The sequence below is a fragment of the Alexandromys fortis genome, unplaced genomic scaffold, assembly GCF_014885135.2.
Source record: "Alexandromys fortis isolate MF-2015 unplaced genomic scaffold, M_Fortis_MF-2015_v1.1 scaffold_27, whole genome shotgun sequence".
Lineage (NCBI taxonomy): Eukaryota > Metazoa > Chordata > Mammalia > Rodentia > Cricetidae > Alexandromys > Alexandromys fortis.
In genome coordinates, this window is record NW_026067952.1 from 3,075,586 (window position 1) to 3,214,006 (window position 138,421).

General features: G+C 47.4%; 11 protein-coding genes across 14 annotated transcripts in view; 4 read left to right on the forward strand and 7 right to left on the reverse strand.

The window, feature by feature from the left end:
• Positions 1-3,559, forward strand: part of Spata25 (spermatogenesis associated 25) — a 3,646-nt gene extending 87 nt beyond the window's left edge. The window contains 3 exon segments of the mRNA XM_050150907.1: positions 1-2,544; positions 2,926-3,471; positions 3,474-3,559. The exon segment at positions 1-2,544 is cut by the window's left edge and continues 87 nt beyond it. Of these exon segments, the coding sequence (XP_050006864.1) occupies positions 2,490-2,544; positions 2,926-3,471; positions 3,474-3,559 (687 nt within the window). The 5' untranslated portion in view covers positions 1-2,489.
• Positions 3,534-6,477, reverse strand: Zswim1 (zinc finger SWIM-type containing 1). The gene has a single exon (XM_050150830.1). It carries the CDS (start codon positions 6,475-6,477, stop codon positions 5,107-5,109), a length of 1,371 nt encoding a protein of 456 aa, XP_050006787.1. The 3' UTR covers positions 3,534-5,106.
• Positions 6,478-8,983: 2,506 nt separating this feature from the next.
• Positions 8,984-25,690, reverse strand: Zswim3 (zinc finger SWIM-type containing 3). Its single transcript, XM_050150827.1, has 2 exons — positions 25,368-25,690; positions 8,984-11,312 (listed from the first exon to the last, which is right to left on the reverse strand). Exons 1-2 carry the CDS (start codon positions 25,520-25,522, stop codon positions 9,383-9,385), a joined length of 2,085 nt encoding a protein of 694 aa, XP_050006784.1. The 5' UTR covers positions 25,523-25,690; the 3' UTR covers positions 8,984-9,382.
• A 222-nt stretch (positions 25,691-25,912) lies between these two features.
• Acot8 (acyl-CoA thioesterase 8) lies at positions 25,913-37,390 on the forward strand. Of its 2 annotated transcripts, XM_050150834.1 has the most exons (6): positions 25,913-26,124; positions 27,629-27,765; positions 30,599-30,824; positions 34,755-34,915; positions 35,438-35,632; positions 37,148-37,390. In XM_050150834.1, the coding sequence occupies exons 1-6, from the start codon at positions 25,997-25,999 to the stop codon at positions 37,264-37,266; spliced, it is 966 nt and encodes a 321-aa protein (XP_050006791.1). In that variant the 5' UTR covers positions 25,913-25,996; the 3' UTR covers positions 37,267-37,390. The 2 variants fall into 2 exon arrangements, with proteins under 2 accessions (XP_050006791.1, XP_050006792.1); XM_050150835.1 differs by lacking the exon at positions 27,629-27,765 and having other exon boundaries at positions 25,967-26,124.
• Snx21 (sorting nexin family member 21) lies at positions 36,462-43,636 on the reverse strand. 2 transcript variants are annotated; one of them, XM_050150832.1, is made up of 3 exons: positions 43,294-43,636; positions 42,753-42,910; positions 36,462-38,452 (listed from the first exon to the last, which is right to left on the reverse strand). In XM_050150832.1, the coding sequence occupies exons 1-3, from the start codon at positions 43,550-43,552 to the stop codon at positions 37,778-37,780; spliced, it is 1,092 nt and encodes a 363-aa protein (XP_050006789.1). In that variant the 5' UTR covers positions 43,553-43,636; the 3' UTR covers positions 36,462-37,777. The 2 variants fall into 2 exon arrangements, with proteins under 2 accessions (XP_050006789.1, XP_050006790.1); XM_050150833.1 differs by having other exon boundaries at positions 38,288-38,452; positions 42,760-42,910; positions 43,294-43,604.
• Positions 43,637-49,868: 6,232 nt separating this feature from the next.
• Positions 49,869-52,561, forward strand: Tnnc2 (troponin C2, fast skeletal type). The gene is made up of 6 exons (XM_050151191.1): positions 49,869-49,922; positions 51,430-51,481; positions 51,576-51,719; positions 51,802-51,916; positions 52,098-52,234; positions 52,433-52,561. Exons 1-6 carry the CDS (start codon positions 49,920-49,922, stop codon positions 52,462-52,464), a joined length of 483 nt encoding a protein of 160 aa, XP_050007148.1. The 5' UTR covers positions 49,869-49,919; the 3' UTR covers positions 52,465-52,561.
• Positions 52,562-55,719: 3,158 nt separating this feature from the next.
• Ube2c (ubiquitin conjugating enzyme E2 C) lies at positions 55,720-58,413 on the reverse strand. Its single transcript, XM_050151093.1, has 6 exons — positions 58,228-58,413; positions 57,925-57,952; positions 57,346-57,432; positions 56,481-56,685; positions 56,319-56,378; positions 55,720-55,951 (listed from the first exon to the last, which is right to left on the reverse strand). The coding sequence occupies exons 1-6, from the start codon at positions 58,326-58,328 to the stop codon at positions 55,893-55,895; spliced, it is 540 nt and encodes a 179-aa protein (XP_050007050.1). The 5' UTR covers positions 58,329-58,413; the 3' UTR covers positions 55,720-55,892.
• Positions 58,414-59,451: 1,038 nt separating this feature from the next.
• Dnttip1 (deoxynucleotidyltransferase terminal interacting protein 1) lies at positions 59,452-80,635 on the reverse strand. Of its 2 annotated transcripts, none has more exons than XM_050151091.1 (13): positions 80,461-80,635; positions 79,918-79,988; positions 79,075-79,171; positions 74,193-74,291; positions 69,907-69,975; positions 69,628-69,681; positions 69,250-69,308; positions 68,115-68,163; positions 66,446-66,504; positions 66,290-66,350; positions 62,709-62,780; positions 59,902-59,957; positions 59,452-59,802 (listed from the first exon to the last, which is right to left on the reverse strand). In XM_050151091.1, the coding sequence occupies exons 1-13, from the start codon at positions 80,563-80,565 to the stop codon at positions 59,664-59,666; spliced, it is 990 nt and encodes a 329-aa protein (XP_050007048.1). In that variant the 5' UTR covers positions 80,566-80,635; the 3' UTR covers positions 59,452-59,663. The 2 variants fall into 2 exon arrangements, with proteins under 2 accessions (XP_050007048.1, XP_050007049.1); XM_050151092.1 differs by having other exon boundaries at positions 68,115-68,160; positions 80,461-80,634.
• A 1,809-nt stretch (positions 80,636-82,444) lies between these two features.
• Wfdc3 (WAP four-disulfide core domain 3) lies at positions 82,445-98,121 on the forward strand. The gene is made up of 4 exons (XM_050151154.1): positions 82,445-82,606; positions 94,775-94,906; positions 97,308-97,493; positions 97,926-98,121. Exons 1-4 carry the CDS (start codon positions 82,528-82,530, stop codon positions 97,940-97,942), a joined length of 414 nt encoding a protein of 137 aa, XP_050007111.1. The 5' UTR covers positions 82,445-82,527; the 3' UTR covers positions 97,943-98,121.
• A 3,215-nt stretch (positions 98,122-101,336) lies between these two features.
• Spint4 (serine peptidase inhibitor, Kunitz type 4) lies at positions 101,337-106,410 on the reverse strand. The gene is made up of 4 exons (XM_050150966.1): positions 106,284-106,410; positions 105,723-105,731; positions 105,033-105,202; positions 101,337-101,483 (listed from the first exon to the last, which is right to left on the reverse strand). Exons 1-4 carry the CDS (start codon positions 106,408-106,410, stop codon positions 101,337-101,339), a joined length of 453 nt encoding a protein of 150 aa, XP_050006923.1.
• A 29,028-nt stretch (positions 106,411-135,438) lies between these two features.
• On the reverse strand, positions 135,439-137,044 carry Wfdc13 (WAP four-disulfide core domain 13). Its single transcript, XM_050150968.1, has 2 exons — positions 136,957-137,044; positions 135,439-135,593 (listed from the first exon to the last, which is right to left on the reverse strand). The coding sequence occupies exons 1-2, from the start codon at positions 137,042-137,044 to the stop codon at positions 135,439-135,441; spliced, it is 243 nt and encodes an 80-aa protein (XP_050006925.1).
• Between the last annotated feature and the right edge of the window lie 1,377 nt (positions 137,045-138,421).

Consider the following 138,421-nt stretch of genomic DNA (forward strand, 5'->3'; position numbering starts at 1 on the left):
TGTGGTTTGTCAGGGAATTAAACCCAGTCATCATGTATCCCTGCAGGCCAGAAGAGGGCATCAAATCTCATTACAGATGGTTGTGAGCCACCATGTGGTTGCTGGGAATTGAACTCAGGACCTTTGGAAGAGCAGGCAATGCTCTCAACCACTGAGCCATCTCTCCAGCCCTGTGTTGTTTTGATTTAGACAAGGTCTTGTCTGCAGCCTAGAGTGGCCTTAGACTCCCATATCCTGAGATTATTATAGGTGTGGGCCCCCATGCCTGACTTAAACACTTTTTTTTTTGTAAAAAGCCCCTTCAAAGATTCTAATAAATGGTCATAGTGAAGATGTATTTCACTAGATCAGAGGTTTTACCTTTGGGAAATACTATATTTACTGGTTTGAGACAGGGTCTTACTCTGTAACACGGGATCTTGAACTGTGGCAGTCCTATCTCAACCCGAGAGCCCAGGCATGGCCTACTAGTTCTGCCTCTGTCTTTTGCAGTACTAGGGACTGAGATTAGTGCCCAATCCAGATGAGTACTGTACCACCAAACCATTCTCCAGCCTCCCTCCAAACCTTTGAGGACGGGTCCCAATATGTGGCCCTCGCTTGTGTGAGACTCACAAAGATCTGCTTGTCATTGCCTCCTGAATGCTGGGATTAAGGGGTATACCCCCACACCCAGCTGCCAGTCCCCCTTTTAGTTATCATTTAGGACAGAGTCTAATTGCTCAGGCTGGCCTTAAACTTGTGATCCCTCTGCCTCAGCTTCCCAGGCAGCTGTTTCCAGGCCTGTTCCATTAGGCCTGACTCTGTTGTCTTCAGGAACATAAAAATATTGATACATCGGTCTGTCCCTGGCATTCTTGGTTGATGGAGTAGGATCCTAGTGGTATTCAAAGTCTCCCAGAGCCTGTGCTGGCCACCAGTGCCTGAACGAACCATGTCATTTTTCCAGGGGAAAACAAGCCAACAGGTGAAAATATATTTGTGTAAGGACAAATAGCAAATACTTCTTATTTTATTTATTTGTTTATTGATTTTAGAGACAGGGTTTCTCTTTGTAGCCCTTGCTGTCCTGGAACTTGCTCTGTAAACCAGGCTGGCCTCGAGCTCAGAGATCCACTTGCCTCTGCCTCCTGAGTACTGGGATTAAAAGTGTGAGCCACTATGCCTGGCTCTAGCAAATGATTTTAAACCACAACAAGAAGAAGAAGAGGGTCTGGCTGGAGATATGGCTCAGTGATTAAGAGCACTGACTGCTCTTCCGGAGGTCCTGAATTCAATTCCCAGCACTCACATGGTAGCTCACAACCATCTGTAATGGGATCTCATGCCCTCTTCTGTCACGCAGACATGCAGACAGAGCTCTCATATACATAAATAAATAAATCCTGAAAAAAAAATCACGAGGGTCACCTGTACTCCCAAGAGTTTGCCTTCAAACTGGTCATAAAGTGGAGAATGACCTTGGATTTCTGACCCTCCGGCCTCTCCCACCTGAATGCTGAGATCACAGGCCTGTGCCCCATGCTCGGTTTGAGTTGAGTGGTAGCGGATGATTGAATGAAAACCTTGACTCACACCTTAAGGCACAAAAGCACTGGCCTCATTTATCTCTATCTCTGATCGTTAGCTCCACAGGGATACTCTTATTTCACCCTCACAACTCCTGGGGAGGCAGGGGGCAGTATCACCCCCATTTTGCCAATGAGAATTTTTTGTTTTGTTTTGTTTTGTTTTTCAAGAAAAGGTTTCTCTGTGTAACAGTCCTGGCTGTCTTGGAACTTGCTTTGTAGACCAGACTGATCTCTAATTCACTGAGATCCACCTGTCTCTGCCTCCCTGGGATTAAAGGCGTGTGCCATCACTGCCGGCTGTAGATGAGGATACTGAGGAACAAAACTGTCTAGGTGAAGCCAGGGGCACACACCTATATTCCCAACACCTAGAAGGCTGAGACAGGAAGATCAAGGATTTGAGGCCAGTTACACAAAAGCAAAAACAGGCTGAGCATGGTGGTTTCACGCCTTTGATCTCAGCAAACAAGCTGGAGACAGGCCCGGAACAGGAAGTAGACCATAGGAAGTCCAGGCCAGCCAGGGCTATTGTAGTTTGATCCTGTCTCAAAAAACAAACAATAGAAACCAAATAGAAACCAAACAACTAGAATGTGGTTCTGAGGCAGCGCTCAGTCCTAGCATCTGCAAAGCCCTGGCTTCCGTCCCCGCACCAGAAGAGAGCAAAACAAAACCACCCGGCCAAGTTGATCCTGACGAAGATAATGAATGAAGAGTCTGGAACATCCCGATCCTGGTCCAGTGTCCCCTGGTCCATCTAACCCCCTCCCATTGTGACATACATGTTCTATATTGAACAGGCTAGTATTGTGAGGTAGGGTCCGGGTGTAGAGGGGACTATGAGGTGACATTGTAGAAAACTGGAGAGTCGGGCAGGACTAGGGCAGTTCCCTCACAAATAGGGACTTTGGGGCAGCCATGTCCTACTTCATATCTCCACAAACTCATCTGGGGCTTCTGTCTTCTGGCCAAGGTGAGAGGGGGGGGTCCTGGAACTGGAGGGGACACCACAGCTTCCCACGTGAAGTTGCTTCCTGGCTTTGGGGAGGAGGTTCTGCTGGATTTTTTGGGCTGACTGTGGAATCAGTTTTCTTGGAAGAGAAGATATCCAAAAGGCCTTGCCACTTACTAATTACCCACTTGCTCACTTATTCAACAAACATTTCCCCATCACCTGCAGAACTGGGACTGGCTGGAGCTATGGATATGAGTAATGCTTACATTCCATTCCCAGCCTCTGACAGTCCTCTTGGGCTGGTTCGGATGGATTGCCCCTGCTCCCAGGCCCTGCCCCTCAGGGCCTCTTCCTCCGAGAGACCAAGAATAACATTCCATCTCATTCCTGTCTCTGCAGGTGGGGCTGCTGCTTCGGGTCCGTCCCTTGGTCTCTATAGTTCTGCAGAGCCAGTGTTGGTGGCGTCTGGTGGATTAGGTCCACTCAGCCAGAAAGCTGAGCAGGTGGTACCTGCTGCCCAGGTCTGGGGTCCTACCTTGGCAGTGCCTGAAGCCAGGGGCTGCTCTGGGTGTGCTAGCTGGGAGACACCGCGGAAGGAACACAACCGATACTGCCCCAAATTGCCCCCCATGAGGCAGCTGGAGACCTTGAGCTGGGCAGACCCCTGCTCCCGAAGCAGAGCTCCCTACCTGGGTGGCCCTAGCAGGCCCCGGCCCCTGCTGCTGTATGGGCTGTCACCAGGGGTTCTGACGATGTCCTCCGAGACAGGTGGGAAGGAGGCTGGCTCCCAACCTGACATCTGCATCCTTACCCTAGCCATGATGATTGCGGGCATCCCCACCGTGCCTGTTCCAGGCCTGCGGGAAGAGGACCTGATCCGGGCAGCTCAAGCTTTCATGATGGCCCATCCAGAGCCAGAGGGGGCTGTGGAGGGGGTGCAGTGGAAAAGGCACATGCCCACATGGCCTCTGGACAGATGCCTCTAGTGAGATCCAGGAGGGACTCCCGCTTGTCGCCAGATGAAATAGCATGAGATGCATAGGGTGGCTTCTCCGTATGGTTTTTGGGCAGATAAGGTTGGGGATGGCTATGGCAGGGATGGGAACAGGGTGTGGGTAACTGAGCCATCCTGATAAATTGCACTGATTTGTTGGGACCCTCTCCCCGCTGCGTGAGATACCACCCAGAGAGATCTGACCAGGTTAAATGAAGTTACCTAGGTAGGAAGCCCTATTTAGAGAGTAGATGCTTATTTTGTATGAGGAACCTGAGAAATTTTTGTCTAAAGTTCTAGACATTGTGGATTTTCCTCTTGCCTTGTGTCCCTGAAGACAGACGGGGCTGTAGGCAAATGATGGAAACGTGGCTGAGCAAACCCTATGAACCCATTCCTCTTTAACATGACCCACCCTGTGAGGACGCCCACTTCACAGATAAATGGAGGCTTAGAGAGCTGCCTGCTGGGAGTCTCACAGCTGGCAAAGCAGAACCAGACCTAAAAAGGTAAAAAGAACAGAAGCAACACCTGCACACAGCCCCGCCCTGTGCACACAGCCCTGCCAGTTCTTCTCCTTTCACCCCCTAACAGACCATGTATAAAGCAGACCACAGGACAAGTGTGGGGACAACATTCACTTTATTGATCCCAGGGTGGGCCGGGAAAAACTGGGAAGCCTGCCTGACTCACTGCAGCAGCCTCTTCCTTTGTGGGAAGGCTCCAGAGTTGGCATCAGGTGAGCCATCTCATGACTGGGGCAGTAGTGACCAACACGGAGTCTTCAATCTCATTACCCCCCATCTCTCTCAAGGAATCCCTTGTTTACAGAAATTTCTTGAGCTATATTTTTCCTTGTGAAAAAGTTGTCAAATCTGAAGCCAGAATGTAGAACAAAGCCCACATTCGACCATCAAAGCCTACAAATGTTCACTACTGACCCCTTAACAGAAAACATTTTCTTTCTTCTTTTTCTTCTTTTGTTTGTTTTGTTGTTTGAGACAAGGTTTCTCTTTGTAGTTTGAGTCTGTCCTAGAACTTGCTCTGCAGACCAAGCTGGCCTTGAACTCACTGAGATCCCCCTGCCTCTGCCTCCTGAGTGCTGGGATTAAAGGCTTGCGCCACCACCTTCCAGCCAGAAAACATTTTCTGACGGGTTTGCCACAGTCTAGATAGAAGACTGGAGTAGAAGGAGGACTTGCGGAGGAAGCACAGCTGTGTGCAGAGGGGAGGGTCTGAAGGCACACATGTACACGAACACTTCAGGGCAGCAACATGACCAAAAGTCAGGCCTGGTGACACAGGCCTGGAATCCCGCTCACTCAAGAGGCTCATAAGTTCAAAGCCAGCCTATCCACAGAGTGAGTTCACGACTAGGCTGGGCAACCTCGTGAAGTATCTCAAAATAAGAGGCAGTGGTCAGCACTTGGGAGACAGAGGATCAGGAGGAGTTCAAGACCAGTCTCAGCTACATCCTGAGCTCCAGGCCAGCCTAGGCGACCTAATGAGGATAGAGCAGTGGTGGTGTCTGCCTCACACACGTGCTGCTCTGGGTTCAGGGCCCAGGACTGGGTATGTCTGTGCGATCAGAGCTGTACCTGCTCGTAAGGGCCGATCCAGCTGTCGGCGAGTTCTCGAAGGGTGCTATAGCGACGCTCGAATTCCTCCTGGCTACAGTGCTGCAAGAGCCGGCCTACCTCCTCTGTGAGGAGAGTCACGGCCAGGTGTTTATCCAGGGCGGCGCTCCACTTGCTTCCCAGGATGCTGTCTAGACTGGTGGCACAGCCTGAGGTCCACGGAGCCTGCAGCATGTCAGGCTGGAGCACCTGGTGGCGGGCACTGAGCATGGCTAGGATGTGGCGGCAGGGCAGGTGGAAGGCTTGGTTAAAGTAGCAGCTGCAGCTGGCCGGGGACTGGAGCTGCACGTTGTGCGTATCCTCCAGAATCTGTATGTTCACTTTTTCTGAGCCGGAGCCAATGAGGTGCATGGATTTCTGGACCACGGCGAGCTCACCTAGGCAGAGCTGGGCGGCTGGCCCTGTGCAGATGGCGTTGAGGGAGTGCTGGATACGGGCTTCCACCAACTGCTCTGAGCTGGGGCTTTCAGGGCTCATGCCTGCAGGCGCGGGATTGTCCTTGGGAGTCACAGTCAGGCTGAGGCTTGTGTTGTCCGAAGGGTTCTGCTGCATGTATCGGAACACAGAGGCCATGCCTTGTTTCTCAAATGGGGTAGTACCAAAAAACTGACTGAGGATGTGGGCTGTGACCTCCAGGCTCTGGAAGTATCGGTTGCTCTGGGCTCGGCTTCTCCAGCGGTGGGCCAGCCAGATGCGGTCATTGAGCAGCCAGTGTGAGTGGAGCTCAGGTAGCCTGGTGGAGGGGATGCAGTCGCTCAGGAGTGTGTGCAGCTTCCTCAGGTTGCCAGCTGTGGCCGAGCACATGGTGCTCTGCAGGGAGGAGAGAAGCACACTCTGTACTGGCTGCTCGAGGGAGAGCTGATAGAATTTACCCTGGAGGAACTTACAGATGTGGAAGGCTGAGAGCAAGACCTCAGCGGTGGGGAACTCCATGGTCAGGGTGGGCAGCAGGAGGAAGTGGGGATCCACCAGGATGGTGCAGACTCGTTCCCAGGCTGGGTTAAACTTTTTGAACACCTGGAACATCTGGGCCAGGCCTTTGGCATCTTCATTGGTAGGGATAGCAAAGTACACCACTCGGGCAAGAGGACCCTCAAGCTGTACCCGGGGTCCATCTACCAGGAAGGTGTATAACACCTTGCCTCTTGGGTTATAGGTCCGGTGTATAAATAAGACCTCGGGGAAATGAGCAAAGAGGTCTTGCATGAAGGAGCTTTGGTAGCTGAAGGCATCTAGCTGAGGAGTCTTGCTAACCTGGTGCAGCAGCGTGGGTGGGCTCGAGTCCTCAATAAGATGTCCGTTCATCATTGTCAGAGGCATGGAGGAGCAGGGAGGGATCCAAGGCCCACGCTAGAATGCTTCCTCTGCAGGACTGCCGTCAGGAAAACATTACATTTCTCAAGTGCCACGGAATTTGATGCCCAAAGTTAGACTGCAGCTTTAGATTCTGTTCCAGATGGACCTATGGAAAGGGAGAGACACTTAAAACAGTGAGGACCTGGCACTTCAATTATTTATATGGACAATAGTTCAATATCTATCAAACATTTACTATGTATCTTCTAGGGGCAGATACACAACTAGCCCATGAAGGTACATTGGATAATGGTTATAAAAACCACAAAAATGAGAAACAGGTCAGAGAGTATGTTGGGGTTGGCAGGACACATTAGCTAAAGTGGGAAGGCCTCTCTAGGGGAGGTTACCCTGGATATAAGATGTAAATAACAAGCCAGCCATAGAAACATAAGGTTCTCAGGGACCCAAATAGGCACAAAGCCAGGTGTAATGGTGCACACTTGTGATCTAAGCTACCTAAAAGGCGGAGGCAGAAGGATCACCAGGCCAAAGTCTGCTGGACCAGTGTAAGACCAGTGCAGGCAATTTAGGGAAGAGAGAACCTGTCTCAAAACACAAAACCCTAACAACACACACACACACACACACACACACACACACACACACACCCCTACAGACACCAAAACCCAAACCTAGCCCAAAGGACTGGGTGTGTAACACACTCCTGTAATCCCAGAGAGGTGGAGGCAGCCAGATCACCTCAAGGACATCTTGAACAATGAGGTCCTGGTCTTAAGAACTCTCAGGGCTGGGGGATATAGCACATTGGCAGTACAGGGGATGGAAAAAACAGGGCCTTTATTATTTTTCTACACAAGGACACTCTTGTGTAGGCCTGGCTTGCTCCCACCCCACAGCAATCCTCCCTTTTAAGCTTTCTAAGAGCTGAGATTCAAGTCTGTGTCGCCACATACGCTTCTTTTTAAAAATACCATTCTGGGTATTTGTACAGCCTTTATGTTCACAAATTCTTGTAAATTCTTAAAAACTGTTTCTTTTGGTCCAGAAAAAAAAAACGCTCAAAATTTTCTGTGAAATATTGGGCTAGTCAATGACCCTTTCTGAAACTGAATTCCTGTCGCTGTAAACCGGGGCTAACAGTTGTGTATAGCGTCTCCTGTTTTTTCTACGTATATCCCGGTTGGCTGCAATGCTTTATGCAAATGTTTCCTGTTTGGCTCCATTTACTGTCCCCATTCCGCAGATGAAAGTCTCAGTCAGGGTCAAAGCAGATGAGAGACTGAGGTTCAAAGCCGTAGGTCCACCATTAAGAGAACTGGAAGCTGGAGTCTTTGGCTCCAGATCCTGATGCATCCTATAGGGTCCGAAAATGTGGACCGGGAAGGGAAGGCGGCCTCTGACCTCACCTGAACCCGGGTGTGGGACGCGGAAGGCTGAGGTTCGCTTTCAAGCCCAGCAGAGCCGAAATCCACCTCCCACTGGTGGGAGCTGTATGCCCTGGACGCTGCAACCCGGCTCCACACCGCCCCTGCTGAGACCTCTCACCCACCGGCAGACAGCAGACACGGCAGCCATTTCTCCCACTGGGCCCACCTCCGACTGACTGACGGCCAGGATCGCCAATCACCACGCCAGTTTCTCAATGACTCAGGCCAAAGGCTTAAGGAGCTCGCTGTCGAACTTGGGAGCTACGGACCAATCCTGGACTGGCAACTCCGGGGCGGGCGCTGTTGCCAGGGTTACAGGGGCTCGGCCGGAGGTAACCAATGAGAGCCTGCGAAAGGATGCTCGCGTTGGGAACCCGTGGCCCGAGGGCGGAGCCTCCCTTCGGTCAAACAGGGCTGGGAAGTTTGCACCTTTCGAAGACCATAATGGAAAATAAAGAAGTGTTTTATATGGGAACCTTTTGTTTGTTGGGTACGGAGCTGTGAAGTTCGGAAGGGACAGACGGGAAAGGTGCAAAGGTCGTACTTCGTCCTCTGCCTTGTGGAGAAACTGAGGCCTGTAATTCCAGCTATTCAGGGGCTGAGGTAGAGGGATAGTTTGAAGCTAGCATAAGTCTTAAAACAAAAAACTGGGTGTGGTGGTACATTTAATCCCAGTGCTCGGCAGGCAGAAGCCAGCCTGGTCTACATATTAGGTTCCAGGCTAGGCCTCTCTCAAAAATAAATTAGGAATTTGCCCATAGCGTTCCAAAAATGGCTCGCAGTAAAATCTAGGATTTGGGTCTCCTCCCTCCTGGTCCTCTTGTCCCTTTCCTGAATAGAATGAACAAGGCACCTAAAGTCAATGCTACAGGCTTAGTTGGTAGGAAGAGGGCGAAGTATTTACTACACTACTAGCTGATCTGAAGCACCAGGTTCTGTTTGGCACCACAGCCCGTTAGACAATACTCAAGTTTCCTTTAAAATGACGTTTGAGGCCAGCCTGGGCTACATGAGACCCTGTCTCAAAAACCACAAAAGTGAAACAAAAACAAAAACAACTTTATTAACGTGAGTAAAAATACATAACAGGTATTTTCTAAAGAGCAGCGACAGTCAAGGGTCACCCCCCCCCCCTTCCTTCCATCCCTGAAAACAAAGCTGCTTTCCAGGTTCACTTTGTTTTATTCTCCTGGGCAAGGGCTCATCTCTGTTGGGTCAATGCAATTTGACCTCTGGGGCTGGGGAAGAAGAGGCGTGACCTTTCAGTGAGGAATAACTTTGGCCAAAGGTAGGGCTGAAAGGGGCAGCAGGCTCAGGGGACTGTCACAGTGGGGTCCCTATCCCCCCCATACTTTTAAGAGCTTCTTAGCCCTTACCTTGGAAGACATTGGTTAAAATACTGACCCACAGTATGACCCGCCCACTTCGAACTCTCGAACTTCCAAGGTTTGGACACGCAGTGCACTAGTACAAGCGCTTCAGTCATGAAGCATGGCTTCAGCGAGAGGAAGACTGTCCCCTTCCTCTAGCTTCCCCCAGAGGAAAGGGAGGCACCCCACATCTTTGAAATCAACTGGCTGCTGACTGGACTCAGGTAGCTGGTAGGGGTCAGCCCAGATGTCCACAATCTTGCGCAGGGTGGAACAGCGCTCCTCCAGCTCTGGCCCCTCAGTCTGCATCAGCAGGTTTGCCAGCTCCCTGCTTAGGTCCTGAATCATGTGGTTCTGACCTTGCTTTTCAGGCTGATCTGTGCTTGGGATTATTCCACGGTCTTGAAGCTCCCCATTGGGTCCAAGGAGGTGCTGGTACTTCTTCTGCCACCGGCAGCACACCATGGCTTCCCCTACTGGCTGCTGGCTGGTATGCAACAGAGCCAAGATGTGCCGACACGGCAGATGGTAACACCGCTGAAAGGAGCAGCTGCAGCTGCAGCCGTCTTTGCTCACCTGGTGTGAGTCTTCCAGGAGCTTCACGGCGACCGAGGAGCCAACCTCGTCCACCAGGTGGGTAGAGTTCCGCACCACCTCCCACTCGTTGTGGCAGAGCTTGTAGGCTAGCTCAGAGCCACTCTGCTGCAAAATGTCCAGCATGCCACCCTTGCAGGGCTGATCCTGGGGCGGTGGCGACTGGGACTGCTCTGAGTCTGGCTTTGTCTCGTCCACAGGGAGCCTGGTGACATCCCCTCCACAAATTCGAAAAGACTTCTTGGGCCTTGGTGGTGTGCTTGGGAGCTGAGTTCTTTTTAACTTGGGGGAATTTGTGGGCAAGCTCTTCAGGCCCTTGGTGTTAAAGAAGTCTATGTAATCCACAAAGTGAAGGATGCAGTCCAGTAGGGACCGCTGCTCCCGGAAGAGGCTGGACACCTTGCTGGTGACTATGTCTAGGCTGTCCATGTAGGTGTTACATGCATGCAGGCCCTTCCTCACATGCATGTACCACAGCAGTTCACAGGAGAACCAATGGGCCTGGAGGAACCTGAAGAGTTCCTCATCTAGCAGGGCCTGCGTCATCTGACAGAGCTTTTTCAGGCTTGCTTCAGAAGAGACAAACACAGCCTCCCGAAGAGCTTCCTTCATGAGCCTTTTAAAGGATGCATTTGCAGCGCTCTGATGCAACTTCTTCTCGAGGAGCCGGGTCGTATGATAAATAGAAAGGAGGATGCGGGCCGCGGGGAAGATCTCCTGAAGAATAGCTCGGTGAGGGAATGAAGGATCCACAAAGACCACCTTGACCTTGGGCCAATCAGAGTTGAATTCTGTAAAGATATTGAGCATCTTGGCCACAGAGGGGGCTGTCTCAGCCTTGAGCACAGCAAAATGTACTACTCGACTCTCTCGCTCCTTGTTCTCCACCAAGAAAGCATACAGAATATGGCCCTGGCTATTCTCCACCCGGTGCAACAAGAGATTCTCTGGGAATCGGGTGAACAAGTCACTCATCTTGCTGCTCTGGAAGCTGAGCCGGTCCAGGTCTTGGCTGGTGCCCACGCTGAAGGAGGCCATCGAGCCCTCGTCTACAGTAAGAAAGTTTTTCATCACTTTTGCTATCTTGGCCAGGTCAGAAGGACTGATGGCCCCCTGCTCTGGATCTGAGGGCAGCTGTGTCTTATCTAGGCAGAAAGACGGTGGTTCTACTGGGAGCTTCTCTGCTGCATCAAGGTCTTTCTTGATGCTGAGCTGCACCGGCTGGAGGTTATGCAGATACACTGCCTTCTGGAGTTTGCTAGCAGGGGCTCCTCCAGCAGCATAAGAATCAACATGTATGTGTTGGGTATTCAATTCACTGATAAACAGTCTATCTAGGCTTTCGTTGTACTGCAGGAGCAAGTACGCTGGGCACCTGTTCACCTTCCGTGTTCTCTTCCTGTTTGACTGCGTCCGAATACAGACAAATTTCACCTGCACATATCTAGGGAAGGCAGAGGCGACAGTGAGAAAGGTGCTGGCTGCCACTCTCTTAAAAGACCGCGTAGCCATTCATACTGACCAATATACTCCCTAGACCACAAGGTAGTGTAGAATGTAAGCAAGAAAAATTTATTGTAACTCTCTAGCCCCAACATTTCCAGCTCCCTCCCTCAAGACTATATTACAACACCCCTCACTTTCCTCCACACAGTTCTAAGGCCAATTTATTTGTTTGTGCTTTTTTCAGCTTGGGGACAGGCGGCATGGAACTCATGATATAGTCCAGGCTGGCCCTGAACTTGCTGCAACCTTCTTATGAGCTGTGGTTACAGAGGTGAGCTCTTTACTCTGCCTGGCTTAAAGGGCCGATATTTTTCTCCATTCTGTCTGCTACCATTGTGGCTGCCACCAATCCAATCTGAGGTGGGATGTAAGGAAAAGCTGACATAGCAACAGAGTGCCTAGCTAGTTTCTCCTCATTTAAATGATCCCCAGGCCTGTATGTAATCCTAGCAACTGGGAGGCCATGGCAGAAAGGCTGGAAGCTCCAGGGCAGCCTGGGCTATGTGGCAAGGCCTTGTCTTAAAGTTATTTTTATTCATTTGGGACACTCTGCCTTCTCTTCCTCGACAGCAGGAAGAACATGTGCCAAGGCTTATCTGCAGAAGAGAAAATTTCTGGCTGTTCCTGTAAAGAGGAAGATTCATACCCTGAGTTGTTTATATTTTGGTCTGTGATGGAGACTGAACCATCTAAGAGTCTCATCCCTGCAGCCTTAGCACTCTTGGTGGGAGTGGATGATTCCAAAGGGTGGTTATCAACTTATTTGCTCTTTCCATTTGACTCCTAGGTTCAGGGTCCAATCAAATCCTCCCTTCTCTCCTCAGCCTTTATGGATGACCCCAAGCTGCATTAATTAATCCTGAATCTGAATTTACTGCATTCAGCTAAAAGGTCTTACAGAGCTCTAGGTATCAATACCACTGAAGGCGAGAGGGGGCACACTGGAGGTCGAGTGGAGTTGAGTCCTTTGAGACCTGGCTGTCACTAGGAATCTGTTTAATTGGGCAAGTCACTTCACTTCTGTGGATCCAGTCTGCCCATTATAAAGTGAGATAACCTCATTAGGGTTATCATAAAGACTAAATGAACCACAGAAAAAACTTTAGCCCAGAGCCTGCCTTGCTTTTGTTTATGTTAGGGTTAAAGATAGCTTTTATAGTTCCCATGCCGGGGGACACTTAGTGGGGACATCTCCAAGTGCCAGGGCTAAATCATTCCTCAGTGTATTCCTAGCTCCTAACATAATGGCGCGCCTCAGCAGATGATTACCAGCAATATCACAGGCTAATGAATCATGGGTGGGAGGGGTCACACCCCTGCCTCCTCAGGGAGTGGCCCAGCTGAAAAACCAAGAGAGGGGGGGGAAATCTCAGCCTCGAGCACGACAGGCACAGTCTGGGAGCTCCGCCTATACTTTTCCAAACACTCCTATCCAGCTGGTCCAGTCTGCCCACCCTGTAGGGCAAGTTTAGGAAAACAGGACGCGGCAGTCTTATGACAGACAGCAGGGTGGAGGGGCCTGGGGCTGAGAATGTCAAGTGTCTGTGGTGAGCACAGTGCAGCGGTGGCGCCATCTCTAGTTTTGGTTGGGAAGGGCTTGGAGCAGCCCCGAAGAATGGCAAAGCCAGCAAGTGAGCACCACTGGTGGTCTTAATCCTCCCCCTTCACCTTGTTTGTGTCTTAGAATGCAAACTGCTCACAGTTTCTGGTGTTCACTAGAAAGTGTCTTCTGGCAACGGCTTGTGCTTGTACCTTTCTCTGAAGGACCATTCTACCCTTCATCTCATCATTTGGGGTACATGGAGCCATACTCTTCTACAAAGCTGGCCCCACCACCTGCTAGCGCAGTATCTTAGCCTAACTCTAGCCACCAGATTACATTTACTTGCCATGAACTTAGTGATGGTTTGAGGGAGCCACTGCCAACCACAAAGCTCGTTTTACTATTCCTGGCTCTATTAGTATCTGCAGCCAGCCAGGGTGGAGTCCTGGGCATTCTCTTAATTCTTCCTTCTTATTCAGCTTCCCTCTTTTCCTTGCTTCTACTTTTTGCGGGGTAGGGCGGCGGGGAACATGGCCTCACCTGATGGTCATCTTCCTGCACTACATACCAAGTGCTGGGATTTTAAGTACCATCCTGCCCAGTACCTTCCTCCCTCCCTTTTCAAACCCAGGGCCATGCACAGCCAGGCAGGTATTCTGCTACTGACCTTACCCCAGCCCGTACCCACCATGTGAATAAGTTTCTGCTATGCTTTCCTGCCATCACTACACGCACTGCAGATCATGTGCCCGGCAGCTCTGGGCCCTAGTGTCTCACTTCACACTAGCCAGAGTTCTACTGTCATCTCCACTTTACAGAGGGAAACAGGTGTACGGATGAGAATCTAGGATTTACTCTTCCAGCTGACACCGGCATATCTGAGGACTGAGCCAGGTTTGCGTGTCTATGTCTACTTAACCATTATTTTGCCCATTTTCTTAGGTTCAACAATCCCCGTATAGATAGATCTCTAAACAGGGCAAGAAGGCAACAAGTAAAGGGGCCCAGAGACCTGAGTTTGATCCCACCAAAAGGTGGAGAGAACCAACTTTGCAAAGCTGTCCTCTGATCTAGAGACATGCATGCCCTACCCTCCATACCAACCTGTGAGTACACCAATACCTAAAGTCTAATTCAGTGAAGCTGGGTACGGAAGCTCATGCCTGTGAACCCAAGACTTGGGAAACACTAGCCTGGGCTATATAAGGAATTCTGGGCTAGTCTGGACTAGAAAGCAATACCTAGTTTTCAAAAAACAAAACAACTGTCTTGGGCTGTAGCTCAGCGGTAGAATCCTTACCCCATTTGTATAAAACCCCAGGTTTCCCCAGTACAGTCCTAAACAAGAAACAAAAATGATTTGTGCTTAATACATATTTCCCTTTTCGCTAATCACCAAATACGCTGTAGTGACTACCGGCACAGTATTTGGTATTATAAGTAATCTAGAAATCAGAGTATGAAGGGTGTAAGGCGTGTGTACATACTATGCCATGTTATATAAGAGGCTTGAGTATCCACTGATTTTGATGTGTGTGGGACATCCTGGAAACCTTCCCCCGACACTGAGGAACAACCACAGAAGTATCTAACCCCAAAGTATTGCTTGTCAACTCTACATCTCCTTGTCTTCCTGACAAAGAGCCAGTTTTATCCAGAATGCTGCTCCTCCCCAACACAACTACGTGCTTAGAATAGCTGTTGCTACCCTAAGCCAATTAAGGTAATCTTGTGAGAACTGGGCATGAACACTTGCCCTATTATGGAGAAGAGCCACGACAGAACATCAAGGAAGCTTTTCTTCTGGATGTAACTGCATTTGTGTCACGTGGGGAGCTGTCCTGCATGACAGGCGTGAGGATGCAGAACAAAGATACAAGAAGGCTGGCCAGTCTGAGCTACACATTAGCAACTCATAAACCACCTTAAGTTAGAGCTGTTAGCTAATTGAGGACCAAAGGATCCTATAAGCTAGATTAGTAGCACGTGACTCATTTTCCAACACTCAGGAGACTGAGGCAGGAGGATTGTCAAGGCCAGTTTGGGCTATGTAGCACATAAAACAAAGAAACAATCCAACCCTCCTCCCTCGACACACACAGAACACAAAATCCAAAAAAAAAAAAAAAAAACCAAAAAACAAAAACAAAAAACCCTACTGCAGACATTTCATAGAAATTAATAGGAAAAAAACCCCATCTGAACAGAAGTATACCTTAAAAACTGAGACTACAGCCAGGTATGGTGGTGCACACCTTGAATCCCAATGCTCAGGAGGCAGAAGCAGGTGGATCTCAGTGAGTTTGAGGCTAGCCTGGTCTACAAAGTGAGTTCCAGGATAGCCAGGACTACATAGGAACCCTGCTTTGAAAAATAAACTGAGACTATGGGGTTGGGACTGGACAGGTGGCTTGGTGTTTAGAATATTGTTGCTCTTGCAGAGGACCTAGACTCAGTTCCCAGCAGCCACATAGTGGCTCACAACAATTATTAACTCCAGTTCCAGGGGCTCAGATGCCCTCTTCTTACCTCCTTGGGCACCAGGCACACACATGGTGCACAGACATAGATGCAGAAAAATCACTCAAATACATTAAATAGATAGATAGATAGATAGATAGATAGATAGATAGACAGACAGACAGACAGACAGACAAATATTTTTAAAAGTTGGGAGACTGCAAGAGATAGGGAGATGACTTGGGTCAGTAAAATGCTGCTATACAAGCGTGAGGGCGTAAGTTTGATCCTTAGCACTCATACAAAAAACTGCTGGGTATAGTTGTGTGTGGCTGTAATTCCAAGGCTGGGGAATTGGAGGCAGGCAGATTCCTGGGCACTTGCTGGTCAGCCAGTCTAGCCAAATCACTGAACTTGTGGTTCGGTAAGAGACACTGTCTCCAAACAAAATACAATGGAGATGCTCAACCTGTAACTGCCATTCTTAGCACCACATGAGTGCATGTGTACCCGTGTGTACACATAAACAAGCACATGCACACACAAGTATACATACAAACATAAACATACACATACAAATACACACACATAAATATACACACAAATTAAGATTACAAGGTGCAGTGGTGTATGCCTGTAACTTAAACACTCTGGAATGTGAAGCAGAACTGGAATTGGAGTCTGTGGGCAAGATCCTGTCTCTCTGAGACAGACAGTCAGAGCAGGGTGTTTTGGAACAAACTTGTAATCTCAGCGCTCAGCAGGCAGAGGCAGGAAGGTCCTTGGAAACAAGGCCAAGCAAGACGACACAGTTAGCCAGGGCTATGCAACAAGAATCGACTTCAAAGAAGCAGAGCAGGACAAGACACAGTGTATGGGTTGGTTTTGGTCAACTTGACGGCAAACCTAGAAACATCCGGGAGGAGGGAATTTGTTTTTTGTTTGTTTTTGGAGACAGAGTGTCTCTATGTAGCCCTGAAGATCCTGGAACTTGATGTAGAGACCAGGCTGGCTTCAAACTCACAGCTCCACCTGCCTCTGCCTCTGGAATGCAGGATTAAAGGAGTGAGATACCACACTGGGCAAGGACAGAAGATCTTAATTGAGAAAATACCTGGCCGAGATTAGCCTGTAGGCAAGACTGGGGCACAAAAATGTGATTTATTTATTTATGTATAGGAGTATTCTACTGCACATATGCCTACATGCCAGAAGAGGGCATCAGATCCTATTATAGATGGCTGTGAGTTACTGTGTGTTGCTGGGAACTGAACTCAGGACCTCTGGAAGAGCAGAGGTGCTCTTAACTTCTGAGCCACCTCTCCAGCCCTACCTGGGGTACATTTTCTTGATATCTACGGTGAACAGTGTCACCCCTGGGCAGGTGAGCCTGCAAGGTATATATAAGAAAGCAGGCTGAGCCAGCCATGATGAGCAAGCCAATAAGCAGCATTCTTCCATGGCCTCTGTATCAGCTCTAGCATCCATGTTCCTGCCTTGAGTTACTGTCCTGACTTCCTTCAATGATAGACCGTGATGTATAACTGTAAGCTGAAATAAACAGCCCTCCTGTCCCCCACAACTTGTTTTTGGTCATGGTGTCTTATCATAGCAACAGAAACCTAACTAGTGGTTAAGAGTGCTTGATGCTTAGTTATGAGGACTGGAGTTAAGATCCCATTACCCATGTACTGCAAACTCCAGTTCAGAGGGGTCCAAGGTAGCCTTCTGGCTTTGGCACATGCACAGGGGCGGGGAACCCACACAACAGCACATGCTCACACACATACATATTTTAAAACACCAACCCAAACAAACACAAAACCAAAACCAACTTTGTTTTCTTGTTTCTGGTACAACTTCCCCAAAGTCTATGTTTCTCAATATTTTGTTTCACAAAAATATTTCTGGCCTTTATCAAGCTTTGTAGGGTATAATTCCTGCTTTACAAAACCTCTGCTCTTCAAGGTCCTAGTGCCCTGTCTACCTGTAGACTTCAGTCTCCATTTGGTCACTTCCTAAGGCTGGTGGCTCTCCGCCATTACTTTAACACTTATTCATCAGCTAGACACTGTCAGTGATGTCAAGGAAACTGCAGGACTGAACAGAAAAGAATAGTTAAGTAGAGATGAATTTTATAAGTGACTAGTTTACTGGCAAGATTTTTGTTTCATTTTTTTGAGACAGGGTCTCACTGTGTAGCCCTGGCTGTCCTGGAACTCACTATGTAGACCAGGCTGACCCCAAACTCACAGAGATCCACCTGCCTCTGCCTCCCAAAATGCTGGGAGGTATCAAAGGTATGCCTCACCACGCGTGGCTTACTGGTAAGACTTTTGTGTGGCAACTTTTGCTTGTGACACGACCTTGTCACTCTGAGAACAACGGTCCAGTTCAAAGGCGTGTGTTAAGGACTAAGTGAGATAATGTCTGTGAAGTTCCTAGCAAAGAACCTGGAGTAAGTAATGTTGGACACTGTCTGGAAATGGCAGTTACTGAACTGAGCAGCAAAGGAGAGGGCATCAGAGTTTATCAAGGACTCTGAAGAATATGTACCCTCAACCTAAGGGCTGGAAGGGTTTAGTCTGTAAAGTTCATTAAAAACAATCACAGACTTTCTCATTTGATAGGGTGTTAAAAAAAATAAAAGCTTGGTGGTGGTAGCACACACCTTTAATCCCAGCACTTCGGAGGCAGAGGCAGGCAGGTCTCTGAGTTAGAGGCCAGTCTGGTCTACAGAACAAGTTCCAGGACAGCCAGGGATACACAGAGAAACCCTGTCTCAAAAAATCAGAACAAACAAACAAACAAAAAGAAAGTAAAATAAAAACTAAAGTTTTGATATATCTGTGATATTGTGAAATATGTATTTAGTCTTTGTCCTGCTTCCTGAACATGCCATGAACTGTTCTGACTTTTCAAAATGAGAACTGTCTTTACTAAGCCAATGAGCTGCCTGAAGGATGGAGACTACTCACTGGAAACATTGGGGCAGAAATTATTACAGGCCAAGGTGTCCTCCATCTCACTGGCAACAAAACCCAGCTCTCCTGCAGGGCATGGAGGTAGCGCTTGTAATCCCAGTCCTCAAGAGGCAGAGTGAAGAGGCCCCCTAGATTCAAATTCAGCTTGTTTTACACATGAAGCTCCAGACTAGCCACACATTGAGACCCTATCTCAAAAGCAAAACCAAACAAAACTCAACAAAGACAAATCAGTCTTATATACTGTAAAAAGAATGTTAGTAATAATAACCTGTTAAGGAAAGTTCAAAGTGTTTCCTCCTTTACAAACTGCTTCTATGGCCTGCAAGAAGATTTTTTTTACAAAGTTGGGTTTGAAGAAGTCTTTATTTATCCTTTGAGACAGGAATTTTACTGTGGAGCCCTAGGCTGGACTTGAACTCGCAGAGATTCACCATAGGGATGCCTAGAACCACCACACCTGGCTGAAGCTCCATTCTTAACTTCTTGGCCACAATGAGCCCTTTAAGAATTTTCTAGGGGGCTGAAGAGATGGCTCAGTGGTTAAGAGCACTGCCTGCTCTTGCAAAGGTCCTGAGTTCAATTCCCAGCAACCACATGGTGGCTCACAACCATCTGTAATGGGGTCTGGTGCCCTCTTCTGGCCTGCAGGCATACACACAGACAGAATATTGTATACATAATAAATAAATATTAAAAAAAAAAGAATTTTCTAATTAGAGAGCCAGTGAGTTCAGGGTGTAAGACACTGACTGAGTTCGACCCCTGGAACCCACATGGTGGAAGGAGAGAAACATACCCTGAAAGTTGTCCTCTGACCTCCACATAAACAGAATTAAATTTTTTTAAAAGTAATTTTCTAATTTTTTTTGTTCTTGTCCCTCCCCCCACCCCCAGACAGTGTTTCTCTGTAGCTTTGGAGCCTGTCCTGGAACTAGCTCTTGTAGACCAGGCTGGCCTCGAACTCACAGAGATCCGCCTGCCTCTGCCTCCCACGTGCTGGGATTAAAGGCATGCGCCACCACCACCTGACTCTTTTTCCCTTTTTTTCTGTGGTGCTGGTACTAAACCCAGGGCCTTGCACATGGAAGCATTTTCTTATTTCTCAACAAACCCTCTGCTAGTTTCTTCTTCCCAGGGTTGGGATTGAACCCAAGACCATGCACTGTCAGGCAGGTAAGCACTTTACCTCTCAGCTATATTACCTAGCCCACCTCCTCACTTCTTTTTGTAAGATTTACACCTGAGACTAGGAAGATGGCTCCGCAGTTAAAAGCACGCAGGTTCAGCTCTTAGCGCCCACATCACAGCTGTAACTAGTTGCAGGGATCTAACGCTCTCTTCAGTCTCAGTGGGCACGGCCTGCATGTGGTGCAGAAATACACCCAGGCGAACACTCACACCCACAAAATAAAATAAAAAAAAATAATTTGGGGGGGGGGTGTTGAGAGAGGGTTTCTCTGTGTAGCCTTGGCTATCCTGAAACTTGCTCTATAGACCAGGCTGCCTCAAACTCACAGAGACCCTCATGCCTCCACCTCCTGAGTGCTGGGATCAACAGTGTATATACCACTATCACCTGGACTCAAAAAAATATTTATTTTTATCTTTAGTTATATGACTGTCTCTGTCTGTTGTATGTACATGCACCTAAGTGCAGTGTCTCCAGAGTCCCTCAGAAGACACCGGATTCCACTGGAGCTGGAGATACGGGCAGTTGTGAGCAGCCTGACAGGCTGCTGAAAACCGAATTTGAGTTCTCCTGCAAGGGCAGCAATGCTCTCAGCTGTTGAACCACCTCTCAAGCCCCACCTCCTCATTTTATTCTTTTTTCTTTTTCATTAAAAGATTTATTTGCCGGGCGGTGGTGTCGCACGCCTTTAATCCCAGCACTCGGGAGGCAGAGGCAGGCGGATCTCTGTGAGTTCGAGGCCAGCCTTGGTCTACAAGAGCTAGTTCCGGGACGGGCACCAAAGCTACAGAGAAACCCTGTCTCGAAAAACCAAAAAAGATTTATTTATTTATTACGTATATAGTGTATTGTCTGCATATATGCCTGAAGGCCAGAAGAGGGCACTAGAGTTCATTACAGATGGCTGTGAGGCATCATGTAACTCCTGGGAATTGAACTCAGGATCTCTGGAAGAGCAGCCAGTGCTCTTAGCCACTGAGCCATCTCTCCAGTTCAACCTCCTCATTTTATAAGGGATAAAACTTTGCTGTGGAGGTTAAGAGCAAAGGCTAGCGGCTCCAGAGCTCTCAGCCTTTAACCTGTATGGTCAGTTTTCCTGATCCTGAGTTGCTAACTCTCTGTATGTACACCTGCCATCGCTATCCATATAACATCTACACTACTATTTTAAAATATTATTATGTGTACAAGTGTTTTGTTTCCAAATATGTCTGTGCACCATGGGCATGTCTGGTGCCTATGGAGGCGAGAAAAGGGCATCATCAGATGCCCTAGAACTAGAATTTTAACCTCTGAGCCATCTCTCCAGCCTAGAACTAGAATTTTAGACAGTTGATAGCCACGCATGGGTGCTGAAAATTGAACCCAGATCCTCTTGAAGAGCAGCAAGTGCTCTTAGCCACTGAGCTATTTTCTAGCTCCCAAATAATTTTCTTTTTTTAAACTTTGCATGCGGGAAGAGGGAATCAGATCCTGTTGTAGACAGTTGTGAGTCACCATGTGGGTGCTGGGAGTTGAACTCGGGACCTCTGGAAGAGCAGCCAGTGCTCTTAACCACTGAACCACCTCTCCAGCCCCAAATAATTTTCTTTAAATCAGCTTGCTGCTTTTACTCTGTTTAGTAAGTTCATATGACTACATTTGTATAAGTATTTATTATTAAAATCATCTCCCCACTAAGTGCATATACCTGGCTGTGGAAACACCTGTTTAATTATTCCTAAAAACATTTTCTACCACCCGCCCTCCAATTCCTCCAACATAGACAGTGAGCTCTACATGGAGCCGGTTTGTACATTTAATAGTGCCTGGTGTGGTGGCAAAGGCCTTTAATCCCAGCACTTGGGAGGCAGAGGCATGTGGATCTCTCTAAGTTCCAGGGCTACACAAAGAGACCCTGCCTCAAAAACAAAGAGCATCCAACATCTAGTGGAGCCGGGCATGGTGTGGGAAGAGGCAGGGGGAACCTGCTTCCAAACAAACAAGCAGACAGACAGACAAACTATTCTAGCTAGACAGTGGACGCAGTACTTGGAGACAGGTAAAGTGGGAAGGCTGCCCCTTCTGAATGGAGATGGAGGAGGAGCGGATGGGCAGGCAGTAGAAAGGGAAACAGGAGGGGATGGGAGGAGTGGGAAAAAAAGTATAACTGCCTATTCAAGGTCAGGCTGGCTGAAGGGTGAGATCCTGCCTCAAAAATCAAACAAAAACTTAACCAGCAGCCCATCTGTCTCTGCTGAGGCTGAAGGTCAGTGGAGCTCATGAATCCTACATTCCTCTAAAGCTGTCTTCAGGGACACAGCTGGCAGTGCGTTCATCTCTGCTGAGGCTGAAGGTCAGTGGAGCTCATGAATTCAGCCATTGTCTAAGGCTGTCTTCAGGGGCACAGCCTACGGCGTGCTCATCTTTGTGCCCTACATTATTGTTGATGGAGTGAGTGATGTGACATTAGAGGGTCTCTACAGACAACAGTTAAGTCACCACAAGGTGGCCAAAGTGAGGTCCGGCTTACTGCTCACACTTTCTTAACTGTGTGCAACTCTTCCCCTTCTCCCTGCTCCGACTTGCTCCCACCTTTTCTTTTTCCGGGTCATCCTTACTGCAGTCCTCACACCTGCCCTCCCCTTGGACATCTTCTCAACCATGTCCAATTCAGGCAGTCAGTCCTCAAAGAGCAGAGCAGACTGGGAGGTCGGGGCAGGAGGGTGTGTACACATGTGTGCATGCACATGACCGTGCAGCAGACTGGGAGGTCGGGGTAGGAGGGTGTACACATGTGTGCATGCACATGAACATGCATGTGTTTGGAGGCTGGAGGTCAACACTGGCTTTCTTCCTCTAATGTTCCCCGCTTTATCCTGACTGGTCTGCAGCCACTTAATATGTAAACCAGGCTGTCTCAAACTTCCAGAGATTTGCCTGCCTCTGCCTCTGGAGTGCTGAGATTAAAGGTATGGGACATGATGCCCCACCTTTCTGAGATAGGGTCTCTCACTGATTCAGCGAGGTGAGCTAGCCAGAGAACCCTAGTGTTACAGAAAAACACAGCAGTGCCCAGCCCAGACCTGGGCATCCGAACTCAGTTCCCTAAGTTTGTGTGGCAGACATTTCACTGACTGCACCACTTCCCTAGACCTGATCTATGTTGTTTTAAACCGCAAACCTTGGAGTAGGAGCAATGGCTCAGCAGTTAAGAATACTTGGTGCTCTTCCAGAGGACTTGACTGCAGTTCCCTGTATACACATTGGGTAGTTCTCAATTCATTGTAACTACAACTCAGAGGATCCAGTGTCCTCTTCTGGCCTCTACACATACACACAAATACAAATAAAATGAGTCTTAAATTAAGATTAAGAGCTGAGCTAGGTGGTAGTGGCTCACGCCTTTAATCCCAGCACTCAGAGGCAGAAGCAGGTGGCTCTCTGTGAGTTGGAGGACAGCCTGGTCTACAGAGTAAACTCCAGAACAGTCAGGGGTATACAGAGAAACCCTGTCGAAAAATGGAAACCAAACCAAATCAAAATTTAAGATTAAAATAAATCCTGCTGGGCAGTAGTGGCACACACCTTTAATCTCAGAACTCGGGGGGGGGGGGCATCCTGGTCTACAGAGTTCAAGGGCAGCCAGGCTACACAGACAAACCCTGTCTTGAACTCCCCTACCAAAAAAGAGAGAGATTAAAATAAACCCTTAATGTTGTTTTTCAAGCTAAGTCTATTGTTCTATCTTATCAATAAAGACTCAGGAGCCAGATGTTGGGGTGAAAACCTGCTAGATCAGAGGCAGAGAAAGCATCCAGCTGCTTCCTCTTCCATTGTTGTCCCAGAAAGAAAGCTTTCTCCTATGCCTTCTGAAAGAAAACACATTCTACTTCCTGTGCGTCTCTCTCAATCCTCCTGACTCCCTCTTACTCTCCATGGCTTTTCCTGTCATTGGTTGCTTGCTTTGCCTCTTTACCTATGGTTGGTTTTATTTAATCCTGTTTACAAGAAAGCTCTTGGATAAAAGTGTGTTAGGGCTGAGCCACATCACAACTAGAAACAGGTTTTTCCAGTAAATAACTGGAAAAATCCCGGGGTTCACAGTGTGATCAAATATCCTGCAACACCCTGAACTCATAAATTTTTTTGGAGCAGCAAATAGAAAACTGAATTGCTGCAGCACCCATTTCCCTAAATCACGTTTGACACTTGATAAGTCGATTTTAGGGAGGGTGGTTGAGACAGGGTTTTTCTCTGTGTAGCTTTGGAGCCTGTCCTGGTAGTCGCTCTGTAGATAAGGCTGGCCTCGAACTCAGAGATCTACCTACCTCTGTCTGGGATTAAAGTGCTGGATTAAAGGTGTGCGCCACCACCGTCTGGCTTCATAAATCATTTTTACTCAACCATACTGGATAGTACTGCATCCTGCCATTCTGGATGCTGGGATGATCTGCCTGCAGGGGACTTTAGCACGGGACCACCACACAGCATGGAGTCCAGACATCTCAGCTGTAGAAAGCTCTTGCTGACAGATTGCAACTGACCTCACCTTCTGCCAAGCCAGCAGTCCAGTTTCTCCAACATGACTTCTTTGCAAACCTATGTCTTTACTGCCATTGGAACTTCTCATCAAACTCCTTTCTGCTACTCAGCCATCAACCTCCAATCTCCTAGTCTTGGCCTCTATTAATTCACACACTCATTTTAGCGAAAAGCCTCGCCTGCTTTGCCAGCATGTTTCTTCTTTCCTTGTAACTCTGTCTCTCTCTGGGAAAAGGGGAGACAAGGGTCTCTCTATGCAGCTCTGGCTGTCCTGGAACTCACAGAGATCCATCTGCTTCTACCTCCTCAGTGCTGGGATTAAAGGCATGTGCCATCATGCCTGCTTTTTCTTTTATTTTTATTTATTTTGATTTTTAGAGAAAGGTTTCACCCTGTAGTCCAGGCTGGTTTGGAGTTCACTGTGTATTGTAGGCTGGCTCATACAATCCTTCTGCCTCATCCTCTTGAGTGCTGGGATTATAGGCAAGAGCTGCCACACTTTCAAACTGACTGGATTTCACAGCACATTCTGGCACCTTCATTTCCACAAAGGAGTCATTAGCTGAGCTGATTAGTTGGGGTCTGCTTCTCATTTCATCCTGAGTTTTTAAAGGACGGATTTGCCTCAAACTCATGATCCTCCTGCCTGCACTGGGGTTATATACATGCACGTTACCATTCTTTTTCTCGAAGTAAAACTAAGAGCTACATTTATAGGAGGTGTTTCACTTGAGTCCTAACGGCATTGGAGTTTTCAACAGCTTTTCACCCGTAAAACCAAATGAGTTGACACACACCCCTGCAGAGTAAAGCAGGCATAAAAGGGAGGGAGAGGCGGCCCTGGGTCAGAAAGGTGTTTGGAAACGGTTGCATCAGGAGCTCAAGAGTCATTTACAAAATGAATCAACCAAAGGACGAACCAACCAACGGAGGAGCACATTACTGCTTTGTAAAGGGGAGACTAATGGAGGACATTACCAAGGCGTTTGGGAGCCATTCCCCAACAAGCTTTGAGCTTGAGACAGATGCTCTCAATAAACAAACGGACAAATAAAACAAACAAAAAACCCCGACAAAGTGCAAGTTACTGCGAATTCCAAAAACCCTCACGAATGAAGGAGCGGGAGCAAGCGCACCTGGGGGCACAGGGCCACGCCGACGAGGTTTCCCTCGCTTTTCAGGAGGCGTGCCGCAGCTGTCCTGCCGAGTGGCCCCAGGTAGCGTGGCCCCGTGCATGACCTCCTCCTCCTCCAGGAAGCCCTCCTCCCCACCCTCCTGCCCCACCCTTACAGGATATCCTCGCGGAAGGAGGTGCCGTGGTTGAGGTTGTGGAAGCGGACGGAGACGCAGTCCCTCACAATGAAGGAGCATCTGGTCTCCTTTTTGTAGGCGCTGAAACACTCCTTGAAGTCCTCGTAGGTCTTGAAGCAGCTGCCTAGCTCCATGGCCGGGGACTGGCCCGCACCGAAGCCCAGAATCACGCCAGCGGTCAGAGGTCACCGGGAACCGGCCGGCATGGACCCGGGTGGGGACCCGACTGGGTGGCCTCTCGGGAGCTCGGGAGGAGCCGGAGAGGAGACCGGCAACAGCAACCTGGGGGCGACTTTGCGGTGTGTCAGAAGGGAAATGACACTCATCCCTTATTATTCAGCCCCAAGGCTCCGCCCCCTCGCTGAGTTACCCAATCACACGCGGAGCTCCCAAACTGGCACCCATGCTCTCCAATCATAAGGTAGAGATAACTCCGCCCACCGTGGAATTGACAGGTACATCGACCAATCACAATCTGCATCTTCCTCCGCGAAGCCTTCGGGATTTCCGGCCACTGGGGCGACCTGCCGGAAGCGCTGTGCACCTATATAAGTTTCCGCGTCTCTGACAAAGCGCAGTGTCCCCCGCGCCCACGGTGAGGGGTCAGGATGTCAGCGCCAGAAGCCCCGGGGGATGCGCAAGGCGACGCCGACGGCGACGACCTTTCCGGAGACCTCCGTAGTGTGCTGGTCACCAGCGTGCTCAACCTGGAGTCCCTAGATGAGGATCTCTTCAGGTAGGCGGCGGCATCCGGAACCGGGCCCGCACTCCTGCTGCTGTATAGAGCGCCGCGGTCGCCGCCGCTCCCCCGTGACCCCCCACTTCTGGGTTTAAGAGGTTCTGTTCAGGCTGCAAGCTCTGCAGCAGTTAGGAGAAGGCGTGTTCTGACACCCGCCGTTGTACTGGGTTACCCTACAAGGCAGCTTAGCCTGGTAGAATCAACCTAGCGAGGGCAGTGAAAACCTGAGGGTACACAGCGGATCGGTTTTTAAAACCAATACACAACTCTAATAAACTCACTGCCTTTTTTCCTCCACCCCGTCCCTGCACCACTAACTGGGGTTTGGTAAGTCATTTTTTTGTCCTGGGATATGGTTTCTTTCTCCCCGATATCACTGAAGTTGGTGATCGCGACACGGGTTTGTAACTTTTTTTTTTTTTTTTTATTTTGTTTTGAGACAGGGTGTCACTATATGATCCTGGCTGTCCTGGAATTCACTACGTATACCAGGTTGGCTTGGAACCCACAGGGATCCACCCGCCTTTGCCTCCTGAGTGCTGGCAGGAGAGCACCAACCACCATGCCTGGCTGGTTAGTGACAGTTTTTGTTTTTGTTGTTGCTTTTTGTTTTGTTTTGTTTTGTTTTGTTTTTGAGACAGGGTCGCTCTATATAGCCCTCCCTGGCCATCGTGGAACTCTTGGTAGACCAGACTGGCCTTGAACTCACAGGCATCTGCAAAGAGTCCATAGAGCTAGGGTCAAAGGAATGCACCATTACCCCAGTTTAGTGGCAGTTTTGACCTCCACCACTCTGATTTTATCAGAAACTATCTTAACTTTGATCTCCCTTTCTTCCACCTAGGTAATTATAGCTCCCTAGGCCTGGAGTGGTTTTCAAAAATGTATTGTAATGGAAAATAATAACCTCAGGGCTGGATGGTAGGACTCAGCGCTGGGCAGGCCCTTTCACCTAGAAGGCCTGGCCAATTTGTTCATCTGTATTAAATTTCACAACCTCAGACCTTGGACAGTTTTTTTTTTTTTTTTAAAGACAGTTGATGGCATGACTCAGGACCCTTTTAGCTCTGAAGCCAGTTCAAACCTTGCCAGTTAAGGAGTGCCAGGGGCAAGCCTTCGTCCATACAGTCCAGTCCCAGCTCTGCTTTTGGGTTTCTTGTGTCCATTCAAGGCCTCAAGTATCTTCTGGCCTCTGCCTTTCCCTGGTGTGGGGAAGGGAAGAAACTGGACTTGAAACTGCCCAGGATTGGGATGGTTGAGTTGTGGGAACTCTGTACGACTGCTGTAAACTGAGGGAGCTAGCTTGTTATGCTCGACTGAAGTCCACAGAGGGCCTGGGTAGACATAAAAACTGAAGTTTTATGCAGAGATTATGAGAGCAGAGTCCGTGGCTTTTCTTGGGTTCTCAAGAAGGACCCAAGTAACCACAAGAGACCCTTCACTTGAGGCTTATGGAACCCAGAGCGCTCCTCAAGTCTTTTTCATTTTCCTCTTCCCACAGAGGAAGGCATTACTGGGTACCCACCTCCCAGCGGCTCTTTGGGGGTCAAATTGTGGGCCAAGCCCTGGTGGCTGCTGCCAAGTCTGTGAGTGAGGACGTCCACGTGCACTCCCTGCACTGCTACTTTGTTCGGGCAGGTAAACCCCGTACCCTGGCTCCTTGTCTGCAGCCATCCATGGTGGCCCAGCAGCCACTGCTCCCTGGTCTGGACAGTTAAACCCCGTACCCTGGCTCCTTGTCTGCAGCCATCCCTGGTGGCCAGCAGCCACTGCTCCCTGGCTTTGAAGACTAACTCAAGAGAAAGGGGAAGAAATGGGAGAATCAGAAGAAGCAGATGGAGAAGGGAAAGAGAAGATCCCATGAAAGGTCCCTAAGGGGCTGTGGATGTAGCTTAGTAGTAGAGCACTTGGCTAGCACATGAAAGGGACTGTGTTCCATCTCAAGTACCAAAAAACGCAGGAAGGGAGCCCATCATGTTGGCCCAGGTCTGTGGTCTCAACATTGGGGAAGCTGAGATGGGTCTGGAAGCAACCTAGATGCTTAGCACACTCCTCGAGATCCACTAAATACTTGTTCTCTTGTTCTTAATGTTTATGTGGTCTTGGTGGGCCTTTCCCTGTAGCTTTTTTTTTTTAAATATTTATTTATTATGTAAACAATATTCTGTCTGCCTATATGCCTGCAGTCCAGAAGAGGCACCAGACCTCATTACAGAAGGTTGTGAGCCACCATGTGGTTGCTGGGAATTGAACTCAGGACCTTCGGAAGAGCAGGCAATGCATTGAACCCTAGGTTTTTGTTTTTACTTGTCCGTTGAGATAGGGTCTCGTTCTGTGTAGTCCTGGCTGGCCCCAGCCTTCATGATACCAGGCCTGGCTCTCTTCTACATTCATTCTATTTGTTTGTTCATTTGTTTTGTTTTTTTGAGGCAGAGTCTCACTGTGTGCCTGGCTGGCCTGGGACTTAGAAATCTGCTTGCCTCGGCTTCTCGAGACCTGGAATTAAAGGCATGTACCACCATACTCAACCTTCTCTTATTGAAAAAAAAATAATGTATTTGCATATTTTTAAATGTATATGTATATGCATAAATGAATTTACATGCACCATGTTGCTTTCCTATTGTCTGAGGTGGCCAGAAGAGGACATTGGATGCCCTAAAATTGGCAGTTACAGGGGACTGTAAGCCACCACGTAGGTGGTAGGAACCAAACATGGGTCACCTGGAAGAGCAAAAAGTGTTCTAACTGATAAGCCATCTTACCATTCCCTTCTTCACTTTGTTATTGTCGTTGCTGTTTTGAGACAGGGTCTCACCTGGCTGGCCTGAAACTCGCCATTTATACCAGGCTGCCCCTTGAACTCGCAGAGATCTGCCTGCTTCTGGCTCTTTGAGTGTTTGGCACTAATGGCTCTCTTCTTCAGTCTTTATACTCTTCTAGGGTCAAGACTGCTAAATCTTCAGAGTGCTGTAAACTTTCGGGCTTGGAGCTATGCAGTGTGGGTAGGGAATTCAGTTTCAGCTTTATAATAATTACTAGGGGAATCTTGAATGAGATCGCCTTCTGCTGAGATCGGTCTCATTGGTGAAATAGAGGAGGGGTAGGACTAGAGATATTTCAGTAGGATCATTTAGACTCTTAAAGCTCTGGGCTCAGATACAGGGGAGTTCTCATTGCAAACTCTTGGTCCAGGCTGGTTATGTAGATCAGCAGGTTGCATGGCTGCTTGCAGAGTGGAGGCCCTATGGTCAATTCCCAGGAACACCAGGAAAAACAAAACAATGGAACGCTGCCAAAAAGCAGACACATGTCCTTCGTCCTTCTAGATGACTCAGCAGAGAAGGGCCCTTGTAACCCAAGTTCAATCCCTAGGACCCGAGGAAAGGTAGAAAAGAGCCAACACCACTTTCTCCCTCCACCCCTCTTCTGAAGAGGTAACCACTGCCTCCCCAGCTTCCCCTCTTCTCTCCTCCTATCTCTTCACTCCAGAATTCCCTTACCCATTAAATAAACTTTATACCCCTCCCCAAAAGAACCAACACCATTGAGTTGTTCTCTATCCCCAGCATGTTTACCGTGGCAAGCCACCCCTCATATAGTCACATATATACACAATAATAATCAATTTAAAAATACCCCCGCCCCCAATAAACAACACTTGCTTTATACTCTTTCCTTAGTATTAAGGATCACTGTGTTCCATATAGCCTAACCAGTCACCGGTAGCTCATGCCTTTAGTCCCAGCATTCGGGAGGCACAGGTAGGTAGATCTCTGTGAGTTCAGGCCAGCTTGGTCTACAGAGCGAGTTCCAGGACAGCCAAGGCTACACAGAAATCCTGTCTTAAAAAACAAACATAAAGAAAAAGAAAATATTGGGTGACTGGTGACCAAACCTGAAGACCTGAGTTAAATCCTCAAGACCCACATGGTAGAACAGAAGTGACTCTTGCAAGTTGTCCTCTGTGTCTCGGTTGGCAAAGCACTTACCTAGCATGAATAAGGGTGACCCTTTTCAGCCCAAACAGCAAGGGCTTGGTTAATTACTGACAGCTCTGTGTCCCTAACAAATCCCATAGACTGCCCCCTTCTGGTTGGTTCACCGGCAGCTTCCCCAGGCTCGCAGCCTCCAGTCAGGCACACCTAGCACGGTATACTTGTTTTCTACTGTAGAGATGTCACTCACTTGCTGTCTGGGTCTCTGCCAAAAGCCAGCGACAGCAACATATTGAGAAGTCTGTCATTTAAAAAAAAGAGAAAGAAAAAAAGATGGACATTCCAGCGCTTGAAAGGCAGAGGCAAGGGGTTGCCCTGAGTCCCAGACCAGCCTAGGCTATAGAAGGAAACCCTGTCTCAAAATGACAGCAGCAGAAACTGAGGATGAGAACAGAGGTGTCTGTTTATCAACTGTCATGATTTTGGGGCCCATGCATTTACTCGGGCACCTTGTCCCCTTATGTCTACTGCAGGGGACCCAAAGGTGCCAGTGCTGTACCATGTGGAGCGGACGCGAACAGGCGCAAGTTTCTCAGTGCGCTCCGTGAAGGCCGTGCAGCATGGCAAAGCCATCTTTATCTGCCAGGCTTCCTTCCAGCAGATGCAGCCCAGCCCCCTGCAGCACCAGTTTTCCATGCCCACTGTGCCTCCGCCAGAAGAGCTGCTGGGCCGTGAGGCCCTCATCGACCAGTATTTAAGGTGAGAATGAGGACTCCAGAGAGGAGGGTTTTTGTTGTTTTTGTTTTGTTTTTGAATTTTCAAACTTATTTATTCTTTAGTTTTTATGGTTCTAGGGATCAAACCTACGGGGTCTCATGTGTGCTAGGTAAGTCTGTTCTACCTCAAAGCTACACCTTAGACCTTAAAACATTTACTACTTTGACCTATACTAAAAATACCATTAGGTCGTGGGTATGATCTATATGCCTTCAGAGACAGGCAGATCTGTGAGAATTCAAAGCTACCTAGTCTACATAGGGAGTTCCCAGCCAGCCCATCAGCCCTATGTAGTGAGAGCCTGTCTTTAAAAAAAAAGAAAACAATACTTAGATGATTGTATTTTGATGCATTCTGATTTTTTTTTTCCTGAGACAGGGTTTCTCTGTAGCTTTGGAGCCTTTCCTGGAACTCACTGTGTAGACCAGGCTGACCTCAAACTCACAGAGATCCATCTGTCTCTGCCTCCCAAGTGCTGGGATTAAAGGCATGTGTTACCACTGCCCAGCGTGAATGTATATACTGTATTTTTATTATTATATTTCCCCTTGTTAACTGTCTTGTCCCTTTCTCTTCCCATACAGTCCCAGGGCAGTGGTTTTTTTTTTTTTTGGTTTTTCGAGACAGGGTTTCTCTGTGGCTTTGGAGCCTGTCCTGGAACTAGCTCTGTAGACCAGGCTGGTCTCGAACTCACAGAGATCCGCCTGCCTCTGCCTCCCGAGTGCTGGGATCAAAGGCGTGCGCCACCATCGCCCGGCCTTTGTTTTTGTTTTGTTTTTTTCTCTGTTTTTTCTTTTGCGACTGTTTTCCCTGTGTAACCCTGGCTGTCCTGGAACTCACTTTTTTTTTGGTAGCAGAGGATGGTGGAACTCACTTTGTAGACAAGGCTGGCCTCGAACTCAGAGATCTGCCTGCCTTTGCCTCCTAAGTGCTGGGACTACTCGGTAGTGTGCACCACCACCACCCAGGAGTGTGTTTTCAAACTCTGACTCCTACTCATAAGTGGTTCATGAGCCCCTAAGTGGGTGTTGACTATGTACTAAAAGTATAAACCAGATCCCAGCACTTGGGAGACAGAGACAGGTGGATCTCTGCGATTCCTGGGTTAGCTAGGGCTACATAGTGAGACCTTTTCTCCAAAAAATGAGGGTGGGCTGAGAAGATGGCTCAGCCATTAAGAGCATGTGCTACCTTTGCAGAGGGCCCAAGTGTGGTGCTGGGTGACTCATAGTCACCTCTAATTCCAGTTCCAAAGGCTTTGACATCCCCTTCTAGCTTTCATGGGCACCAAACACAACTGTGGCACACATAATATATGTAGATAAACACTGATACACATAAAGTTAATACAAACTATTTAAAAATTTTATATACATGGGGGGCTTGAGAGGGAATACTCTCTGATAGAGCATGTGCTAAGTGTACCCAAGGCTCTAAGTTCAACCCCAATGCTGAATGCACACATATGTATGTAGAAATATATATGCATGTAGGAATATACGTATTTTATATATAGTATATATAAGCAGAAGAGGAGATCCTGGAGTCCACTGTACAAGGAGGGTAAGAGCCCTCTGCAACTTCAATTTCAGTTGTGTTTCTTGTTTTTACTAGCGTATGTGCATGTGTGTGTTGGGTCATAATGTAAAAAGCAGAGCTTGCACGCAGCCAGCACAGACATGGGAAAGCTTTATTGTTATTAAAATATTGGCTTGGGGCAAGAGAGAGGGCTCAGCAGGTAAAGGTCCCTGCTGTACAAGTCTGAGGACCGAGTCCAATCCCTTGGACCCATAGAAAGGTGTAAGTAGAAACCCAATTCTACAAGGTTTTCCTCTGATCTTTGCTTACACACTGTAGAACTTGTACATACTGTCCCCTACCCATCCATAATAAATTAAATAAAATGTTTTTAAAATTGACCCTGGGTTCAATCCTCTGTACTTGAATCCAACAATAACCTATTTTTGCAACCACCGGGTAAATAAATATCCTCCAGTCCCCTGACTGACCCCCTCCTACCTCAGGCCTATCATGCAGTAGCTTTGGAGTTAATGTTTGGCAAGATGAGTGTTCTCCTCTGGGACCCTGCTGCAGAGTATGGTCTACTGGTCAGTTTCTTCACTTTGGTGTCTTTTAAGTATTTTGACTCTACCTTGGTAGCATATGTTTCTCATTGAGATCATAACAAAGTCTGGGGGGGCTGGAATATGGGGAAGAGCTCTGGACACAGACATGGACACATGGCTTCTGACCAGAACTGTAGCCTCTGTTAGTGCCTACCTGCCATGGGGTTCCCCATCCAGCAGCCTTCCAAGGCCCTAGATTCTTCATCTGAAGTTGGGAGCAGTCAAAGTAGGGAGTTGTGCGGAAGGGCCCTGTAGCTTGTGTTGGACACTGGGGCAGCAGGAGGGCATGTGGGATGGATGTGGGTTCAGGAGCCTGAATAGCCAGCATTCAAGTCTAGGCTCTGACCCTAATATTGGTATAAGTTTGGGCAAATGCTTGCCTACTCTGAGTCCACACCTTTGGTTATAAATGAGCTAATTATAACTTTCCCCTCCTAAGGCTTCTGTGAGGACTAAATGTGATAGAGGTATGAAGGCACTTAGCAGTGCTGTGTGAGTAGTTACACCACTAACAGATGAGCATAAAGCTGGGGCTTGGTGTGCACAGAAATGAAGATAATGTATTCTTGTTAAAGGAGCCTGAATTTAGGAGTGTACACCTCAATAAGGTAGCTACTAACCCTATAGGCTATATGAAATTAATGAAATAGAATGAACAATTCTTTTCTGTGTGTGGTGCTAGGGATCAAATCCCCAGGGCTTTGTGCATGCAAGGCAAGCTCTCTACCACAGAGCCGCACCCCATGCCACCCCCTTCATCAGGGTTGTTCTGTAGTTGCAGCAGTCACATTTCAAGTTCTGTCTCATGTGGTAGTGACTGCCAGGGTGGACAGTGCAGAAGACAGTCTACCTGATGGGGTGGGAAGGGCAGAGCCTGCTGAGAGCACTGTGGGCCCATGGAAATGGTGTCACCCCAGCACACAGGGCTCCTAACCGCTTAGGATAGAGAATGCAGATAACATAGGGAGACTTTTCCTGCATGTTCACAGTAATGAGTGGTTAGATGTATGAACTGTGGGTCCAGACTGCCTGACATCAGATCCTTCATTCTCCTGTGCTCATGCCTCTTCTCATTTGGAACGATGACCACACTTGTCATGTGAAGTCCCGGCAAGGAATGGGTTGGTGCCTGGGTTTTTTTTTTTTTTTAAAGATTTATTTATTTGTTATGTATACAACTTTCTGCCTCCATTAATACCCATACGCCAGAGGAGGGTGCTAGATCTCATTACAAATGGTTTGGAGCCACCATGTGGTTGCTGGAAATTGAACTCAGGACCTCTGGAAGAGCAGACAGTGCTCTTAACCACTGAGCCATCTCTCCAGCCCCCTGGGGTTTTTTTTTTTTTGTTTGTTTTGTTTTTTTGTTTTGTTTTGGTTTTTGAGACAGGGTTTCTCTGTGGTTTTGGAGCCTGTCCTGGAACTAACTCTTGTAGACCAGGCTGGTCTCAAACTCACAGAGATCCCCGCCTGCCTCTGCCTCCCAAGTGCTGGGATTAAAGGTGTGTGCCACCACCTCCCGGCTGGTGCCTAGGTCTGCGTATGTTCGTTGCAAGACAGGTTGCATCACTCTTCTGTTTCAGATGGGAAACAGGCTGAGAGATGACTGACTTGCATGTCATGGCATGGCTGAAGTGACAAGGAAGGGAATCAAACACTATATTGCTTTGCCAGCTCCATGAGGAAGCTTTGCAGGACAGACTTATGGACAGACGTGGGGACCAGAAGAGGCAGCACAGAGACACTCCCTCTCCTTGGGTCTCCTTGTCCCTGTCTTTACTTTCAGGGACCCTAACCTCCACAAGAAATACCAGGTGGGGCTGAACCGAATCGCTGCCCAGGAGGTACCTATTGAGATCAAGATGGTGAACCCACCCAGCCGGCTGAGCCAGCTGCCGACACTGGAGCCCAAACAGATGTTCTGGGTGCGAGCCCGGGGCTATATTGGTAAGAGGACCCATGAATTGGAGGGAAACACTCCGGGGGTCTAGGCCTTGCCACTCATTTGCCATCTGTTGCTTGAGTATCCCATTCTCTCTTTGGGCCCGTTTCAAAATCTGAGTTTTGCAGAATTTGGCTCAGTTTCTCACCAGAACCCTTACCCTTTAACATGAGAATAATGAGGTGACTGTAATCCCATTGTTGGACCTTTCTGGGGGAAGCAAGATTTCTTGCTGAGGTTCTTATATAGGTCAGTGGCTGACCATAGACGTCTTTGTGCAAACTGGAAGATACCTGTTTCAGGACCACAGAGTGGCTGGAATGAGAGGCTTGGGATTTGCATTTGTCTTACCTCTGTTCTCCTTCTTCCCCACCGCCTTTATCCTTACACACACACCCTGACCCTGGGCCAGGTGCCCTTGCACAATGATGAATTTGTGTGTGGTAGTCTTTTTCTCCCCATCTCCCTGCAGACCCTGCGCTGGAAAGCCAGGAGCCCAGGGCTGATGGGGTTGGGACCTGTTGCAGGGGAGGGCGACATCAAGATGCACTGCTGTGTGGCTGCTTACATCTCTGACTACGCCTTCCTGGGTACAGCATTGCTGCCCCACCAGTTCAAGTATAAAGTGAACTTCATGGTCTCACTGGACCACTCAATGTGGTTCCACGCCCCATTTCGAGCTGACCACTGGATGCTCTATGAGTGCGAGAGCCCCTGGGCTGGTGAGTGTGGTCCTGTGGGTCAGTGTCTCTGGGGTGGTAGGGAGCCTGCTTTATTTATAGATGTTGCTGCCTTTTCTTACTTTTTGGGGATGCTGTACAGGGTCCTTGCATTGCTGCCCCTCTAAGTTATTCATGTTGTCTTCAGAGATATTCTACATGCCAGGAATGATTGAGTTTATCTCAGAGACCCAGCGCAGGTACCCAAACCACTTTAGATTCCGTGTATGAACCTGAAAAGTCCTTTCTTCTTTCTGAAGCTTTTTCTTTTCTTTCTTTCTGTTTTGACAGGGAGGGGCAAGGTTTCACTATGGAGCTCTGACTTGCCTAAAACTTACTGAGATCCACATCTCTGCTCCCCAGCCCTGTCTTATGTAACCCCTGCTTGTCTTGAACTCTTTATAGAGTGGAGTCTGGCCTGGAACGCCTGATTCTCCTGCCTTCTACCTCCCAAGTGCAGGAACCACCATGCCCTGCTGCTTTTTTTTTTTTTTTTTTATCTAAATAAATAGGGTTATATTAGTACTGTCTACACCTAGTAAACCACCATGCTGCCACTTGAGGGAGCTTTTTTCTAAACAGATTGCATTCTACCCCAGCTGTCCCGGAACTTGCTCTGTAGACCAGGCTGGGTCTTGAACTCACAGAGATCCACACGCTTCTGCCCCCCAAGTGCTGGGATTAGAAGCATATGCCACCATGCCCAGCTGTAAACTGTGTTTTAAGGAGCTCCCTGAGTGATTCCGTGAGTTGGCAGGATGGAGCAGGGCACTCAGTGGTCTCTAAAGATGCTCCTGTAGGGAACCGAGAGAAACCCAGACTCATTGATATCTCATGTTAGAGCCCTGGCTCTTTTATGATGAAGTACACGTCAAAGGAAGAAAAGCTTTGCTTTATAAAACGGACAAAACTTAAATAACCCCCATCAGTCAGGAAAGGGTTACTCAAATGCCACCAGCATCACAGAACAGGGTCCACAACCTTGAAGTTAGGACACTCGGTCAGCTTTGGCCTGACCCTCGGGGCCAAGCCTGAGCCTCTGAGCACTTTAGTGTCCCTGTCTGTAAGACAGTACAAGAAATGAAGCCCCGCGTTCTCTGGCTACAGTTAGATCTGCATGGGCCCTGCTGTATGTAAAGAGAAAGCTCGAGTTAGCTTCCTGAAGGTAACTAACTCAGGCCAGAACCTCTAGATGAAAAGGGGAGAGGGGCCATACCTCATGGTCTCGGGTCTTCTCTGAACTACCCCCTCCCTTGGTGGTGGATGACCAGCTGGGAGGACTTGCTTATCATAAAAGGAAAGAATGGGATTTCTGATCAGTGGCCAGAGAAGCGGCAGTCTGCTTGGCCAAGCCTGTGGAGACTGTTGTCTCTGGGATCTTTAGAGGAACTGAGCAGTTATGTGAAAGTGCTTTGGGGCCGTCAAGTGGTTGTAACAGCTCACAAAGGGGCATTTGGAGTAGTTACGTTCCAGTGTGCCCTTAGGTGGGGCCGTTCTCACCCTTCTCCTTGCACACAGGTGGCTCTCGAGGGCTAGTGCACGGCCGGCTGTGGCGTCGGGATGGGGTCCTTGCTGTGACCTGTGCCCAAGAGGGTGTGATCCGACTGAAGCCTCAAGTGTCTGCCAGTAAGCTGTAGTCAAAGATAACTGGCTTGGCCTGGGGTTAAAAGAACTCTCTACCACCATTCCTGAGGCAGGAGTCACAGTTGAGAGCTGGGCTTCCCGCCTCTCACATTCAATAAAGAGATTGCTAACACTGAAGCAGCTGACCTTTAATTTCCCTCCTCCTGTCTCTAAACTTCAGGACTCCAGCCCTTCAGCCAAGCTGTTTTACTGGTGTAGAGGCCAAGGAAAAGGAAACAGGAAACACTGATCCTGACCTTGCCTACAGCCTCCGGCTGTGGTAGGCTGAAGAGCCCACCCCAAAACTTCCTCCTTGTAGCATCCTAGGGTAACCCCAACCAAAGCCTGTTTGGAGTCCAGCCCCACAAATCCAAGTTCCTCTCAGTCTGCTGCAGACTTTCTCGGGAACTACTTTAGGGGCTCCCAGAACTCCTCAGCCCCCGGCTGCTCAGTGTCCTCTATTGCCCTCAGTCCCTTGACCTGGAGCAGCCCCTCACCCAGAAGCGGCGGCAAGACAAATGAAAGTTAGTCCAGCACCTCTTTGATAAGCAGCTCCTTGAGGCTGGGTGGTGGGACGGGGGTAAGGCCCGCCTCCTGTAGGGACTGAAGTTGGGCTTCTGTCTGCCGTTTGTCTAGGCCCAGGCGCCAGGAGAGTCGGACATGGGCCTCTAGAAAGGGTGCCAGGAAAGGATGGGGTCTCTTGTCCCCCAGCAGCTGCAGGGCCTTCTCGCTACATGCTCGTGCTTCCCCAGGATCCTCCAGCTCCTGATGGCACACAGCCAACCCAGCCAGAGTCAACAGGGGGCGGTCTGGGCCAGAAGGGGTGCCCAGCTGGGTCTGCAGCTGCCAGGCGTTGGCCCACAGTGCCAGAGCCTCGCGGTAAAGGCCAGTACAGGTGAGGCTCTGCGCTCGCCGCAGCTCGGGCAGCACGAAGAAGTCGTGCAGGTCTGGGGCTTGGCGGAGCTCGGGCACTGCCTGCAGGTGACCCAAAAACTGTTCAAAGGCCCGGCTACGGCGGGCAATGGTTTCTGCAGTAAAGTTCCGGCGCAGACGTTTACGGGGGAAGGAGATGGCAGCCATGGGGCCCCGGAATTGCCGCTGCAGGTTTCTGTGCAGCCGTTCAAAGTCCGAGTAACGGCGGGAGATCTGGGCTGGCTGGCGATCTGGTGGTCCTGGGCCAATCACGGCGAGGGTGTAGAGCTGTAGGGAGGGTGGACATCAGGGCTAATATAAACCATCTGGGGGTCCTTTCCCTCCCTTCCACTCTTGGCTTTGCTTTTCCACCTCAGCCCCCCACCTCCTCCCCGGGATTGTCTTGGAGGGAAGAAGCTGCAGAGCAGTGGCCAGGAACCCACTCCCATCTTACCTGAGGCTCCTCTGAAATGACCCAAGGCCCAAGGCAGCACAGGGGAAAGAAAGACAGAAATGAACTTCAGCATCCGGAGCTTGCTGCTTCTGGGAAAGTTCTCCCTGCCCCTAGGGAGTTAGTTCTTGGGAAAGCCTTAGGGAAACCCAGGAGTGAGCTGAAACCCAGAGCCATTTTGGGGGCCTCTGAGCCAATCTGAGAGCCAGCTTGGAGCTGTGTGCTGCTCTGGATACATAGCTGTCCCCACATTACTGACCAACCTCTTTCAAACCAGACCAAAGGACAAGTCTTCAGACAGCCACAGTGGCAAAATTAGGAGTTCACTGGTCCAGGACTCGGGCAACCCAAAGTCCAGCCTCTTCTGGTGACCTCAGCAAAGCCGGTGACTGCTCTAGGGAAAAGTTCCTAGGACAGGGCCATTGTTTGCTCAGGTCTGGGATGTCCTAGTTTTGGTGCTCAAGGTCTTTAGGTGGCAGACACTGGAGAACACTGCCGGAGACACTACCATTCTGCTTTCTCTTTGCTTCCTTTCTTTTTTGGCCCTCAAGACCACCCTGAGGCACTTGGTGAGACTATTATGTTTATAATGTTTTACAAACATTAAAAAGAAGACTGAGACTATAACTCAGGGGTAAAGCACTTGCCTAAGCATGTACAAGGCCCTAGTTTCAGTATACACACACGCACACCACCACCACCACCACCACCACCACCACCACCACCAAAAGTTAAGCATAAAGTGATATAAGTATTCATTTTTAATTGTATCCGATGTGAAGGGCATGGGTGGGTGGCATGGGTGGGTGTGTTATGTTTGTGCACATGTGCCACAGTAATATATGGAGGTCAGAGCAACTTTGGGGGGTCGTTCTCCTTCCACTATGGGTTCTGGGGATCAAACTCAGGTTGTCAGACAAATACCATTTCCCTGGCCTACTAGCAACATTTTTTTTTTCCCAAGACAGGGTTTCTTTGTGTAGCTTTGGAGCCTGTCCTGGAACTCACTCTGCAGACCAGGCTGGCTTCGAACTCACAGATCTGCCTGCCTGTGCCTCCCAAGTGCTGGGATTAAAGGTGTGCACCACCAACACCCAGCTCTAGGTTGATTTTTCAAATCTTAGTATTTTTATTCTTTGAAAATTTCATATATGTATACAACATATTTTTATCATATTTACTCCCCTCTATTTTTATTTTGAATTTTCTGCCAAAGACTATTTTATATCCTTTATTTCACCTGATACTTATAATGACCCCCCCCCAAGATAGGTAACAGTGGTTATAGTTGTTGGTGCTTGGTGGCCCCTCGATGGCAGAGTACTTCCTAACACGCATGAGGCCATGGGTTCCATCTGCACCTCCCCACCCCTCTAACGGTGTGACTGTTGGTCTGTGGTCTGCCCTGAGTGCTTACCCCGCATCTCATGATAGACCAAGTACTTCTCCATTTAGGTGCCCCTTAACCATCATTAACAGCACTGCAAGGAGGAGAGGGAGCGGAGGGCACAAAGACTGGTCCCGAGAACTGATTCTAAAATCCGTGCTCTTGACCTCCCAGAGAAGAAATATGGAGACAAGGGTGCCCACTGTACAGAGGTGGCTTCATTTTCTAGACACAGGTCAGGACGGAAGATGACCCTTGCTCTTCCTTAAACCTTTCCACCTAGGTCCCCAGATTCAACCCCCGCCCCATTCTTTTCTGAGAGAGCTGCTCTCTGTTTACTGATCCTTGGTGTCTCACTCCTGGGCATGACCCCTTGCTTACCCCAGAGCTCTGGGACATTTGTGACTTAAGATTGGACCATAGGGGGCTAGGAGTGTGTAGCTCAGTGGTACAGCATCTGCTTAGCACGCAGAAGGACTTGATCCTTAACAAGATATAAAACCTGCATCATCTATCCATCCCTGCACAAAGTGGAACAGTCACCCCATGGGTGTGGTCCTTGTTACTAACAGCAACAGAGAGGGGTGGAGAGACCCAAATATGGGACAGGGCTCCATGACCCCAGAGCTCTGGGCCCCCTGTCTTGCTGAGTCAGAGGTGGGGGAGGGTGTGCAGAGGAGGGAAGTGACAAGCCTGGGGGTGGGGGGTGAAGGAATCGGGGTGACCACTGCCAGGATGGGACCAGCTAACTCAGATAGGTTAGACCTAGAGGCAGCAGGCCTGGACAGTCTCTCCACTTCACAGCCAGGAAAACAGGGACTCTAGGCCCAGCTCCACACTGTTCCTTAGTCCTGATGGTGTTGGAGGTGGGATGGGGCTGGAGAACCGATTGGACAGGAGGCTGCAGCAGGCCCTGGATGCCTGACATTTCCCATCCAAAGTTAAATACGAATACAAGCCGAGTTTCCCTCGTCCAAAGTGCTTGGGACCAGAGCTATTTCAGATTTGAAACACTTGCATATATACAATAAGATGTCTTAGAAATGAGACCCAAATCTAATATAAAATCTATAAAGTACATGAAAAATTATTGTTTTGAGACAGGGTCTCATGTATTGCAGAAGACTGTCCTGGAGCTTACGTAGTTGATCTTGAACTCCTGGTCCCCAGCCCCCTTCCAAGCACCAGGACCACAGGTGTGTGCCACCACACAGTTTATGTAGTGGTGGGCAAGCATTCTATCCACTGAGAATTACATGCTGGCTCCTAAAACTCATTTCCTGTACTTTATAAACATAGCCTAAAAGTAGTCTGGGATTTTTTTTTAAATATTTATTTATTTACTTGTTATGTATACAATATTCTGTCTGTGTATGTCTGCAGGCCAGAAGAAGGCACCGGACCTCATTACAGATGGTTGTGAGCCACCATGTGGTTGCTGGGAATTGAACTCAGGACCTTTGGAAGAGCAGGCAATGCTCTTAACCACTGAGCCATCTCTCCAGCCCCAAGGGATTTTTGTTTTTTGAGGCAGGATTTTATGTAGCCCAATCTGGTCTTGCTATATATCCAGACTGGCCTGGAGCTCTACTTCCCAACTGTGCCAGCTCTGAAGGTAGTTTTATATGACTGGGGACGGGAGCAGGGGATAAAGCTCAGTTCTTGAGCATGGTAGGCAAGTGCCGTATCAGTGAGCCACATTCCCCCTTGGTGTTTGGCCGTGTGTGTGTGTGTGTGTGTGTGTGTGTGTGTGTGTGTGTGAGAGAGAGAGAGAGAGAGAGAGAGAGAGAGAGAGAGAGAGAGAGAAAGAGAGGTGGGGGGAGGCAGTGTCTAGGTGTGTTGTCTTACCTGGCTTGGCATTCACTCTCTAGCCCAGGTTAGCTTTGAACTTGTGACACTCTTACTGCCTCAGCCTTTCAAGTCCCTATGCAATATATTTTTTTTTTTTTCGAGACAGGGTTTCTCTGTGGTTTGGAGCCTGTCCTGGAACTAGCTCTTGTAGACCAGGCTGGTCTCGAATTCACAGAGATCCACCTGCCTCTGCCTCCCGAGTGCTGGGATTAAAGGCGTGCGCCACCATCGCCTGGCATTATGCAATATTTTTAAATGGGCCTACATTTCAAGCACACATCACATGAAGTTAGATGTGGAATTTTCCACTTGTGGCATCATGTTGACACACAAATGCTTAGGATTTTCAAGCATTTCAGATTAGGGAATCGGAAACTACATAGCTACCAGTTTAGTATTTCACAATGCCAGACATGCCAAGGGTTCTTTGTGCCTGGTCTCATTTACCCCCTGCTATAATCCTGCACACTGTCCTACTGCTCAAACGAGGAAACTGGGGGCCATCAGGGGTCCAGAACCCACCCACGGTGAAGCCACTGATAAAATATATGGCCTGGGAATCGAGGCTGATCTGTATCAGAAGCCATTTCCTTAATCCTGACCCCTGCAACTGGGTCTCAAGTGTGTGTCTTGCTGCAGTTGACAAAAGTCCATGGGGTACAGGACAGCACACACCAGCTGTGACAGGAGGCAGCTTCTTAAAGGTCACTTTCTCAGTGACAGCTACCTGAGGACTTGCTCAAGCTACATCCATTCCCTTGTCCTGCCTCAGTTCCGTAAAATAAGGACAGCCATTTATAACTGCATAGCCAAAACCTCACCGAAAGCGGTGGTGCCCCCTACTCTCTCAATCAGACTTGCAGACTGCACTGCCTAAGGGTCCCTGGAACCTCACTCACCACGTACTTGGAGGGAGGGTCCTTGACAACATTGGCGCTGGTCACCTCAAAGAGCAGCCGCTGTGGAACTAGGGTGTTCCGAGACTTCTTCCAGAAATCCTGCAGCTGCCGAGCCAGGAGTTGACTGCCCCGTTGTCCATCAGGTGGGGGACTCCGTTCTGCACAAGCACAAGACCAGTCGTGTTAAGGGGCTAGCGCAAGGGTTAATGTAAACAAATGCCATGACCTCATTCACGCCAGCGAGGTGGCCTTTATTCCAGCGCCTGGCTTACAGTAGATGCTAAATATCTCCACCCAAAGCAGCTAGTACACCATGCATTTGTTTCCTTGGTCCTGTGCATTTAATATCCACAAAACCCCTGAGATGGGTGGTTCCCACGGTTGTGACTCAAGGTCACACAGCCAAACAGTATTTGCAAACGCTTAAGGTGTCAAGAGTTTCAGGAAGAGAACTCAGAGCCCCCGGGATGTTCTCGGAACACGGCCAGCGGGGAGGCCTAACCGAGCCCCGAGGTTCCTGCCTCCGTCCTCCCGCACTCGCCTGCGTCTTCTCCCGATGTCCCGTCTCCGGAGGGCGGCGAGTCGGGGCTCGCCTCGTCGTCCTCGTCTTCGTCGTCCGGGTCGTCCTCGGCACTGGTGAAGCTGAGGGTGCCGCTGAGGCGGGAGGAAAGGCCCTCGGCGTCGTCGTCCTCCAGCTCGGAGCTTTCAGGGAACTGCTCGGCCTCGGGGCCTGCCGCCGCCTCCCCGGGGCCATCGCTAGCCAGGGCGTGTCGCAGCCGGTGCAGGAGCCGCGAGGCCATGGCACCCAGGGGGGAGCGCGCCAAGCTGGGTCCAGGGCCGGAGAGGGGCCCGGGGGCGTGTCAATGGGCGGGGCATCAGAGGCCACGCCCACCGTCGGCGACAGCCTGGGACGTGCAGGAGGCCGGCCTCTCCCGGGCGCCTCCCCGCAGGCCGGGACGCGCCTCCACCCACAGCGTCCCGAGTCCGTTCAGGGCGGGTTCCCGGGATCCAGTAGGGCGGCCCGAGGCTTTAAGGGGTGAGCGGCGCCGGCTGCTTACAGCGCCACCTAGCCGCTCCCTGCCGCCGCCCGGCCCGGCCCATCCCGGCCCCACCCGCCCCCGGAACTCGGAATCCCGGGCCGCTGCCTTCGGGAGGGACGCGAGCAGTGGCCTGGCTAGCCCAGGCCTCCGCACGAAACTGTCCACGTTCGGGTTGGCCGTGCACCCTCTTGGACTTGTCCCACCCCTCCTGGACTCCTGGGGCAGCCCCAAGCTTTTCCCCTAATTTCCATACAGTGCTGTGTAACTTTACAATGTAATTTCTTGACATTTGGGAACTTAGCTCTCCCTTGAGATTAGCCTGAAATCCGGCCTCGCCCAGCCTCGGTTTTCTCTTAAGGAACAAGAATTCTAATACTAATAACTAAAATTTCAACTCTTGCAAGAACCTTAGTCCTTGCCTGGTGAGAGTGTTCCTAGGCCTTCCCAGTTTCGTTTGAGCTTCAGCTATGGGCAGTCAAACAGGAAAACAGATCCAGAGAGTCAAAGGTCGCTTTTTGCAGGCCCCATTTTGCCAGAGATTTCTAGTGTGGAGCTTTTCCCGCGTGCGCAGGGTGGGTCTGGTGATTTATATAGCTCTCCGAGAACTGCAGTTTTATCTTTTACTGCCGAGTAACAGTAGCCAAGAAAATGATTGCTGCTTCCTGACCCAAGGCCTAGCAGGGCAGATTTGAAATTGGCAGCTAGACAATAGAACAAAGACCAGGCGTGGTGGTGTTGGTGGCACACATCTTTAATCCCAGCACCAAGGAAGCAGAGGTAGGAAGATCTCTGTGAGTTCAAGGCCAACCTGGTCTACACAGCCAGTTCCAGGCCTGCCAAAGCTACATAGAACCTGTCTCAAAACAAGGTGTCTCAGATAGTATCTCCTACCCCCTTTCAGGGCACAGGAGAGGGATGGGGGAGATACTTTTGAATGGAAAACCTGGCCTTCGTTGAACAGAAAGATATCAGTTTTTAGGACTCATGGTGTCCAGTTGTAGGTGTTTCACACACTGTCACATGTGGGTCTCAGAGGAGGCAGCTATTGGACAGTAATGGTTCACATTCAGTATGAAGGCTGAGGCTGGAGAAGTGGCTAAGTGCTTGAGAATGTGTACTGTTTTCACTGAGGACCAGAATTCAGTTTCCAGCGCCAACAACTGGGACCTTATAACCTCGTAACTGCATGGGATTCAGTGCCCCCTTCTGGCCTCCAAGGGTATCTGCACACATGTGCACAAAAACCAAACACAGACACACATGTATGTATAGTTAAATAAATCTTAGAAAGAAAAAAAAAAAACAGGTAGCACGCCTTTAATCCCAGCACTCGGGAGGCAGAGGCAGGTGGATCTCTGTGAGTTCGAGACCAGCCTAGTCTACAGAGCTAGTTCCAGGACAGGCTCCAAAGCCACCAGAAAAACCCTGTCTTGAAAAACTAAAAAAAGAAAAAAGAAAAAGAAAAAAAAAAGATATGGTGGTTGTTAGAAATTTTCCTAATGCGAGCTCTCTGCCAATGCAAAAATCCCAATCAAGCCAAATCACAACAAGCCAAATTAAAAAATATCCAGGTTTAATGGGGTTCCTGCTGCTCTCGGGTGGCCCCAGGGGGAAGCTGCAAACACAACCACCAGGGGAGAGGAAAGAGACCATGAGGGAACTTTCTGGGGAAGCAGTTTAAATAAACTGGGGGAGTGGTCAAGATTTGGGCGGGCTGTCTTGACCCTCCTTCCAGGGAGGGGTCAAGGCTCCGTGGGCACAGGGACGGGGTCTCCAAAGATGGAGGCCAGAGGCCAGGACTTTTAATCCCAGCACTTGGGAGAGAGACAGGTGGTCTCTGTGAGTGCAAGGCCAGCCTGGTCTACAGAGGGAGTGGGCCAGCCAGGGTGACATTTGGGACTTCAGCTTGCTGGCGACTTCAAGCTCTAATTACTTTGCACTTGCTCACAGGCAGCCTGCGAGGACAAAAAGGCTCTCCACTCATTTTCCTCCTGCTGGCTGGCTATTAACTTTTCTGCAGTGTATACCACACAGGTCAGGATGCACAGCCAGAGTTCAGCCGGGCATGATCGTGCACACCTGTTATTCCAGCACCTGAGAAGCTGAGGCAGGGGGATCCTGCGTTCAAGGCCTAACTCAAAACAACAGCAGCAGCAGCAACTAAACCAACAGAAAGAAATGAAGGGAAAAGAAAAAGCGTGTTCATGACGTCATGGAAAGAAATCTGGTCTGTGCAGTCAGGCAGGAAAGCCAGCATTGCCTGCAAGTGTGGCGCTTGGAAGGCTGAGGCAGAAGAATGGAAAGTTAGAGGGCAACCTGAACCATGTAGTGAGACTCTATTAAAAAAAAAAAGATTCCCCCACCACCCAAATAAGTGGCAACCCAAGTTCAATTCCAGGGATCCACAGGTGAAGGGAGAGAACCCACCCTCGATTTCTGCCCTTTGACTACCACATGTGCAGTGTGGTGTTTGAGTGTGTGTGCGTATGCACAAATAAAATACAAAAGTTTTAAAAAGTGGTCCATTGCTGGGCGGTGGTGGCACACGCCTTTAATCCCAGCACTTGAGAGGCAGAGGCAGAGGCAGATGGAGCTCTGTGAGTTTGAGGCCAGCCTCGTCTGCAAAGAAAGTTCTAAGATAGCTAGGACTGTTACACAGAGAAACCCTTTGTTGAACCTCTCCCTTTGTCCCCCCAAAAAGTGGTCCATCACTTCCATGATAGATTTCTCATGTAAATGCTGCCAAAGTTGGGAGTGCTCTGTCTGGTTTTGTGTGTACATGTGCGTGTGTGTGTGTGTGTGTGTGTGCGTGTGCGCTTGTGTGTTTGTAGTCAGATGTTGCCTGGAGCTCACCCATATGGCCAGGCTGGTGGCTAATGAGCATCAGGGATCTCCTAGTTTTCATTCGGGCCCCATCACCCCTTCCATTGCTGGGCTTATGGTCTCAAATGGCTAATGATAATCTAAACTCAAGTCCTGGTGCTTGTGTGGCAAGGACTTCACAGACAGAGCCATCTCCCATCACCTTTTTCTCTTTTTTTCTGAGATGCCTCCAAGGCTGGTGCTAAATTCCTTATTCCCCATCTTCCAACCTCTACCTCTCCAAATTACAACTACCATACTGTTTTTTTTTGTTTGTTTGTTTTTATTATGATTGTCTCAGTGAAGCCTCACGTGTGACATTGTTTAAGTGTGGGGCCAGAGGCTTGGAAGCTGTTTCTCTCCTTGAGCCACAGAGCAGGAGTGTAGGGTAGAGGGAATACAGGAGGAAGTGATCTGAAAGCTGAGAGAGATCTCAGGGAGCTTCTAGCATATGCGATCGTCGAGGGTGGTGTGTGGGGCAGTTCTGAAGCCTGGCCAGAGAGGAGCATTAGCAAGATGAGAAGAGAGGGTGAATGAGAATAGGGGCAGCTAACATCTTGCTTGGCTGCACTTGGGACCTTGGTTCTTATTGTTTCACCAAATAAACACAGGAATGAGTTGGTGATGGGTGGTTGCTAAGGGTTGCCTTCCTCCTGTTGCAGACAAGTGATCTCAGTGTCCATTGTCCAAGTTGGACTCCCCTGAGTACCATGCCTTGATCCTCTGCCTGGCAGGGGGAGGCCTTATTTAGCCTGGCCTGGCTCCTCTGAGCTTTCTTTGGAATGTCTATATATAGGGAAGAGTGTAGCCCAGTTGCCACTGTCTATCTGCCTTCCTTGGTGTCTGGTCCACCATCCCCTGGCCCCAGACTTAGTTGTCCCCATGTTCTTTCTGTTGATTTAGCAACTGTCCATGAGCCTTGCTTACTTCACCGCTCAGCTAGGACCCTATGGATTCTTAGGGTGTGTTCCTTTTGGACCCTTCTACGCCCCATTTTTCACTCTACAGAGGATCAGCTGAACTGTAGCTTTCACGTTTTCATAAGTGCATGTGTATTTATGACTATTTCATGTATGTACATTCCAAACCCCAGGGATTTCACAGTAGAAATACAAATGGAATAACTTCATTGGAAAATGAGCTTTTTGCGCATGGAACTAAGCCTCCAGTGCTGGGGAAGTTCACTGGGGACAGTGCTTGTCTGTTACGCACAAAGCTTTGCATTCAACTCTCAACATCAAGTAAAACCAGGCATGATGGCATGTGTGTAAAATCCCAGCATTTGGGGGGTGGAGGCAGGAGGATGGGGAGTTCAAGGTCATCCTCAACTTCGTAGTGGATTTGAAGCTAGTCTGAGCTACTGAGGCCCTATCCCCAAAAAATAATAATTAAAGAAAGAAGGATTTAAAAAAATGAAGCCTCAGCCTCTGACCCTCTAAGGCCCAGCAAACAGTGGACTCTAGAACCTAGCTTTGTAGAGGCAGGGAAGTTCTAGATACTTGATGTCTAGAACAGAGTCACTTGCTGTCTCTTCTGTCTCTTTGCTGTTTAGAGAACCACCTATCTTCCTCACCAAAAGCTGGGTTCTAAATGCCCTACCCCTGGATAGACATAACTTAAGAGAAGACTCCTTTTTCTTTTCTACTGCTCATTTCTCTTCCTAACAAAGCCCCATGTTCACTGTACACATTTTTTTTTCAACTCGTTGCGCTGTACACATTTTTTTGTTTGTTTGTTTTTCAATACAGGGTTTCTCTGTGTAGCCTTAGCTGTCCTGGAACTCTCTCTGTAGACCAGACTGGCCTTGAACTCAGAGATCTGCCTGCCTGCCTCTGCCTCCCAAGTGCTGGGGTTAAAGGTGTGTGCCACCACCGACCGGCTCCTCTGAGCGCGTCTTCTGCGTGGGTCCCTGAGGCCTGCTTGTCCTAACTTTTCCCCAGTAAAGTTAAATGATAAGAATTGCCAAGGCTGGGGCTCAGTGGTCAAGAGCCCCAGAGGACCTTGGTTCAATTCCTAGCACTCACGTAGTGGCTCCCAGTTGTGGGATCCGATGCCTTCTTCTGATCTCCTTGGGCACCAGGCATGCACACAGTGCACAAACATATGCTGACAAAACACCCATATGCATTAAAAAAATAAGTTTGAAAAGCTCACCAAGGATGGGGATGTAGCTCAGCTGGTAGAGCGCTTTGGAACGTGCACAAGGCCCCGGCTTGGATTCCCAGCACGGCTTATGCTGTGTATAAGTATATCATAGATAGATCAGGCATGCCTACAGTCTCAGAGGTTTTGGAGACTAAGACAAGAGGACTGCTTGAGCCCAGGAGTTCGAGGCCAGCTCAGCTGACAGTGGAGACTCAGTTGCAAAATCATTTAAAGGACTTAAGCAGGGTTTAGTGGTAAATGCCTGTAGATCCCAGCACTCTGGAGGTGGAGGCCGGAGGATTGCCTGGAACCTCAAGGTTGTCTTCAGCTACCTAAGGAGGTCAAGGCCATCCTGGGACGGCGAGACCTGGCCTCTTAAGGGGTAAAAGAATTCCTCTGTAGGCCTGTGTGATTTACAAAGCACTCTAGCCAAATGGAGGTAATAATAGTTATCACCTCACAGGATGAACACCAGATGAGATCACGGAGCCGAGGCGTTCCACACAGTGTGGAGACATTGTGGGAGTTTAGTAAGTGGTGTTCTAGGTATCCTTCCCCCCTTGGGCCATGGTACAAGCTCGGCGACTCGTTCATCTGGGCTCACATTTGCCACTTCTATCTTGGAGGGAGGTGTACTTTGAGGGGCCTCACCATGCGCCCACAGTCATATGGCTCAGAGGCATGACTGCATCTTGAATTTGGGACTTCAAGCCTGGGTTCTTCCCATTCCACTCCCACGACGCTGTCTCTATTCTGAACATCCTCTTCCATCTCGGAGCAAATGTACCAGGGTTAGGGAGCTCCCTAAGACAGTGAGCAGGGCAGGCCCTTCTCCTAAGAATCCAGGAGGATGTGGTGCCAAGGCTGCCACCTGCTCAGAAGCTTCAATTTCCCTGCAAAGGCCCTTGGCTAAATTAGGTAATGGGCTAGGACTCTGGGAGGGGTGGGGCTTGCTGACCCCTGGATCTGATTGGTCAGGGTATCCAGTTCTGGGGAGCAGGGAGGAGGGAAGAGAGGATGCCCCTACAAATCCTAGGGGGTAGAGAGATCTGGGGCACTTTTGGGTGGTGGAGTGCAAAGGAGACAACCCACAGCTGAGGAGCCCCTGTAACCAGCAACCATGGTAAGGACACGAGGGGACATCGCTGCTGATGGGCCTCTTTCAGTCCCAGAACTGGGTGTTCTGTGGGCAGCAGCGTGGTCATCTGAAGGTGGAAGATGAGGGTTGCTGGAACCCAAGTCCTGTTGGGACATCCTGGGAAGGTTGTTCCAGGAATTCATCCTCAAGGCTGTGACGTCCCGGCCACCTTCTGAGGCGTGAGATGGTGATATTCCGCAGCCAGGGTTGTGTGGAAAGGGTCTCAGCTTGTCTGCTTCATGGGAGAGAGAGGAACCCTGAGGGCAGGCAAAAGTCACCCAGAAAGGCAGAGGCTGGAAGTTGGCTTCCTAGGCCCAGCTAAGCCTGTGGCAACCAGAGAAGAAAGGGTTCTTTGGGCCATCAATGGGAGGTCTGTGGGCCTATGGTCAGCTCAGGTGCAGGCCTCTAAGAACCCTGAGGGTGATGGGAAGTAGGAGTAGGACCCGAGTTACAGACCCTGACCATCCACAGACAGGGCCTAGTCTGGGACTGCCATCCTCTTCTCCTTCCCACTTCACTTGAAGGAGTAATTGGACTCCAGAGACCAGCTGCCCATGCCCAACTAAAAATAGCCTATCCTCCTGGGTCAGGCCAAGGGGTGGAGGAGGGCAGGAGGATCTGGGCCAGCTGGCTGAAGAGCGCCTTGGTATTAATCACCCCTTCCTCACCACCAAGTCACCAAAGCCTTGACCTAGCTGCCCTGGCTTGACTATGGCCTAGAAAAATCCACAGAGACCTTATTTTCAGGGTCACGTGTGATTTTTATGCATGTGGAAACCCAGTACTCAGAAGGCAGAGGCAGGAGAATGGAGAACTTGAGGCCGGGTTGGTTCCAGGCCAACCTGGGCTGCATTGCAAGACTATCTCAAAACCAAAATCCTGAAACAGAACCAAATTTCCTTATTTCCATAGCAAGGCACGGCCACCCCATCACATGTGCCTGAGGGGTCTACCCATAGTGCCTGAGGGGTCTACTCCAAGGATTGTGTGTGAAACTTCGCCTCTAAGGCAAAGCTGCCCATGTCTTCTTGTGGGCTCAGCCTCTGAGCACTCGACAAGTGTCCTGTGACTCTGCACTCCGTTGTTTAGTTCAGGACAAGTATTTATGGCCACTTGTCAAGTACCAAGCAGCATTAGGAGACAGGGGAAACTAGAAAATCTCTGGTGCTACCATATCCCAAACCCTCTCCTTCCCCCAATTTTTTATTGTTCTGGCAAGGCGGCCCAGGAAGTGTGACTTGCTGAGATGGGGGATTTCCTGGCTTGGCTCTTTTCTAGGGCTCCAGAGGATAAATGAGAAAACTATGGGCATCGTCTGTGTCCCCTCTCCTCAGCACTGGCAGTGGGCACTGAGGGCTACCTGAGCGGGGCAGTAGGTTTGGAGTAGTTCTGGAGGGCCCAGGGCACTTCCTAACAAGCGGGGCTGAGGAGGATGAAACTGAGGTGAGACTCTGCCCTTCTGTGCTCTTGATTCTCTCTTTGTTTTCTCCAGACGGACCAACAGGCCGAGGCCAGGTCCTACCTCAGCGAGGAGATGATCGCTGGTGAGTGAGAATGTGCCACTGGGGGAGAGGAGAATAGGTGGGAGGCTGACAATCCAAGGCCTCACTCATCCCTCTCCGCTTCTCCCCCTGGTAGAGTTCAAGGCTGCCTTTGACATGTTTGATGCTGATGGTGGTGGGGACATCAGCGTTAAAGAGCTGGGCACCGTGATGAGGATGCTAGGGCAGACACCCACCAAAGAGGAACTGGATGCCATCATTGAGGAGGTGGATGAGGATGGTGAGCTGGGCCCTCCAGGGCAGGGCGCGGTGGGGAGAGGCTCAGGGCGTGCTGGGCTAAGTGTGCGGCCCGCTCCCCGCAGGCAGCGGTACCATCGACTTTGAGGAGTTCTTGGTCATGATGGTGCGCCAGATGAAAGAGGACGCGAAAGGGAAGAGCGAAGAAGAGCTGGCAGAGTGTTTCCGCATCTTTGACAGGTGCGTGTGGGGTCTGGGATCACGGACTTGGGAGCAGATGGAGAGCCTGCTGGCCTGAAGAGATGGGGCAGGCTGGCCAGGGTCAGGGTGTGAGCTGAGACGTCAGGCATGGCTCCAGCAATTCACCGGTTCCCTGTGTCCTGCTCTGTCCATCCCTCCCCCCTCCCCCCCAAAAAAAAAGGAACGCAGACGGCTACATTGATGCTGAGGAGCTGGCTGAGATTTTCCGGGCTTCTGGGGAGCACGTGACAGATGAGGAGATCGAATCCCTGATGAAGGACGGAGATAAGAACAATGATGGCCGCATTGACTTCGACGGTGAGGGCCAGCGGGAGCTCTTAGCTTTGTAGGTGGGGCTGGGCGTAGCCTGATTAAGTTCCCTCCCACTGTCTTGAGGCCCCGAACGGTGCTCCGGCCGCTTAGAGCAACTAGGCGCCCCTCTGCGAGTGGAGAGCCCAGGCCAGGTCGCTGCCCCCGGAGAGGTACCCCTGAGCTCTTCCCTCTTTTTCTCCGCAGAGTTTCTGAAGATGATGGAGGGCGTTCAGTAACGAGCCGGCCTTCGCTTCCACCCAGATCGCAGGTCCCCTGGGTGTAGACAACTCCACCCTTGCCTTCCCCGCCCCACCAGGGAAGGGCCGCTCCTCCGGACTTTGTGACTGGAAGGAATAAAAGCTGACGTTGCAAAGCTGGCCTGACTGACGGGGGAAATGATTGAGGGTAAGGGATCATAGGGGTTGCCCTATGCCCAGAGCGTTCCCGGGATCGGCGGTATATGAAAAGGAACTGGGTCACGCGAGCCCGAGGCACGGGCGGCGGAGTGCTTGGCGGTGCTCGACCGGCTCTACAGGTTCGCGGCCAGCTACCCGCAGCAGGCGCTGGCCGTGGGCAGCTCGGCAAGTGGGCTGCAGGAAGGGGAGCCGCTGGGTGACCTGACTGCCGGTCGAGCAAAAGCGCCTGAGACAGGGCGAAGGTGTGCGGAAGCTGGAACCCGGGAGGGGGCAACGCTTCTTTTCCCTCACCATTTTTGGAAACTCTTGGGTCTTACGTTCACACTCTGCAGGTCCATCCTGAGGAGGAGGGATCTTTCCATCCACCCCAGACAGCTGCATGAACTACTTTGTTCAGGCGCAAAGCTGGAAGAGAGCGTCGTTTCTTTGGTCCCTCATCTCCCTCCCTTCAGCCCCCTCCATTGCGCTCCAAAGGGCCAAAGGCATGACCTAGCTAAAGTGAAATTCTATCCCGAAGGATGTGCCTTTCTTAGGAACCTGGCGTATTCGTCAACCCACAAGCCCGGGCTCAGATATCTCTCCTCCCTGGATCCCAGCCCCCAGTGATTCAGACAACGCCATTAACCTTCCCTACCACTCAATTGCTACCAAACCAGAACTAATTGAGGGCAGTAATTAGCCTTGGGTTTGAACCCTCTCTGCCTGTGATAAATTCAACCTCTCTGTGTCTCCGTTTCCTCATCTGTTAAAACGAAAATAACGAATACTTACGGGGGACAGAAGTTCTAGAGTAGTTGTGGATGAAGTAGAACAGCTCCTGACACAGAGCAAACATTTAATAAATGCTGGCACTTACGTGGTTCTGGAGATGGGGCCCAGGTACACGCTAGGCAAATGCAGGGCCACTGGCCACATTTCTACTCCATTCCATTGTACATAGCATATGTACCTTTTGCTAATATTAGGATCACCCTTACTGCCATTCTTTTTCTTTTTTCTTGAGACAGGATCTCTCTATGTAGCCCTATCTAGCCTGGAACTCACTCTGTAGACCATTCTGGCCTCAAACTCACAGCGATCTGTGAGCGGTCTGCCTCCTGAATGCTGGGATTAAAGGTGTGCGCCACCATGCCAGCCAGCCTGCCACCATTTTTGTAATCCTGAATTTTACTGTTATTTTATTCATGATTACAACCCACCCTCTCCATTCCTGTCCTGTCTTCTTCCTCCCACGGAAACATTTTTATTCTTTTAGATTTATGAGTGTGAATGTTTCACCTACATGTGTGTCTGGCACCACCTTTGCCTGGTACCTGAGGACACAAGATGGCATTAAATCCCCTGAAACTGGAGTTAGATGGCTAGGATCCACCATGTGGGTGCTGGGAACCAAACCCAGGTTCTCTGCAAGAGCAACAAGTGCTCTTAACCACTGAGCCATCTCTCCAGCCCCTCCACTTAAACTTTTTTATTTTTTAAATTTTTTAATATTTATTTACTTATTTATTTATTTATTTTTTGGTTTTTCGAGACAGGGTTTCTCTGTGGTTTTAGAGCCTGTCCTGGAACTAGCTCTGTAGACCAGGCTGGCCTCGAACTCCCAGAGATCCGCCTGCCTCTGCCTCCCAAGTGCTGGGATTAAAGGCGTGCGCCACCACCGCCCGGCCCCTTATTTGGTTCTTAACTAGAAACAACTCTGGGTCCTTGTGACAGGGGAGGTCAGCTGACCAACACCACCTTAAGGACCACATGTCCCAGCCTTCCAAGGCAGACATGAATACAGCCACTCCAGTTCTTAGGCGTCCTAAGTCTGTTCTAGGTGGCACCTGTGCTGTTTCCAGGACCACACCTTTTTCCTTTGCCAGAATTGCAGGCATGTCTCATCGTGCTGAACTCATACCTGTTTTTGGTATGTATAAGTTAGGGTCCTGATAACATGCTTCTGCCTTAGAACTCCATATAGACCAGACTGCTACTGTGTTTCTGGGGACTGAACACAGACAGGGTCTAGTGCACGGTAGGCAGGCACTCTAACCGAACCACACCCTTTGCTGAACATCTTGTATGTTAACTAGACCACAGCAAAAGTAACCTGGGGCTCACCAGAAATGCAACCCTGACAAGATCCCAAGTGGGTTTGCCCACATTACATGAATTATAAGAGAAACACTAACTTCTGAACTGACAATTCAATTTTCCTTTTCCACATGTGGCTGTAAGGGCTCAGGACTGAGGATGGGCTAACAGTAGTTAACGGGGCTGACTAGAACCTTCCTGACAGGCCTGTCCCTCTGCCTGGCCTCCCTCTTCCCACAGGCCTGCACAACCAGCTGCTTCAAGCAGCCGACTTGGGGAGGGTCCTCATGGAGATGGAGGAGGTGAAAGTGCCCCCCCCCCCAACCCCTGGCATAAAACCATGCGTGGGGACCTGAGTTCAGAGCTCAGTCTTTCTTTTTCAGAGTTCGGACCTGCTGTAGGGTAACCTGAGCCCCCCATATAACATGTTAGAAAGTGGGTGTCTAGTGCTTCCCTCTCTTACACATTTTTTTTTTAAAGAATTTATTTATTATGTATACAATATTCTGTGTGTGTGTGCCTGCAGGCCAGAAGAGGGCACCAGACCTCATTACAGATGGCTGTGAGCCACCATGTGGTTGCTGGGAATTGAACTCAGGACCTTTGGAAGAGCAGGCATTGCTCTTAACCTCTGAGCCATCTCTCCAGTCCTCCTACACATTCTTGAGCTTAAGGGTCTGGCTTAGCCTCATCTATAACCCAACTGGCACAGTGCATGCTGTAACTCAGAAACGGACATTAATCTGGGGCTGGAACTGAACCCAGGACTTCACAGGTATTCAACATGCTTTCTGCCAGGGAGCTATACCTCCAGGCAAACAAGCATTATCGTGACACCCACTTTATTGGTGAAGACTATATGCAGACACACAAGGTCACACCCTAGTAACCTACATTCAGCCCCACTGTCTATCAGCTGCTTCCAACCCTGGAACCAACAGGCCAGCACCCAGATGTTAAGCTAGCTCCCCTCTTGTCCCAGGTACCACTGGCTGAGGGTAACTTATACAAAAACAATCAACATGTATTTATTTAATATACATTGGAAGGGCTTAAGCAGACTTAAGTTAAAAAGACAAATAAAACAAAAATAACACCACAGCGTAGAAATCAAGGAAAGGACAGACCATCTAAGAAAAAAGATGACACAAGGAGAAGCTGGACATCTTGTGTCAGGGCTCTTGATTGGAGACCTGCTTTGAATAGGTTTCTTGCAGGTACTTCTTAAATGCTGGAAGAGAACAAACAGGTCTCAGGTAAGTGATAGGATGGGGGCGGCCGGCAGGGCCTGTTCTCCCTGCCCAGTAGATACCCCCCACTGTTGCCATCTAGCTGGCTCCGTGATTGACTTGCTTCCAGAGTCAAGGAAAGGTACAGGAGACAGGGCTTCTCCAAGTAGTCCTGGCTGTCCTGGAACTCGCTCTGTAGACCAGGCTGGCGTTGAACTGAACTCCTTTGAGCTCTGCCTGCTTCTGCAGGTACCACTACCACCCAGGGTCAGGAGACACATTCTACCCAAAGATCCCTTTATTTAAGTATGGAGGAAGCAACAGGGCAACTCATCACAGGGTCCCTGTGAAGGCTGGAGAAGAACCTACCTGTGGGGTTTTTCCAGAGCTCAGCAGCGTGTGTGTTCAATGGGCTATCGATGTTGGGTTCTGTGGATGGAGTCAGAACAGTCAAGGGTTAAGAGGCAGGTTCAGGGGAGCCCTGGCAAACTCCCACCATGGTGTGCAGGAGTGGGTGGTCTCAGAAGTTACCTCCTAGCAGGCTCTGGATAGACAGCAAGATGGTCCTGACATCATACAGCGCGGACCACTTATCCTTGAGGATGTCCAGGCAGATGTTCCCCTGGGTGTCTACATTGGGGTGGTAGCAAGGTGTGAGGAACTTCACTGTGGGTGCGTTGTAAGGGTAGCCACTGGGGAACTCGAGTGAGAGTTTATACCTCAGGTCTTCATATACCTGGCATTGGGGGGAAAAGAAGGGTGAAGTAAGTCCCCTGTGCACCCCTCAACCCCACATTCTATTCAAGCCCCAAATAAGGTCATGACTTTTGAGTCTGAAATCTGACCAGCAGATAATGAATGTGGTAAGTTGGTTCCGGGTGCTTTCTTCCCATCTGGGGGGATATCAGTGACCAAAAGGTCAAAAGATTGAGACAGGGCATCCTGAGGGCTACCAGAGAGGTGCAATTAGTATCTTAGTCAATGTGAAAATTCTGCCAGGAGGTGGTGGCACACGCTTTTAATTCCAGCACCCAGGAGGTAGAGGCAGATGAAGCTCTGTAAGTTCAAGGCCAGTCTAGTCTACAGAGAGAGTTCCAAGACAGGCCCCAAAGCTACACAGGGAAACCCTGTCTCAAAAACCAAAAGCAACAGCAAAGTAAATAAAAGAAAGTAAAAATTTAGATTTGACTCCGATCCAATTTCTGATTTAAAACCAGATCTGCAGCAGTGGGCAGCTGCTTGTTGTGGCCTCCCGCTTCACCGTGGTCTCTAACTGGCACTGCCCAAAGAGCCCCTTCCCATTGTACTCAGAGAACATGGCCACAGGCACAGGGGACTGAAGTCGCCTCCTCTGTCACACTCAGCAAAGTGACCCCAAGTCCCACACCACACTTACTGTGCCGGCTGCTCCATGGATGGTCCCTACCCATTTGAACAGGTTGTCTGATTCAGGGAAGGCGGAAATCCCTTTGTCACCAGACATCTGTGGGAAGAAGACACCCAACTGCTGGATTCCAGAGTACACTTTCAGGCATAGCCAAAGGGATCACTGGGGGAGGGCCTGCCCTGATATCATTATAGTCAGGCCCTAAACAGAGCAGCTGGAGTCAAATCACAGGAGGAAGGAGTGGAACAGGGAAGCACATGGAATTTAAATTAATTATATGGCATTAGAACCTGCGAATTGATATTTAGGGGGATACAGCAAAGGCCCACCGGAAGGGAGAATTCCAAGGTCTGAAGAGACTAGAAGGGTGGGGAGGGTGAGGTCAGAGCTGGGGCTGAAAGTAGGCAGGGCTGAGCCCAGATAAGCCCATGACTCCGGGAAGCCGGCTGCTGTGTTCAGAGGATTTCCCATAAGAGCGTAAATTACACCCAACGGATTAGAAAGGAACCTAAAGACGGAAAGGTAACTGATAATTGGGTGGGGGAAGGGAGGGTGGGCCAAATGATCTTAAAAAATGCCGTCACTCACCATGAGGGTCATCAGCTCCTGTTGTAGCCTGCAAAGAGAAGTAGGGGTCACTTGTGGCATGGCTGCTGCCACCCGACTATCCTGAGGAGCTGTCATGGAGGCCTCGCCTCTTCTTCGAAGGCACACTCGTCATCCACAGGAGGACCCGGGTGAACCTTCTGTTGCATGTTAAGCCCAGCGCTCCTAGAGCCGCCTGGCAGCGCACCCAGCCTTTCATCTCCTGCGTTCCTGGTGCCCCTCTTGTGTCCCATGCCTCACCGGCTACCGGGGATGAGGCCCGGGGGTGAGCTCCGCACTACTCACCTCTTGCCCACCGGGCCCCGGGCGGCACCCCCGCTGGGCTCGGCTCCCTTGCGAACGGCGGCGACGCTGGCGGCCGCTGGGTCGCGATTTTGCGAGGCCATTCCGAGGACGCTGGCAGCGGAACAGCAATGCGGAGACGACTGAGCAACTGCGGGGCTCCGGGCCGCCGCCCGCGTTTGAATCCTAACTCTCCTGCAGCGAGAGCCAATCACAGGCTCGCTTGGGTTTGATCCAGCCAATGGGCGCCCTGGAGCTCTCTGCCTCTGCGCAACCGCTAGGCCACCCAGTAACGCGCCGCGATTGGACGACGGGGACCTACGTCGGACAGCCGATTGCCGGGGAGAGCTACCATTAACTAACAAACCGGTAGCAGATTGGTGGCCATTGGACCGCCCATTAAAGGGTCAAAAAATCGTCTGCACGACTACAACCCCCGCCCCCTCCCCGGACCCGGTCCTTTGGGAGCCGGACTCCAGTCGCTGGCCAGTGATTAGGCTGCGACCTTGACCTCTTGACACCACCCCCCTCGCCTTCACTTCCCAAGTGCTCCGTCCCAACCCGTGGCACAGGCTCAGCGGGGATCACTTTTTGACAGTGCTGTCGTCCCCCAAGCTGGAAGTCTTTTCTCCTCATCCTATTTAAAATGACTTAACTACCTCTGTTTGGGTCCCAAGAACTTAAAAAGAATTTAGGCAGGTGAACCTAAGGTTGCCGGTTGAAGCAGATTGTTAGAAAACGTGGTTCCGGTGGTGCACGCCTGAATCCCTTGGAAGGTGGAGACACCAGGTTATCTTTAGGCTAGCCTGGGCTATATGAGACCGTCTCAAAGAAACAAAAATGTCTTTAATCCCAACACAGGCAGAGGCAGGCGGATCCAAGTTCGATGTCAGTCAGGGTCACACACTCATCTCCACAAATGTAATCGTCTTATGGTTCTCCAGTAGGTTTGCTGTGCTACCTCTGCAGGTCAGTGTTAGCCTGTAACACTGGGGTAATAAAGGCCAACAGCATTTTCCCTTTGGTCGGCCATCAAACCCCGGCGGGGCTAGCTGTCATTGCTCAACATTCCCTAAACTGGAAAAAGGACAGGGGAGACTGGCAAAGGACACAGTTTTCCTAGTAAGATGGGGGGTGGGCCTGTGGTGGTCCTTTTCTGGTGTGCCCAGTACTTCAGCCCTTGTTCATCAGCCCCCAGTAGGCAGTCATTAAAGCAGGGTCACCATCTGTGTTTATTACAAACTGTTTAATTGTCCAATAACTTTAAAAACAGAACCACATGCCAGTCCGGGTGCTCTGCAGTGAGTCACTACAAACTAGCTCACGTACAGCTTAATGCTGCTAAGATCCAACTAGACCCAGTCCCAGGAGGGCCTCAGCCGGTTGGGAGAGAGGGTCTTAGAGGCAGGCTGCCAAGTGGAGTAGCCAGAACACCTGGCTCAGGTCTGGGGCGGTGCTTCAGCAGCACGATGCTCATTTTCAGTTCGTAGTGTCTCCATGTACTTCCGCATCTTCTCAACCATCCAGGATGGCAGGACAAAGGACTTCAGCTCCTCCAACTTCAGGTCCAAGCATCCTCTGGGGAGACATTGGAGGGATGATAAAGGGAGGGTGATGGCCTCATCCATGTGCCTACCGAGGCAGATGGAGGACTGAGAAAGGCCCTTTGTGTTTTACCTGTAGTCATCGCTGGCAGCCAGGTCTCGGATGTCCTCCTCAATGAGAAGGTAGGCCTGGAGGCAAGGGAGAGTGGTTAAGGCCTCTGAGTCATTTCACACGGATTCAGAAACAGTCTATTAATGTGTACGGCCTGCTACCCCCCAGACTCAGGATGCAGCTTACTGATAACCTGGGAAGAGTGTGTAGGAAGACACTGGAGGATGGCTCAAACAGCAGCTTTACAGGGGGAGGAGTAGATACCAGTGACTAAGGAAAAAAGTTGCTTAGGTTGTCCCTGAACTCCTGAACTTCATGACTCAAAACAGACCCTGCCTCCCCAGCCTCCTGAGTAGCTGGATTTCAGGCATGTGTCATAGAGCCTGGCTTTGCTGATTATCTGTGGCTTTTACACACGACTTGTGTGGTTTATAACAAAATGGTGACAGCTAGCAGAATACGGAGGAGACGGGAGGAGGTGGTGTTTGCCCTGGGGACTTAGACAACTTGGTTTTGAGTTTGTGTAGAGGGGCAGGTTCAGTCAGCAGCGCTGCTGTGCAGTGGCTGTAGCACTGAGTTCTCCCGGGTCTGTACAGGGCCACAGCCTTCAGTCCTTGAGCTCACACGTGGTATCTGTTTTTGTTCCTGTAGCTCAGACTGGCCTGTAATTCTTGTAGCCCAGGCTGGCCTTGAACTCATTGCAGTGTTCCTGCTTTATCCTTAGAAGTGCTGGGATTATAGGCATGTGCCACATACACAAACACAATGCACACTAAATGAGATGTAATAAAGAAGTTTTAAAATTAGTATTGGGAATTAAACATACCAGGCAAGCACTCTACCCCAGCAGCCTGCCACATCCCCCCTTTTTTTAGATATGGTTTCATGTAGCCCAGGCTAGCCTCAAACTTGTCATATAATGGAGACTGGCTTTAAATTCCTGATTCTGCCTTTACCCCTCAAGTGCTGGGATACAGGTGTGACACACCATTTCCTAAAGACACACTGGTCTTTAGGAAAAAAACAAACAAACAAACAACCTCTTTTAAAAATTTGAGACAAAGCCTTGTAGTGGTAGTGATGTAGTGATTGTCTTTAATCTCAGCATTTGGAAGGCAGAGGCAGGGGGGGGATTTCTGAGTTTGAGACCAGTCTGGTCTACAGAATGAATTCTAGGACAGCCAGGGCTACACAGAGAAACCCAGTCTTGAAAAACCGAAACAAAAGGAGTCTTGAACCTTTTAATCCTAGTACTTGGGAGGCAGAGGCAGGCGGATCTCTGTGAGTTCAAGGCCAGCCTGAACTAAGAGCTAGTTCCAGGACAGGTTCCTAAAGATACAGAGAAACCCTGTCTTGAAAAACCAAAACAAACAAACAAACAAACAAGTCTTGTAAACAGCCTTTCCTATGGGCATCTGACAGGACTGCAATCTTGCAGGAGGTGGGAAGGTGAGAGGGGTGAGGAGACTCTGCTGCTCTTCAGCCTGGAGGAACAGGCCTCACAGATCTTCCTTCCCAGATTTCTGGTTGCTGTGGGACAATGGTTTTACCCTGTAAAGATTTGTTTCTTATACTTGGTACCAAGCCATGTGGCTAACACAGACAAGAATTATGGGCTAATATAAGTTATAAGAGTTAATAAGAAGCCTGAGCTACTAAGCCAATCAGTTTATAATTAATGTAGACCTCTGTGTTTTCTTTGGGACATAACGACTGCAGGAACCGGGCAGGACAGAAATCTCAGTCAACAAATGGTGCCCACGTGGACAACTGCATCCACTTAAAGCCTTGGGAAGTAATTCTAGACAGAAAGAACAGAGTTACATGGCTTCTCGGTACCATTTTCTTTTTCTTTTCTTTTTTTTGGTTTTTCGAGACAGGGTTTCTCTGTGGTTTTGGAGCCTGTCCTGGAACTAGCTCTTGTAGACCAGGCTTGCCTCTAACTCACAGAGATCCGCCTGCCTCTGCCTCCCGAGTGCTGGGATTAAAGGCGTGAGCCACCACCACCCTGCTCGGTAGCATTTTCTTAGGTGGGCTGTTTGTTAGAGGAAATGGGTCTCATTTTAGAGAGCCTTCCTGACTCAGCTTTAGCTGCAAAAACTTTGCAGCCCTTTTAAGAGGCTCTGCCACAAAACACTTGTTTATGGTGTTTATGAATAGCCGACGACAGCATGCTTCTTGGGTGGCATGGACCTTGAAATACAATACAATTATGGCTCTGGCCAGTACCTCCACCATGAAGCTAGTTTCTCAGAAAGCTAAGAAAAGGGGTGGATCCAGCTGTCAAAGCCATGCCTTTAATCCTAGCCATATTGTTTAGCAAATTAAAGACTCGTGTGGTCAGAAAAAGAGAGATACAGTAAAGATAGTTTCAGATGAAAAAAACCTCTAAACAGTTTGCAGTGTGTTTAAAAATATATGTACGCTTGGGAGAGAAAAGAAGGATTAAGTCCTTAAAAGAAAAAAAGAGAGTAGTTGGATATGGTGACACACACTTGGGAGGCAAAGGCAGGCAGAACTCTGTGAGTTCAGGACAGCCTGGTTTACAGAGTGAGTTGCAGCACAGCTAAAGAAACACAGAGAAACCCTGTCTCAAAAAGCCAAAAATTAAAAATAAAAATAAAAGAAATAGTGGTTAAAATAAAGCCACGTAAAGATGAAAAATATACAGAGTCTAGATACTGTATGTTATCAAAGAGGACGAAAAACTCAAGTCAACATCTGGTGCTTAGGGAGTCTACCAAATTGGAGACAAGCTGTGGCCAAGAGCTGGTGGTCCCCGGGTTGGTTGGGTCTTTGGCAGTGGCACATGTGAAAACAATGCTCACCATCTTTCCGCCTGTTGCTCGCATATGATGCTGCTCAGCTAGCCAGTGCTTGTCCTGAGGATCTGCTGCGTACTGTGAGGGACAAAGTCAGTGGGGGAACACGTTAGCTTAATAGGAAGGGTTCTTCTCTTGCCCCCCCCCCTTTTTTTTACAGTTCTTACCAACCGGACTGTCTTAGTTAAGAGTTTTACTCTTTCTTTCTTTCTTTTTTTCTTTTTGAGACAGGGTTTCTCTGCAGCTTTGGAGCCTGTCCTAGAACTAGCTCTTGTATGGGGATCCACCTGCCTCTGCCTCCCAAGTGCTGAGATTAAAGGTGTGCGCCACCACTGCCAGGTTTACAGACAGGAGTGGCACTACTGGGTGGTGTGACTTTGTTGGAGTAGGTATGGACTTGCCAGAAGTAGGAGTCACTATGGTTGTAGGCTTTGAGGTCTCCCCTATGCTTAAGCCACACCCAGTATTGCAGATCACTTCCTACTGCCTGTAGGTTAAGATGGAGCAATCTCAATTCCTTCTCCAGCACCATGTCTGCCTGCAAGCCACCATGATGACAATGGACTAAACCTATGAACTGTGAGCCACCCCAATTTAATGTTTTTCCTTTATAAGAGTTTCAGTGGTCATGGTGTCTCTTCACAGGAATAAAACCTTAACTAAGACGGTCAGACCCTTCTTAAAATACAGCATTCCTGGAAACAAGTGACAGTTGTCTTTGCCTCTGAGTACTGGGCCTGTGAGCATGTGCTAATTCCTGGTAAGACTGTATTTCCTAAAACAAAAGTCAAGAAATAGCAACATGTAAACCACCTGCTTCTAGAGTTGACAAAGATAAACAAGGCTGAACTTCTTTCCACCTGTCTGGGTGGTGACTCCTCCAGACCCAGCTGTGTCATTTGTAGACTGGAAAGTAGGACAACCAGGCACGGCTGTCTCAGTTAGGGATCTATGGCTGTGGAGATATGTGACCATGGCAACTCTTTTTTTTTTTTTTTTTGGTTTTTCAAGACAGGGTTTCTCTGTATAACAGCTCTGGCTGTCCTGGAACTTGCTCTGTAGACCAGGTTGGTCTCAAACTCAAGACTTCTGCCTGCCTCTGCCTCCGGAGTGCTGGATCAAAGGTGTGTGCCACCACTGCCTGGTGCATGCAACTCTTATGTAGGAAAACATTTAATTGCGGTGGCTCCTTACAGCTCAGAGGTTTAGTTATCCATTTAATCATGGTGGAAGGCAATGCAGCATGTAGGCAGACGTGGTGCTGGAGTAGAATCCTTGCATTTTGACTCAAAGACAACAGGAAGTGAACTGTCACTTCCTGTCAAGCCCAGGCATGGTTTGAGCACATGTAAACCTCAGAACCCGTATCCACAGTGACACACTTCCTCCAACAAGGCCGTGGCTCCTAACGGTGCAACTCCCTTTGGGGGCCATTTTCTTTCAAATCACAAAGGTTGTGCTAGTCTGTAATCCCAGTACTGGGTGGAGACAGGAGGACCTGAGTTCTAGGTCATCGTCAATCCTTCAATTTTGTGGTGAATTTAAGGTCAGCCAGGGCTAAGACCTTGTCAAGAGAGAACCAGCATTTATTTTTTAGGGTTTTTTTTTTTTTTTTTTTTTCTCCACGCAGGTTTTCTCTGTATAGCCCTGGATGTCCTGGAATTTGCCTGTAGAGTTAGGCAGATCTGTCTGATGGGATTAAAGGTGTGTGTGAGACAGACCACACCTGGCCTCTTTTTTTTTTTTTTTAAAAAAAAAACAAAACAAAACACAACACAACAAAACAGGGTTCCTGTTAGGAACAAATAATAGTGCAAAGTGGTAAATGCAGTGTGTGATACACAAGTGCTCAAAAAAAAGTAGGCAGGCTGTTAAAGCAGAGAGGTGGAGATTCCAGCTATGGTGGCTCTTTATTGGAGGTGGGGTCATGCCAGCTGGGCCAAGAATTTGTGACAACTCTTTTGTCTCTGTCTCTCAAGTGCTGGATTACAGGTGCTTGTCACAGTGCTAGCAAGTGCTCTACCACTGAGTCATCCTTGGTCTTCTTAACAAATGTCATTATTTTGTGGCGACAGGGTCTCATATGTAGATCAGGCTGATTTCTACTTGTGATTTCTCCCTGTGACTGTACCAGGCATATATATGATTACTTTCCTTTGAGTTTTAAAATAATTCCTCACTTTCCAAGTATTATAGTAAAAAATTAAAAGGGTGTGATTGCTGCTGCAGAAATTCTATTTTCAGACACATAAAGACATTTGTTGGAGCAGTTTTTTTTTTCTTTCCCCCTGGTTTTTAGAGACAAGGTTTCTCTGAAACCAGGCTGGCCTCGAACTCAGAGATCCGCCTGCCTCTGCCTCCCGAGTGCTGGGATTTTAAATAAACTTTTTAACCGGGTGGTGATGGCACATATCTTTAATCCCAGCAATCAGAAGCAAAGGCAGGAGGATATTTGTAAGTTAGAGAATTAGAGTCCAGCCTGGTTTACAAGGTGAGCTCCAGGACAACCAGGACTACATAGAGAAACCCTGCTTCAAAAAACAAGTAATTTTTTTTCTTTTCCTTGAGACAACTCAGGCTGTCCTTCAATTCACTACGTAGCTGAGGCAGGCCTGATTTTCCTGCTGCCTCTTCTCAAGGGCTGGAATGATAGCCATGTGCTACCAGACTCAGCTGTTTTCTTGTTCCTCTTTGGAAAGGGCCACCACTTTGGTTCTATTCCATTTACTGCTTTATGTCCAGCATTCTGTGAGTGTTCAGCATTTAATATGCAGTCAATACATACGTGTCCAATGAACCAATTACTTGTACCAGAGCATGAGCTTGAACTCCTGATCCTCCTGCCTCTACCTCCCCTGTGCTAGGATTACAGGTGTGTATCATAATACCAGGTAAAAGGGGTCTATATTTCTATGATTAAAAAACTAAAAGTGTCAGCGGTGGTGGTGCATGCCTTTAATCCCAGCATTCAGGAGGCAGAGGCAGGTTGATCTCTGTGAGTTCAAGGCCAGGCTCGTCTACAGAGCGAGTTCCAGGACAGGTCCCAAAGCAACACAGTGAAACCTGTCTCAACACCCCCCCCCCAAAAAAAAAACCTAAAACCAGGGCTACACATGGTCATGCACGCCTTTAGTCCCGGCACTCAAATGGTAGAGGCAGACTTCTGAATTTGAGGCTAGCCTGGTCTACAGAGCCAGTTCCAGGGCAGGTGGATAACCAGGCCTACACAGAAAAATCCTATCTCAAAAAACAAAACAAAACTCCACAAAAAACTAACAGTAGAAAAGAAGGGTGGATCGCACCCGTGTTCCCAGCCTTAGCTTGAGCAGTGGCATGCAGGAGGACTGCAGGCATACACCACTGCACGTGGAGACACTACCCTTTCAGGGACAATCCCATGACAGGCGAATGGAGCTCTCCAAATTGGGCTTGGCACAGCTGGGCAAAAGGTACAGGAGACGACGACAAGGGAGCAAGAACGCAGATGTTTTCACTTCCAGGCGTGTGCCCGCGCTTCTCTGTGCTCTGCAGTCTCTAAGCCGTCTACACCATGCAGTGCATGCCTGTCCCTTCCAGCAGTCACCTACCTTAAAGAGGTGTGGGTGCTTGATGTAGATTCTCCCTCTGGTGCCTCCCATCCCTAAGGCCCTAAAAAATGAAAAACGGGTGGTAGTAGGTGCAGCCCCTGTCGTGGATCCCTGAGCTAACCTCCCCTCCCATGAGTACTAAGGGTTCAGACTTACTTGTTGGCTCGAGACCCCAAAACAAAGGTGGTAGATTCATTCAGCCGAGCTGGGTCCCACTGAAAGAAACAGGCCAGTGAGGGGAGGTTTACTGTGCTGTGCAGGGCAGCACCATGGCTTCCATCTCTTCCTCCCTGCTCCTCATCATTATTCAACAGCTTACGCAGGAAACAGAGTACTGACAGTATGTTAGGCTAGAGAGATTCGCTAACACCAGCCTGTTCCCCAGGAGTCCCTGCATACACACTGAGAGAACACTACCCGACAGGGCCATGACGTGGCTGGGTGCAGGGCATGAGACATCAAAAGGGTTGGATGGAATAGATAAAAAGTCTCTCGTGAAGAGACAATGCCTGAAGTCACTTCTGGAAGGTTGAGTGCAAATCCAACAGGTGGAGGAAAGAGAGGGGCAACCCAGACAGTGCAGGACTTAGAAAGGCTGATGGGTGTTGTTTGGAATACTGGAGAAACTGTGTAATTTCTGTGTTGCTGAAGGAGAGGGGAAGTGAGAGGCACGCGAGGAGGCTGGAGAGAGTGGCGCAGAGAACTGGAGGCCCCAGGCCACACTGACAAGTTTGTGTTGAGTGAGCCACAAACCACAGGGAACCACTAGAAGCCTCTACTGGAAGTGAGAGCCTGGTGTGCTTTAACGAGTTCACTCTGTCAGCAATGTGGGTGATGGACAGGAGCAGTGTTAGTGGCTACCAGTTAAGACTCAACCCTCTTATTTAGAGACTTAGCTTTTGCTCTTAAACTTGCAGTGATCTGCATGCCTCTGCCTCCCAAGTGCTGGGATTATAGCTGTGCAGCACTGTGCTTTGACTTTTTTAAAAACTATTTATCTTTATTCTATACGTATTGGTGTTTTGCCTGTATGCATGTTTGTGTGATGATGGCAGATCTCCTGGAACTGGAGTTACAGACAGTTGTGAGCTGCTATGTGGGTGCTGGGAATTGAACTCAGGTCCTCTGGAAGAGCAGCTGGTGTTCTTAACCACCGAGCCATTTCTGCAGCCCCCTGTGCTCTGACTTTTAAATCAAACTCTGGGCCTCATTCATGTCAGGCCTCCAGCCCAGCCTTTTAGTTTCCTTCTAATTCCAATCAAGATTGAAGTCATGCCGTCTGCAGGAAAATGACCAGCTACAGGCTATCACACTCAATGATTGAGTCGGTCTCAGAAAGACAACACAGGTTTTCTTATGTGTGATCCTTAGATTTTATATAGATCTATAAAAACACATATGAATAAATGACATGAATGTAGAAAAGAAACTGCTTAGGGGAACAAAGGGGACTAATGGGAGGGGTCAGACAGAGAAAGGGAAAGTAGCCGAGTATGGAGAGGGGCGTGTTCTCAGTACAACATACCCATGTACAGTGGGTAAAGATAGAGCACAACAAGAAATAACTATTATTCTTTTCGTTTTTTTTTTTTTTTTTTGGTTGCCATCCTAGGGATTAAATCTAAGGCTTTTCATATTCCAGACAAGTGTTTTACTACCAAGCTATCCCAAGCCCAGCTTTTTATTTTGCTACTAATTACAGTTTCTCCTTGGAGTATGGTCTGGATGGGGAAGACGGCTCCGGAATGGTGAGCACATCGTGCATCACCTCTGACCTCTTTACCTTACCAGAACCTCGGCCACTAACCCACTCACACAAGCATACCTTGGGCCCTTCTCGGCGAATTGGCTCACAGGACTTTGGTTTCCATCTGCTTGGAAGGAAAGAAAAGAGGTGAATTCTCCAAGTGATGGAGGGAGGGACAGAGCCTGGAAAGAAGTTTACTAGGGGTGATGATGGTGCACTGTTTTCTGGCAACTCATTAGAAATATATATATAAAAGCCTGGACCAGAAGCTGCTTTAGAACCTAGTGAGAGCCAAGTCCAGGAATCTTCAAGTTGCAGCTTTCTCATTTGTCAAAAAGAGGTAAGAGCAGCAGCTGCCTTGCCCAGCTTGTGGTTCGTGAAGAAAGAAAATGTCTGGGTTACTACTTAGTGAGTTCCAGGTCAGAAAGGGCTACAGAGTAAGACCCTGTCTCCAAAACAGGACAGAGGCTTCAGGTAGGATGCTCTAACTGGATACAGATCATTATCACTTTATCCAAACTCAGACTCAACACCAGGAAGGAGCCCTGCAGTAGCCCATAGGCTGGATGACGGCACTAAATCATGGCAGATTCATCAGTGGTAACAAATGTGCCACTCTGATGTCAGGTGTTATCAATAGGGAGTTTGTGCACATGTAGGGGTGGGAAGGGTTTCAGATAGCTCCCTATCTTTTACTCCGTTTGTGATGTATCTAAAATGCTCTATAAATAGAATTTTAAAGCGCTCTTTGATAACAGCCATTCTGTAGTAGTGCTTTGCCTTTTAATATCTTTTTTTTGTGAGTGTCTCATGTAGTTCAGGCTGGCCTTTAAGTCACTATGTAGCTGAGGATAACCAGTAATTCCTGATACTCCTGCCTTCACTTCCTAAGTACAGGGATCTGAGGAGTCCACTACCACGTCCTATTAGTGCATAGAATTCTGACTTTTTCTTTTAAATCTGCTAAATGCCCTGTTCTTTAGAGACTAGCTGTAAGCTGGTACTTAGACCGTGAGTCAGGTCTGGTGTTTAATCAAGCTGGAACCGCTCTGCGTGTTCAACAGCAGCTGAGGACATCTCCATCTCACAGCCATTCCGGGCAACCCTCTCCCACAGGAGCTTAGGCCACTTTCACTTCTAACCTCTTCCCACTCATGGCCATTCCCTCTCTCAGGTCCCTTCAGCTCTTAGAGCACTGGTGGCCCCTACTCACACCATGCCAGCTGCTGCCCGGTCATTTGACACGACGTGTCCAGGAGGCCGACCTTTCCTCTGCACAAAGAAAAGCTGTCAGAGCCCTGATTGTGGGCAGCATCCCTGCTCTAGTGCTGGGCCAGTTGGTTAGTGGAGACAGTTGTCCAGAGAGCAGAGCCCTGACCATGGATAGCGTCCCTGCTCCAGGGTGCTGGGGCTAGGTCAGTTAGTGGAGATGGTTGTCCAGAGAGAACCAATGACCTTGGGAGTGACCTGGAAAGCAACTGTTTCTCTTCTTGCCACTCCACGCCTGGAAAAGCCCAAAGGCAATGAAAGCCCAAGCCTTCTTTTGGAAGAGAAGGGCCCTTTCCCAGCTGTAAGGTCCATGCTTACCTACCTTTTTGGGAATGGGGCTTCCTCGGTGGGACTCCTCTTCTGCTTGCCTGCCACGCTGAAGGGAACAAATGGAAAGGGAGTCAGTGCAAGTCTAGTTAGTGCCTGGGAGCAGCAGTTTTATGGGAGTCCACCCTCTAGCCACCACCTGATCCAGATCTCAGAAGTCCTTTGGGACTTGGCCCTACCTGTGATGGTGTGTGAAACTTCCCAGGTCCACATATTTTACCTGCCTCCCACCTGACTGCCCCTTCTCAAGGCTTTAGGGCACAATGATTCTGACCTTGATCCCTGGAAGTTCATGGGTCGATCTGGGTATCACCTTTTCTCCATCTGAGAAGAGTAGCTTTGCCTGAAAGGGAAAGACCAGTGTTGCCAGTCATCAGCGTGGTGGAAGTGCAGCAGTTTGCACGCCGAGCTTCAGAACGGGTTAACTTTCCCATAACCACCCAAGGGCATGGACTCACATTCATGTTCAAAGATGAACACGCCAGAAAGGCATGCGTCCATTTATAAAAAATAGCTGGCTATGGAACACATTCTGCTTCTGCTTGTTGACCACGAAGGAAAGGAGTCGGTGAGGCAGCTACTTACCATCTTTTTGTCACAATCATTGTTGAAGAGGTTACTAACAAAAGCTGGAGTGTGCTTAGTGTATGTGAGGCTCTGAACCTGGTTCACAGCACAACAGCCAGCTCACATTAACCTCAGCACTCAGGCTGAGGCACTAGGATTGCTGCATGTTCAAGGCCAGTCTGGACAACAGTGAGACACTAAGAAAAACAAAGGTGTGTGTGTGTATGTTCTGGCAGCAGGAGGGGTGAAAAACCCCAAGGAGAGAAGACCTGGCTTGGCAAAGAAGGAAACAGAGAATGGCGTGAGAGCTAGAGTCACAGATAGTTGTGGGCTGCTTGGATGTAGGTGCTGGGAACTGAACATAAGAGCGGTATGGCTCTTAACCACTGTGCCATTTCCCCAAGCCCCATACTTTCACATCCTTTTAAAGAAAGATTTACTTTTATGGGTGCTTGTCTGCATGTATGCCTGATCCCTAAAGAGGCCAGAAGAGAGTATTGGATCCCCTAGGACTGGGGTTATAGAGAGTTGTGAGCTACCATGTGGGAACTGAACCTGTGTTCTCTGGAAAAGCAGCCAGCACTCTCAACCACAGAGCCATTTCCCCACCCTCTACTTTTACATCTTAATGCAGCAAATAACTGCTTCTCAGTCTTTTGGCTAAGATCAAGTACAGTATCTATCAATAGGACGCAGTGGGGAACGCTTACTGAGCTTTTGTTATTACCATCAACACATTTAACACTTTCAGACAGAACCCTTATTTTGCAGCTGAGAAAACAGTAAGTGACTAACTCACCTAGGGTCACACAACTAGTCAATCGATTTGTATGGGGCAGTCTAAAACAAGAAAAAGCCTGGCATTCTTTCTTGTTACATAACTGGGTGTGTGTGTCTTCATGCAGTGGAATAGCTGTGATGTCAGAGGGCGACTTACAGCTGTCAGCTGTCTTCACCGTGTGCTGTCAGGCTTGGGTAATCACCTTTAATTACAGAGCCATCTTGCCAACCCTTGTTTTGAAACAGGGTTTTTCCATGAAGTCAAGCTAACCTAGGACTTGCTAGGTAGCCAAGCTGGACTCTAGCTTAAAATTGCCATACGTTTGCTTCTGCCTCCTCATTGCTGGGAATGTGCCCAGTTTAGTCTATACTAACCATCATGCGAATATCTCCTGTTATATAAACCAGGCTGGCCTCAAATACACAAAGATCCACCTGGCTCTGCTTCCCAAGCACTGAGATTAAAGGTGTGTACGAGCAACTCTTAATGAACATATGCAATCTGCAAAAATAAAATGAATAAAAGCAACTACCTTCTAGAAGAAAACCAAACAATTAAGAGAAAACTCGAGGCAAAACTCAGCCAATAAGCTCAGTCATTTCCCCCTAACAAACACTGGAGGAAGAGTTAGGGAGATGAGGAAGCTGAAAAGGGCAAGATATGGCATAAGAAGTGAAACCAACGCACCCAAAATAAAACAAATGGACAGGGAAGTTGGCTCAGTGGGTAAGGATGCTTGCCATTAAACCTGAGCACCTGAGTTCACCTCGGAACTCACTAGGGAAAGGAGAACTGACTCCTCCAAGTTATTCTCTGACCTCCTGTGCTGACATTAATGTAAAACAATTACTACCACCACCATCACCAAACTAAAGCAATCCTAGTGTAATCATCTTCACATTTAGTCTGAAGAATCTTTTTCTTTTTTTCAGTTTTTCAAGACAAGGTTCCTTGTGTAGCTCTGGCTGTCCTTGAACTCAGAGATCTGCCTGCCTATTTCCCGGTGTAAGTGTTGGGATTAACAGTGTGTGCCACCACGCCCAGCTATCTATCTATCTATCTATCTATCTATCTATCTATCTATCTATCCATTCATTCACTGATTCATTTCATGTGTATGGGTGTTTTGTTTGCATACCAGAAGAGGGCACGGGATCCCATGGGACTACAGTTACAGACTTCTGTGAGCTGTTGGGAACTGAAATTCGGGACTTCTGGCAGAGCAGTCAGAGCTCTTAACTGCTGAGTCATCTCTTCAGCCCAATTTTGTTTTTAAAGATAGGATCTTACTGTGTAGCCCAGGCTAGCCTAGAACTCACTATGTACACCAGGCTGGCTACAAATTCACAGAGATCCTCCTGCCTCTATTTTCCGAGTCCTGGGACTACATGTGTACGTCACCACATCTGGTTTTGAAATGTTGGTTTTGTGAGAAAGAATCCTTTCTGATATAACTGTAACTGCAGTGCAGTTACCATCTCATGCGTTTGTGTTGCCTGTATTTGTGCTGGGCTTGAATTTAAACACACCGTTCCATCCAAAGTCCCTAGAAAAGCCCTGGTGGTAAGGGAGTGGCTCTATTCCCTGCTTCAGAGATCAAAAAATGAAGCTTAGAAGCAGAAGGAACTTGCTCTAAGTTTTCTGAGCCCTGGGCTTTATCTTGCTCTGCTCTGATTCCAAGTGACCAAAACCTCCTGGGTTCCACACCTGTGCTTCTAAGCATTTCAGTGCTGCTAGGCTGATCTGCGCGGCATGTTGAGTGATCAGGAGACTGGAAAGCAGTGATGCAATGATATGGATCATGCCCACTTAACTCTTCAAACAAAATTATATATTATTATTATTATTACTAGTGTGTGTGTTTAGGCATATATACTTTAACACACATGGTGTCAGAGGACAACTTTGTAGAGTTGGTTCTCTCCCTTTTAGTTGGGCTCAGGGGTTGAACTCAAGTTGTCAGATTTTTGTGAAGTGGCCGATGTGACAATCCCTTTTTTTTTTGGTCTTTTGAGACAGGGTTTCTCTGTGGCTTTGGAGCCTGTCCTGGCACTAGCTCTGTAGACCAGGCTGGTCTCGAACTCCCAGAGATCCGCCTGCCTCTGCCTCCCGAGTGCTGGGATTAAAGGCGTGCGCCACCATCGCCCGGCGACAATCCCTATTAATAGCAGCAGCTGACACAAACAGGTTCTCTAGTGTCTTGGAATACAGTCATTTATAGAACGGGTGTCAAATCTGACCACACCTGAGATACAGAAAGGCAAAAAGGGTGCTAGGTCCCACAACCCCTAAAGGGCGAGGGTTACTTGAAAGGATCCATCAACGACTTGCAGAGGTGAGGTGCATTATGAATTACAACTTGTTTTCTTGGCTTGCCTTTTAAAAGAATGTGACAATTGTTGTTGTTGTTGTTTTGAGACAGGGTTTCTCTGTGTAACTGCCCTGGCTGTCCTGGAACTGGCTCTATAGATCAGACTGAGATCTGCCTGCCTCTGTCTCTTGAGTGCTGGACCACTACCACCTGGTGACAAAATTTTATTTATTCACTTACTGTACACGTGTATGTGTGTGGATACTCGTGTGTGTCAGAGGACATCTCCCAGGAGTGGGTTCTGGGGAATTAAACTCAGGCCATCATGCTTGAGGGCAAACATCTTATTGGCCCTGGTTTGTCTTTTAAATTTCTCTAGCTTTATTGTGGTAAAACTGACAAACATATAGTACATATATGAGGGAGTACAATGTGCTGACCTGATGTATGAATGAAATGATTAGCAGTTTTATACCATCACTATACACAGGTGTCACTGTGTACGTGTACATGTGTGTACACTTAAGAAGCAGACATCAAGTAAAGAAGAATACCAACAACTACTGTCACCATTCTACGTATCGGAGTCCAGAATGAACCACCCTGTGACTGTCAGCTTCCTTAGCTCCCCAGGTAACCACCACTTCATTCTATGTTTCTGTGAGTTTCTTCATCTGTCAAACACGAATGAACAAAGCAGTCCTTACAGGGCTTTTCTTTTCTTTTTGAGACCTAAGAGAAATGACGCACCTGGTATGGCACCTGGCACAGACTTAAGCTACTTTTCCTCCTGCTTTGTCAGCAACTGCCCCAAGTTCTTCCTAGATGTAAGTGGCTTACCGATGCCCCCCAAGTCCCATTAATGACAGAGCACTTTTCTTAGCCGCACCCTGGACCTCACCTGCTCCAGGCAGCTCCGGCAGGCCTCCTGAATCAGCTGTTCCGCGTCTACTTCTTCCCCGACATTGTCTCGCACGTTCAATGCTGCCTTCTGGAAGAACTGGAAGGGGGGGGCATGAGGACAAGGAGAGAAGACTTGTGAGTCTGCATGAACCAAGGGAATCTAGGGAAGGTGGGATCACCATGGATGACTGTGGGCTTTGCTTATGCACAGCCTCTCAATTTCAAAATCGCATGTAAAGACTGCTACGCCTGTCGCAATGGGCCAATATAGGCAGAAAACATCAAGTTAATGGAAAGCCATGGGTTTTCAATACCAATCCCTTATCTGTGGGACAGGGAAGGTGACCTGTCCAAGAATCCCAGGATATCAGCAACACCAGCAGACAGGTTAAGTAGGGCAGATGCTTCCTCTGCTGGGTAAGAGGGAGAGCATGGATCGTGAACGTACCAGGGTACTACATGAGGCCCCAAACACCTGAGAGGCGCCTGGGAACACAGTGTCCAAGTTGGATCAAGCAGATGTCTCAGTGGGTAACACACATAAATAAATCTTTTTTAAAACACCCAAATTGTATCCTTAAGAGAAAGAATCAGTTCTCTCTTGGATACAGGACATTCTGGAGACTACAAACAGTGCTCCTACCGTGGGAGACAGCTATGAGGATGCACTATCCGTTCCCACTGAGCGACTCCAGTGCGTCTGTTAGCATCAGAAACCAGAGAGACTGCCAGGCGTGTAGTGCACGCCTTTAGTCCCAGCACTCGGGAGGCAGAAGCATCTTCTCTGTGAGTTCTGGGCCAGCCTGGTCTACATAGTGAGTTCCAGGGCAGCCAGGACTGTATAGAGAGACCCTGTTTCAAATCAAAACATCAAACAAACAAACAAAACCAGGGAGAGCAAATGATTGCACAAAGCACCACCATCCTGGAGAGCAACTTTCTTTCCCTACTACTCCTCAATGCCACTGTGAGGAACTGACCCCTCAGGAACCCCCCCAAGTGAATAAAGATATTTACAGCGTTATTGCAGAATAATATTTCAAACTAAAAATTATGTTAATTATCTATTTATGTATTTAGTATGCATGTGGAAGTCAAAGGACAGCTTGCGGGAGTTGGTGCTTTGTTTCCATGATGTGGGTCTTGGGGATTGAACTCAGGTCTTCGGCATAGTGGCATGTGCCTCTCCCTGCTGAGCCCTCTTCATTAGCTCCACTGTGGTATTTCTTGTGACACGAGAAAAGCTGTGAACAACCTGGGTCTCCTAGGAACTAGCTACGGCATACTGATGAAAGAGACCACTCTGTAACTATTGGGAGGAACCAGGATGAGCTACTGTGTGGCGGTCTAGAAACACCATCAAACATAGATGAAGCCAGCCACACACACACACAAGTGCATACACACTTGCAGGGTGTATGCAAGTGACACAGCTGGAAGGCTGCAGCCACTGTGGGCAGTCTTCTGAAGGTGAGTCCTAGTGACTTTTAGCTTCTATTTTAAAATTATTCATAATATTTTGTAAGGAATATTTTTCTATTTTGCTTTTAACATTTAAAAGCTGGTACTAATATGTATGAGTATTTGAGCACGCTGGTGCCACAGCGGTGTACAGAGGTCAGAGGGCAATTCTGGGGAGCTGGAGCTTTCCTTCTACCGTGCTGAGTTCTGGGATCCAATGCCAGGGTGTCAGGCTTCAGGACGAGTGCCTTACCCACTGAGCTGCCTCACTGGCCTGTTTCCCGTTTTTAGAACAGGGCCTCACATTGCCCAGGCTGACCTCCAACTTGAGGTATAGCTGAGGATGAGCCTAAACTTCATCTTCTCGTCTCTACCTTCTAAGTGCCAAAGTTACAGGCACATGCACATCTGGCTGTAGAGAATATTTTATCAAAAATTTGAAACAGGAATGTTGAATTATTCAATAAACATCTAATACCCTCCATATACACAGTCCAAAGTCCTACTATATTTGTTTTACTATGTCTACTCATTCTTCTACCCATTTATCCATGTTATTAAATATTATTATTATTATTTGCAGTGCTTAGGTGCAAACCCAGGGTCAGTGTATGCTAGGCAGGCTGAGCCACACTGCTAACCTTAAAAAATACCATTACATATATATATATATATATATACATATATATATATATACACATACATACATACATACATACATACATATGATATGTGTGCATTCATGTGGATGTATGTCATGGCATGCTTGTGGAGGTCAGAGGACAGTCTGTAGATTTGGGTATTACCTTTCTATCGTGTGTTTTATGGGAATTATATTCAGGTTATCAGGCTTGGCAGCAAGTACTTGTACCTTCTGAGCCACCTCAATGGTCCCAGCTTTTAAATTTTTGAGATAGTCTTAGTAGGTAGCTTAGGTAGCCTTAAACTAATCCTGCTTCCACCTCCTCTGCCTCTCGAGAGCTGTGATTAAAGGTGTGCTCCACCACCACCTGGCTTTTTTTTTTTTTTTTTTTAAATCTTTACTTTTATTTCAAAGGCACATCTGGCAGCTGTAGGGAGAATAGGTTTAAAAAAGGAAAGAAAAGTCCTATCTGGACGATAGCAGGAGCCTGGATGAGAAATAGTGAGGGTGTGAACCAGAGTGGGACATGGGATATTTGGGAGTAGAGCACTACATACAAAAGATGGAACAGAGGGCAAGTTTCTATGGAAAGACCTGAAGCTGAGCTCTGATCCCCACTGTGTTCCTCCTCATGCTAAGCCGAAGGCAGCTTTGTTTTCATGGCTGCCCAGGACAAATGCCTTGGGTATACACGTCCTCTTCTCTTTCACTGTGACCATAGTCACAGATGTAAAAGTACATAAAATTCTTTTGCTAAGGCCCAACACTATCGTCTCTTGCTGGGAATATTTTAGTTTCCTAACTGGGCCTCCTGTAGTCTATTCTCTACATGATAGTAATTCCTTTTTTTTAAATAGAAAATATATTGATTATTTATGTATTTATTTCTCTCTGTGTATGTATTCTCATTATGTAGCCCTAGCTCATCTGCAACTTGCTAAGTAGACCAGGATGACCTCGTACAGAGACCTGCCTGCTTCTGCCTTTCAAGGGCTGAGATTAAATGTATGTGCATGCTACCATGCTTGGTTTATAAAATTATTTTTAATTATGTATATGTGTTTACAGTGCTTGAGGAAGCCAGAGATGCTAGATCTCCTAGAGCTGGAGTTACAGGCAGATGTAAGTCACCTGACCTTGATGTTGAGAACCAAACTAGGATCCTCCATACAAAAACAGTATGCACTCTTCACTGCTGAGCATCTTTCCAGCACCTCCCTTAAAAAAAAAAAAAAGCATTCACAGGTTGAAATTGGAGGATCAAGGTTATAACAGCCAGGCGGTGGTGGCACGCGCCTTTAATCCCAGCATTTGGGAGGCAGAGGCAGGCGGATCTCTGTGAGTTCGAGGCCAGCCTGGTCTACAAGAGTTAGTTCCAGGACAAACTCCAAAGCTACAGAGAAACCCTGTCTCGGAAAAAAAAAAAAAAAACCCAAAAAACAAAAAAAAAAAAAACCCAAGGTTATATAATGGATTCTAAGCTTCTTTGAGCCCCAGTAACAACTGACTTTAAAAACAAAACCAATTGAACAAAAACTATCTCGGGCTGGAGAGATGGCTCAGGGGTTAAGAGCACTGGCCGCTCTTCCAGAGGACCGGGATTCAGTTCCCATAGTGAACTCCAGCCGTAGGGGATCCAACACCCTTTTCTGACCTCTGTGTGCACCAGGCACACATGTGGCACACATCTATGCATGCAGGCAGAACACTCATACACATAAAAAAAATTTAAAAAACAAACAAAGCCCAAAACAAAAATCCAAAGCCCAACAACAACAACAAACCAAAACATCCAGAAAACAAAAACCCAAAGTGGCTTCAAAGTTTTTACATCATCTACAGTTACTTCTTTTTATGAAGCCTGCATTATCCAGATACCAAAGCAGGATGAAAAAAATTATAGGCCAAACTTCTTAATGAACATAGAAGAAAAATTCTCAACGATATACTTGTTTCAGAAAGCATGGCAAACATGAGTAAGCAAGTTTTACTCCAGATATGCAGGGATGGTTCAACATTTGTAAACCAGCAATGTAACTCATTACACAATGGATTCAAGTCAGAAACCACATGATCATCTTATTAGATCCAGAAAAGGCTTCTGACAAAATAAAACGTTGCTTTGTGATAAAAAGTCCTGAAGAAACTTGAAAGAGAGGGAATGTATCTCAGCATAACAGAGGCTGCATATGACAGACCTACAGCTGACATTATATTAAACAGGGAAAACTCAAAACTGAAATCAGGAGCAAGGCAGGGCGTCCACTTTGTCCACTCTTCTTCTTCTTCTTTTTTTTAAGATAGGGACTCTCTGTGTAGCCTTGGCTGTCTTGGAACTCATTCTGTAGAACAGGCTGACCTCCAACTCTCAGAGATCCACCTGCTTCTGTCTCCCGAGTGCTGGGATTAAAGTCATGTGTCACCATGCCTGGCCTTTTCTTTAAAAAATTTTCCAAATGTATGCATGTATACATATATACATATACATATATACACATATATATATGTGGAACATATACACCATGTATATATCTGAATAGGCCAGAAGAGGGCACTGGATCCTGGACCTGGAGTCATAAGTAGCAGTATTCACTACTGATCCTTGAACCACTTTCCCAGCCTCCATTCCTCTTTTCCTCGACCAAGGGGTCTTACTATGTATTCCCAGCTGGCTGTCAACTGCCTCAGTCTCCTGAGTAGTTGGGCCCGCTACTGAACATGGCTGTACTGTCTGTTTTAGCAGTGCTGTTAGCTTTAACCACCGTGCCCCTCTTACCTTCATGTACTTGTTGAAGACACTCTGGATCTCCTCATTGATGCTTGGCTGCAAGACAGCACGGAGGAGATCCATAGAGATTGCTGGGTCTGTGAAACTACATTCAGAAGGGAGACAGTCAGGAGTCAGGGGAAGTGTCCCAAACATACTTCCCAGACTGGCCAGCAGCAGTACTGGACACACCAGCCTTGTGCTCAAAGTCTGGGCAGATCACACACACACACACACACACACACACACACACACATCATTTTGTTTCATCGTAACTCTCTCTTTGAAGTGGGAAATTTATATATAAATACACATATATGGGCTCTCACTGTGTAGATCAGATTGGTCTCAAACTCACAGAGACCCACCACCTGCCTCTGTCAAGTGCTAAGATTACTAAATCACTGGCCAAAAACACAACTAGAATTCCAAAGGCCCATCCTGGGTTCTTTCCCTTCCCTAGGCAGGACACTTAACTAATAGCCCCACATCACAGCTGAGAAAACAGAGGCTAAGAGAAATGAAGGGACTGTCCAAATAATAATAATCATCAGAGCCTGAATTATGACAGTTGTCTGAATATTGGTTTTCCATTCTCTGACTTACAGATCTCAGTCGCAGAAAGGGGATACCTGAGAGATTGTAGCAGACTGTAATTCCCTGTTTTGCTCCTGAACATGAAACTGACTTAAGGTCACTGGGAGAATCACAGTCCCTGAGTCTCCTCCCGCCCCGCCCCCCACTCCAGGACTCTTTCTGCGGGTTGATCTCAGCGCAGTGGGATTCCCAAAGGACTCACCCAAGTCCACATAACCGGATGGGATATAGGTTTTCACCCAGGGCCAGCCTTACCTTGTGGTCATCTGTGAGCGGCGGCCCCTTCGCTGCACCTGCCGGTGTTTTATCATTATGTTCCAAGGGTTCTGTGGGGACCAAGGGAGCAAATGTCACCGAGGTCCCTCGCGGTGGGGACGAGGAGAAAGTGGGTATAAAGCTAAACCTAGACGTTCCTGCTTCTCACTTCTCCCACCTTGGGGCGAAGGGGAATTCAGTGGCTGGAAGACCCTGTCAGGGCGGTGGAAGGGCAAGAGGAAGAGCAGCAGTGTTTACCGAGGGTCAGGGCGCTCTACCCGCCTTTATCAGCCCATCCCACTACAATTCCATCAAGCTGAGGTTACTGCTGTTCACTTCACAGAAGAGAAACCTGGCGCTCAGAGGTTGTCACATCAGGCCCACGTCACCTAGCTAGAATCTGAATCCAGGTCGTCGCACGGCACGGAGAAAACGGCAACCCCAGGGCCGCACAGCCGCCGCGTTCTCTTGCCCGCGGGCCCGGAGCCCGGGAGCCCGAGGCCCTGCCCGGCCCGAGCCCCGGCCTCGCCCGGGCGCCCTCACCGTGAGAACCGGCTGTCCTGCCGCGCCCGCGTCGCCCAACTCCAGCCCGCCTCGTTCCGCCACGCCGGGGCCCCGCGGCTGCTCGGTGTCGCCAGTCGCCCCCATGGCGCCCCCGACCCACAACAACCTCAGCTCGACTCAGCCACCGGAAAGCGGCGCCGTGACGTCACGGGTGCGTCCCGGCCACCCGGCCGGAAGCGCGACTCGGGTGCGCGGTGCAGTTGCTATGGGAACTGAACTGCCGCCTGGGAGCCTCGTCTGGGTGGATTTCCGGATCTTGGGTGTGGGGACGAGGTTGGGGCTTCCAAACCCCTGGAGGACGACGGCTGGGGACCGAGTGTGGGTGTTCGGGTGCCGAGGGATGAGTGTAGATGTGAGGGCGGCAGAGCCTAGACTGCAACTGGGCAACCCAGGGGGCTGTCCGAAGTAAAGTCTTGAAAACTGTTGGACATCTGATAACTTGATACAAGGCCCTGGAATTGGAGCGATCCGACTCAGGAACCAGAAAAGTCAACAAGAGGAGGGCTGCCCGTGCCATCCCAAATACTCACTAGCCTAGTCAGTCTGCCTCTTGTGTCTGAAGGCATCAGGAATGAAGGTTGAGTTTTGGCTTGTGAACTAGCCCTGTTGCAGAGAGCTGGTTTTCCTTCCCCTAGATGGTTGAGGATGAAGGGCTTAGCAATTGTGTTCTCCAGAGCCCCACTTAGCACTGTCTCAGAGGTAAGCTGGATCTGTGAAAGAGTAGATTTATGGGTGATAACGTTTCTCTTTGTAAGTTACAGTAATCAGGTGGTGTGAAGTGTATGAGTTTTGCGTTAGGAAAGAGAACTGTTGTGATGTGATTGCTACCGTTGGCCATGGGCAGGTGTGATGCAGCACATAACCCCAGAACTCAGGAGGAAGTAGCAGGAGGCTCAGGAGTTTGAGGCCAGTCTGGCCTGCATAGCAAGACCCTGTCACGAAGCCAAGGGCTAAGACCATTGGCTGGGAGACTGGATCTTTGTTCTCTGCATACTAACTCATGATCACTCTCAGTCCCTTTCACAGGCACCAAGTTGTAAACTTTTTGTGCACTTGTGTTGACGCCGAAACACTTGGAGGCTGCTTTCCCGTGGGTTCTGACAGTTGCCAAGGATGGACAGAATGTTAGGCTTCAGTTACAGCACTAGTTTGGTAATTTTTTTATGAAGTTGTCTTTCCAGTTCTTCCCTCTGTCAGGGGCTAGGTAGGGCCAAAGGCCCTTCCAGGTCTCTGTGGACGGAAGGAAGAACACTGAACTTTTGTTCCCTGCCAGGGCCATTCTTGGCAAGGCCAACAGTGGACTGGTGCCAGGGCTCTGGGGGGCCCAGGCCAGTGCCCTGAGATCGATGGTTTCATGTAAAGCTGTGGTTGTATATTACAAACCCTGTGATATGAAATATTTTGCTTATCATACCAGAATGAACTTTGCAAAAGAGGAACTAGAGTTCCCTGCGATTCTCCTGCTGGATGAACTCCCCTGGTTTGTTTTCTGCCTCCCCATTTGAGAGGTATGGAAAGAACTGTGATACTAATAAACTTGCTGGCTTGAGTCATTAGCCCTCACAGCCTTCCTGACCCCAGTTTTGGCCTGTTTATTCTCTCATCTCTGGTCCTCCCCACCAGGGTCCCAGTGTGAACCCAGGGAGAACAGCTGGTCTGCTTCACCCTCTGTCATTTTGACTGCGATTGAGTCCTTCCAAAGTCCTTCTGGTCTCTCTTTGACCTTTAACCCAATAGCTACCTCTCCATATTTTTTCTAGCTTTCCATTGAGATCCGCATCACTTGTCTAAGAGTGTTATGTATATTGTATGACAGTAGTTGGTCCCTCCCATCACATGGGCCCTTTGGTAGTGCCAGGAAAATTTCCACACACCAGCAGCCAATCACTGTTCTTGTTGTGAGGAGAAGACGTTCTTTGGGTGGTGGGAGGTTACTGCATAAAGTAAAACTGTTGGGATTGGATTGACAGCAGTTACCCAGTCCTGTCCCTTCCTCTGCTGCTGCCTCTGCCCTGAACTGAGCTCTCAACCCTCAACGCCAGCAGGATGTTAAACCACTTCTCCCTCACGAAGGCGCTTCTCGCTCTTGGGTCCCTGGCATCCTGGGTAACTGCAGGAGAGCACGGTGAGCTATCATTTGGGGTCCCTGGCTAAAAGAAAGTTACTAGGGGAGAGATCATCTCCTGTCTTCTAAGGCTTCTTATCTGTGGAGCCAATCATCTCTGTAGGAAGAACTGGATGGGAAGAATGTTGGGACAGTAAGGGTAAGTTGACTTGGGTTTTGTTGTTCTCCTGCAACAAGGAGTTAGGACTTACAAGGATAGACAGTCCAGCTATTGCTTAGAGTTCATTTAATGAGGACAGGGTCATGCAACAGTCCCCTCTCTCTGTCCGTCTGTCTCTGTCTCTGTGTCTTCCTCTGCAGCAGTACTGATTTACTTGTCTTAGTAGTCATGGGGTGTGTGGGTATCTGTGTGGCAAGAAGAGAAGGGGGTTGCAGAGATGATCTGCATAGGAGTTCATGGAGATGCTGAGCTCCTTGAGATACATTTGACTCTCATTCTCTCCCTCTCTCTTTTTTTAAAAGATGTATGTAGGTGTCTCTCTGTATGTATGTCAAGTGTGTATGGGTGCCTGTGGAAGCCGGAAGAGGGAGTAGGATCCCCTTGAACTGGAGGTACAGATGGTTGGGAGCTGCCAGAGATGGGTGCTGTGCACTGAACCTGTGTTCTCTGGAAGAGCATTAAGTGTTCTTAACAGCTGAGTCATCTCTTCAGCCCCCAGTGGTAGAGGCTGACCACCCCCCCCATCTCTTTAGTCCTAACCAATTATCTCAATTTAGTATGAAATCTCTTTTAGTAAAGAGGAACAGTACCTTCTTGATCAGAACCCATGCAAAGGTCTGTGCCAGAGCGATAGGTCATGGCCTGCCGGGCAGAAGTGCTCTAGCACGGGCTGTGATAAGGCCCACCAAGCAGACCTCATAGAGGGGCAAGATCCCAGTGTGTTTCCTGGCCTTGTCTCTCCGATGGATAGAACCAGAGAACTTCCCACCTCCTAGACTGTCTCTGGTATGTTACCCGTTTCCCCTTTGAGGTCTCTAAGCATTCCATACCCCAGCTCTTTGTCTCCTATCAGGAAAGAACGTGCCCTTGGTGGCTCATACCTTTTTCTTTGGACTAGAGTAGTGTTGTGAGGGAAAGCCTGCTCAAGATAGCGAATGGGACATCATGGGACGGTGGGTACACAGAAGTGGCCCAGCAGGTAGAGGTGCTTCCTGCCTGATCTGCAATCCTGAAGACCTAAGTTCCGTTCCCAGCATTCGTGCAAAGGTGAAAAGAGAGAACCGATTGACTCCACAAAGCTGTCTTCTGCCGGGCAGTGGTGGCGCACGCCTTTAATCCCAGCACTTGGGAGGCAGAGGCAGGCAGATCTCTGTGAGTTCGAGACCAGCCTGGTCTAGAAGAGCTAGTTCCAGGACAGGCTCCAAAACCACAGATAAAACCTGTCTCGAAAAACCAAAAAAAAAAAAAAGCTATCCTCTGAGCTCCACACACATGTGGCCATACATGTGCCCCCCTTCCTCGCCCCCATAATGATTTTAGAAAAGGCACTAAGGACTTAGGGACGTAGTTCAGGATCTCACTGTATAGCTCATTCTGACTTCATATGCAGGATCCTCCCACTTTTGCCTCCTGAGTGCTGGGATTACATGTGTGTGCCACCACACCTGGCCTTTTCTTTTCTTTTCCTTCTGAAGTCAGGGTCTTGCTGGGTAGCTCAGGACAGCCTGGAACCCGCAGGCTTGGCTCTTCTTCTTCTTCTTCTTCTTCTTCTTCTTCTTCTTCTTCTTCTTCTTCTTCTTCTTCTTCTTCTTCTTCTTCTCCTTCTCCTCCTCCTCCTCCTCCTCCTCCTCCTCCTCCCCCTCCTCCTCCTTCTCCTCCTCCTCCTCCTCCTCCTCCTCCTCCTCCTCCTCCTCCTTCTCCTCCTCCTCTTCCTCCTCCCTTCTCCTCTCAGGATCTTGCTGTGCAGCCTAGGACAGCCTGGAACCTAGAGTCCTTGTGCCTCCTCTTTCCGCGAACTGGGATTATAGATGTTAGATCACAGAGCCTCTGGCCGCCTTTGGAAATCCAGCCTGGCTCCCCTGTGGCTCTGGTCCCTCTCCTCCTGGTCTAGCAAGGACTTGGAAACAAATGTTCTTCCTGGTCTCAGTAAACAGCTCTGAGCCTCCCCTGAAACTGGCTTTGAGTTGTGGCCAGGCTCCCCGCTCCCTGGAGAAACTCTCCCCTCCCCCACCTCCCTGCATGCTGTTCACCTCAGCTGTCTTGTCTTGTTTTCACTTTAGGCTGTCCCTCTTATCCTCTCCCAATCCCAGTTCGTGTGATCATGACCTCCATGGTCCTAGGTGTTCCTTCCCAATGGAGCTCATTTTGAACGGCAACTGGTCTCAACTTCTTTCCCCTGAACCTGCCTCTTTTAAAAAAAATTAAAACTTTATTTGCATTTTTATTTAGTGTGTGTTCAGCAGCTAGGGTGTGCATGTGTATGTCGGACAACTTGTGGGAACGGGTTCTTTCTTTACACTATGTGGGACTTGAGGATCAAATTCAGGTCTTCAGGTTTTTGGCAAGTGCCTTTACCTACTGAGCCATCTCACCAGCCTGGTTTTTGTTTCTATTTTTAAAGATTATTATTATTATTATCATCATCATTATTACTACTGTTTTTTTTAAATTTTTATTTATTTATTTATTTTTTTTTTGATTTTCGAGACAGGGTTTCTCCATAGCTTTTGGTTCCTGTCCTGGAACTAGCTTTTCTAGACCAGGCTGGGATTAAAGGCGTGCGCCACCACTGCCAGGCGACTGTTGTTTTTTTGAGACAGGATTTCTCTGTGTAATAGCTCTGATTGTCCTGAAACTCCCTCTGTACACTAGGCTGGGCTTGAACTCACAGAGATCCTCCTGCCTCCTGAGTGTTATTATTATTTTTAACGTGGGTGCTGGAGATCCAAACTCAGTTTTTTTAAAATATTATTTATTTATTATGTATACAATATTCTGTCTGTGTGTATGTCTGCAGGCCAGAAGAGGGCACCAGACCTCATTACAGATGGTTGTGAGCCACCATGTGGTTGCTGGGAATTGAACTCAGAACCTTTGGAAGAGCAGGCAATGCTTTTAACCACTGAGCCATCTCTCTAGCCCCCCAAACTCAGTTTTTTATGCTTGTCCAGAAAGTGCTTTACTGACTAACTATCTCCTCAGTGCATGCCTTTGAAAAAACGTATTATTTTGATCTATATGTGTGTGTGCTTGTTCAAGTTTCTGTGCACCACAGGTGTGCGAGTACCCTCCTACACCAGAAGAGGGCATCAGATTCTCTGGAACCAGAGTTACAGCCAGTTTGGGGACTGAACCCTGGTCCTCTGTAGGAACAGTAAGTGCTCTTACTCATGAGCCATCTCTCCAGCTCCTGTGTGTCTGTTTTTGAAACAGAGAGGATAAGAGGTAGTCCCAAAGTTATTCAGGGGCCATTCTGTTCTAACTTGTGCACCACACATAAGGCATGTCCAGCGTGAAGAGATGCTGTGCATTTGGCTGCAACAAGAGATGTGTGGTCCCACTCTTCAAACAGAAATTGGGTAAGAAGCCTCTTCACACTTAGTGGGCAGATTAACTTGCTCCTCTGTCAACATACACACACCATCTGGTGTCAAGGTACCAAATTATTCCCTGATGATTGGTTTTAGTTTACTTTGAGAAACAATACAAATGCCGGCTCTATTCTGAGAACTGAACAAAGATACACAGAGTACCCAAGTCACAGTGCTTATTGGTTTAGTCCTAGCCAAGCAGAGCAGGATGCCAAGAGGCAAGGCCACAGTTTTTCTGTGGAGAGCTATTAGGAAATTGCTGACTAATTCCCAATTCCCACAGTCAGATGAGAGATTCTCCACTACAATCTACCCAAAGAATCTGCAGAGGCAGCAGAATTGAATCTCGACGTCTGCAGAAGACAACACACACTCCCCTACATGCCTGCTTCCGAGACACTCTGCTCCCTCTGCACACATGCGGCCTAGTGTCCTGATACTAGTTGAGACAGATTTTCTTTTCTTCTGCAGTTATTAGGAAGGCTTTGGAAAGAGATCCTTCTCCCTCTTACAGGGTCATCATGCCCTAATTCTCTACTTCCATGTTTATCTTTGCTCCACAAACTTCTACTGGATCTTTACTGTTTGCTGTATCCAGTGATGAGCTCTGGGTACACTGTGCTGGACAAAGCAAGCAAAGAAATACGTGATTTTGAGCTGCAATAAGGACAACAGAGGGGCATTGATGGACGCTGAGAGAGAAGATGGGCACTTGCGCTGGGTTGGGCGGCTAAGGAAAGTATGTCTAGGGCAGTGGCATTTGAGCTGCCACTGGGAGAAGTTGTTGAAACTAACTGGCCAGGGCATGGGTGTGGTTGGATATTGAAGAGAAGCCTATGTAAAGGTCTTTGGAAGACAAGACTCATGCATGGTTAGGGCCAGAGACGGGAGGGTAATGCCAATAGAAGACAGAGACGTTTGGCACTAGGGAGGTGTTAGTGGGAGTGAAGAAAGGGGACACAGATTTCTAGTTGGGTCATGCTTCCTTTACCATTTCTTTAAGAGTCACCACAAGTTATTAGAAGTTGGAGGTGTCACAGGGCAATGGTGATGCATGCCATTAATCCCAGCGCTCAGAAGGTAGAGGCAGGCAGATCTCTTTGAGTTTACAGCCAGCCTGTTCTACAGAGCGAGTCCCAGGACAGCCAGGGCTACACAGAGAAACCCTGTCTCAAAACAAAACAAAACAAAACAAAAAACAAACAAAAAAGAAAAAAAAAACCAAACCCAACCCCACCACCACCAAAAGCCAAAAAAAAACAAAAGGAGGAGAGAAAGAATCTAAGAAGAAGATGAAGACGATGGTGATGGCGAAGTTGGTGGTGTCATCTGCGTAGAACTTACTTCTTATTTTCCTGCTATTTTAGATTTTTCATGGCGATTTTGGCTTATTTGTACTCTTCAGTATTCTCTATGGCCACATTTCCTGTCTCTCTTTATTCTCCAAATTCTTTTTCTTGGAGTGACTTTAGATATATACACTGACTTTTGGAGCACTAACCCAGATATGATATACAACCTTATATCTGCCTGTTGCTCAGACTTTAGGGTATTTTATAGATTTAAAATACTTGATACATTTATTTGGTGGTTTATTTTCTATTTTCTGAAATGAGGTCATTATTTTCAAGACAGGTAGTCCAGGTTGGCCTCCAATACTCTGTATAGCCAAAGCTGGCCTTGAACCCCTGGTCTTCCTGCCTCCACCTCCTGAGTCCTGGGATTTCAGGCATGTACGACCAAGACCCTGGCTCTTTTTCTTCTTTCTTTTATGCCCTTTCCTCTTTGGCAGAGCCTCACTGTTTCACTCAGGCTGACCTGGAGCTTGTGACTTCCTTGCCTCGGTCTCCTGAATGACATTCTGTCGTCTGCAGAAGCTGGTGTCAATCTCTGTGTTAAGTTGCAAGCGTAGATTTGGGTTGTCTGAGAGGAGCGGCTCCCCAGGCAAGCCTCTGTACTTCTTTCTGTTTCCCTGTAAGGTGGAAAGAGCCTGGAGAGTTACTATAATGTGTTAAAGGGTGTGTTAGTCCTTCAGGAGTATACATTAGATTCTTTAGGCTTCTAGGGGGACTGGGTCTGGGCTACAGTTTAGGCCTACTTGACACCACAGCTGGCCCAGGAGTGCAAACAGTCCCCCTTCCCCACCCTGCTGATCACCCCCTCTCTGAGACCCTGAAACTCCACCGCACTGTAATCTTTCCTTTCAACCGTGTCTCCCTGGTAGCAAATTCCTTCCCAGTACCCAGTGGGGTGATCTGTACCTGGTTCAGACAGCCATCTCGGACAGGAGAGAACAGAGCAGTCCTTGTCAGGACTCTCAGGTCCCAGCTCTGGGACCAAACCTGGGACTTGTTGTGAGCAAGTCACCTACTGTCAGCTTGTCGGGCCTCATAAAATCTTCTCAGTGTTGGCCGCTGAGTCTGAACTGTGGGGGTTGAGGGTGAGGCTGGTTCCTAGGTGTGGTGCCTTTGTGAGCCACTCTGGCCTTTGGCCATTAGAGGTGGGACTTCCTTTTCCCTTGGGGTTAGGCAGGCAGGCTAGAAGTAGACTACAGATCCCTCAGAGCCCACGGACTGAGCAAGACCTGGTGGAGTTGGTGGACCAGAAGTTGGCAGAGTTACTGTTTTAGCTCCTGCTGTAGAGAAGGTTGCCCCCCTCCCCCCCAGACAGAGTTTCCCTATGTAGCCTTGGCTGTCCTGGAACTGCAACTCACAGAGATCCTCCTGTCTCTGCCTCCCGAGTGCTAGGATTAAAGACAAGTGCCATCACTGCCCTGCGAGAAGGGTTGCTCTTAATGAGACTGATTCCCAGGAAGCTCTCCTTCCTGAGCTGTGAAAACATAACCCTTGACGTCATCACCGGTATACCGTAGCAGAGCTGGTCTATTTTGGCACAGGTGAGTGAGGCACAGGTAGATACTGGACTGTGCTCTCAGGGAGAAGCTCTGGTCTGAAGGTAGCCTGCGGTGAGTCTCCTGTTTGCTCAGTGGGCTTGGACAAGTGTGTTCATCTCTGTCTGCCCCTTGTCATCTTGTCATCTTCACAGAGCGATGACGTAGTTTGGAAGAAATGCGTTCTGAGAGTTCACATTATATGTGCCAGGCAGCGCACAGGGCCTCCTACAGTTAGTCCAGCCCCAGTCTGGTCTGTTTCCCTCTCCAGTCACCTGCATTTTGCCCTGCCCACTTACTCATCAATCACTCATTTACACTCCGTGTGGAGAGTCAGCCGTACCTGGCTCATGGGTCTCTATGGTGAACAAGGTCCCCACCTTTTGGGGAGTGTTGTGAAGAGGGAGCGGCAAAGACAGAGGCTCTGAGGGAGGGGAGAGTTTTGTTCTTAAGGAAGGGAAAAGAGTCCATTGTGATTGGAGAAAATCGGAGGTAGTTCCAGGTGAGGTTGGGAGGTGGCAAAGCTCGGAGTTAGGACAGCTTTGAGCTCCTTTTGCAGATTTTATTCTATGTGCAGAAGGAAGTAATTCGAGCCACTGAGTTGTCTTATCGGGTGAAGGCCACACAAATCTCAGGATCCAAGTTCAACCTAGGAGAAGGAGAGGAGCGACCACAGAAGTTGTTCTCAGACCAGCACAGACACCCTGTGACAGTCATGCACTCACAGTTACACATATCACACACACAGCAATAAATACAAATTAAACAACGTCTGTAAGGAAGTACCTAAGCCCTGTGTGTGGGAAATGATCACAATCCCAGCACTGGGAAGGCAGAAGCAGGAGGATCAGGAGTTCAAGGCCATTCTCGGCTATGGGGTGAGTTTAAGGCAGTCTAGGCTGCATGAGACTTGTCTCAAAAAGCCAAAAAAAGATTATTGAGGGGAGTCTAAATGAGGGAGAGGCCTAGTCCAATGATCACTTTGAAAGGCTGTTCTGTTGTGCGAAGAATGGATGAGGGCCAGGTGGAGAGAAGCTGTCATGGCCGACTGGGTGATAGGTGATCCTGGTTTAGGCCAAGGAGTTCACCATAATACAGACACGGAAAAGCAGAGACTTGAAGGCAGCCGAGGGGACCAGGTAAAGAAATAAAAGGCTGTGGCCACCGAGGGAAAGGGCGTTAGAGACTGTGTAATGTGACGTTAACAGCCTGAGTGACAGACAGGTGGCAGTGATGCTCTTTAACAGACGGGCCCAGGGAGGCAAAGCCCTGGGCTGATGCAGGCGTGAAGCCCATTTACTGACTACAGCATCCCTGCTTTTGGGGGATTCATAGAGTGTTGGGAGAGGTGCAGATAGGGGGTGGGGTGATCATCCCAGTTCTAGCTACCAGTCTTGTTTCTTGTCAGGATCCATGGTAGCATAATTAGCTGTGAGCTTACTGGGCCCCACACTTTGTAATGGCTGAGTTCACGCAGATTAGCAGAACCAAGACATCGAGGGCAGGGCATACTCTCCAAAGGCATCATCACAGGGACCATGTTTTTTTGTTTTTTTGTTTTCTCGAGGCAGGGTTTCTCTGTAGCTTTGGAGCCCGTTCTGGAACTAGCTCTTGTAGACCAGGCTAGCCTCGAACTCACAGAGATCCACCCGCCTCTGCCTCCTGAGTGCTGGAATTAAAGGCGTGCGCCACCACCGCCCGGCTAACAAAGACCATGTTTTACAAGGCTCCTGGGGGCAGGATAAGGATGGGTGGTTAGAACTTCTCAGGAACTTGGTTTCAGGAGAGTATGAGGGAGTACAAGCACTGTCTAGCTTAAAAATAAGGATGGCGGGGCTGGAGAGATGGCCCAGCTGTTAAGAGCACAGGCTGCTCTTCCAGATGACACAGGTTTGATACCCATACCCACATGGCAGCTCATAACTGTCTACAACCCAAGAAGGGATCCAGAACCCTCTTTTGGCCTCTTTGGGCATCAGGCATACATGCAGACATACAAACACCCATATACCTACCTACCTACCTACCTAGCTAACTAACTAAGGGATATGAAAGTATGGGGCTCAGGGAAACGGCACAGTGGTTAAGAGCACATCCTGCTCTTGTAGAGGTCTTGAGTGCAGTTCCCAGCACCCGCAGGGCAGCTTACACCTGTCTGTAGCTCCAATTCCAGGGCTTCTGACACCCTCACACAGACATCCATGCAGGCAAAACGCCAATGAACATAAAATTAAAGAAAAAATTGAGGACGGCATTGTCTGACTTAGAGGTGGTGAAGTGTGACTGGAGGTTTTCTCTGTCTCGCCTAGCCCCACTGGACCGGTTTCTCTCACCCACCTGTTCCTGAATGACCACTTAGAGGCTTCATATCAGTTACAACTGATGGCTCAGGCCTCTTTGTGGTTAGCTGTAACTAAAAATTAACTCATTTCTTTTAGTTTATATTTTTGTCATGAGGTTCGTGGCTTGCCGCTAACGTTTGGATCTCTTTCTCCTTTTGGTGGCGACATGGCATCGTCTCAACTCTGCCTACTCTCCTCTGTATCTTTGTTTTGGTCGAGCTTTATTCTGCTAAGTCATTGGTCGAAACAGCTTTATTCATCAATCAATAAAAACAACACGTAGCCGGGCAGTGGTGACGCACGCCTTTAATCCCAGCACTCGGGAGGCAGAGCCAGGCGGATCTCTGGGAGTTCGAGGCCAGCCTGGTCTACAAGAGCTAGTTCCAGGACAGGCACCAAAGCTACAGAGAAACCCTGTCTCGAAAAACCAAAAAAAAAAAAAAACAAACAAACAAAAAAAACCAACATGTATACCGAAGGCCATCCCACAGCAGTGACATCCCATTACGTTTGTGTTTGAGCTGACAGGAATTATTTATTTGACATGGATTTGAGCTATGAAGGAGGATGGCAGTGCCGAGCAGTGATCAAAGGGGATGCCCTCTGACCCCAGCCTGCCTCCCAAGAGGTCTGTTCCTTGCTTCTGAAATTTTCCAAAGTTCTAGGGGCTCAAGGGAAGCTGGGCTAGGGGAGAGCAGAGGTAAGATCTCTACTAAGTCTGAAGAGCAGGGAGGAGCGGAGTCTCCTGGCCTTCATCCCATCAGAGCCAAGCTCATTAGAACGGTGACACGTGGTAGGTACGGTGTCCCTCTTTTTAGGTTCATTGTTCAACTCTGTGAGAAGTTGGTGACTGTGGAATTTCCCTCTGGGGTGATTTCCATATACAGCTCTCTCAATGGTGGAGGAAATTTTACTTTTGTCAAGCGTATTGCAGTGTTTGTCAAGTAGATGATGAGTAGGTGTAGTGAGATACCTCCAGTAGTTCTAGTAACCTTGTTTTCCAAATTAAAAAAAAAAATCAGGGTATGTAGTTTTGATATGACATCATACCAACACAACATTCCTGTGCGGGACAATCCCAGGACACGGGACTATTATGACTCATCTTTGGGGTCCAGCGCTTGCTCTCTCCATCTCGGCAGACTCTCTGGAGCCAGCCATGTGCTGTCATGCATAGCCTGCTGCTTTCGAGGCTCTGGGCTAGGCATATTTTGGTTTTCTACAAAACTTTTAATTGCTCATCATCTCTCTCCCGCATTTAAAGAACGGCAATGATTCATGGTGAGTTTAGTTTGGCTTGGATGTAGTCTTCTTTGGGTGTGCCTGCTCCCGGGGCCAAGTTGCCTGCATCTTTTAGGGATGGCGTATTAGAATGCAATTCATTGCAAGCCAGGCCTGAGTTTTGTCCTCAGCTGCTGGCTTACTCTAGTTCCGGGTCGGCCCCACTCTCTTCTCTGGATTCTCAGCAGTGATGAAGGGCACATCTAGAATGTCTTCAGCCATGGACAACAGAACATCTACAGAACAGTGATTCACTGCCCCCACTCTACAAGAATTCTGAGGTGGGTGTCAGAGCTGCCATGGCAACTCAATGATGCTACCAAGAAGAAAGCATCTCCCTCTCCCCTTGCCAGTCCTTGACTTTGCCCTCATGCTAGTGGCTTCCTACTTCAAAGAAGGCTTCCTTTCATCTCCACAGCATGTATGTCTCCGAAAGAAAGAAGCGAAGTGGCAGTTTGTATCAAGAATATGAAAGCAGGGACTGGAGGGATGGCTCAGAGGTTAAGAACACTGGCTGCTCTTTTAGAGGATGCGGGTTCAATTCCCAGCACCCGCAAGGCCGCTCATAACTATCTGTAACTCTAGTTCCAGGGGATCTGACAGCCTCACACAAACATACATGTAGGCAAAACACCAATACACATAAAATAAAATTAAATTGTTAAAAAAGGGTACAGAAACTTCTTAGTTTGTGGTCATCTCTAGTTCAAAAAATATGGAGGAAGTGATTCGTTTGGACTAAATTTATTGCTTCTCAGACCAGACCTGTTTTTTAAAGTTTATTATTTATTTTTTTCTTTTTTGAGACAGGGTTTCTCTGTATCTCTGGAGCCTGTCCTGGAACTAGCTCTTGTAGACCAGGCTGGCCTCAAACTCACAAAAATCTGCCTGCCTCTGCCTCCTGAGTGCTGGGATTAAAGGTGTGCGCCACCAATGCCTGGCTCAGGCTTGGGGTTTTAAGAATGACCCTCATTTACAGTATAGCAAACTGTCCCCAGATACAGTGACCTGATTCCTCATCACATCCATGAGGGTGGCCCAGGCTCTGCTGGGTAGTTCATCTCCCCGTGCGGTGTAGTTGAGGTCATTCATGCGTGCAGCTTCGAGCTCAACAGAATGTCTGGGTTAAGATTTCTTGTTTACATTTATTTGTTTTTTTTTTTTTTGTTTCTCTCCCTGTCCTGGAACTCACTCTGTAGACCAGGCTGTCCTTGATCTCAGAGATTCACCTGCCTCTGCCTCTGTTGGGATTAAAGGTGTGTGCCACCACTGCCCAGCGTATTTATTTTAATGAATTAATCAACTAATTTGCATATTTCTGCATATCTCTGTGTATGTGCACAGCGTGTGGAGGCCAGAAGTCAACATGGAGGGCGAGTCCTCAGGAGCTGTCCACCTTGGGTGTTTTGAGTCAGGGTCTCACTTGCTGACTAGGCTTGGCTGACTGGCCTGTGAGCTCTTGGTGTCTGCCTATCTCTACCATTGCACTGCTGGCGCCGCCACACCCAGACTTCTCTGGGGATCAAATGCAGGAAAGCATGGCAAACATTTTACCAACTGAACCTCCTCTTTGCCCCCCCCCCCCCCGGGAATGTATTTCTCTTGTGTTCCTTGTCCACACTGCATCTCATCACACCACAGGGTAGCTCAAGCTGCTTTGTCGCACCCTGGCTGGCTTCTGAGAGGGGCATTCCAAGAGGACAGGCCCCTACAGGCAGGTGCTCTTAAGTCTCTGCTTGCATTAGGCTTGCTAATGCCCCTGTGGTAAAGGTAAGTCATAGGGTGAAGCCTAAGTCAGTATGGAAAGGGACTTCACCAGGGCACAAATCCCAGGAGATATAGTTGGTTGGTGCCAAGCACTGTATGTCTGTCACAGTATGAAAGAAGGGAGAGTGAGCATGAAGTATGTAATTCGTGTGTTTGCTACAGTGGATTAGAGCTAATCAGTGTTTTTCCATACTGCAAGCACCAGAACCAATATGGCTCATGGCCATAAGACAAGGAATGGATGTAGAATATTAAGGAGTGTTGCATATTAAAGTCTCTATTTACACCCACTGAAAAACGCATTTTATGTTCCTGGCTTGAGCACCTCTGAGTTTCAATGCTTTGATTCTGTGGCAGACTTAAGTGGTGGATGTCCTGCTGACCCTCTTCCATGCGAGGAGCTGTGTGACGGGGACACATCTTGTCCCCAGGGACACAAGTGCTGCAGCACTGGCTGTGGCCATGCCTGCCGAGGAGACATCCAGGGAGGTATGTTGGTTCTTTGGGAGGAGAGCCACAAGTGCCCGTTGGGTACCAGGTAAGCTTGGAGGAGCTTCCTGTGGACGCTTTCCTGGGGGAGCTTGTTGTTATCTTTACACCCCTCGGTCTCCATCCCAATGGAACCCTTCCTTCTAGGGTTAAAGGTTAACGCTGGCATGGAAAGAGCTAGAGGAGGGAGGTGTGGTAACGAAGCTTCTGTCTGGGCTCTGCTGTGGGTATGCTTTGTGACTGGGATAAATAATCCCCTCTTTTGGGGCCTGCTTCCTCTGTCCAGTAAAGTTGCCCAATATCACTGGTTGTTTGGATCAATTTTTGTTTGTTTTTGAGATAGGGTCTCATTATGTAGTCCAGGTTGGCCTTAAACTCAGAACCCTGGCTTAATCCCCATGAGCTGGTTTTACAGGTCTGAGATACTGCTCTCAGATCTCTCTCTCTCTCTCCCCTCTCCTTTTCTTCCTCCCTTCCTCCCCTCTCTCTCTTTCAACCTCTGTTTATTTGTTTTTGTTTTTTAGACAGGGTCTCAGGTAACCCAGGCTGACTGAACTTTCCCTTTAGCTCAAGATGACCTTGAACTTCTGACCTTCCTATTTGTATCACCTGCTTGCAGGGGTCCCAGGCGTGAGCCACCAAGTCCAGTTTATGCACTGCTGGGGACTGAACCCAGGCCTTCTCGGCTGTTGAGCAAACACTGTGTATTTGCTGAGCTACATTCCCAGCCTATTAGTTTGTTTATGTTCCCAGGCAATGCCCACCCCTTTGTCTGTACGTCCGTCCATGCAGCTTGTTAGGAAAGACAAGTGAGTTACAGATGCCCCTTGACTGTGATAAGGCCTGACCTGACAAATCCACAGGAAATGGCAAATCTTGTAAGTGGAAAGTCTATTTGATAATCTTGTCTTAGTTACTGTTGCTGTGATGAAACACCATGGCCAAAAACAAATTGGGGAGGAAAGGGTTTCTTTGGTTTACAGTTCCACATTGTAGTCCATCAAGGAAGGAAGTCAGGGCAGAACTTCAAACAAGGCAGGATCCTGGAGGCAGAAACTGATGCAGAGGCCATGAAGGGTGCTGCTCCCTGGCTTGCTCCCCATGGTTTTCCCAGTCTGCTATTTTCTTTTTCTTTTTAAATTTTATTTGACTTTATTTCATGTGCATTGGTATAACGATGTCAGAGTCTCTTGAACTGGAGTTACAGACAGCTGTGAGCTGCCATGTGGGTGCTGGGAATTGAACTCAGGTCCTTTGGAGGAGCAGTCAGTGCCCTTAACCACTGAGCCATCTCACCAGCCCCTATTTTATTTTGTTTTTTTTTTTCAAGGGTTTCTCTGTGTAGTCCTGACTGTCCTAGAACTTGCTCTATAGACCAGGGTGGCCTCCAATTTACAGAGATCTGCCTGCCTCTGCCTCCTGAGTGCATGCAACACCATGCCCAGCTCAGCCTGCTTTATTATAGAACCCAGACTGCCAGCCCAGGGATGGTACCACCCAGAATGGGCTGAGCCTTTCCACGTCAATCACTAATTAGGAAAATGCCTTACAGCCAGATCTTATGGAGACATTTCTCAGGTAAGGTTTCCTCCTTTCAGAATACTCTAGCCTGTATCAAGTTGGCATAAACTCTAGCCAGCAGAGCTCTCAACCCGCAAAACCCTTCTACCTTTGCAATACACAGAACCCACTGTAGCATGTCAGTTGTAGGCCATGGTAGTCCAGGCGGGCTGCGAGCTGTGACTGCCGCCACCCAACACGGAAAGCAAGTATTGCATATTGCTGATCTGGGAAAAGAGGGAAGCTGAATATTTATTATAAAGGAGCTTTTCTCCCGAATCTGTACCATTCTTGTACCCTTGAGAAACGATACTATGACAAGTACATGTACACACACACATATCACATATATACATGCACACCCCCACATACATACACGTACTTACACACATAATACACTACTCACATACCACACATACAACACATACTACATATACCAAATAAATACACCACACACACTATGCATATACCACAAGCACACACATGTACACAGGATTAGGGTGGCACAAAGAAGGGGCATAAAACTTCTAGGGTGGCAGATGAGGCATTGACATGAAATTCAGTCGTGGGGGAAAGCAGGACCTTGTCTCTCTGCTTTTGGCTCTACTGGCATGTCTGCATTCTATCAGCCCCTAAAAGTGGGCTTTGGGAGCTTTCTAAGTCCTATGTCAGAGGTGTTTGGCTGTGTAGTGTCTCAGTCCTCCAGAGTCCCTGCTTCCAGCCACGCCTAGTTGGGAGTCAGGGTTGGTTCCCCTGGGCCCTGAATCTAAAAGTTGTAGATGGAAATTTGGGAAGAGAGGAGCCAGCTCTCCGTCTTTCCCTGTGCTGGTGTTCTCCACAGGGCGGGATGGCCATTGTCCCAGAATCCTGGTGGGCCTGTGTATTGTCAACTGCATGGTGGATGAGAACTGTCAACCTGGGGAAAAGTGCTGCAAGTCAGGCTGTGGCCGCTTCTGCATCCCCCGGCTCCAGTCACTCAAACCGCTCACAGACTCCAACGGGACCGATGGGGCTAATCCTAAATTAGGTGAGTATTGCCCATGATGACCTTTGACCGGCTATGAAGTTGACAGTTTACACTCCCCTGTTAGCTACTGGGAAGGCGGCTTCTGAAGGCCATGAAGAATGTAGTTAGGGAGAAAGATCCTGAGTCACACACCACACCCTTCATATGGACTGGTGGGATTACTGTGCTTACAGTGGGCGTGGCTCTCTGTGGTAGAGGCTCTCTGTGGTAGAGATAGGAGGACTGGGGGCAGGGCAACAAAACAGATTGTATCTGTACCGAGCAGATGCCATTCCTTATTTGATAACCGGACATTGAGGGGCCAACTTCTAAGTGGCAAGAGTCTTCAGGGCCAGTTAGGAAGTCCATCAAGGCTCCCAGGGCGGAAGGGAAATGGCTGGGCAGGGGAGCCCGAAAGGCATCACTGTGACCTGAAAGGTCTTCTCATTGCAGAGGCTGGAGCATCCTAGCTGTCCTGACTGTCTGGGGCTCCAGAAATCTTCTGGAAGCCAAGAGGGGTGACGTCCTGGGGCTTGTGACATTCCCGCCATTATCAGCCCTTCTCTTCTTTGCTTTTACTGCTGCCTGGATCACATGGAAGAGCCCTGGGGACAGACACTTCTCTTTCCCAATAAAGTGCTGGCATGGACCCTCTTGTCTGTACTGTGCAGGGGCTCAGATGAGGATGGAGCTAGTGGGTTTGCCTGTGCGTGGCGCTGGCCTATGAAACCTATGGATTAAAGAAAGATAGCAGATTCCTTTTTTTAATGTAACACATATGAAGAAGAGTATTAATGTGCAACCTGAAATGATAGTTAAATAAATTAGTCATTGCAGGGAGCTCCAGTAAAAGGTTAATGTGTAACACCTTTGGCAATCTTGGACGAGTTTAGTCATCTTGGAAATAATACATCCTGACTTGTTTAATGCATATCAAGGGAAAGCAATTTTTTTTAAATGTTAAAAAATAGTAATTGCTCTGTGTGTGTGTATGCATGTGTATGTGTGTGTGTAAGTTGCATGTGCATGTGTGTGTGTAAGTTGCATGTGCACAGTGCACATGTAGGTTTCAGATGACAACTTTGAGAATTTGTTTCTCTCTTTCCACTGTGTGGGTTCTGGGGATGGAACTCAGGTCATCAGACTTGTATTCATCCCATTTCTTGCCAACTAGTCACCTCACATTTTAAAAAACCTTTCTACTTTCCTCTTCTGTTTTCTGTCAGATATTAAAAATGTCACTGTCTTATGCCAAGTGTGTTACAAGATTAGTTTTTGTTTGTTTTTTTTTTAATTTAGAAGTTTCATATAGCCCAGGTTAGCTTCAAATTTCTATGTAGCCTTGAACTCATCCCGATTTTCTTTTTTTCCTAAAGATTTTTAAAAATTTATTATGTATACAGTGTTTTGCCTGCGTAAATGGCTACATGCCAGAAGAGGGCACCAGATCTTACTATTGATGGTTGTGAGTCACCATGTGGTTTCTGGGAATTAAACTCAGGACCTTTGGAAGAGCAATCAGTACTCTTAATCTCTGAGCCTTCTCTCCAGCCTGAATCCCTGACCTGCTTATGCCCACTTCCCCAGTGCTGGGATTATAGGTGTGCACCACCATTTCCTGCTTGGGTTTTCATTCATTCTACTTACTCACAGTGTGTTTCCACTGTACTTGGCTGATCTTTGACACAGTTTCTGACTCTTCCACTTTTTCACAAACTAATCAGCATGTTAGGTTCAAAATGCTTAGATTTCCTCAAGATGGCAGTATCATACCTAACTCTACTAGACGTCCATGCAATGGCTAATTTATTTGACTAGTTATCCCATATTGGACACTGATACTTTTATACACATGCACACATGCGTGCGCACACACACATGCACACACACACACGCTTTATGTAACTTTTTGTTTTGTTATTCAAGATAGGGTTTCACTGTGTAGCCTTGGCTGTCCTGGACCTCAGTCTATAGACCAGGTTGGCCCCAAACTCGGAGATTCACCTGCCTCTGTCTCTTGAGTGCTGGGACCAAAGGTATGCACCACCACAGCCTAGCAAAATTCCAGTTTCTTAAATAGCTCCCCACATAACTCTCAATAAATATTTGAGTGAATGAAAGAATGAATGGAATTCTTAATATGTCAACTGAGAATTTTTGGGTTACAAAAATCCAATGAGGGGCTTGTTCAACAAAGATACAGCATGAAACAGCATGAAGCTGGCTCAGCAGCTCAAAGGCTCAGGCTTCGTCTTTGTGCTGGTGACCTCATCCCTTCACTGGTGACCTCATCCCTTTACTGACAACATAATCACTCCCCTGGCGACCGTATCACTTCACCTATGACTTCATCCCTTCACTGGTGACCACATCCCTTCACTGGTGACCACATCCCTTCACTGGTGACCACATCCCTTCACTGGTGACCTTATCCTTTCACTGGTGACCTCATCTTTTCACTGGTGACCTCATCCCTTCATTGTCACCTTATCCCTTCACTGGTGATCTCATCCCTTCACCGTCATCTCATCCCTTCGCTGGTGACCTCATCACTTCACTGGTGACCTCATCCCTCCACCGTCACCTCGTCCCTTCACTATGACCTCATCCCTTCACTGATGACATCATCACTTCGCTGGTGACCTCATTCCTTCACCGTCACTTCATCACTTCACAGGTACAGGAGGGTTGACGGAAACTCTAGATGGCATAGTAAGGTATTGATGGCAGGGCAGAAAGATCTTTAAATTTTTTTGTTTATTTATTTTTATTTTATGTGCATTGGTGTTTTGCCTTCATTTCATGTATGTCTGGGTGAGGGTGTCAGGTCTGGAACTGGAGTTAACCAGAGACAACTGTGAGCCACCCTGTGGTGCTGGGAATTGAACCCAGGTCCTCTAGAAGAGAAGTCAGTGCTCTTAACTGCTGTACCATCCATCCAGCCCCATGTAGAAAGATCTTTACTCCCCCCCCCCCACGCTGTGACTCTCTTCCTGTGACAGCCTCCTGAGAAGTTGCCTCGGAGAGGCTAGGGAAGCAGATGTTTGCAGAGGGAATGGCTTAGCTGTGCTTCGGACCTGGCATGAGGCATAAATCCAAGATTCCATCAGCGGAGAAGGGAAGAGCGCTGCCTGGCCCCCTGGGTAATACAGATGCTGTACTGGCTCAGGTACATGCAATTAAAATCAGGGTTGACATTGCTAGGTGTGGGCAGGTGAGATGGCTCCGAGTAAAAGTGTCTGCCCCCAGGTCTGCTGGCCTGAGTTCAGTCCTCTGGATTCACATGTGGAAGGGAAGAACCTGCTTCAGCAAACTGTTGACCTTTTCATACACGCATTGTGGCATGTATACCTAAGCATGAGCTCGCTCTCTCTCTCTCTCGCTCTCTCTCTCTCTCTCTCTCTCTCTCTCTCTCTCTCTCTTTCTCTCTCTCACACACAATGTAATAAATATAAAAAAATGCCAGGTAAAATTCTGGATATTACTGTGTTGAGAACACTCATTTTTCTGAGCAGCCTTGTGTTGGAGCTGGATGATCTGATGACAAGTGGCCACACTGTGCCATGAGCTTTACGGTGGCTGGTCCAAAGACAGTCATGACTCTGAGAAGGGCTGGTGTCTGACAGACTGCTGACCAGTTGCTGAGATCCCTCTTCCACTATTTTGTTTATAATTTTATTGTTTACTTAAACATCCAAATAAAAAAGCAAGTGTTTTTCTTTCAAGATGGAGTGTTGCTTGTGTTGCTCAGACTGGCCTTGAACTCAAAGGCTCAAGGGATTCTCTTGTCTCCTGAGCCCCCAAGTGCATGGCACCTTGTCTAGCTTTATGCATATAATTTAAAAAGCAATATGAATAGATTCTTCAGCGAGAGCAGTTGAGGCTGTCCGCCCCAGGACCTTCAGATGCTGTAAGGTGGTTTTCTTCCAGATGAGGACGGGACTGAAGGGTGGAGCCGGTGAGCCAGATCTCTTCTTCCACCAGATGGGGGCTATCCTGTGTAGCTTGTGTCTATAGCAATGGTATGAGGGGAGGGAGGGATGGAGGAAAGGAGAAAAAAGAGAGAGGGGGAGGGAGGGAGGGAGAGGGAGAGATTGGCATACACATACACGGAGAGAGGGAGATACAGACAGACACAGAGACAGACAAACACACACAGACAGAGGGAGAGAGATAGACACATATAGAGGGAGAGGGACACACGCACACACACACACACACACGCACGCACACACACACACACGCACGCGCACACACACGCACGCACACACACACACACATACACACAGAGATAAGAGGGAGAGAGATAGATGTATAAACACAGAGAGGGGGAGAAAGAGAGGGAGCAAGAGAGAGCTTAAATTTCCAGGTCTTTCTGCAATCTCTAGGCTTTTGTCTCTTCTGCTGTCTCCTAAACCAAAGAAGCCATGCAAAGCTTTCCTTCCTCAGGGTTTAAATCCCTTTCAGCCTGAATCCTGCGAAGCAGGTCCCTATGAATCCTGATCCTACCAGCTACCTTTGCACCTCAAATTAACCTTTGAGCAGACTGAGAAGCCACCCTCTCTTGCACCCTCATCTTCCTTAAAGCGGACATCTGACTCCCATTTGGGGGCTGGAAAAGATCTGTGCTCTCTGCCCTTTTCCTTGACCATCTGAGTCCTCTGTGCCCTTCCCCAGCAATACCAAGAGGCTCCAGCTCCTCTCGCTGCTGTTCTGCATCTCACTTTTTTTCTCCCGTGGACGTGGCATCAGTGGTAAGTGGAGGTGTAGGGTGATAAGGGTGGGAGGTTGACCTTGAGTTGAGTCAAGATCTGTTGAGTCAGGGGGATGGGCGTGTAGATCGACCAGCTTCACACAGACTGACAAACACAAAAATGAGTTAGGTCCCTGAAGAAGTAGAGGGAATTCTTTCCTGGGCTCTCTGTTCTGAGCCACCAGGGGGCAGCAGAAATCTAGGTCAAAGACCATGAAAGGACACATTAGGAAGCTAAATACAGGCAAAGCTCGCGGTGGTCTGAGTTCCCACTTTGCTACTGAACCACACCCTAATAAATCACGGTAGCAGGTCACACCCTCCCTCTTCATTATGTGATGTGTTTCTTCTTGGGAATGTTATCCTCCAGGTTTCAGAGTTTCCTATACAAAGACATAGGTCAAATTGTTGAGTTTAAGGGCAGGACAACAATTTTGCTTTGATTAGTGTGTACATGTGTGTGTGATGGGAAAGGAGTAACTTGCAGGCATCCCCAATCCTGCCAGGCTCTCTGGGTGGTGTTTTCTAGATCTGATGATTTGTCTTTGCATTTGGTGGTTAGGAAGGCAGGATGCACACTAAATCCATATTTTTTTCAAGACAGGGTTTCTCTGTGGAACTCTGACTGACCTGGAATTCACTCTGTAGACCAGGCTGGCCTCGAAATCACAGAGATCCACCTGCCTCTGCCTCCCCAGTTCTGGGATTAAAGGCATGCACTACCACTGCCTGGCTTCAAATACCGCATCTTAGTATAATCAAAAGGAGAAAAACATTTCCCAATCTTATAAATTGGTACCAGGTAAATCAAGTCTATGGTATCAGGCTGGAGAACAAAGTTTCATTTGAACACAACACAGTTTGGGATACTGGACTGGGAGATTTTGACTCAATACTTGGAGGCGACTAGAACCTTCTTGTTTCCTTGGCCCTCTCCACCCCTGCATTGTAGTAATCCCTTGGGAGACAGAGTGAGTGCTAAACCTCTAATCTATGGTTTCTGCCACTTCCCTAGAGTTTCCCAAAGTTGTGCTCTTCCAGGGTCTGCAGTCGCTAGTGTTCAGACTGAGCTGGAAGCTGACTCATCTGGGACCACAGTCCCGTTCATTACTTATGGGCACTAGGGTACTGTGTCATGTCTAGATTCCATTGTGAGGCTCCATTGTTGGCAGAATTTAAATACTCAGAGCACAGGCAGTGACCCTCCATACTATGACAGCTCAAGACTTGGAGCTCCCAGCTCCAGTGTCCTGGTTTCTATAATGCCACCAACTGGGACGCCAGAGACGTTTGGCCAGTTGATCTGGGGCAGTTGCAAGATCTGAATGAGAGTTATTTTGATCCATAACGAAATTCAGCAACAAAGTCAGCTAGAGAGCAAGGAAGGAGGATGCCGCAGGGATTGACTCAGGAAAGGGTATGGGCTGGTTTCTGTAGGGGGTCATAGGTCCTTTATATCAGAAGTATGCTGGCTGAAAGTGATGCATGAATTCACACCAGAGCTGAAGTTCAGGAACATCTCAGTTAAAATTATCTACAGCTGACCAGGGGAAAAGATTAACGAGGCAAGGGAATGAGCGAGAGTTTTGAGCTCTAAGTGTCAGAAGTTTCAGTTTTATTCACTCAGCACGGCGTCAGCATCTTTATCTCATCCTTTGCTTGCTTCCACTTCCTGATTGGTTGGCTGGTTTCAGATTAGTCTTTCTGTTAATAAGTAAAATTTGTGATTATTATTATTATTATTATTATTATTGCTAAAAGGACCCAATCGACTGGTCTTTTTTCTGAGATTAAAAGCTGCATAATAGAAAATGGATTATAAAAAACAATCACATTTTGGGGAAATAGTTGTGGTTTCTTTTTTTCCCCTTGTTTTTATTGAGCTATACATTTTTGTCTGCACCCTTCCCTTCCTCTCCTCTCCCCTTCTACCCTCTCCCATGACCCCCACTGCTCCCAATTTACTTAGGAGATTTTGTCTTTTTCTCCTTCCTATTCAACTGGTTCTTAAGGTATCACACCAATTCCATAGCCATCTATTGCTAATGTTCTACCTAGAAACAATCAATAAACAGGTGTAATGCTAGGTTGTGGGAATATGCAGGTTGGCAAAACAGCTCCTCTGCTTTGGAGTATGAGGCCTCTGTCGAGACGACAGGCATCGGACTATGACTGGTGTCTTCCCTATGCTCCTGATGCTCCACCAAACAGCAACCGAAATAGCTTCTTATGAGGTTCTCAAAGACCCAGGCCATTGCCATAGTAGTGAGACGCTGGTCTGAGAGAGAGGACCTCTGCATCCATGTCCTTCTGAGTGAAAAGCAGGGAATCAACTGCTTTGGGCTTTAAATTTCTTCCTTTTTTTTGTTATGATCTCTCTCTCTCTCTCTTTTTTTAAATTATTAGTTCTTTGAGAGTTTCACATAAAAGGTTTTAGTCATATTTATTCCCCTTCCACAACCCTCTCAGATCCATCCCCTACCTTCTCTTTCTAATTTCATGCCTTTTTTTTTCTTTGTGTAACCCAAGTTGACAGGGTTATGTGTAACCTGGACATAGCCCAGGTTAGTGTCAAACTCTTAATAATCATCCTGCTTCAGACTCCTGAATGTTGGGGTTACACAATAAAGCCACCATGATTGCCGAGGCTTTGGTTTTCAGCTCGCAAACCCCTCATCCGCATCTGGAAGTAATTTATGGGGTCCTTGCTCATTTTACCCTAGCATCTTTTTTAAGTGTCACCTGTAAAACCGTGATCCCAACCATCCAGCATCATCAAGAGTAGAGTGAGGCCCCAAGGGGCTTACCTGCTTATTAATGCAATAGAATTCGCAGAGGTATTTACTTTTAAAGTTGTTCCTGTTGCCCCCACAGCCAGAGAAGACGAAGGGCTCACATAGCAATGTGATCTTATTGAAGTAGTATCTGTACAGATGCAAGCCACAGAATCCCCTCCTTACAGGGTGGTTGCAGAGCGCTGTCGACAAGAGTCCAGGTTCAGAGCCTCTTATTAAAAGAATCATCACTCTTTTCTTTATGGACCCAGGCTACGAAAGTTCTCCCCTACCCCCATGTAAAACTCATTTTATCACTGAGGCGCAAGCTAGAATACCTCTAGCATGAACTTTGCTCTTTGTGTGATACAGGACAGTAAACCTGAGCTGTCAGTAGCCCGGGCCAGTGTGATGGAGGACACTTGGAGAAGGACCACACCCTCCACCTTCCTCGGTATTCCTTATTCACATTAAGCTTCTGCTTCCTGAATCTCTACATGCTTTCTTTGACTCTGGAAGCAAACATCTCACTTGGTATCTGTAGGCACTCATCATTTGGACCCTTCCTTTAGTCCCCCATCACCCAGAGCACATGTATGTCAAAGAGTCCACCTTGCACATCTACGCCTGAAGTCTTGGTTTCTGCTGGCAGATCCTCCCTGCCTCCAGGTCTCGAGAGGCCTCCCTTACCCTGCTTCCCTTTGCTCACCCACCTAGACTTACCGGTTTTCGCTGGTAGTGTAGAAGTGGATTCCAGCAGGAGCCATGGTGACCATGTTGGAGACAAAGAAAGTTAATGTTGTTCTTAATGTGGCCCAGCTGTAGTCCTTTTCACGACTGGGAATTCTCTATCTCTGCTCTGAGCTTCCCAAAGTGCCCATTAAAATTCAAATTAAAAGCAAATTAAGTAAGAAGCATGGAAGTGCTGCTGATGATCTTGCCCCCCCCCCCCCAATTCAAGGAATGTAACACAGTGGTCCTATGAATATGTATTGAATAGAAATAAAACTCATTATCTTAGATACCCTAAGATAATTCCAAGTTTTATGATTCTCAATCTGATTTGTTCCTGAAACTCTTTGGGAGAAACTTAAGTTGATTTTACTTTTCTGTATTCCTTTTTCTCCAACCTCTAATGGGAACTCAATATGATCAGACGCCTCGGACCCATGGAATTTGATATAAGAGGAGAGTTTGGCTAATCCTCAGCCATACCATCCAGAGGACCCGACTCTCTCTCTCCTTCATGGTTTTCCTCCCGTTCACACGTTCATTTTTGCTTACCTCCAAGATACCCGCTTTCACACAGCTCTCTTTTGACTCCTGGAGCAAACAACTCACTAGAAAGCATCTGCATGAGCATGTAAAAAGTGAGGAGCCACAGGGCAAGGCGCATCCCCCGAGCCTCCATGGTGCTCCTGACAGCCGACGATGGAGATCCTGGGGCTATGCTGAGGTGATATGTCTTAGGGGAGGAGCTTCTACTTCTCTGAAAAGTTGAACCCATGTTCGAATTGAATTTCCCCAGGGCCTGGACAGGGTGCTGGTGTATCCGGAATCAGTGTAGTGAACAGGACAGTGAGTCCTTGGGTACCCAGCCATGGAGTTTGAAAGACCATGTTTGATAGAGCCCTAGGGATGAACCCCATCTCTTTCTCTTCATCTATGGGCTACAGCTGCTTAGAACTCAGGCCATTGATGTTTCTTTTCATCATTTTAAAAAGTAGTTCATAAACAACGGGTTTCATTATAGAGTTTTTATATTTGCTTTCTCTGTCCGTCCCCAACCCCCAGTTTCCTGGCCCCACTGCTCTTGGTCCTTCCCACCCACTCCCCCTGCCTTCATGTCACACGCGTTCTCTTACTCTCTCTTTATCCTTTTTCAAAATCTCCTTCCCTAAGGTCATCTTTCCCCTCTCAAGTTTCACGGCCTATTCCTGCTTGTACATGTACACGCATGCCTAGAACTTAAATCTGTTCTGAGAGCAGCCATGTAGTATTTGTGCTTCTGAGTCTGGGGTTTGTTGCTTGAGACAATAACTTCCACTTCCCATCATTTTCCCTGCAAATGCCCTGCTCTCTCCTCTCTCTCTGTCTGGTCGGATGAAACTTTGCTGTGTACATGTACCACCTTTCCCATCCTTCCTTTTTTTTTTTTTTTTTTTTTTTGGAGACAGGGTCTCTGCGCAGCCCCAGTTGTCCTGGAACTCATCTTGTAGATTAGGCTCTCTGGCCTTGACTACGCAGAGACCCTCTTGCCACTGCCTCACAAGGTCTGGGATTAAAAAGACATGTGCTATCGCTGCCCTGTACTAAGTTTTTATCTATCTGTCTGTTTACCGATATACAGGTTGTTCCATTTCCTATTGTAGTTGTTGGCTTTTACTCTAGCCTCACGTTGGGTGACAAGATATAGTTGGTTGTTTTACTCTTGGCTTTTTGGGGGACCCATCACCCAGCTCCCAAATAAATCACATAGAGTCTCATTCTTGCTTATAAATGCCCAGCCTTAGCTTGGCTTGTTTCTAGCCAGCTTTTCTTAACTTATCCAATCTACTTTTTACTTCTGGGATTTTTTCTTTTCTTACTTCTGCGTATCTTACTTTCATTCTTATTCCATGGCTGGGTGTCTGGTGTCTGGGTGTCTGGGTGACTGGGTGGCTGGGAGGCTGGCTGACTGTGTAGCTGGGTGACTGTGTGGCTGGCTGACTGTGTGGCTGGGTGGCTGGATTGCTGGGTGGCTGGGCCCTGAAGTCCTCCTCTCCTTGTTCTCTTGTTCATTTTTCTTACTCCTCCCAGATTTCTCCTTCTATTTATTCTCTCTGCCTGGTAGCCCCGCCTATCCTTGCTCCTGCCTCGCTATTGGCCGCTCTGCTCTTTATTAGACCATCAGGTGTTTTAGGTAGGCAAGGAATCACAGCTTCACAGTTAAACAAATGCCACATAAACAAAAGTCACACACCTTAGAATAATTTCCCACAACATCCTAAGACTGCAATTTACGAACAGTGGGCATGGTTGTGCAAACGTATTTATGGTGGTTGGGTTTGCGTGCAGGGGTGTGCAGCCGGGTCTTATGGCTCTTTCAGTTTTAGGTCTTTGCTTGAGAAAATGCTTTCATGATTTCCAGAGTGGCCACACAATTTGCATTCTCCCCAGGAGTGAATATATGTCTTCTTTTCCTGTATCTTTACCTGCTTTGTTGCCGTTTACTTTCTTGGTGGCAGACCTTCTGGATGGGTAGAAGTAAAAAAACAGTTTTAAGGGGACTGAAGAGATGACTCAGCAGTTCAGAGTGTGTGCTGCTCTTGCAGAGGACCTGAGTTCAGTTCCCAGCACCCATATGAGGTGGCTCACAACCTCCTGCAACTCCAGCTTCCAGGGGTGTCTAATGTCTCAGGCGCCTGCACTCAGATGCATATACCACCACCATATATATTAATTATATATATTTAATGTAAAATACATTTTTAAAATATTCTATTTTATGTGTTTGGGTGTTTTGCCCGCATATCTGTACTGCTTGTGTGCTTGGTGCCTGCAGAGACCCTGGAGCTGGAGTTATAGGAAGTTGTGAGGTGCCCAATATGGGTGCTGGGAATGGAACAAGAACAGCAAGCACTAGGTCACCCAGTCTTCTCTCCAGTACCCTGTTTTTAAATTTGAGACAAGTTCCTACCAAGTTTTTCAGACTCATTCTATAGTCTTGGCTGGCCTTGACCTCATTCTGTAGCCCAGGCTGGCCTTGACCTCATTCTATAGCCCAGGCTGGCCTTGACCTCATTCTAGCCCAGGCTGACCTTGACCTTATTTTGTAGTTCAGGTTAGTCTTGGATTTAAGAACCTCCTGCCTCAGTTTCCCAGGTAGTTGTGATTACAGACCTATGTCTTCCAGTTTGTTTTTCTGGGTTGAGAAAATTATTTCCCAGAATTTAGGACACCTGGATATTTTTCATTAAGGTCCTCTTTGTGATTATATACAAACACGGGAAAGGAATGCTAGAGCCGTGTGTCTCAGGGAGAGAAAGTGAGGTGTTCCATCTCAGAACCCGGTGCTTCAGATGAAAGAGACACAGGACAGAAAACAAGGAGGGTCATTAGCTCTACCACCGCGTTTTCCGCTCGGCCTACTGGAAAACCACCAGTTCCTGAGTAACGCTTGGAGCACAGCAGTGACTGTTAGCACTTCTGAGGGAGAGGAGGGGTCAGTTTCAGACTAAGCAATTTCATGGACATGCTTCCCTCTCGGTGGTTCGTTTCTCTCTGTGGCGGTGGCTTCCTTACCCTTACTTCTAGCCCCAGGGCTAATTCTCATGCCCTTGATGAGGATGGAAAAGAAAGGCTGTATTTTTACCCGGAGAGAGAAACTCAGTGCTGGAAAGAGGGCTCAGCAGAGGACCAGGGCTTCCTTCCCAGTGTCTACAAGGTGGCTCACAGCTGTTTCTAAACTCCAGTTCCACCGCTGTCTTCTGGCTTTTGTGGGTGCTGCATGCACCAAGCACACATAGATACATGCAAGCTAAGCACCCATGCACTGCTGCTGCTGCAGCAATAAAACAGCAGGACAAAAAAGAAAAAGAAAGAAGAGTTGCAGAGGAAAAGTGCTTGATTGACTTACACTTTTTCATCACAGGAAGTCAGGACAGGAACTCAAACAGAGCAGGAATCTGGAGGCAGGAGCTGATGCAAAGGCCATGGAGTAGCGCTGCTTAACATGGCTCACTTAGTAAGAAATTAGGGCTAACAGTCCAGGGGTGGTACCACCCACAACAGCCTGGGCCCTCCTCCACCAATCACTTATTAAGAAAATGCCCTACTGCTGGATCTTATGGAAGCATTCTTTTTTCAATTGATGTTCCCTTCTTTCATATAACTCTAGCTTGTGTCAAGTTGACATAAAAATTAGACATACATGTGTACATGTGTGTGTGCATGACACACACACACACATACACACACATCTACGATGCAGAGACTCCAATTCAAACTACAATGTGAGGTTTAAAAATGCTCCCCACCTTCAGAAGCCAAGAGGCCAAGTAGACGAAAACTTAACACCATGGAGAAGATGGATTTCACAGGTCTTTGAAGAACATGCACAAAAACAAATACCAGCTGACATCTGGGCATGGCGATATATGTCTGTAATTTCAGCCCTTGAGGAGGTGGAGGCAGGAGGATCAGGGGTTCAAGATCAGCTTGTGTCTACTGGCTAGATTTTACACCAACTTGACACAAGCTACGGCCATTTGCGAGGAGGGAAGCTCTACTGAGAAAGTGCCTCCACCAGATTGACTTGAGGGGAATCTTGCGAGGCATTTTCTTGAGTGATGTTTTATGCAGGAGGGTCCAGCCCATTGTGGGTGATGCCACCCCTGGGCTGGCGGTCTTGGGTAATATAAGAAAGCATGCTGACCTTAATCCATACTGATCCAGTAAGACACAGGGTGTTACTCCAGTTTTTTTTGTACCTATGGAGGTTTGGTTTGTTACTGAGTATGTGGTCAGTTTTAGAGAAGGTTCCATGGGGTGCTGAGAAGAAGGTATAGTCTTTTGTGTTTGGGTGGAGTGTTCTGTAGATGTCTGTTAAGTTCATTTTATTCATGACATCTATTAGTCTCTTATTTCTCTGTTAAGTTTCTGTCTAGTTGACCTGTCCATTGGGGAGAGTGAAGTGTTGAAGTCTCCTATTATTAGTGTGTGGGGTTTAATGTACGATTTAAGTTTTAGTAATGTTTCTTTTACATATGTGGGTGCTCTTGAATTAGGGTCATAAATGGTTGGGATTGAGACTACATCTTGATGGATTGTTCCTGTGATGAGTATAAAACGTCCTTCTCCATCTCTTCTAATTGATTTTAGTTTAAAATCTATCTTGTTAGATATTAGGGCAGCTACATCCACTTGTTTCTTAGGTCCATTTGATTGGAAAACCTTTTCCTAACCCTTTACTCTGAGGTAGTGTCTGTCCTTGAGGTTGAGGTGTGTTTCTTGTATACAGCAGTAGACTGGATCCTGGTTTTATATCCGTTCTCTTAGCCTGTGTCTTTTTATAGGTGAATGGAGTCCATTGATATTAAGAGATATAAATGGCCAGTGGTTGTTAATTTCAGTTATTTTTCAGTAGTAGTGTTTGACAGCTCTAAGGGGAGGACTCGAGTGTAGTTCTGAGCCATCTAGCACTAACTAGTCACTTAGATGGGAGGCGCTGATCCTAGCCCTCTCACATCTGGCTCTCAGGAGCTACTAAACCACTGGTTCCTCTGGCACACCGTTCAAGTTCTCATCGTTGCCTTTTCTGAGTCCGTCTTGAGTCAGAGGATGAGTCCACCGTGCTCTTCAACTCATCCTTTCGGCTAAGGGGATTTGTTTGTGGTCAACCTTCTTTTCTGTTTTCTTCTGAACGTCCCTTAATGACTTCCTGAATTTGCTGTGAGCGCCTTTTGGGAGTCTTGCAGATGTATGTCCTGTGTTATTTTGAGTGTCCGTGAAGTTCTGTTCTAACAATGGAATGTACTCAATGGATTGTGCTTTTATTTATGTTTACATTTTCATTTTATGCGTATGGGTGTTTTGCCTGCATGGATGTCTGTGCACCATGAGCATGCCTGGTACTGAAAGGGCCAGAAGAGGGCATCACATCCCCTGGAGCCACCTCTCCAGCTTCTGTGCTTCATTTTTTATTTCTTTTATAGTTTTACAGGTATGTGTGAGAAAGAGTTCAGGTCCAGACAGCACACACATATCTGGTTTCTTAGAGGCAATTACATTTTAGAAATTTTGCCTTTGCCCCCTAAGCCATCTTGCTTGGCCTTAGAGGCAATTAAAAATATTTTTAAGGTTATCATACAAAGTAATGGTTTCATTATGTCATTTCCATACACATACGCCAGTATCCTTTGCTCTTATGCCCCCCTCTACTGTCCTCTCCCATCTCTCATGCCCCCTCTTGCTGGTCCCTTCCTGCCTCCTTTATTCCAGGGCAAATGGAGTCCTTTCCTACCCCTATAAGTTTGTTTTGAGACAGAGTTTCACTATGTAGCTCCAACTAGCCTAGAACTTGTTATGTAGACCAGGTTGGCCTTGAACTCAGAGATCTACCTGCCTGTGTCTCCAAATTAAAAGGATTAAAGGCATGTGATTCCATGACTGGCTTTTAAAAATAACTATTTTATTTCTTAATTATGTGAATGTATGCGTTGTGTGTGCCTATGCCCATGTGATTGAGGTACCAGCTGAGGACAGAGACATCAGAGTTACAGGAGGCTGCGAGCTACCAAATGTGGGTGCTGAGAACCAAACTCAGGTTGTCTGCAAGGGCAAAAAGAGCTCTTAACTCCTGAGCCATCTTCCCGGCCCCTCTGATCCATCTTCCCAGCCCCTCTGATATTATTTTTTCTAATGTACAGTGGCCTTCTTTTTCCTATTTTTGGTGAGAAGTATGGTTATGGAACTTTAGATTTTTTGGGTTCTTCAGCAGTGAATGACAGGTTTGATCCACTTCTGGCTTCAGGCTCTGAGCTATCAAACTCCACAGTTGCTTTCAGTTGCTGAAATATATTTCATTCAGACCAACAAGGCTAATGGTCTCTTTTCCTATGCTCTTCTATCCTGGGTCATCATTTTGCCACTTACACATTTTGGTTTTTCTGTGTCCAGCTTCCCTGCTTGCTATAACTTCTTGTCTGGGGCTTCCCTCACCTAGGGGTGGTGTCAGACCAGATGGATACTCCTTGTCCTATGGCTCTCCCTTGACTTCTAGGAGTTGCTCAGTTTTTAGCAGTAGGGTCTCCCTGAAGGTGCTGCTCCCCAAGTCATGAATGACATTGACTTATCCATTCGAGAAAATTACTCTCACCAAAATCTGCAGCTGAGTTTGTGGCTTGTGAGGTCTGTGGACTTTCGCAGAGGTAGGACTGTCCATCACTAGCCTGACTGATCTTTGAGGAGTCGCTTTTGCCCATGGCCACATCCCTAATCAGAATCTGTGTGGCTGAAGCTGCGTTTGGCTTATTTCTTACAAATATATCACCCATCTTTTTCTCCCTACCCACTCTTGTTCTCTGTTGTATCGGACTGTCCTCAGAGACAAAATGCCTCCATCTTTAAGAGTTTGGCTGGGCCTGTGTGGTACGATTAATAAAAACCCAGAGACTGATATATATGGGGTTCAACTTGAAGTTCAGAAAAGCAAAACAGCCAGTCACTGGCTCTTACCTCTACCTCAGTCCAAACTAGCAATCCTGCCTCTAGGAATCCTCTGAATGAGACTGTGTCTAAGAGCTGTCTCCTCCTGTTTTATATTCCTCTCTACTGCTGGGATTAAAGGGGTACACCACTACCGCCCAGCTTCTATGGCAAACTAGTGTGGCTACTGGGATTAAAGGTGTGTGCCACCAATGCCTGGTCTGTAAGGCTGACCAGGGTGGCTGTTTTAATCTCTGATCTTCAGGCAAGCTTTATTTATTCAAATACAAATGAAATATCACTCCAGGCCAGCTTACAGAAAATCATTCTAACCAAGCTTGCTGTTTATCTCCCCTTATAGAAGGAAGGGGCAAGAAGGAGGGCCATGAAGCCTTCACCTGTGTATCCAGCCACCTCTCCAACCCATTGCATAGAATGGCCTCTGGGGTTTAAGGCAGGTGTGTGTATGGGTCGGGAGTTAGAGTCTATAGGAGTAAAAAGGTAAGGAAGGACTAGGGGAGAAAGCTCCATCTATGGGGCTATGGGAAAGACAACATCCATCCTGGGTAAAAACTTGTGTGTGCTACCTTTTTCTGGGAGGGGGGGTCACCCACACTCCTGCAAGTAACCCCTCATCTACGCTCTGTAAGTAATCTCAATAAAGTCATTGTTACCCCAGGGTGAACTCAGGTTGCATCTTTCCTTGGTTTGTCATTGGGACTTTAGGGAAGGGTCAGGAGGGAGGTGTGGTTTGTGTCTCCTACAGGGAAGGAATTTTAGCAACTGTGTGTGTACCTGTGTGTACGCACACATGTGTATGTGGCAGCCTGAGGTCAACACTGAGTATCTTCTTTTAATGCTCTCTACCATATTGTTTTGAGACAGGGTCTCTCACAAAACCCAGGGCTTATTAATTCGTTAGAATGGCTGACTAGTGAGAGCCAGAGCTTTGCCAGCTTCTGCCCCCCGAGCTTACAGGTGCTCACTGCCATGCTTGGATTTTTATCGAGTGTTGGGAATCTGAACTCAGTTCAAGCTTACGTAGCAAGCAGGGTACGATTTACCCTTCAGATTTAGCCCTTCTCTGCACATTTCAGGTATCCTTTCATTTTTGTGGGTTTCCAAACCTCTTTCTTGTCTTCTCTCTCTGGAACAACACCTATACTTTTTCCCTTCCTTCCTTCCTTCCTTCCTTCCTTCCTTCCTTCCTTCCTTCCTTCCTTCCTTCCTTCCTTCCTTCCTTCCTTCCTTTTTCTTTTGAGACAGGGTTTCTCTGTGGCTTTGGAGCCTGTCCTAGAACTAGTTCTTGTAGACCAGGCTGGCCTCGAACTCCCAGAGATCCGCCTGCCTCTGCCTCCCTAGTGCTGGGATTAAAGGCGTGCGCCACCACCGCCCGGCCACTTATACTTTTCTTACTCTGACTCCTTTTTTCTCTAGGAGGCAGTCTTTTGTTTTGACTAGGAGGCAGTCTTTAGCCTGCTGTCTTGCCTGGAAATTCTCCATTTTCTTACATAAGATCCTTTCTTACAAGAATCTCACATTTAAATTTCAGATCTCGCTCCCTCCTTTCTTCCCTCTCTTCTCATTATTGATCCCACAGTGTTGTCACAGCTAGTTTTGAAGTCTTGGACTTGAGTCTGGAGAGTTGGCTCATTGGATAAGAGTGCAAATCGCTCTTGCAGAGCTTCAGAGTTTGGTTCCCAGCATCCATGTCAGGTAGCTCTCAACCGTCTGTAACCAGTTTCAGGAGATCTGGTGCCGTCTTCTGGCCTCTATGGGTACCCACACGGTCACAAACATAATTAAAAATAAAATCTGAAAGAAAAAAAAAACCCACAAAAATCTGTGCTCAAAGTATTCTGTGTCAGCCCCAGAGTAGCTGGGACTGCAGGTGTGTGCAGCTGCTCCCAGCTTTATTCACTTAACTAATTTGGGAAAGGGTCTCTCTGAGTAGCCCGGTTTGTCCTGGAACTGTTAATATAGACCAGGCTGGTCTCACTTGCCTTCCTTTGCCTCTTAAGTGCTGGAATTAAAGATATCCACTGTCAGTCCCAGCTCAGCTTTATCGTTGCTTTTTTTTAAATCCATTTAAAAAATTTCTCATGTGGTCATGAGTGGCCTAGAATTCCCTGGGTAGCCCAGGCTACCCTTGAATCCTCTTGATTCACCTGATCTGGTAGGATTACAGATGTGTGCCACCACACTTGGCTTCTGGTGTGGGAGAATGGTCTGTATTCTGTCAATTATATTTTAAATAAACACTGATTGGCCAGTAACCAGGTAGGAAGTATAGGCAGGCCAACCAGACAGGGCATAGAGGCAGGTCAAGGAGAACAGGAGAATGCTGGGAAGAGGGAAGCCCATTCCTCTGCAGTCCTAGCCCTGCCAAAGAAGAAGCAAGATGTGACTGCCTCACTGAATAAGGTACTGAGCCACATGGCTAACACAAATAAGAATAATGGCTAATAATGGGCTATACAAGTTCTAAGAGTTAATAAGGAGCCTGAGCTAATGGGCCATTCAGTTTATAACTAATGTAGATCTCTGTGTGATTTCTTTGGGACTTAATTACTGCAGGAATGGGGCAGGACAGAAACCCCAACAACAGGCCTCTATTTTCTTATGGAATGCATTTGATTTCACCATTGCTTTGTAAAGGAGAAAGTATTTTTAGTTTTTTTTTTTGAGTTTTAACAGCTTTGTGTATATCTGTGTCTATGTGCATGTGAGTGCAGGTATCTGAGATATCCAGAAGAGGGTGTCTGTCTTCCTGAAGCTGGAGTTACAGGGGACTGTGAGATACCCGACCTGGATGCTGAGAACCAAACTACAGTTCTCTGCAAGGGCAAGAGGCATTCTTAACTTCTGGGCCATCTCTCCAACTCTGTCTTGAATTTACAGAAGTTTGATGGCTCTGGCTTGTGCACTGGCTTTATCTATCTCAGCGTCCAGTTCTAACGTTCATCTGTTGCGTGTGCAGTTCCGGTCCATATAGTTTCATTGTTGCACTACCTTTCTGTGATTTGACCCGAAATGTCTTTATTCATCCTCCTGACTTTGTCTTAACTGGTTTTCTGATGGCTTATTTCTTCTGCTTTCAAGTCTTTTGCTCTATTTTGTTTTCTTTAAGAGAATCAAAGAGGCTGAAGAGATGGCTCAATGGCTAGAAGTGCTGACTGCTCTTTCAGATGACTTGGGTTTAGTTACTAGTATCCACATGGCAGCTTATGATTATCCATAGCTCTAGTTTCCGGGGATCCAATGCCCTCTTCTGACCTCTGTGGGCACCAAGGCACACATGTGGAGCAATACATATATGCAGGTAAAACACTCATACACATAAAAGAACACACCTCCCTGCTTTGATACAAGGTCTCGCAGTATAGTCCTTTGAAGACCAGACTGGCCTTGAACTTACAGAGATCCACCTCTCTCTGACTCCCAGGTGGTGGGTTTAAAGGGATGTAGCACCATGCCTGGCAACATAAACACATTTTCAAAAAGTTCAAAAGAATAGAAGTAAAAACAAAAATAAATCTTAAAAAAATTGAGGGAGGTGGTGGAAAGATGGCTCAGTGGAAAAGAGTACTTACTGCTCTTGGAGAAGATTTAAGTTTTGTTTCCAGCACCCAAATCAGTCAGCTTCTGGCTGTCTGTAACTCTAGTTCCAGGGGATTGGGATGCCCTTTTCTGGCCCCTATGGACACCCCCCACCCCACCCCCACACACACGCGCGCGCACACACACACCATGTAAATAAAAATCAATCTTAAAAAGTCTCTAAGTTGTGATTCTTTAGGCTGCATTTTCTGTTATAGGTTTTCAGTGATATATAGTGTCTCTGACGCTGGTGATTGACACATGGTTTCTAGGTGAGGGGTTAGTTAGACAGGGTAAATATGGGGAGGATAATTCGATTTCAGTGAAGATTCATCTGGGATACCCAAGAAATTTCAGACTTGAAATGGTCAATCTGAGGATACTACAACTGGGCAGATCACGGCCAGGCCATACCTGGAGTCTGTCTGTGGATGGCTGTTCTTTTGGTAGGTAAAACAAAGGTAACAGAATGAGGTTTGCTTTTCTGGGAAGGCTGACAGTAATCAAGTTAAGTTTTAGTCACCAAGCTCCTAAGGCTACCTAAATGATTACTAATAAACAGGGAACAACGTAAGAGATCAATTAACGAAGGAGGTCTGACGAAGAAAGGTTTGCTTGAGTGAAGAAACACTCCAGGTAAGTGTGACGGTCGATGCTGCATTTGGTTTGAAGGCTAAAATCGAACAGGTTTGCTGCTGTGGAGGCACTGCTCAGCTGGATTTCCTAGGGGAGGCGACACCAATCTGTACAATCTGGTCAGCTGTACTGGACTGGCTTCAGCATTGTCTGGACGTACGAGAAATTGCTCAAGAGTAAGAGACCTAAAGTGTGGAACCCACTGACATTTTCTGGATAAGGCAATGGGGTGAAGACACAGAGAAGGGCACGCCGCAGGAGGAGCCTTTCATTTTTAATGATGGCAATAATTTCTCAGGAAAGACAAAATTAGGAACAGGAAAGCAGTACTTCGAAGTGTCCAGGATTGTGGACATTACCCAAGGATCTCAGCATTGGCCTGATCCTTCTTCCAGCTTTGTTTCAGGTGGCCCATCCGAGGACGTCCACGAAAGCTCTCAGGCTCATGTTCAGGCTCTGATGTTCTGTTTAAGTAGAAAAAGAAGATTCATGTTGCAGGTTACAAAAGAGTCTCCCTGGATTAGTGTCGGCCATTTCTGTCTTGGGGCAGTCCTAGAGAATGACCTCTCTAGCAGTGGACCCTCTGTTGTATCAATCTGTTTCATTTATCTTAAAGATAGCCACTCCCCATGCTCTAGCCTCTCTAAGGACACATTAGGGAGGATTGAAAGCAGAGCTGGGCCTTTTTTTTTTTTTTTTTGAGTCATCCCCCTAGGCCTTTCTGTCTCTTTGTTATGGAAGCCAGCTGCTGTACTGCCTGGGCAGAAGCCACTGAACTTCTAGTTCTAAGAACTTGGAAATGGTCAGTTGGGGCTCAGGCTTCACCTGTAGAAAATAGCATGGCACTCTGGAGATTTAGAGGCCTAAAAATGCAAAGATTTGATTGGGGGCTCTTGGAGCATAGAGGCAGGGTAAGAGCCTCGTGATAGTCAGATCTGATTAAAAATAAAAAGCAGAAACCAAAGCAGCTTGCTATGCTACCACTTAGTGAGTAATTATTTAATTATAATTTTTTAAGATTTATTTATTAATTATGTACAAAGCATCTGCCTGCATGTATCCCTGCAGGCCAGAAGAGGGCACCAGATCTCTTTATAGATGGTTGTGAGCCACCATGTGGTTGCTGGGAATTGAACGCAGGACCCCTGGGAGAACAGTCAGTGCTCTTAACCTCTAAGCCATCTCTCAGCCCCCTTTATTTTTTGATTTGTGTGTGTGTGTGTGTGTGTGTGTGTGTGTGTGTGTGTGTTGTTTTGAGACAGGGTATCTCTGTGTAGTCCTGGCTCTGCCTGCCTCTGTCTCTCAAGTGCTGGGATTAAAGGTATGTGCCACCACTGCCAGGCTTCAATTGGTTTCTTATAGTAGACTCGTTTCCCTCACCTAGCAGGTGAAAATCATAATATAAATCTACTGTACAGCTATTTTCATTTAATCTTATTTTCTCAGATCTTTCAGTAATTTATTCTTTAACAATTTCTCTCACACATGCGTGCACACACACGTGCTCACCCCCCACAGGCACACACATGCACACGCACGCACACACACACACACACTTTGCATTCCGATTGTTTTTATTCCACTTATTTTCATCTCTTTGCCACACCCCTTCAGGTCACTTTCTTGAATTCATGTCATTTTGTTTTGTGACCCACTGATTTTTAGCTGCGGCTATGCATGTGACGATGGGCATGGAGCCCGATGGACTTACGAGTGGGTATACAACAGAAGGTCATGGCTGCTTTTCACCGGTATCCACCAATAGCCAATAGTTTCCCGGGAGAGAAAGCCTGAACCCATCTCCCATTTAAGACTGACTGTTGTGAAACTTAGGTCTGTGAAGGAGTAGTGTATGCAGCTGCAGCTGCAGCGGGTTCACGGTCGCAGAGTCCGTGCCTGCCTAGAAGACAGGGTTCTGCAGCTTTGCTCCTCATCATTCAGCTCTCACCCCCCTTAGAGGAGATGGTATAAATGCCCCAGGCCTGAGCCCTCAGCGGCATCAGAATCTCTTAGCAGCTTGAGCAGCTGTGAGTCTCTTCGTTCACTGCAAAGAGAAGCTTCTCTGATCAAGGTTTAGGGTAGTCATTGTCTTTGGGACTCGGGGAGGCAAAGCTCAGTTTCTTAGGGAGCTGTGGACCCATGGGAGTTGAAGCCTGAACCAGACACTGACCTTTGTGGCAGCCTTCCTTTGACTCCTGGCCTGCCACCACCCTCTGGACCTGTGGTGCCTTTTGTACTCCTGGGACTTTCTGTACTTTCTCTGTCTTGTCAGTCGGAAGGGTTTTCTTTTTTGAATACGCAGGTTTTCAGACTTTTGGGCAGTTGTGGCCTTAGTTGGTGGGATCGTCGTTGGTGGTGGAGGCTTCGTGTAGCTATTTTAATGTAAAATTGTGTTATATATGGTAATTGTTAATGCATACCTGGCAATGTGCCAAATAATAGCTACAGTTTTCTCCCTGGACATTTAAGTTTTTTTTTTCTAATTGCAAAATCAGCAATTTTTGTTGTTTTTCTGAGGCAAGGTTTCTTGGTGTAGCTTTGGAGCCTGTCCTGGAATTCTCTCTGTAGACCAGGTTGGCCTTGAACTCACGGAGATCTGCCTGTCTCTGCCTCCCGAGTGCTGGGATTAAAGGCATGTGTCTCCACTCCCTGTCCAAAATCAACAATTTCTCCTGAGATCCCGTCCTACCTAGTAGAACCTTCTATTGCTACAATCCTCCCTCTTCACGTCCCCAAAGGGGTAAGCCCTTGACTAATTTTCTCTACCCTTGAATCTCAGAGCCTGTTGTTGCCATTCTCCCGAAAGACCAAAGCTGAGTTGGAGGCCTTACCGTACTGTCCGGTACTCTTCATTGCATTCAATGTCACACTCTATTTTGAGCCTGTAGTTGTTAAGGTTACCGTTGCAGCCAGTGAAGACAAAACTCTGACACTCGCGGGCAGTTCTGTTGTAGAAGAATCTAAAATGGACCTCATAGCAGCTGCCAGGATCCATGTCCATATTACAAGACTCTGCGAGAGAAGTTGCCACGGAATTAGAGGAAGATGGTTGGGGCTCAAGAGCAAGCATTGTCTCTATTCAGAGGCCCTGGAAAGTTCCTGCTTGGGATGGTGAGGTGCCTTAGGGGGTTAAGGAGCCGACAACTGGAGTTCTCTCTCTGAGCCCATGTGGTGGGAAGAGAGAACCAGCTCCCTCCAGTTGTCCTCTGACCTCCACATGCATGCCATGGTTCATAAGCATGGGTGAACAATTGTACGCATGCAGGTGTAGACACCCACACACTAAAAGAAAAATTCCTTCCTCTAGCTTGGAAACATTCTTGTTTAGGGACCCTCAGAGGTTTCTGCCTTTTTTTGTTGTAAATAGAGTCACCTGACAAAGCCACCTTCGTCCAATACAGTTTACATCTCCAGATGGTGGGTCCTGGGCAGTGGTTTGGGGGAAGGACCAGATGGTGAATGGCTTAGCTTGTGCAAAGTGACAACGTTCCTCGCACTGCACACCTTGCAGGCTATCCTGGCATTCTGCTCCTCCATGCTCTCATTGCCTAGCCTTTCAGCTGCCTGCTCAAGACACACAACTCAGAACACACACACACACACACACACACCCCACTGTCTACTTACTCATTATACAACCAGAAGCGTGATAGTCTTTCACCCCCATATCTTGCTGTTCTTCGTACCTTCTCTTGCTATCCAGGAAGCAGTTGTCTCATTTTTTATTGGCCAAGTGGTGGGTAGGGATGACTGAAAGAGTCATACTGGTGGCCATATTGATAGCCCAATGCTTAGTTCCCACCTTCCTCCCTCAAGCTGCCGGTCTGTAGTTTGTTTTCTGGTAACACTACGTGGCTCGGCCTCGCCACACATGCAATTTTATTTTATAGTCATAAATACTGTCTGATTTTCTAGTTTTTGTTTTACATATAGACAAAATGGAGTCGGGGAGGAGATGATCACTGGGCTTACAGTCTTGTCCAGAGGCACACGTATGCTGAGTGACAGGGCCAGAGTTTGGAATCTGAATCAAAGCAGAGACTGTATCACTCGGGCTTCAGGAGAAAGTCTCACTATGGGTCATAGCCACACTGTAAACTCTTCCATATAGGTACAGCATGCTCAGATGTCTTCTGTATGTCCAGAGGCCAAATGCAGGCTAGACCTCAATGGTATTACTCTCTAAAATCCTCTCTCATTGGAAGGCATGCTCTTGGAAGGTATGAACTCTGAAATATGCCACAAAACCCCTGTCACAAAACGCTTGCAGTTTCTTGACCTCCTACAAAGTCTATCTGGAAAGGACTTACTTATACTGTATATTGTTTTATCCTCTCTGGACACCCGCAAGTCCCCCGAAGAAAATAATGCCCCGAGTTAAGGCACTGAAGGTTGGCAGGTATTGGCACGAGAGAGGAGCCTTCTGACCCCCCCCCCCAGTGGAACTGTTTTCATTTCTTTCCCCCTCATTCATAATTGGCCTTGGAGTTTACCTTCTATTTTAACCTTATCCATACCTTTGTATTCTCTGCAGATATTGTGAGTGAGCCTGGCAGCACCACTCAGTACTGGGACAGTGACTGAGCAGAAGAGGAAGATTCCTAGGAGAAACCCCATCTTAGCAGGCTTCATGGTGGAGCAAGCAGCGGGTAGAAGCTGTTGAATGCTCTTATACTTCAAGTTTTGTTTGGTGGGAGGGATCCTGAATTGGGCTTTATGATGTGTTGAGTTGAACGCTGAGCGCTTGAGTACCCAGCCATGAAGCTAAAGGTCCCAAACTGATTAGACCCCTGATAGTGAATTCCATATTCATGTAGAGACAATGCGAGCTTAGGGACCAGAGCATATGCTTAAATATGAAGGGCTGGGTCATCAGAGCAAGGAATTTCAAAAGAATTGCTTCCTTCCCATGTTCTGGTTTTCTAAAACAGAGAAAAAAAACCTGGCCTGGTGCATTAGAAAGAATGAAGTGCGAGTGTAACAGAAATGATGGTTGAGGTGTTTCCTTACTTACGAGTAACCCATATGGACTAAGTTGTTAAATTAATACACAGAATCTCCAAGGTAGGTGTATTCATCATCATCACCAACAGATGCTGAGCAGGTAAAGATAAAACTATGTTCATGATCACTTATCTATTTTCTAGTGGACACCTGATTTGAAGTTGCCATAATGTTTACTAGTGTTTTATTATTATTACTGTCATTTAAGTTTTGGAGGCAAGAGCTGGGTGTTTACCCTGATTTGTCCAGGAACTTGTTGAGTAACCCAAGCTGGCCTTGAGCTTCTGATCTGCCCACCTGATCCTCCCAAGTACTGGGATCATAGGTTCCCGCCTTTATACTCAGCTAAGGGTTTGTTTGAAACACAATGCTACACTGTTTTATGAAGCCACTTTGAGCCTGACTTGAAGTGACCCCCATTTATAACCTGGAATCTCTTGGTATTGGTTTCTTTTGGTGAACCATGAAATAAAGGCCTCCTTTAATTTTCTAATGGTTCTAGACTTCTCTTTTATTCAGTTATCACATTCTGTTCAGCTATTGCCGACAGCTACAGTCATGTAACTCTGCTAATATATATATGAACTTGTGCGTTTTATTACATTATATATTCCTGATTCAAAAGCCATACTTAATTTCTTGAACTTTATATTAGGACTTTTCATTTTCCATATAAAAGTCCAAATTAACTTGATAAATTTCTGAGAAAACCTACCCTAGACATTGCTTTGAGTTGCATTGATTCTATAGACCGATTTTCTGTTCATTTTGATCTTTAGTAATCTTTTTCAAGAAAAGTTTCTAGGGCTGGAGAGATGATTCAGTGGTTAAGAGCACTTGCTTCTCTTCCAGAGGACCCAAGTTCAGTTCCCAGTGCCTACATGGGGTGGTTTACAACCTCCTATAACTCTAGTTTCATGGGGAGCCTATGTTTTCTTATGGCTGTAATGGTCTGTCCTGTCCCTTTAAGAGACAAACCATGCCCACTCCCTCCCCTGTCTGCAGAGGAGTCCTTCCCTTTCCATGTCTCTCTCTCTTTCTCTCTCTCTTGAAGAGGTAGCTTCTGTCTCTCCCCTCTCCCCACTTCTCCCCCCCTCTGCCTCTCTCTCTTTGCTCTTTTCCTCTTCTCCCCTTTCTCCTCCATAACCCATTAAATAAATATCCAATTTCACTCTGCATGGTGTGCCTATCCATATCTCTATCTCTCACCCACTGTGTGGCTCCCTGTCCAGGACCAGCTGCCTTTGAAGACCCATGGCGTGGTCTCATGGCCTGCCCATCTGTCTCTCCTTGTGGGACTGGCTTCCCTGTCGAGGTCTCTTATCCACCACATGGCTCCCTGCGTGGGACTTGTTGCCCCTTGTGGTCTGCTGCAGCCACTTGGGGACCTGCAGCGTTTTTACTTAAACCATAACAATGGCATATGGGTGTGTCTTCCCCCTTCTCCAGACACACAAATAAAAAGAGACACAAGACTGGTTGAAGTGATTACAAAGAGATTGCAGAATACCTTTCTTAAATGAGCATATACACCCCACTCCTTCCTTCAAAGGTCCAGGGATTATCATGGCAGATGGAGGAGAAAGAGTGTAAGGGCCAGAGACAAGGGACAGTGTCTTCTGAGTACAGTCCGGCAGCTCATATATGAGCTCATAACAGTTCATGCATGGACATGTACAAGCCTAAACTAGATCAAATCCCAATGTGGAGAGGGCCGTTGGACATGGAGTCCATTCCTAGCCCTGGAGATATTGGCAGTTGTTAGTTCTGGAAGAGGAAGGGTCAGTTTTCTCTAACAGTGTAGCCCCTCATAAGTTGACCATGAGATAGTAGAAGGCCATATATCTGAGGATATTTAGGTAGTGCAAACGGCCTACAAGGGAAAAAAGGACACAAAGTTGTGTGGGAAGGGAACAAGGTTGGATCTGGGACAACTTGGCTGAAGAAGAGTATATATGACCAAAACATGTATGAATCTCTATCCATAAAAATAATAAAAATAACTTAAAGAAGATAAAGATTTCTGATATTTTTCTCATGTAGATTTTATAACATTATCCATATTTTAATATTATTATAAAGGGTATCTTTCTGGGTTTTGGTATAAAAATACTATTTATGATGTATATTAGTCTTATATCCAGTCACCTCAGATTCTTCTTGACATATCTAATAATTTATATTTGGTTCATTTTTCATTTCATATACACAATTATTATCTGTGACTATTGATAGATAGTTTTGTGCCTCATTTCTCAAATATTAGTGCTTTACATTTTAGGTGCTAGGAATTGAACCTGAGTCCTCTGCAAGAACGTGTGTACTCTAAATGACTGAGCCATATATCCAGCCCCCTTAAATTTCCTGTTCCCAATTAATATTTTAAACTTTTTATCATATTTTTAATATACTTAACAAGATAAAAAAACCTACAGTAATATCCTTTTTTTTTTTTTTAAAAAGATAGGGTCTTATGTAGCCCAGGCTGGCCTCATGTGCGTTATGTAATCTGGTCTTACCTACTTTTTTCTTTGCCTCCATATCTCAAGTGTTGGGATTATAGGCATGAGCCAATATGCCTAGTTTATATCATTCATAAAAGTGAAACTATTAGAAGGCTTTCTTTAATAATCTGCAAAAAGCTGGGAGAACCACTATCCTATTTCTATGTCACAGTTTACTTGAGATCTTACCTAAGCAATAAGTTGGAAGCTAAAATTTAAGGTAGAGCTATAGAGTAGATACTTGTTGTTGATTTCCAGACAGCCTGTGTGCACGTATGGTGTGATGGCTGTTCTTGGTTGTCAACATGACTACATCTGGAATTTATTAAAATCCAAGAAGCTAGGTACATCGTGAGGATTTTTTTTTCTAAATTAAATCATTTGAAGTAGGAAGACCCACTTTTAATCTGGGATACACCTTCTGCTGGCAGCTTATATAAAGGACATGAAAGAAGCAGTTCTTTGCTCTTTGCCTGTTTGCTCCAGCTTTTCCTGGCAAATCTATTTCTTCACTGGCATTAGATCCGACTTCTTCAGGATTCTGGTGTATACTGAAGAGCAGATGGGACATCCAGCCTCATGGACTGAACAACTTCTGAATTTTTGGACTTTCTGTTGGTCAATAGCATATATATACACACACACACACATTTATGTTCTTCTAGAGAACCCTGACTGCTTCACTTGGTCATGAGTGCGCACACACACACACACACACACACACTGAATTAGTTTTGAAGTTTTTTCGAGACAGAGTTTCTCTGTGGCTTTGGAACCTGTCCTGGAACTAGCTCTGTAGACCAGGCTGGTCTCAAACTCACTGAGATCCGCCTGCCTCTGCCTCCAGAGTGCTGGGATTAAAGGCATGCGCCACCATCGCCTGGCTAAGTTTGCAAAATTATTGATTTTACATATTTTTGGATAATCACAGATATCACAGATTTTTTTCCTTCAGATTTACTCTGACCTTAGGGGAAGTTACTTAGGATCTGTAATCTCTTTGTACACTACTGATCTTTGTGCTAGTGTGAGGATAAGACTTGTGCATGTTTGTGAGTTCAATCTGCTGGCGATTCTCTCACTGTCTTTATTGGATTTGAACATAAAACCTTCTCTCATTACATGCCTACTGAACTGAGAAACAGTCTCCCCTAGTCTCTGGAACATTTCATATGGAGTTGAAACAGTTTGCTCCTTATGGATTTGCTCAGACATTCCCGCCAATCATGTTCATGGATGCCTCTGCTTGATAAATTTTCACTAATTTACTGTTTTGATTTTCAACTGTTTTAAACTTTGGTTTACTTTCCAAGTTTCATGTCTTCTCTTTTTTGCACTAAGAGTCCTTGGTATCAGGCCTGGAGACACAGCTCAGTGGTTGCTATGGATACTGTACAAGCATGAGAACTCGAGTTCTGATACCCAGCATCTATGTAAGAGCTAAGCATAGCTGCATGTGCCCGTAACTCCAGCTCTGAGGAAGAGGTTTGGAGGTTCGGTGACAGCCAGTCTGGCTGATGTGATGAGTTCTAGGTTTAATGAGAGACCCTGACACAAAAGATAAGGTGAGATGGTAGAAGAAGATGCCCGATGTTGACCTCTGGCCTACATGGGCACATAATAGGTTTGTGCATATGCATACCTACACTACACACGCACCTCTCTATACATGTGCATGAGCTCTTGAGCTCTATCCTAGCAGCATATTTAATGCATTATTGCAATAGATGCAATATTACACCCCAGATTTAGATCTTTATCTTGTTTGACTGAAACTTGGTGCATTTTATTTAATAACTCCCCAGCTTTCCTTTCATCACACCTGACCAAACACCATTGCACTGTGAATTCTATGACTTTGACTATTTTGGATACCTTCTATAAGCAAAATTATAGATTGCATTTATCTTCCTGTTTACAGTTCATTTCCACTGAGCACAACATCCTCCGGGCTTATTAATATTATTGCAAATGATAGGAATTTGGTTGCCTATATAAGTCAAAATTTGTCCTTTCATCTGTTGACAGATGTTTAGGTTGCCCATCCCTCGGCTCTCACAAATACCGCTACAATAATATGGGAGTGCAGGTGTCCTTTAACATACTGGTTTAATTTACTTTGAATATATGCCTAGTATTAGAGTCGATGGACCATATGATAGCTCTGTTTGCAAACTTTTGAGGAGTCCACATATATTTTTTTTCCATAATGGCTATAATAACTTATGTTTTCTTCAAAAGTATATGCCTGCCCCCTTTTCTACATGTTCACCAGCACGGCTCCCAGGGGTATAGTGGCAGCACATGTATGTGTGCACGTGCCCACACACAACACAATGGATAATTTTGATTTGCATTTTCCTTTGTGATGAATGACCACGGGCCTTTCTCATATGCCTGTTGTTCAGATGGCGGTCTCCTTCTGAGCAGCGCTTGTCCCATGTGTTCGACCCATCTTAAAATCTGACTGTTTGTGGGTTCTGCTATTCTTTGAGTTCCTTGAATATTTTGGGTGTTCAAACCTTGCCAGAGATATACTCTGAAAATGTTTTTCTCCTATCATTTTTTTCCTTCTGATGTGGGAGTGATTTGTTACTAATAAAGAAACTGTCTAGGCCCTTGATAGGCCAACCCTTAGGTGGGTGGAGTAAACAGAAGAAAATGCTGGGAGAAAGGAGCTGAGTCAGAGAGTCGCCATGATTCTCCCACTCCAGACAGACGCAGGTTAAGATCTTCTCTGGTAAGCCACCTCGTGGGCTACACAGATTATTANAAAATTGTATGTTTATGGTATTTTGCTTGCATGTATGTATGTCTGGTCACCAAATGCAGTGCTCATGGAGGCCAGAAGAGGGCATCCACATCCCCTGGGACTGGAGTTAAGATGGTTGTGAGCTACCATGTAGGTGCTAGGAATTGAACCTGAGTCCTCTGCAAGAACGTGTGTACTCTAAATGACTGAGCCATATATCCAGCCCCCTTAAATTTCCTGTTCCCAATTAATATTTTAAACTTTTTATCATATTTTTAATATACTTAACAAGATAAAAAAACCTACAGTAATATCCTTTTTTTTTTTTTTAAAAAGATAGGGTCTTATGTAGCCCAGGCTGGCCTCATGTGCGTTATGTAATCTGGTCTTACCTACTTTTTTCTTTGCCTCCATATCTCAAGTGTTGGGATTATAGGCATGAGCCAATATGCCTAGTTTATATCATTCATAAAAGTGAAACTATTAGAAGGCTTTCTTTAATAATCTGCAAAAAGCTGGGAGAACCACTATCCTATTTCTATGTCACAGTTTACTTGAGATCTTACCTAAGCAATAAGTTGGAAGCTAAAATTTAAGGTAGAGCTATAGAGTAGATACTTGTTGTTGATTTCCAGACAGCCTGTGTGCACGTATGGTGTGATGGCTGTTCTTGGTTGTCAACATGACTACATCTGGAATTTATTAAAATCCAAGAAGCTAGGTACATCGTGAGGATTTTTTTTTCTAAATTAAATCATTTGAAGTAGGAAGACCCACTTTTAATCTGGGATACACCTTCTGCTGGCAGCTTATATAAAGGACATGAAAGAAGCAGTTCTTTGCTCTTTGCCTGTTTGCTCCAGCTTTTCCTGGCAAATCTATTTCTTCACTGGCATTAGATCCGACTTCTTCAGGATTCTGGTGTATACTGAAGAGCAGATGGGACATCCAGCCTCATGGACTGAACAACTTCTGAATTTTTGGACTTTCTGTTGGTCAATAGCATATATATACACACACACACACATTTATGTTCTTCTAGAGAACCCTGACTGCTTCACTTGGTCATGAGTGCGCACACACACACACACACACACACACTGAATTAGTTTTGAAGTTTTTTCGAGACAGAGTTTCTCTGTGGCTTTGGAACCTGTCCTGGAACTAGCTCTGTAGACCAGGCTGGTCTCAAACTCACTGAGATCCGCCTGCCTCTGCCTCCAGAGTGCTGGGATTAAAGGCATGCGCCACCATCGCCTGGCTAAGTTTGCAAAATTATTGATTTTACATATTTTTGGATAATCACAGATATCACAGATTTTTTTCCTTCAGATTTACTCTGACCTTAGGGGAAGTTACTTAGGATCTGTAATCTCTTTGTACACTACTGATCTTTGTGCTAGTGTGAGGATAAGACTTGTGCATGTTTGTGAGTTCAATCTGCTGGCGATTCTCTCACTGTCTTTATTGGATTTGAACATAAAACCTTCTCTCATTACATGCCTACTGAACTGAGAAACAGTCTCCCCTAGTCTCTGGAACATTTCATATGGAGTTGAAACAGTTTGCTCCTTATGGATTTGCTCAGACATTCCCGCCAATCATGTTCATGGATGCCTCTGCTTGATAAATTTTCACTAATTTACTGTTTTGATTTTCAACTGTTTTAAACTTTGGTTTACTTTCCAAGTTTCATGTCTTCTCTTTTTTGCACTAAGAGTCCTTGGTATCAGGCCTGGAGACACAGCTCAGTGGTTGCTATGGATACTGTACAAGCATGAGAACTCGAGTTCTGATACCCAGCATCTATGTAAGAGCTAAGCATAGCTGCATGTGCCCGTAACTCCAGCTCTGAGGAAGAGGTTTGGAGGTTCGGTGACAGCCAGTCTGGCTGATGTGATGAGTTCTAGGTTTAATGAGAGACCCTGACACAAAAGATAAGGTGAGATGGTAGAAGAAGATGCCCGATGTTGACCTCTGGCCTACATGGGCACATAATAGGTTTGTGCATATGCATACCTACACTACACACGCACCTCTCTATACATGTGCATGAGCTCTTGAGCTCTATCCTAGCAGCATATTTAATGCATTATTGCAATAGATGCAATATTACACCCCAGATTTAGATCTTTATCTTGTTTGACTGAAACTTGGTGCATTTTATTTAATAACTCCCCAGCTTTCCTTTCATCACACCTGACCAAACACCATTGCACTGTGAATTCTATGACTTTGACTATTTTGGATACCTTCTATAAGCAAAATTATAGATTGCATTTATCTTCCTGTTTACAGTTCATTTCCACTGAGCACAACATCCTCCGGGCTTATTAATATTATTGCAAATGATAGGAATTTGGTTGCCTATATAAGTCAAAATTTGTCCTTTCATCTGTTGACAGATGTTTAGGTTGCCCATCCCTCGGCTCTCACAAATACCGCTACAATAATATGGGAGTGCAGGTGTCCTTTAACATACTGGTTTAATTTACTTTGAATATATGCCTAGTATTAGAGTCGATGGACCATATGATAGCTCTGTTTGCAAACTTTTGAGGAGTCCACATATATTTTTTTTCCATAATGGCTATAATAACTTATGTTTTCTTCAAAAGTATATGCCTGCCCCCTTTTCTACATGTTCACCAGCACGGCTCCCAGGGGTATAGTGGCAGCACATGTATGTGTGCACGTGCCCACACACAACACAATGGATAATTTTGATTTGCATTTTCCTTTGTGATGAATGACCACGGGCCTTTCTCATATGCCTGTTGTTCAGATGGCGGTCTCCTTCTGAGCAGCGCTTGTCCCATGTGTTCGACCCATCTTAAAATCTGACTGTTTGTGGGTTCTGCTATTCTTTGAGTTCCTTGAATATTTTGGGTGTTCAAACCTTGCCAGAGATATACTCTGAAAATGTTTTTCTCCTATCATTTTTTTCCTTCTGATGTGGGAGTGATTTGTTACTAATAAAGAAACTGTCTAGGCCCTTGATAGGCCAACCCTTAGGTGGGTGGAGTAAACAGAAGAAAATGCTGGGAGAAAGGAGCTGAGTCAGAGAGTCGCCATGATTCTCCCACTCCAGACAGACGCAGGTTAAGATCTTCTCTGGTAAGCCACCTCGTGGGCTACACAGATTATTAGAAATGGGTTAGATTAATATGTAAGAGCTAGCTAATAAGAGGCTACAGATAATGGGCCAGGCAGTGTTTAAAAGAATATAGTTTCTGTGTAATTATTTCGGGCATAAGCCGGCCATGTGGGAACCAGGACCGCCGGAACGCAGGCCTGCTGCTCCTATCACTACATCCTTCACTCTGTTGACTCTGTTGATTATTTTCTGTTTGTGTGTTCACGGATGTGTGTGTGTGTGTGTGTGTGTGTGTGTGTAGCTTAGAGGAGAACCTTGGGTGTGTTCACAGATGTGTGTGTGTGTGTGTGTGTGTGTGTGTGTAGCTTAGAGAAGAACCTTGGGTGTGTTCACAGGTGGAGTTTAGAGGAGAACCTTGTGCTCCAGGAATAGGAAAGTAGATTGTTCGTTCTTACCTCACACAATAGTCTAAGGATCCAACTAAGTTCCAGTTCCCTTTAAGGAGATAACTTTGGATTCCACCTAGGGAGTGGTTTGCCTGCAGAATGTTTTGGTCTAGTTTGTGAGTGTGACTTGTTTTGTTCTAGTAACAGAAGGTTTAACTGTGAATGTAGCCTGTGACCTTCAGTTGGTAAGTTCCTTTCCTTGTATTGTGTTAATGCAGTCTTTTGTCTTACTCCTACCTTCTGGAGTCAGGGGTATTTTAAGCAAGGCTTCTAGTGGTGGGACAGGACATCAACCTAGCTAGTCACAGAACTTCTGACCTACAATCTATCTGCATGCAAGACGTTCTGGGAGTAATGGTGGCACAGAACTTGTGGGGGTTGCCAACCAATGAATGACCTGTTCAACTTGAGGCCCACACCATGAGAGGGAGCCCATGCTGGTCACTGCCTTGATGTCTGAGAACCAGAGACCTGGAATAGAACCAAACACAAATGGCCCAAAAAGAGTCAATGAAATGATTCCCAATGATGCTCTGCCATGTTCATAGATGAGGCTAGCCCAATCATCATCAGAGAGGCTTCACCCACAACTGATGGGAGCAGATGCAGAGACCCATAGCCGAACACTAGGCAGAACTCGGGGCTATTTTTTCATTATAAACAGCACAGATGTCCATATTCAGTGCCTAAGAGCATTATAGATCAAACTTGAGTATCTAACAGTGATTACTGTGTTTTGAACGTGAAAGACCTGTGTAACGGCTCACTCAGGGCAATTTGAACCGTATCTGGTTGGCTTCTGGTAGTAAAAGGAGGCTTCAGGTTTTCCTGACCAGTCCTTCTTGCTTTGGGTTAGGGGTTACTAGGGAGACAGCTGATCAGAAAGGTTCTCAAAAGAGAGGCATAGGGTTGGAGTTGGGACAAAGTTCACTTAGGGGGTGTGCAACAGATAGAAACAAGGACCCGCGGGACTAGGTGACCGGACACTTCCAGACTTGTGTCATTTGTAGGGGCTCTGCAGGGGGCACAGAGTTCCCTGGAAACTTAGGACAGACACTGAAGTCATTGTTCAGTCAGCCAATCTCTTCATTGTGACTTTAATCCCTTATCTTTCAAAGGTGCAAGGACTATCCATGACTACATCCTGTCCTCTTTCAAGTATTAGAGAACACTTAGCTTGCTTTTATTGACTTGAGTTAATTCAGACAGCAACTAGAGAAATTAACAATAAACTAACCAACCAACCCACTAAACATTTATATTGGAATGTGCACTTTACATGAATATTTAGTGTGTTTGTGTGTGCGGGTGCACACGTGTGTGTGCCTGTGTGCACCACAGTGTACACGTGGAGGTCAGATGACAGCTTGTGGGACTTAGTTCTTTTCTTCCATCATGGAGGATCTGGGGGATCAGACTCAGGTTATCAAGTTTGTTCGTTAGTCTTGGCAAGACTGAATCTGCAGACTCATGCCCACTGGCCTCCCGTGATTTCTTTATAAAACAAGAATTTTGGATAACGGATTGACTAGACACAGGTAATAACATTCTTGAACTCTGCCAGCATCCTTGTAAGGGGTTTGCACGCATCATCTCATTTGATCTTCATAATCCACGCTAGAGTTAATTGCTCTTCATCTCTGTGTCTCTGGGGACTGGGAATTGCCCAACATAACTACATCAGTGGAGCCAAGCTGGACTGATTCCCAAGAGTGTACAAAGGTTCTTACTCTAGTCCCATGTCTTTCTGCTGCACAGCCTGGGATTATCTAGAAGGCTGCTGTGCTGGCTGCTGGCCAGGGTGATGCTCCTGGTGTAGCAGGAAGTGCTGGGCTTGGCAGGGGCTGTGAAAGGGTCAAGGCAGCGCTCACACACCTGCTCTGCTGTGCTAACCTTACCTGTGTTCACATAACATTCTCTCTGTATGTGGTCAGTGAGAGCACTTGGAGCTGAGACACCGCTATTCTTATTTGAAAACTCTGGAAACATCCTACTACCAATAGACCATACACTGTACATTTAATTTTTAAAAATCCATTTTATTGTTATATGTTTGTGTGCTTGCAAACACACATGTACCCATGTGTGTGCAGGTGTCCGAGGAGGCCAGAAGAGGATGTTGGATTCCTTAGAACTGAAGTTAACAGACATTTGCGAGGTACTGGGATCCAAATCCTGGTCCTCACGACAGAGCAACAAGCAATCTTAACCACTGAGTCTTTTCCTTAGCATAGCTCCTACATTAAAAAAAAAAAAAGAAAGAATGCTCTTAACAAAATGTACCAAATGATAAACACCATTTTTATTTTGGTGGTAGAGGGACAGGGAACTTTATTTACCAGCATTTTATTTACTACTTTTTGTAATCTCAGTCAAATGATAAAGGCGACCCCCTTTCTACCTTTTCAAAGAGCAAACACCTAGAACCTGGTCAGAGTGGCATCATGTGTGTTCTCATCTTTGCAGGGTCTCGTCGGTGACTGTGTCCTTCCATCTGTGCAACCTTGTGTCATCCTCACAACATCCTACGGCACAGGTGGCCTCTTTCTCTTTCGCATGAGCAGGTTAATTGTCCCAGAGAGGCACGGTGAGTTAACCAATGACTCACAGAGCATGAAGTCTGACCTCTTGCCCACGGTGCTTGCCCACAGAAGGCTGGAACAGCCTGTTCCTTGGCAAAGCCTCAGGTCTGAGGGTCCTGCAGTCCCCTTAGGCCACGACTCCGCTTCTCTCTGTTGTAGACCATCGTCTGCCCCCAGGGAATGAGTTCAAAGATGGACCCAGTGAAGTGAAGAATGGGGAGCAGGCAATCTGGCCTTGTGAGAATGCTGGTGGTTTGGGGGAATGCGGGGAGAGGAAGAGGAGGTCTCCCACAAGGAGCCAGGAGACCCTTACCCTTATGCAGTGCGCTGGCGAGCATGGCTCGGATGTCAAGCATGCGGAGTAGTCTTGAGTCTCTTGTATCTGTAGAAGAGAAATATTTGCACCTCTATTGGCAGCCAGTCTGTTCTCAACGCTGTAATTCCTACTTCCTATCAGTCCCACTTGAAAGTAGAACATGAAGCTGAGCTCTGCTGTAGCAAAGGAGGAAGAGGAGGAGGAGGAGGAACTAAATGACAACAGTGTCATCTTTTTTTGTGTCTTTGTAGTCTAATGTTGAATGGTTGAAAGATGTGGCATTTAATTGCACGGGCTAGTCTTTGCAGAGAGAACTGGTCATGGGACCAGTAAAATGTATGGGGTACTAAATATGAGGCGAGTGACTGCTTCCAGATAACTTGTGGCTTTGATTTTAGTGCCATTATCATCATCCTTGTCTTAATGATGAGAAAGTTTATTCAGAGAAGGGCTAATTCATTTGAGATCACCCAGTTAAGACATGGTAGATCCAGGACTGGCTCCCAGGTATTTGACTCCAGATCTACACTATCACTCTGCACATAGTAGATGCAGCTGGGCATTTGCTCAGGGCAGGGAACACAGCAAAGGGCGAGGCATTTGGACCCTCTCTGAAGACACTGAGTGGTTAAATCTCCCACTGTGGGTCACTGATTCTTCCTGTGAGACATGGACAAGTAGGGCCTTCATCTGTTCATGGAGAAAAGAAAGGAAGAAGGAAAGAGGAGCTCTCTTAGTGAAGGCATCGGGCATGCCTGTATGAGAGGGGCCGAGGTATCTCATCAGCACCCTGGAGTCTTTTCTCCACCCCAGAACCCTTCCCTTTGGAAGACTCAGGGCTGATGCGCATGCCTAGTCTGTCAACCGTAGCCCTCCTGGAGCTGACCTCCTGAGCCTGAGAACATCGAGGAACAGGTGACAGTGTCTGCTGAAAGAAGGGGAAACAAAAACAGAACAGATAGATTTGTTTTGGGGATTTGGTGCCACATGTATGCCCAGATACATCACTCCAGGCAGATGCTGGGATGAAGGCGAGTCTGGGAAAGGGGTTCAGAAGAGAGGCAGAGGCAGTTGGGAGTATGTTCAGAGAGGCAGGGGCAGGGGAGAAAGCTTGTGCAATTTGAGGAATCTCTCTTAATTAGAAGTTTTGTGAAAATTATCCCTGGAAAAGACAGAGATAATGTTGGCAATACAGCAATAACAACAATAATGAGACTAAAGGGAAAAGGAGGAAGAGACATCACAGCCATGGGCCAGAGGTGCTGCTGTTGGCCTCTGCCGGCAGCTCTGGTGCCTAGGCTGGGAGAGGAGACCCTTACGTGTTTGGCAGTGGGGCTTTGTTTGAGGAGCAGACTATCCCACAGAAGGCAGAACAGCACTGGAGATTTTCTGGACATTCCTCCTGCTGCGTACAGAAGGTGTTGCAGTCTTCAGGTTCGGATCTGCAGGGTGGAGGTTCCAAGATATACTCTGGAATGGAGAATAGGCAAGAATGGTCGAAAGAACAGGCAGCAGCCGCCTCGTTTCTCCCGTGTGCTCTCCAGGGATGGAAGTAGACTTTGCTTCTAGCTCCTGTCTTCCTCTGAGTTCTGGTCAGTGAATTAGGGATGGATATCTGACCCAAGAATATTTGGTTGAATTCTGAACTTATTGTACATTCACGATCCCTGCAGATCAGATGCAGGGTCCCTATAGACCCTAGTAGGGTCCATTTCAAGGATATGGATGTGTATGTATGTGTGGCAAGCCAAAACAAAGCAAAACAAAAGTGGTATTGGCCACCTAATCCCTAAGAACTTATTGTGTGGACTTGAGAAAGTCTTTTAACCTCTCCTTAACGATTTAGACTAGAGTCAACCAAACATAGGCCGATTGTATGGAGAAAGACTAAATAGAAGGTAAGTTTGGTATAACCATGAACCCAACAAACTGCAAGTGCTGGATCAGAGAACTGGGTCCCAGTTCAGTCGAGTTCTCAGAATGACCTTTTCCGTGATGAGATGGGTAGGAATTTCAGAATGGGATGTCAAGATTGGGCATCTCCTTTTCCTCCCAGAAGCTCTGCAAACAGAACTGAGACTCCCCCAAAACATGAGTTATCAGTCATATCGTTTTCCTGAGCCCCAAATACAGAAGAATGCACACATGACAATAGCACTCTTCCTACTGTGTGTTGGCCCACAGTCATTACTGCCCTGGTCAGGTTAAACTGGGCAGCAGTGGCCAAGAGACAGACTCGTCTATACTCATCTATGGATACTAGTCACTGGTGATTGTGCAGTGCCTCTGGATTTTACATAACAAAAGTGAAATAAAATGCAAAGTTCCCCTTTCCTCCCTCCCCACATATCCTCCAAGACCAACGTTACACAGACTGGATCTTGATTTCCACCTACTTCATTGTCCTGTCTGTCTTGATGCTTGTAAAGTGGGACCCAACATCCCTGATGGAGCCAGGGACAGGGAAATTAGTCAGGAGGATGAGGCTGACATTTATTGTAACTACTATTTTGTGGGAAGTCTCGCGGTCTAATAAGAGTGCTCCATGGAGAATGTGCCAGCTCATTTCTCCCTCCCCCTGTCTCTATATCATTATTTATATTATGAGGTTACATTTGAAAAACCCAAACCCATTTATCTGGAGGGTTTGGAGCCAGGCAATAAGGAAGCAGAGCAGAGCTTCTAGCCTGAATTGTCGGACCATGAAGCTTGGACCCTTGAATGTGGCACAATTCTGTTCACTGAGAATTTTTCTACATGTCTTCCCTGAGACATTCTCTCTTCCACGGGAGCGAACCCCTTCCCTCCCCTGGAGCCCAAGCCCAGCACCTACTCAGAAAGTATTGCTTGGGACTTCCAGACACCAGCTGGGGTACAAGGCTGAGCACCAGCAGGAGCTGGACAGGTGACACAGTTGTCATGGTGCTGGAAGGACAGGTGGTAAGTCCTGGCCGAGGATGGCTGGGTTTGCCCAGACCCTGCTGTGAGGAGAAGAGAGGGAAACAGGCTCTGGGATGGCTGCTGGGATGGCCCTTTGTCTGTTACAGTCAAGCGGAGCCAGCGGGACCCAACCATCTCCTACACCTCCTAGCCCTGCCCACTACAGGGGCAGGTCCTGTTCCCAGATTTGCTGTCTTATCCTCTTCACACGGAACTTAAATCTCTCTCTCTCTCTCTCTCTCTCTCTCTCTCTCTCTCTCTCTCTCTCCCTCTCTCTTTTGTTTGGATCTGTAACTAATTAGTCTACCACATTCTTCCATTGCCTATAATCTTTCTAGTACATTCTCCCTGTGTGTGGCTGGTCTCTTCATACTCAAGGCCCTTCTCAGCTCTCTGAGTGCTGACCAGGCCCCCTTTCCCGCAGTGCACGGCTAGATAGAAATGATGGTGTGTGTTCTTGCCTGCTGTCTGATTTGGGCTGGAAACTTCTTAAGTTTCCCTGTTTGGCATAGCCTGTTTTAGCTTTCTCAGAAGGACCTCTTTTCAGGGCTTAGAGAATTGGCTTTCATTCCTAATACAAAAATAACATTTCATCAACTTATGTCAAATTAATCTCATTGTTTTTCTACATAAACTAAGAGCATTGTGTTTCTGCTTCAGTCTTAGTGTGGACTGTAGGGAAGATAAGCCTACCTTGACCTGAGCAGCTAGGCTGTCGATTCCAGCGATTCTGTCCACTGTCTGGTGATCTTCAGTTTAGATGAAAGGCAGTTTTCCCCAGTGGTCAGCGCTTGGCAGTTGAATCAAAGTGCAGATGGACGTTGTTTTGTACCCATTTGTCTTCTGTCTTCTTTGGAGGAAACAGAGTGCTGCTGCTAGGAGCCAACCTGTTTCTTTTTGTTATGAAAAGTCTTTTAATAATTAAATATTTAAATGCCATATTCCCCAGATCTCTGAGCAGTTGAGGGCTGTTTATCAAGTACAGCTAGAGTGTACAATCTGCCTGGAAGCTGGTTCCAAGATAGACTGTACTGGCTCTCAACTTAACAGGTAAAGCAGAGTTGGATTAAATATAAAGTATTTTTGTAAGAGACTTAAAAGTACATATCAGTTTAAAACATGAGACTTATTGTTTTTGTAGTCTGAAATGAGATGCAATGAACAATTATAACATTTAACAGTAAGCACAGATGCATTTAAATTACATGCATGCACATACACAGTGAACAAAAATTGGGCAAAATGGATGCTCTTGGTGGGCCCTACCAAAGGCATGCCATTGTGTAAAACACACATGCAACAGAGTCAGCAAGAGGAATTTAGAGACAAAAACATAAGTAAACCAGGGGACCAGGCAG

Bases quoted from the DNA above. Each gene is read 5' to 3' on its own strand.
- Zswim1 (XM_050150830.1), bottom strand. From the start codon at position 6,477: ATGCCTCTGACAATGATGAACGGACATCTTATTGAGGACTCGAGCCCA.
- Zswim3 (XM_050150827.1), bottom strand. From the start codon at position 25,522: ATGGAGCTAGGCAGCTGCTTCAAGACCTACGAGGACTTCAAGGAGTGT. The intron at 11,313-25,367 runs GTAAGGGTGGGG...TGCCTTCCCTAG, and splicing joins TCCTTCCGCGAGGATATCCT to ATATGTGCAGGTGAAATTTG.
- Acot8 (XM_050150834.1), top strand. From the start codon at position 25,997: ATGTCAGCGCCAGAAGCCCCGGGGGATGCGCAAGGCGACGCCGACGGC. The intron at 34,916-35,437 runs GTAAGAGGACCC...GACCTGTTGCAG, and splicing joins GCGAGCCCGGGGCTATATTG to GGGAGGGCGACATCAAGATG. The intron at 35,633-37,147 runs GTGAGTGTGGTC...CCTTGCACACAG, and splicing joins GTGCGAGAGCCCCTGGGCTG to GTGGCTCTCGAGGGCTAGTG.
- Snx21 (XM_050150832.1), bottom strand. From the start codon at position 43,552: ATGGCCTCGCGGCTCCTGCACCGGCTGCGACACGCCCTGGCTAGCGAT. The intron at 42,911-43,293 runs GCGAGTGCGGGA...GTGCTTGTGCAG, and splicing joins GACATCGGGAGAAGACGCAG to AACGGAGTCCCCCACCTGAT. The intron at 38,453-42,752 runs GTGAGTGAGGTT...CCCTCCCTACAG, and splicing joins ACCCTCCCTCCAAGTACGTG to CTCTACACCCTCGCCGTGAT.
- Tnnc2 (XM_050151191.1), top strand. The intron at 51,482-51,575 runs GTGAGTGAGAAT...TCCCCCTGGTAG, and splicing joins CAGCGAGGAGATGATCGCTG to AGTTCAAGGCTGCCTTTGAC. The intron at 52,235-52,432 runs GTGAGGGCCAGC...TTTTCTCCGCAG, and splicing joins TGGCCGCATTGACTTCGACG to AGTTTCTGAAGATGATGGAG.
- Ube2c (XM_050151093.1), bottom strand. From the start codon at position 58,328: ATGGCCTCGCAAAATCGCGACCCAGCGGCCGCCAGCGTCGCCGCCGTT. The intron at 57,433-57,924 runs GTGAGTGACGGC...TTCTTCCCACAG, and splicing joins AGGAGCTGATGACCCTCATG to ATGTCTGGTGACAAAGGGAT. The intron at 55,952-56,318 runs GTAGGTTCTTCT...GTTCTCTTCCAG, and splicing joins GCTCTGGAAAAACCCCACAG to CATTTAAGAAGTACCTGCAA.
- Dnttip1 (XM_050151091.1), bottom strand. From the start codon at position 80,565: ATGGGGGCGACTGGCGACACCGAGCAGCCGCGGGGCCCCGGCGTGGCG. The intron at 69,309-69,627 runs GTAGGTAAGCAT...TTCTTTGTGCAG, and splicing joins GAAGCCCCATTCCCAAAAAG to AGGAAAGGTCGGCCTCCTGG. The intron at 66,505-68,114 runs GTATGCTTGTGT...TGTTTCTTTCAG, and splicing joins TTCGCCGAGAAGGGCCCAAG to TGGGACCCAGCTCGGCTGAA.
- Wfdc3 (XM_050151154.1), top strand. From the start codon at position 82,528: ATGTTAAACCACTTCTCCCTCACGAAGGCGCTTCTCGCTCTTGGGTCC. The intron at 82,607-94,774 runs GTGAGCTATCAT...ATTCTGTGGCAG, and splicing joins GGTAACTGCAGGAGAGCACG to ACTTAAGTGGTGGATGTCCT. The intron at 94,907-97,307 runs GTATGTTGGTTC...TGTTCTCCACAG, and splicing joins CCGAGGAGACATCCAGGGAG to GGCGGGATGGCCATTGTCCC.
- Spint4 (XM_050150966.1), bottom strand. From the start codon at position 106,410: ATGGAGGCTCGGGGGATGCGCCTTGCCCTGTGGCTCCTCACTTTTTAC. The intron at 101,484-105,032 runs GTAAGCCCCTTG...CCATTGCTATAG, and splicing joins TCTATTGCATTAATAAGCAG to ACACAAGCTACACAGGATAG.
- Wfdc13 (XM_050150968.1), bottom strand. From the start codon at position 137,044: ATGACAACTGTGTCACCTGTCCAGCTCCTGCTGGTGCTCAGCCTTGTA. The intron at 135,594-136,956 runs GTAGGTGCTGGG...TCTCCATTCCAG, and splicing joins TCCCAAGCAATACTTTCTGA to AGTATATCTTGGAACCTCCA.